This window comes from Spermophilus citellus (genome assembly GCF_964194105.1).
Source record: "Spermophilus citellus genome assembly, chromosome: 18".
NCBI classification, from domain to species: Eukaryota; Metazoa; Chordata; class Mammalia; order Rodentia; family Sciuridae; genus Spermophilus; species Spermophilus citellus.
The window spans coordinates 12,528,778-12,655,212 of NC_138200.1; the positions used below are offsets into that span (position 1 = coordinate 12,528,778).

General features: G+C 53.8%; 2 protein-coding genes across 2 annotated transcripts; both read right to left on the minus strand.

The window, feature by feature from the left end:
* Positions 1 to 18,189: 18,189 nt before the first annotated feature.
* On the minus strand, positions 18,190 to 23,378 carry LOC308637387 (cell adhesion molecule CEACAM21-like; the record flags this gene model as incomplete). The annotated part of the gene is made up of 7 exons (XM_081273691.1): positions 18,190 to 18,255; positions 18,524 to 18,565; positions 19,065 to 19,096; positions 19,536 to 19,588; positions 20,529 to 20,649; positions 21,173 to 21,412; positions 23,315 to 23,378. The coding sequence occupies 7 exons, from the start codon at positions 23,376 to 23,378 to the stop codon at positions 18,190 to 18,192; spliced, it is 618 nt and encodes a 205-aa protein (XP_081129817.1).
* A 12,607-nt stretch (positions 23,379 to 35,985) lies between these two features.
* LOC308637388 (cell adhesion molecule CEACAM4-like) lies at positions 35,986 to 118,836 on the minus strand (the record flags this gene model as incomplete). Its single annotated transcript, XM_081273692.1, has 8 exons — positions 118,758 to 118,836; positions 41,827 to 42,186; positions 38,991 to 39,230; positions 38,206 to 38,326; positions 37,224 to 37,276; positions 36,853 to 36,884; positions 36,309 to 36,350; positions 35,986 to 36,051 (listed from the first exon to the last, which is right to left on the minus strand). The coding sequence occupies exons 1-8, from the start codon at positions 118,819 to 118,821 to the stop codon at positions 35,986 to 35,988; spliced, it is 978 nt and encodes a 325-aa protein (XP_081129818.1). The 5' UTR covers positions 118,822 to 118,836.
* Between the last annotated feature and the right edge of the window lie 7,599 nt (positions 118,837 to 126,435).

Below are 126,435 nucleotides of genomic sequence, written 5' to 3' on the forward strand. Positions count from 1 at the left end.
GGAGCAGACACTGAGGAGGAACTTTTGTACTTCTGGACCCAAGAATCTGGAGTCCCTGCTGACTGATTGGGGCGTTCACCAGTGTCAGAGAAGACAATATAAAACAGAAAAATGAACTGAATCACAATTTTGGCCAAAATGGAGCATGAAGCTGATCTTCCTCTGCCTGTCCTTCCATCTGCAGGAAGGAAGCCAGGAGACAGAGGGAGAATCTGATCTTCCTCTTCTGTCCTGCAGAAGCACTGCCATCCACAGGAACAAAGCTGGGAGATCAGTTGTGTAGGCCCAGGGGACCCTGATGGGGACATGATCAGTTCCCTCCAGCCCTACATTCCTTCCTGGGCCAGGGCTTTGATCTGGCCAAAGCTTCCATCCTGGGCATGGGACGGTTGACTGCAGTGAGCTGGGATGTTGGTAGGAAATGGCAGGGAGAAGGGCAATATGGAATTTCTCTGAAATTTTCTGATTTTTATTGGGCCTTGTCTCAGTCTCTCCGTCTTGTCCATCCTGCAGTCTTGAGGGATGTGGGGCTCCCTGTCTTCTGGCCCTTTATTGAGATCCCCTCCAGGGCACCCTGAGCTTGTGAGTGAAAAGAGCCAACCTGGGGCTGGGGATGTGGCTCAAGCGGTAGCGTGCTCGCCTGGCATGCGTGCGACCCGGGTTCGATCCTCAGCACCACATACAAACAAAGATGTTGTGTCCGCCGAGAACTAAAAAATAAATAACAAAAAGAAAAAAAAAGAAAAATCAACTTTTAAAAAAAAAAAAAAAAAAAAAAAAAGAAAAGAGCCAACCTGCAAAGATGCTCACTGCTTCCACCTAGTGGAAAACGTGGGAAACCTGCTCTGAAGCCTTGGCAATGCCTCCTTGGGTAGGGTTGGCACCTGCCCATCTTCATTCTGACAATGCCCCTGTCTCCAAATAATCTTTTCTGAAGACATTACTGATTGTCCATCAAGTGGTTGGGCCTAAGTCGCTAGAATGGACTTGTCTTGGTCTGATCTAGCCCCTCATCAGGGACAGGTCCCAGTCCCTCCTTGACCAGAAGTTAAGATCAGTGTCAAAAGACCCTTTCTGAGCCAAATTTGAGCAACAAAACAGGCTTAGAAAGAGTAGTTCCTGGGCTAAGCTTTTACTTGGAGTCGTGAAGCACTTGCCTGGGGTCCATCAGGAGCAGCTCCAGGAGAGCTTGCAGTGGAGAAGGGGCCCTGGTCAGCATTTGCCCCCTTGCCCAGCCCCGGATTCCAGGTTTCCTGGCTGCTGTCACTGTTCTGTCCAAGTTACCAGGACCCCCTTTCACCTTATGGGCCTCCACTTCTTTCCAGGGCTCTGGGACTGTCCACCATGAAGGTCCCTGGGCACATCTGGGACGATATGGGGCTCAAAACAGGTGCTCAGATCTACCTTATTCCCCACCCTCCCGATGCTGCATGCATGGAGAACTTTGCTATCTGAGCCCTGAACCTCTCCTCATTTACCCTTGGGGTACATGCACCTAAGTGTGGTCCCAAAATCTAGACCCTTCCTCCAATGGTAGAGCTAAGGGGTCCCTCATCTCCTCTGCCTCATCCTCCCCCCATCAAAAGTGTGGATCCTGCAGTTCTTGCTGGGAGACCATCTGAGATCAGGGGCAGGTTCCTGGATGCCCCAGCTGTGGGGTCAATTAAGCATCACAACCGTGACCAGGTAACCCTAGCTGCTAACTCACACTAAAGATCTTTGGGAAAACGTTCCATCTGCAATTAAATTCTACCTTTATTGTGTTACAAAACAGCACACAACACTGTGGAAACCTTGGGGAAGGTGGAGAAGGTGAGAGCAGGAGGAAGCGGTGGCCTGCATGGAGACGCACAGGAGACCTCAGCCCAGGCGGGCATCTCTGGGGTCTGTGAGCAGGAAGATGGAGGCCTTACACATTCCGCTCCTGAAGCTGACTTGGAAGGAACTTAGCAGATGCCTCCACTCCACCTCTGGCCAGGGCTGGATGAGGCCTTCACCTTCTTTCCACTCGGCAGGGCTGAGCAAGGCCATTGTCACAGCTGGCAGGGGACATCTGTAGTCTGAATTTTCCAAAGAGCCAACACTGCCTTTGCATCTGGAGGATGGCCTATGTTTTTATTTATCTTTCCCTATAACCTATTCTTCCCTGCAGGGGAAGAAAGACGCACTTTTCAGGTTTGTGTTATTCCTCAAACCATGTGTGTCAGATCCTTTTTTCTAGTTAAGGTCCCCATCAATCTGTCCCTTTCATTCATGGACTGGACCCATCATCTCAGCCCTAGTCAGGGGTATATTCTGCAGCCGCATTCCCTGCCAAACACTAAAATTACCCCACCCCTCACTGTCCTTTAGAAACTCAGGAGACTCTCAGAATCTACCAGTAGATCACTCCAGAAGAGATGTGGGAATTCACCCTGCTGTGTGCACAAGTCTTCCATTGAGTGTGGTCACAGGGTCAAAACATCCATAGAGCCTGGTGCAGTGGCCACGCCTTAATGCCAGCTACCAGGAGGCTGAGGCAGGAGGATCACATGTTTGTGGCCTTCCTGGATGACTTTGTGAGATCCTGTGTTGAAATTAAAAAGAAAAAAAAGTCTGGCAGAGTGCGTCTGGTTTCCCTTCCAGGTATCACACATCAACAAATATATATATTTTAAAGATCCACACACTGATGTGCCAAGAGCCAGCATCAGAGTTCAGGATGATCCCAGACCTGCCTGTGGAGGAAGCAAGTACCCAGCACCACCACGCCTGTCCCTGCCTCAGCACGCCTGGTCCTGCTGCCTGTCACAGCTGTCAGCTGAGCTCGGCTCAGGTGTGTCTAGGACAAGGTTGCCCTGGTCTTTATCTTGGCATTTGGTTTTGTCTTGACCTGGCTCAGCTCAACCCTGGACTTGGTCTAGGCTTTGGTTTTCACCTTGACAACTTTGGCTTTGTACTTTACTCTGCTCTGTAGAAACAGGCTTCTATGTGCTCCTAGAATTGACTTAAATCTAGATAAGTCCAAGTCTGAATGACCCCACCAACTCACAGTGCTCCCTCGGGGACAACTGCTTGGTAGACAGCACCTGTCATCTTACTGGAACACCCAGGCAGAACATCCTCACAGGCAACAGGACAGGACCTGGCCCCTCCTCGACCAGCTCCTGACTGTGTCCTCCCCTGGAGGGTGCTGCTAGTACCACACAGAGTATGGGCCCAGGGGCAGATGGGCCTGGGTTCTGGCACATGCCCTGCCCCTTGTTGCTTAGGTACCACTGGCAAAGTCACATAAACCCCTTGAGCATCCTTTGCCATTTGGAAACGGAGGCGATCACTGTTCCCTTACAGACTGGAGGCAGATGGCTCATGACATGAGGTGTGTCGAGCATCCTGTCAGACTCAGGGCAGAAAAGGTGCTGTCAACACAGGAAAGCTCTGTTTTTCCAAAGTCTTAGCAGCAGGGTGGAGCTGGAAGCTCCTCCTGTCTTCACACCCTCAAGTCAGCACCCTCACTGGGAGCCTCCTCCCCTGCAGCCTGCATTTCCTGTCCCCCAGCCCCCATTTGCTCTGCGCTCACATTCTCTCCCTCTTTCCCTCCAACTTCCACTGTCTGGCTCCCCCATAGCCTCCAGAACACCCATAAGGAGGCTGGTTGTTGGGATGGAGCAAGAGCCTCAGCCTCCAGGAGGGACAGGGAGCAGGTGGCAGAACCCCCTGGGATTGCACATGCAGGTTCCAGGCTCTGAAGAGGTTCAGGGTCATTCATTCATGATCCCTCCCCACCTTATCCCAAAACCATTGAGAGTTGGCCACACACCGGGCCTTGTGCTGGTTGCAGGGTCCAGTGGGGAGTGAGAAAGTCCTGTCCCTTATGCTCCAGAGGGAGTGACACCCAACACACCAGGAAACATGTGACCTCAAGTCCAGCAAGGGAGTGTGTGGACCGGCTGTGTGAATGGAGGCCTAGATATTTTGTTGAGGAAGGTGATTTGGTTCCAGAGTAAAAGTGATTATTCTCCATTTGTTCTCACTCCCAGACCACACTGTCCTCTCCAGGCTGCCAGTGCCCAGGACTAAACTAGCTGAGCCAATGACTGGTCTCTGGTCCACAGACGCCTAATAGGCCCTCAGCATGCAGAGCACGGGGCTCTGGCTACAGAGTGACATGCACCACTGACCTGCCACCCGTGGTCTGTGTTCCCTGTGCCTCAGTTTCCCTTTATTGGATATATGGGAAGTGGTGTCTGGTTCACCATGTTGTCTATAAATTAACCTTGAAATACTCACAGTAACCTGACCTTGGTTTAGAGGAGCTTCCCCCAAAGAAAAAGCCCCTACTCTGATCTGCCTCCCAGTCAGAGCGCCCTGGGCTGGTCCCGGGAGGACCAGGAGCATCTCTTTCCACTGTTCCTCCCCTTGGGGACATGGACCTTCCTGTGGAGCCTCTTAGAAGTCCATCAGGGCACCTGATTGGCCTGAGGCACCTGTCCCTCTGTGCTCACCACACCTAGTCCCAGGAGAAGGAGATGCCCAGGTGCCCTTGCCCAGATGTGGCTCCTGGGACTGTGCCCTGGCTGCTGACCACCTCCCGGAGCTACCAGATCAGGTGGCCAGTAAATCATTGCTCCCCAGTAGCCCTCAGCAGGAAGCCAAACTCCAACCCTGGCCACGCGTCCTCAGGGTCACCTGGAGCCAGGATCCTGGGACAGAGGTCTGGGGCAGGAGCTTCCTGGGCCAACCTTCTATGTGAGAACTCCAGGGCCCTCAGGCCAGGCCTGACTCAGTCCTGCAGGGTCTTTCTCAGGGCCATGCTCCTGGGAAGGACACAGGGGCTGGGCTGAGACTGCTCTGCCTGGGCCGAGTCTCCCACCAGACCACCCTGCTCTCTGCCAGTGGATTCAGGCAGAGGACTCGTGTCTTCTGAAGTCTGTCTGCCCTGCGTGTGTCCTTCAGTAAGTGCTCCAACTCCACTGTGGGGACACAATGCACAGGAGGAGGGAGGCAGACCCAGGTCTCAGGGTCCTGTGTGCGCAGTGGAGTTGACCCTCCAACACCCAGAAGACCTGGTGCATCACTCACCATGTACACGGATCTCTCCAGTTGCTAATTCAGTACCAAAATTGTCAGCTGTGGTTTGCAGGGTGTAGAATCCTGTGTCCCCCTTTGTCACATTCACAAATAGCAGGGACCCATTGGGGTATACTGTCTCACGACCACTGAAGGCAGGGCCTTGGGTAGCTGAGTGTGTGAGATTCGAGTAGGACACAATTAAACGGCTGTGTTCTATTACTTGCCCTCTGTACCAGTGGTAGCCTACAGTGTTCCCCGACACATTGTGGACAAGTAGAAGAGCGTCTCTCCCTTCAGCAACGTCGGAAGGCACTGGTTCAATAGTGAGCTGGGCAGTGGGGTGCGGGTTCCAGAAGGTTAACAGTGAGACTAGGAGGGAAGAGAGAGAAATCCATCAATACTGGGACCTCGTACTGGGTGGAAAGTTGGGACCCAGGTCCTCAGCAGGAGTCCTCACTCCTCAGCCTTGGGGTGTGTGGTGTGTGCGTGTGTCCCTGGTCAAGGCCAGCAGCATGACCTTCATTCCTTCAGGACCCTGTACCTGTCATCCTGTCTTGGGAACACCTTTCCCAGGTGTCTGCAAGGCTGGCCCCTCAGAGCCCTCAGATTCCTCCTCACACCCAGGGCACCTGGGCACCTGCCTCCCCTGACCACCTCCTTACAGCCCCCAGGTTTTCCCTGTGGACATTTCCCTGCTCTCTGCCCTCCTAGATCTACACAGCACCTGGCCTCACCTGCAGATCTCCTTCTGGCCTGGCCTCCTGCCCTCTAGAGAGGAAGCTCCAGGAGGCAGAGACTAGTCTGACCCTTGTGGTAGCCCAGGGCCTGGACCAGGCTCAGCCTCCTGTGGATGAGTGAAGCAGGGTCCCGCCTGAGGGTCCAGGTGTCTGTGTGCCAATGTCTGAGGCTGGTGGCTGCAGATAGTGTCTACTGCTCAAGTTGCCTTTCTATTTGGAGAGTGGCCCTGACAGAGCTGTTAATGCTGATTTCCATATACAATGGCCCCTGGTGAGTCACTTGGGGAAGAGCACCCCTGAGCTTTCCATCCCCCTTCATCAGCTCCAAGTCACTGAGAGCTTCCTGTTGGTGAGCTTCTGTCTTCTGTGTTCTGTTCCCATCGGGTTCCCAGTGAAGCCCTGTGTCCCCTGTGAGGGTCGTGTCCTCCCAGGGGGCACCAGAAAGACTGTGCTCCACCTCCCACCCTCTTTCAGGGAACTGTCCCCTCTTACCTGCCAGCAGGACCCCCTGCCAGGGGATGCCCCCTCTGCAGGGATAGGCTGAGGGGGGCTGCATGGTCCCTGCTGCTCTGTACCCTCTGTGGAAGGAGCTTCACTGCAGACCTGCTGGGAAGCCGAGGTCCAGGCCAGTCAGCCCTGCTGCCCTGCTCCTCTCTGAGCTCAGCCTCCTCCCAGGGCAGGAGCACTTTCCTGGGTCACAGGGCTGGGGGCGGGGTCTCTGTGGAGGAACCTCTCTGTCCCCTCCCTCTCAGTCCTGCTCCTGTCCCTTCTGCTTTCCCTGTCGTGTTTCACTACTGCATGCCACACCCTGAGGAGCAAGGCAGGTGGGCACGCTGTCCCCTGAGAGAAGTGGCTCACCCAGCACTGGCCTCAGCTGTGTCCTGGCCTCAGGGCTTTCAGCACCACCCAGGGAGCCCCTGGGGTCCCCTCACCCCTGGGCATACTTCCCTTCAATGTAGAGAATCTGTTTGGCTCTGCATCTTCCCCATGTTCTCAAATGCTCTGGGAAGGTGCATTGCTTCCCACCTCTAGGGTCAGGAAAGGGGCCCATTGAGTGATGGCTTGTGAAGGGGACCCGCTCTCTGTACCTGGTGTCTCCAGCTTGGTCTCTGAGTGGCTATCTCAGGACTTCACACCCTTTGTGTCCTGGGAGGGGAGGACTGTGGTAGTGGAGGTAGGTTACAGTGATCTCCAAGGTCCTCAGGGATATATTTTAGGGAGACCCTCCTCTCCAGTTTTTGGTGGGCCTATGGCTTAGGTCTGCCCATGGTCAAGGTCCTTGGGTGTCCTCTACCTAGTGATTCTCCTGTGGTCACCCTGACTTTTCCAATGGTTGATGCCAGGAGGTAAGGGCTTCCTCAGAGACCTCTGGCAGCTCAGGGTCCTCACAAGCCCAGGAAGGAGTGGGGGAGGGAGCTGAGCAGGTTCATGGGAGGCACCCTGCAGTGTGTTGGGGATGGAAATCAGGCCACATTTCCACTCCTGAGCCAAAGCCTAGTTCAAGTGTCAGAATCCACTTGCCAAGTGTTGACTGTGAGTCCCATTTCGCCCCCTGGTGGTCATGAGGAGACCTGTGGCCAGTGTCAGGGACTGTGGCAGGGATGCTGCCCAGGTTCCAAATGGTGAGAGGTGGCCCTGACCCTGGGCACAAGTGGCCTTGACCTACAGGCTGCATGGTGGGTCTTGTACACTGAGGGTCCTGACTCTGTCCAGTGCAGGGTGAGTCTAGGGAGAGGACGGGAGCTGTCCTGGGGACTCCTGCTCCAGAGTAGGGAGGACTGGGTCCACAGGGGATGGGCAGCCTCAATAGGGGCCATCTGTGCCTGAGGGTTCAAAGGAAGGACATGGGGAGGTGTCTCTTGAGGCTTTAGGGTACAAGCACTGGCTTTGTGAGTTCGTGTGCTGTCGTTGGCTGATCTACTTTTTGTCTTTAAATCCTTGGACCTGAGTCTCAAAGGTCCTGCAGGTCATCATGTGAATATTGTGAAGATTATCTGACCAGATGCATGACACAAGCCTATCATCCCAGCTATTTAAGAGGCCAAGGTAGGAGGATTGCAAGTTTGAGGCCAGCCTGGGCAATTTATTGAGACCTTGTGTCAAAATATAAAATGGAATGTAGTCCAGTGGTAGAGTGCCCTGGGGCCAATACCCAGTCCCTTACACCTGTCTCTCTCCCTCCCTCCCTCCCTTCCTCTCTCTCTATATCTCTCTCCATCGGTTTTGTTCCATGGAAGTCCTTCCCAGTGTCTGTCCTCTGACACACCTCTGGTGGTACCGAGATGTATCTCCCTCATGATGCAGTAGGACAGCTGCTCCCACAGGTGGATGTGGCCCCAAAGACCTCCCAGTGCTTGTGTGGGACCAGGCAGTACCCGACAGACTTGAGCATATAGGTGGCTGCTTTCCAGTGGGGGTTCAGTCTCCAGAAGTGTCCAGTACCTGTGAGCACAGTCAGAGGCAAAGAAGGCAAGACTCCAGGGAGAACTGGAATTGTAAAAAAACAAACAAACAAACAAAACAACAACAACAACAACAGCGTGAGACCCTCCTCATCCATTCTCTCAGCTACCATCAGGGTCCCTGTGGCCACAGAGATATTCAAGGCTCAAGGACAGCCCCAGGGAGTGTCCAGTTGCACCGGTAACACCAGTAACCCTGGAGCGGGATAGGAGCCTCCTTGAGCAATGTATCAAATTCAATGAGGAAGAACATAGACATTTCCACCAGAACACAATGTTGTAGATGGTGCATGAGCAGAAAGGCCTCCTTCCATCACCTTAAAAATGAGCAGAACGCACTTGTAAGGAAAATAGTGCTAGTAACTGTGATGCGTGTTCTGTTCTTCTAGAAGCCTGTGAATGCACATTTTGCAATTGTCTCTTAAGGAGATGGGAGAGCTGTCCACACAATGTGGACTAAGTGGACTGTGCTGTCCATGTAGCTGCCATACATTCGTGTGGCTCACCCTCTCTGCACAGCAATGAGGTGCTCCGTGTCCATGTCCACTGGTCACCCCTGCACACAGCGGGAGGCGGCTCACACTCCCCCAAGAGCTGGAAAGTGTCTTGGTTCCCCTTCATCCCACCACCCAGAATGGTCCAAATTCTGCTGGTCACAGTGTTGGGACCCCAGGTGGAGGTCTGTTCAGGGTCGTGTGAAGGGAACAGTCCCTGAGAATGTGTCCCTGCAGATCACATGAAGGGGTCACTTGGGCCTGCAATGATGTCAAGATGAGTGAGAGGAGCAGAGGTCAGGAACAAGGACATTGAACCCAAGAGTGGACAAGAGAATCGCCCAGAGCCTGAGAGGTGACAGGTGAATGGTGAGGACCCTAAAGTCTCCCTCTCACCTGCCCCCTGAAGAGGAGCAGCGAGTTGACCCAGGGTTGGGGCAGCAGAGTGCTGCAGGCCCAGGGGGTGGTGAGACCCCAGCTCTGTCCAGCCACTTGGTCAGTTTAGGGTTGAGTCAACTTAATGAATGATCCACAGTCTACAACTTGGAATATGAAGAGAAATTCCTGTGCTGTCCTTTTCTTCTTACTAAGACGTTTCTTCCTAACTTAGAACCGACTTTGCCTTCATTGTTCAGAGGCCTCCTGAGGTGGTGATAGTGGCCCAGGGACTGTCCAGGTGCTGGGTGTGGGCTCAGATCACAGGCTTCCTCTTCTCGGTGTGCACTAAGCTCCCCACGTCCATGATGTCATGGACCCAGCAGGTGTCACTGATGTGTGGCTACAGACCCGGGAAGCCCACAGTGCTGTGGAGGTTGAGACAGCTGTGCAGCCTTCACTTAGAAACATGTCTTCTCCAGGGACTTTAAGTGATTGAGAGTGACCAGCACCAGTCAGTCTCTGCCCCGTATATAGTCAGTTCTCCTTCCAGGAGTGGGAGGGTTTTACTGGAGGTTGGTGTAGACCAGTGAGTCTCAGCCAGGGGCCATGTTGTCACCCAGGGGACATCTGGCAGCACCTGGAGACACTTCTGATTGACACAGCTGGGGGAGGGAGTCCTACTGGACTTAGTAAGTGGAATCCCAGATGGTACTCAATACCCCACAGCACACAGCCCCCCAAGGATGGCCAGCCCCAGTGTCAGTGGAGAGAAGAGGGGAGCCCTGCTCTGCGCCCTTCTCTGACCTCCCCACAGCCTTTCCTCACCTGCTCCTTCCCAGCCCTCACCACCACTCCTCCACCTCTACTCACATTCCCTTGCATCTTCAGTGCCATCTTCTGAAGGTGCCCATTGACCAAAGTCATCCCTCACTTGCCCTCTGAGGGCCACTTGGCGCCTCTGGCAGGAGGTGATGGCGCTCTTCCCTGAGCTCAGGTGAGCCTTCCTGTCCTCTGAGAACAGTGCCAGTTCTGTTTGCAGCTGCAGATATGCCCAGGAGGAAGCCCCTGGGACAGGCACCAGAGACCCCAGGGAAGAACCTCTCGCAGGAGGCGTGGGCACACGGACTGGCAATAGGGCACAATTACCAGTGCCCAGGTCAGTGGTGAGGGGGAAGGTCCCAGCTTCAGTGGATGGACACTCAGGGCCCTGATGTCCTTGCCCATATGGCCACTGGGGGAATGGTCTGAGTCTGTCCCTAAAGGCAGTTTCACCTGGGATTTGTGCAAATAGGTGTCAGCAGGGCTGCTGTGGAACCTTCCAGAGTGGACCTACTACAATGGGAGATGGGTTTTCCCTGTTATCCTCACTTGGAAGAATCAGGAGGGATGTGACAGTCACCAGGCACAGATGCCCATCAGGGCCTGAGGGACCAGGAGGTCTCTGGACTTCACTGTCACCCCTGAGTTGGGTCTAGGAAATTGGACCTGTGTGGTCCTGCCCACTCACCTCAGCAGGGGCCATTGCTGGTTTTTTGTAGGGAACTGGGCTTCCCACCACCCCCTTGCAGGGCAGAGGAGGATCTGGAACCTTCCCCTAGAGTCAGACAGTGGAGGGAGGCAGGTGAGCTAGGAGATGGAGGTGGGAGCTCTTGGTTGATGGGCAGCCAGGAGGCGCCCACCTCTGGTTGGAGGAGATCTGTGAGGAACATGTGACAGTGTCAGAGTGGTCCTCTGGGAATCCAGCCATGTCCCTGCAAATGTTCCAGAACTTCCCATCTCTGAGCTCCTCAGTTCTGTTTCTGAGCTCCTCGCCACAGCCACTCTCCCAGCTGAGACCCTGGTCATTTAACATATATTTATTGAAATGCAAGGATCCAAGGAGCAGGACTTGTACTTATAATAGTCAGTGTCCCCTGTTGTGGACTAGGCCACTCTTGTTGCATTTTATTTCCTGTAGGGAACATTGTCCATACATTAGATGACACACCCATGCTCATGGGAGTGATGTGGGAAGACAGCATTATTGATGACGAGGAGGCAAGTTAGGAGATGGGGATTTCCATCCTGAGAAAGCCACCAGGCCAAGGGGTCACAGGCACATAGCCTGTGTTGGGACTTTAGTGAAAAATCTCTTTAGCTCTAGACAGTGGGTATGCGTGCTAGGCAGCTCATAAATTTTGTGATTGTCTGCTTCTCTCTCTCTCCCTCTCTCTCTCCTCCACCTTTTGTTTTCTTTTTTTTTTTTTTTAATGCTGGGGATTGAAGCAGTTATCCTCATGCTAAGTTGCTGAGGCTGGCCTAGAATTTGTGCCCTCCTGCCTCAGCCTCCTGAGTCACTGGGATTCCAGGAACCTGACACTGGGCCCAGTGGGGGTCTGCTTCTCTGATGCATGTGCTACTGTTATCTGAGAGTCACAAATGTTCTGGGGTCTGTAACTCTAGAGAAAAGTTACTGATTAGATACTGTCTTTTCTCAGGAATAGCTGGCCACATTGTTTAAGATAACAGAACTAGAGCTGGGCACAGTGGTGACATCTGTAACCCTGAAACTCTGCTGGCCAAGACAGTAGGAACCTAGGTTTGAGGGCAGCTGCAGCAATGTAGCAAGGCTCCCAAACTTAGTGAGATCCTTACACAAAAAATAAGGGCTGGGGATGTGGTTCAGTGGTTAAGCATGCCTGGGCTGAATCCCGAAAGCCCTCTTCAAAAAAAAAAAAAAAGGCAGAACAATGGGGAAGAGCTTAAAAAAAAAATCCAGCAAAACTGGAAACAGCCTAAAAAAGAACCCCAACTTTCGCTGGAGAAGAGTTTTACCCAGGGGGCCGCTCTGGTCATCATTATCATCTATAGCAAAGCTAGTGGGAGGCCAATAGTATATTGCTCCATGCTGTGACCTCAAAGTCAACTAGAAGGAGGAGAAGCTAGAGTGTGCCTTTGGGGGAGGAGAGTGAGGTCTTCAAGAGGGGGTGTGGGTGCACAGCCTCAGAAAGTTTCGGTGTCACAGCAGTAGGTGCTGAGGGTTTGTAATCCTTGTTGTGTTTTTGGCTGATGACGTGGGTCAGTGGGAAAAGTGTTGATCTATGAGGTACATGTGGCATCCCGGTGTCCTGGAATCCTCTGGGAGATGGCACAGGCCCTGAAGAGGCCAAATGTGCTGGAATTTTGGGAATTAGAATTTGTGCCATTGTGATTTGCACTGAAGGGACAATTTGAAGTGTCTGTCCTGCTGTCTGTTGAGGTCAGTTCCTTGGGCCCCATGTGGCCTCCAATGTGACTCCAACTGTTGGTGCCAAATCCCCTTTAGGGCAGGGTGGGGCAGATTCCCATAGTCAGCTTGGAAGTGTCCTCTGTGTGGGGTCTTGGTGAGTGGAATCTGCCCATTCCCCCAGTTTCTGGAGCTCTGCTGTCCTCCCAGCAGGAAGCTCAATACCTGGCCACATGTGGTTCCCCTCAGCACCCCCAGTTCTCCATATCCCGACAGTAGCCACCATCTGCATTCCCTGAATGATCCAGCAGACGTGACCCTGCCTGTGGCCAGGCCCAGATCTCCCCCAAGTGTCCTCTGAGTCTGTCAGAGAAAGATCTGGAAGGGCTCTGTGAGACAGGAGGAGGGGGAGATGGGGCCTCCTTGCTTCTGGGATGACTGGTTTGTGACATCCATCCAGTGGTTGAGACTAGGAGGAGGAGGAGGGGCCTGCGTCCTGAAGGTCAGGCAGGAAGTGTCCCATCGGGGCCTGGTGTCCCAGGAACTGAGCATCAGCTTCCCCAGACACAGACTCCAGGATGCGCTGACACAGGAGGGCCTGGCCCAGGTCTTGCTCCAGGTGACAAGGCCTGACTCCCTCCAGAAAGACCCATGCAGCACTTAGGGAACCCAGGATTGGCACTTCCTGTCTCACATGGAGGAGCTGGAGCTCTGTCCCTCCTCTCCCGTCCTGGACACCAGAGATGTTTGTGACGTGGCTCTGAGACACATGCCCCAGAGACTCAGCCTCTCCACACACCTCACAGGGGCACAGCCACACCAGGTTTGTCTAGAGGCACCTGGAGAAGGACCCAGGGAGTGTGCGGGGCAGGGCAGGGCAGAGCAGGAGGGCACAGGCACTGTCCACAGAGCCAGGCTGGGCAGAGGCATCCACTCTTGGACAGTGACTTCAGGACATGTCCTTGGAAGGCAAGCAGCAGGGGCCCAGGGCTTCCGTGTGTCCATTTCTCTCTGAGCTCTCTGTCCCAGGGCCTTCTCTGGTGATGTGGTCAGTCCTGGGTGCTGGGGGTGGGGGAACAGAGTGAGAGCTCATTCATTAGTCACCCACCTGGGTGGGAACACTGGGATGCCTCTGTCCTGAGTGTCCCTTGTCCTGTCACTTCTTGCTTTTTTCTTTTCTTTCCTTTTTTTTCCCCCCAGGGCTGAGTGCTGAACCCAGGGCGTTGCTCATGCTCGGCAAGTACTCTGCCACTGAGCTAAATCCCCAACTCCTGTCCTGTGACCTCTTTGGAAAAACTCCCCCTAAGCAGGCTCTGTAGACAGAACCCACCACTAAACTCAGGGAAGGGACCTGAGGGCCATGTCCTCCCTGGGGACAGGTGTGGTTGAGGATATGAAGCCTAGAGTGTGGAAAGGCTCACCCACCAGCAGCTCCACTAGGGACCCTCTATAGCTCCAGGGCATGGGGGACCTTGGGAGATGTCTATGATGGTGCCCACCTGTGCCCTGCTGTCCCTCACAGGGTCAAGAGTACATTGGGGCAGCCTCCTTTAAACTGGGACTCAGAGGTACAGAGAACCCAGAGCTCTTAGGGAGGGGGAGAACCCAGAGAGAGCGAGCCCTGGGCCTTGGGGAGGACAGAGGCCAGGCCTGTTATGGAGAAGCTGTGGTCCTCACTCCAACAACATTACATGTGTCCAGGAATCCTCTGCGACATGGTGGATGAAGGTCACTCCCAGGGTAGGGGCTGGTGTTTGCTGGCCAAAGAGGGTGAGGCCAGCAGGGGCTAGTCAGGCATGGTGGTGGGTGCTCGGGACTTTGGGGCTCAGCCTTAGCAGGATTCAGTCTAGGCTTGAGTCCCCTGGGGCAGGTGTGCCTGGGAGCATCTTTCAGGGTGATGGTGAGACCCCATGGTGTGTTTCTTGTCCTCTCAGCATCATCTCTCACTGGGTCTCAGCTCAGGTGCCCCTGTCCCTACAGAACACCACCTTGCCTTAGAGAGGGTGCCTGTGAGACCTGCAAAGGGTGGGACCTAGTGTTGCCTAGGACCTTAGGTCAAGAATAATGGGCCTGTCAATTTAGGGTCTCAAGCATTTACTGACTCAGTTCAAGTTCTGAGGACTGTCCAACTTCACTTGATTAATGATTCTCCACAGCTGTATAAACATAAGTGCCTGATAACTACCAGTTTACAGCAAAAAATATTTAACTCCGAGTTGAATAACTGATAGGTGGGGCCAAAGGAGGGTCATAATTCACTGCCAACTTAGGGTGTCACTCTTGCTAGAAAGACGGGGTTGGAGACCTCAGACTGATATACCCCAGCATCCTCCTGTGTGCTGGGGTCTATGCTGAGGGTGCTGTGGTCCTGGGACAGCTGCGTCCTCTCTGTGACCTGCAGACTCTGGCAGATTGACATGATGAAGATCCTGTGTCATCTGGGAGGCAGTTTTGTGTTGGTGACTACAATGGAGGGTTTCCTGGTCCTGCTCTGTCCCCCTCTGTGGAAGGAGCTTCACTGCAGACCCGCTGGGAAGCCGAGGTCCAGGCCAGTCAGCCCTGCTGCCCTGCTCCTCTCTGAGCTCAGCCTCCTCCCAGGGCAGGAGCACTTTCCTAGGTCAGGTGGTCTCTGTCCAGGAAACCTCTCTGTTCCCTCCCTCTCAGTCTTGCCTTTAGTTCCTCTTCCACTTTCCCCCTGTTCCCTTTCAGTCCCCTGTGCCACACCTGGAGAGCAAGGCAGGTGGGGACGCTGTCCCCTGAGAGAAGTGGCTCACCCAGCACTGGCCTCAGCTGTGTCCTGGCCTCAGGGCTTTCAGCACCACCCAGGGAACCCCTGGGGTCCCCTCACCCTAGGCGTATTTCCTTTATGATAGAGAACCCCAGATTGGCTCCGCTTCTTCCCCAAGTTCTCAAATGCTCTGGGAAGGTGGATTTCCTCCCAGCAGGAAGGGGACAGACTTGACTCTGGAGGCTGGAACAGGTCCCACTGAGGTATGACTGTTACAGGGACCTGTCCTCTGTCTCTGGTGTCATCAGCCTAGACTCAGAAACCCACTCCAAGTGACTCAAGAAAACTTTAGGGCCTGGGCGTGGAGGGGCAGGCGACCTGGGTCCTGGGAAGGGAGGATGTGGCAGGGGGAGGCAGGAGACCCTGGGCTCTGCTGCCCTTGGGGAAAGATTTCAGGGACAGTTTTGCTCTCCATTTGTTGGTGGAGCTGTGGCTCAGGCCTGCCCATGTCCTCTGTGGGTGTCCTCTGTCCTCTGTGTGGGTGGTTCTCTTGTGGTCATCCTTTGTTTCCCCATGGGTAATGCCAGGAAGGAGGGGACGACACAGGGGCCCATGGCCGAGCAGACTTCTCCTTGGCACATGAAGGGAATCAGGGGAAAGCTGACATGTGGGAGGGTACCCACCAGGCCCTTGGTGCTGAGGTGGTCATCAAACATCTCTACCTCCACATCCAGCCAAAGCCAAGCTCCTGTCTCAAAGAATCATATGCTGGGTGCTGACTGTAAGCCCAATATCGCCCCCTGGTGGTCATGAGGAGACCTGTGGCCAGTGTCAGGGTCTGTAGCAGGCATGCTGCCCAGGGTCCAAATGCAAGAGCTGGCCTATGACCGCTGGGCACAGGTGGCTCTAACCTATAGGCTGCACAGTGTGTTCTGTTCAGAGCGTCTCCAGGATGCCTCAAACCGAGTGCAGGGAGAGTTTGGGAAGGGATAGGAATTGTCTGGAGGACTCCTGCTCAGAGTTGGGAGAGCTTTGCACCCGGGGATGGGCAGCCGCAGGAGGAGCCATCTGTCCCAAAGACTCAAAGGAAGGACATGGGTGGTGTCTCTTGAAGAAGATCATAACCAAGATGGTGCACTATTAGGAATCCATGGACTCTCTTGCCTTCTGACTTTTGGTTAGAGTTGTTTTCATTTTATTTTCTCCTGTGAGATTTTCAGGCATGTGGGAGGCTTTTCTTTCTACCTGGCCCCACAAATGACCAACCTGAGCACAGGTGACCCCTGAAGACCCCATGACTAGCACCCAAGGCTGGCAGTGAGCGGGGACTGGGCTAGAAGGGCTGTCCCCTCTCTGTGCTGGGTCAGGGAAGGTGGATGGAAGAAGAAGGCTGAGGATTTTGTTTGAGGCGGGGGAACACGCAGGTTTGGATTCCCTGGAGGGGTGGCTACCAGGCCACAATGCAAAAGTAGCACCTGCTGTCACAGGGAGAGAAGCAGGGAGGTCGCTATTCTGACAGTAGCTGTCCTGGGGTATAAAGTAGACTGGGAGTGACCTCCAGGACAGATTGTGAGGTCAGGTGTGTTGATTGTGTCTGACTCATTCATAGGGCCAGGGCTGGCTCTATATGAGCAGAGTTGCCTCAGTGGATGGGATGAGATGGGAATGAGGACAATAAGATGGCATGCCTGGCTTGGAGGGGCTCAGCTGGACAGATTCCCAAGTGTGAATCTGTGGCTCCGGGAGCAGGGTGCTATGCTCTGGAGGTGCCAAGGCTGGTGTGGTTCCCAGGACAGGACCCATCGGGTTTTAGGCTGCAACAGTGACCTGAGAGTCAGGGGACTTGTGCTTATGTGCACACACTTCCTGGAGCCTCCAGAAAGCAGCTGCAAGGACACCTTGGTGTCTGCTGTTCCCTGTGTTGGAGCCCTATGTTGGAGCCACTGTGTTGGAGCCACTGTATTGCAGCTGCACCAGGAAACCAAGGCAAGAGGAGTCACCATGCTGATGGGACCTGATGCTGTGTTCATGCAGGATGAGCCTCACTAGAGCTGAGTCACATTGGAAATTCCAATGGTTTCTTCCTACTCCTCATCTGAGGGCCCACCACTCTAGGCATCAGCAGAGTGTCCCCTGAGTTTAGTACATGGACCTCTTATTTCCAGGCGTAGTGGCCTGATCCAAGGGAGCCTACCTGAGAACATCATCCTTCCAGCCCTCAGGGAAGGAGTCAGAGCAGTGGCCAGGTGTGTGGAGGAGGTTGCAGTGGACATCCTGGGTCCAAGTTCAGGGAGGAGACCCTCTGTCCCGTCACCATGGAGCCTGGAGAGCTCCATGTGGGAGCCCTGAGCCTCTGCCCTGGGTGCTGGAGTGTGGAGAGGAGGCTGGTCCCAGAGAGACCAGGCAGGGCAGAGGGGAAGGTGAAGGGAGGGCAGGGTGGAGCCTCCGGCAGGGCCTGAGGCCCTTGTTCAGGGCCTGAGTCTGGGTCTGGCCCTGTCCCCTGATTACTCTGACAGCCTCAGTCTGTGTCCCAGCCGAGTTGAAGATGTCCTGAGTACTGGCCTTTGGGAAGAGAAATAATCAGTGACCAGAGTTAGATACCATGGGTCCCTGGAGCTTGAGGGCCACTGAGTGCTCTGCTGGCTGCAGGGCCTTGGGACCCTCCCCCTTCCCTGTGGGCAGACCCGACCTTTGCCCTGGTCCCACCTCCCAGCTCCTGTCTCCCAGGAAGAGAAACCCTGAGGGAACAACTTAGAGACCACGATTCCCCTGCGTGACACAGGAGAGAGCTGACCTGGAACCTGAGGGGAGTGTCTGCCAAGAGACGTTCCCACAGGAACCAAAAGAGCGAAGGAGGGAAGGGGGTCTTTTATCAGCGCCTTTCCAGGTGACCACAGGGCTCTTCCCTCTCCCTGGAGCCCCTGTTCCTGGGCACAGGCAGTCTGGTTCTGGCCATTCAGAGCCCAGGGCAGCCTTTCTAGGTCTCCAGGAACCCAGGGACCCCCCCTCCCCCCCCCCACACACACATACCATGTGTAAGAGTCTCCCAGGGTTCAGGTTCCACCTCTGCTCCATCTCCAAGAGTCCAGGTGGAACCCTCCCTCAGCCCATATGGAGCATTGTCTGGTGGCAACTATGAAGCCATGTGAGCTTTGTGGTCAATACGACAATAGATGTCCACGTTAGGGTTTCGTAATTCCTGAAAAAAAAAAAACACAAAGAGGACTCTGACTCTGTGGCCTTCTTAGAACAAGGACCAGGGATACCTTGACTCTGGCCCCCTGGGACTGCTCTGTGCCTGTGCCTGCCTGAGCTGAAAGGCTCCTGTTCCCAGGCCCCTCCCTCCCCTGCTCACCACCCGGATCCTGTTTTGGCTGCTGCTTTTGGAAAGCTCAGGAAGGTGTGGGGAGGGGCAGCTCCTGGGCCCCCCTGGACTGTGGGCCAGAATGTTCATCACCCACACTCACCTGGTAGATGGGAACCGCAGACCTGTGGCCAGGGACAGGGGACTGGACAAGAGAAGGAGAGTGGACATCAGGGTCAGCAAGGGAGGGTCAACAAGGCTGAGAATCCAGTGAGCAGGTGCTGGGCGGTGCTCACTGACAGGCCAGTTTTTACTTCCCTGAGTCTGCCTTATTCCTTTCTTCTCAGGAGGTACCAGCTCTGGGTCCTGAGCATCAGCCTCCACTTCAGGACAGACACCCCAGTTTCTGCCCAGATTCCCGACCCCCATCATTAACACAGGACTACTGATAGACGCTCCCTGCACCCTCTGTGCACTTTCTGGCCTCCAGGGCTCACTGAAACAAACAGAGGGAAACAGGATGGACTGAGGACAGAGGGACAGTGATCTTGTCCCTGAGAGTGGCCAAGCCTCTGGCAAGAGCCAGGCTAACCTGGTCCTGGTCCCACATGAAAGGGGGTGTCTGTGCTGTACTGGGGTTGACAGTGCCCCTGCTCTGAGCCTGCTCAGCTGGGTCCCTGTGTGGAGGGAGCTGGGGGACTTACCAGGGAGGTGGAGCTGTCAGAGGGACCTGGGCCTGGGGGCAGAGACAAGAGTTAGCAGGAGGGTGTGAGGAGGGCTGGGCCCCTGCCTTTAGAGCTGAGAGGCTCCTGTTCCCAGGCCCCTCCCTCCCCTGCTCAAAGCAGCAGCCAAAACAGGATCAGTGGGTGGTGAGCAGGGGAGGGAGGGGCCCTCAGTACTCAGCTGACAGAGTGACAGGGCAGTCAACCTGTCCTGAGAGAGAGCCTGTAGCCCTTTTAGAGTCCCAGGGAGCCAAGGAACCTGAGAAGGTGACCAGATGCCACAGGTCTGGGCTGAACTGGCCAGATGGGTCCGCTGTCTTGAGTGTTTGATGACAGGGTTCCTTGAAGCACCAGGGAAAGATCCCTATCCTGGAGAGGTGTTTGACTGCAAGAGTGGACACTGTGGGACAGGCCTAGGGGGCCCAGCCACCCGCCGGCTGAGGGGGTACTCACCATGTGGTGATGCTGGGCTGCGGGGGTCTCTGAGGCCATGCTGGACACCAGCCCTAGGAAAGGTCAGGCTTATTCATGAGGGTGCAGAGAGAGGTCATGGACTGGGGTCAGATAGGGGATGAGGAGGGCACCCCATTTCCCAGGAGGGTGTGAAACCTTCCTCTCTCCATCAGGTTTATGTACCAGGGGGCCCAGGAGAGGGGAACTGAGGAAAGGCCTTAAGAAGCCACTTCTGCCCTGGGCCGGAGGTGAAGGCCCCTCTGAGTTGCAGACCCAGGGGAACATTGCCTAAGGGACCCAGAAAAGAGTCTAAAGAATCAGGACCAATTAAAGCAGGAGGGTTTGAGTGAGTGAAAGGGTCCATGCCCTGGGCAAGAATCAGGGTCACCAAATGGGTAGGACATTGTGGGAGCAGTTTGTATCTTGACCCTCTCTGACCTTGGTGATCCTGCTGTAGCCAGGCCATTTGCTCAGGCCAGGAGGTTTAGAGATATGACAGTGGCCTTGACCTCTCTCCACCCACCTGGCCAGGAAGCAAAGGATATTCTAGGACACACTATCCTGGCTGGGCCCCAGAACTCCCACCTCCATATCAGGGGCCACAGGTAACCAAGAAGATGTAGGGAGCTGACCCCACCAGCTTATGCAGAGTGACCTGGGACAGGACCACCGCTCAGTTATAGAGCTTCGCCCCTCAATTGGTGTGGGTGAAATAAACTGCAGGGTGCTGTTTTTGAACACTAAACTGTCTCAGGATGTGTTCTGTGTGAGGGAAGGAGGACAGTGCTCTGGGGACAGATCCCTAGTGACCAATGTGCACAGGAGGAAGCTGATGTGGCAGCAGCCCAGGTTCAGCAGCTGGTGAGGCAGAATGAGTGGGAAGAGTCCTCGTGAGATTGGGAGGTCAGAGTCAGGGCAGAGTCTGAGGACGGGCCTCCTTCCCTCTGGCCTGGGGTCATCTGGGGTGGGATCAGGTGGGGGAAGCCTGGGTACCTTCCAGTTCTTGTGTGGAGCAGGAAACACCCCAGAGCAGCCACCAGAGCCACCCCGACCAGGACCCCAGTCACGATGCCAGCGACGGCCCCCACAGGGAGGCCTGGAGTCCTCTCTTCTGCTGAAAGAGAAGAGAAAGGGGCTGAAGGTCAGGTCTTCAGGGGAACCAGCTGGGCCCCGCAGGGGGCCACAGAGGGTGGAAGGAAATGGCACCAAGGTCCCAGTGCAGTTTGTCATGTTGTCACCATGTCCTCCTGACTCTCTGCTTCTGGCCATTTCCTCGGGTTTGGGCTGAAACCCTGCATGTGCTCTAGCCTGACCCTCTCCACATACAGCTGGGCCACATCCTGCTCTTGTTCCTTTTAAGTCCTCTTCCTCTCTTCTTCCTTCCCATCTCAGGACAGTGTCAGCGGGCAGCCCTCACAGACTGTCTAGCCCAGGCCTAGCCTCGGGTACAGATCAGAACCAAGGTGACATCAAGGCACCTAATTTCTGGGTAGTCAACCACATTCTCTCCAAGCTCTGGCATCTACCCCATGCTCATGGCTGGTGCCATATGATGGCCCTTGACGGTGAAATATGTGAGGGAAGCACTGGGTGGGACGGGGGCCACTCAGAGATCACAGCCAGTCTGTAGCGGTCACTCCTGGTGGAACTGGCGGGGTTGGAGGCCGCACACTGATACTCCCCAGCATCCTCCTGTCTGACGGGGTCTATGCTGAGGGTCCTGTGGTCCGGGGACAGCTGCATCCTGTCTGTGAGCTGCAGAGTCTGGCTATTGAAGATCCACGTGATGGAGATTCCATGGTCATCTGAGAGGCAGGTCATGGCCACAGAGTGTGGTTCTGTGTTGGTGGCTCTGAGGGAGGGCTGGGCCACAAGCCCTGTGGAAAAGCATCAGGGGGCTGACTGAGAGCGGGCCTGAGGCCTGGGGCCTTGTCTGTCCTCAGAAACATCTGCCTGTTCTCAGGGTCCCTGTCCCTCTGTGCTCACCACACCTAGTCCCAGGAGAAGGATATGCCCAGGTGCCCTTGCCCAGATGTGGCTCCTGGGACTGTGCCCTGGCTGCTGACCACTTCCAGTTGCTATCAGATCAGGTAGCCAGTAAATCATTTCTCCCCAGCGACCCTCAACAGAAAACCAAACTCCAACCCTGGCCACATGTCCTCAGGGTCACCTGGAGCCAGGAGCCTGGGACAGAGGTCTGGGACAGGAGCTTCCTGGGCCAACCTTCTCTGTGAGAACTCCAGGGCCCTCAAGCCAGGTCTGACTCAGTCCTGCAGGGTCTTTCTCAGGGCCATGCTCCCTGGAAGGACACAGGAGCTGGGCTGAGACTGCTCTGCCTGGGCTGAGTCTCCCACCAGATCACCCTGCTCTCTGCCAGTGGATTCCGGCAGAGGACTTGGATCTTCTGAAGTCTGTCTGCCCTGTGTGTGTCCTTCAGTAAGTGCTCCAACTCCACTGTGGGGACATAATGCACAGGAGGACGTAGGTAGAGGTAGGTCTCAGGGTCCTTGTGTGCACTGGAATTAACCCCTCCCAACACCCAGAGGGCTGGGGCATCACTCACTGTGTACATGGAACTCTCCAGTTGCTAATTCAACCCTAGCATTGGCAGTTACAGTTTGCAGGGTGTAGAATCCTGTGTGGTTCTGTGTCACTTTCTGTAACAGCAGGGACCCATTGGGGTATATTTTCTCTCCACCACTGGATGCAGACCCTAGGATAGTTACTTGTATGGATACTATGTATGATACAATTTCATGTCTGCCATCTGCTGTTTTTCCTTTGAACCAGTGGTAGCCTACAGTGTTCCCCGACACATTGTGGACAAGTAGAAGAACGTCTCTCCCTTCAGCAACGTCGGAAGGCACTGGTTCAATAGTGAGCTGGGCAGTGGGGTGTGGGTTCCAGAAGGTTAACAGTGAGACTAGGAGGGAAGAGAGAGATATCCATTAATACTGGGCCCTTCATATGGGGTGGAAAGATGAACCAGGTCCTCAGCAGGAGTCTTCATCCTCAGCCTTGGGGTGTATGTGCATGGGTGTCTGCGGGTCAAGGCCAGCAGATTGATCTACATTCCTTTAGGACCCCTGTACCTGTCATCCTCTCTTGGGAACACATTTCCCCAGGTGTCTGCAAGGCTGGCCCCTCAGTGCCCTCAGATCCCTGCTCACACCCAGGGCACCTGGGCACCCGCCTCCCCTGACCACCTCCTTATAGACCCCAGGTCTTCCCTGTGGACATTTCCCTGCTCTCTGCCCTCCTAGATCTACACAGCACCTGGCCTCACCTGCAGATCTCCCTGCTGGCCTGGCTTCCTGCCCTCTAGAGAGGAAGCTCCAGGAGGCAGAGACTAGTCTGATCCTTGTTGTAGCCCAGGGCCTGGACCAGGCTCAGCCTCCTGTGGATGAGTGAAGCAGGGTCCCCACCCTGAGCGCCCAGGTATCTGTGTGCCAATGTCTGAGGCTGGTGGCTGCAGACAGTGTCCACTGTTCTTTCTGTTTGGAGAGTGGCCCTGACAGAGCTGTTAACACCGATTTTCAAAATATAATGCCCCTGGTGAGTATCTTGGGGAAGAGAACTCCTGAGCTTTCCGTCCCCCTTCATCAGCTCCAGGTCACTGAGAGTTTCCTGTTGGTGAGCTTCAGTCTTCTGTGTTCTGTTCCCATCGGGTTCCCAGTGAAGCCCTGTGTCCCCTGTGAGGGTCCTGTCCTCCCCAGGGGGCACCAGAAAGACTCTATGTTCCCAGTTCCCTCCCTCCGCAGGGAACTGTCCCCTCTTACCTGCCAGCAGGACCCCCTGCCAGGGGATGCCCCCTCTGCAGGGACAGGCTGAGGGGGGCTGCATGGTCCCTGCTGCTCTGTCCCCTCTGTGGAAGGAGCTTCACTGCAGACCCGCTGGGGAGCCGAGGTCCAGGCCAGTGAGCCCTGCTGCCCTGCTCCTCTCTGAGCTCAGCCTCCTCCCAGGGCAGGAGCACTTTCCTGGGTCACGTGGGCTGGGGGCGGGGTCTCTGTGGAGGAACCTCTCTGTCCCCTCCCTCTCAGTCCTGCCTCCTGTCCCTTCTGCTTTCCCTGTTGGGTTTCACTACTGCATGCCACACCCTGAGGAGCAAGGCAGGTGGGGACGCTGTCCCCTGAGAGAAGTGGCTCACCCAGCACTGGCCTCAGCTGTGTCCTGGCCTCAGGGCTCTCAGCACCACCCAGGGAACCCCTGGGGTCCCCTCACCCCTGGGCATATTTCCTTTATGATCAGAGTCCCAGTTAGCCCTGTGTTTTCTCCAAAGCTCTAGGAAGGAGGACTTCCTCCCAGCAGGAAGGGGACAGAGAGCCCTGGGTACTAGAAAGGGGCCCACAGAGATGGCTGGTGAGGGGACCTTCTCTCTGTCCTGGTGTCTCCAGCTTGGCCTCTGAGTGGCTATCTCAGGACTTCATAAGCTTTCGGCTCTGGGAGGGAAGGACTGTGGTAGTGGAGGTTGGTGAGTGTGGGCTCCATGGTCCTCAGGGTGTTTTAGGGAGACCCTCCCTCTCCATTTTTTTTTGACAGAGCTGTGGCTCAGGCCTGCCCATGCCTTCCTTGGGTGGCTTCTGTCCTCTACTTAGTGATTCTCCTGTGGTCACTGTACCTTTTTCCAGAGCTGATGCCAGGAGACAGGGCCGACTCAGAAACCCCTGGAAGCACAGGGTCCTCAGGGCCAGGAAGGAGTCGGGGTGGGAGCCGAGTAGGTTCATGGGAGACACCCACAGTGTGTTGGGGATGGAAATCTGGCCACATTTCCACCTCCTGGAAAGCCTAGTCCAAGTGTCAGGATCAATCTGCCAAGTGTTGACTTGAGTCCCATGCCGCCCCCTGCAGGTCATGAGGAGACCTGCGGCCAGTATCAGGGACTCTAGCAGGGATACTGTCCAGGGTCCAAATGGTGAGAACTGGCCCTGACCCTGGGTCCAGGTGGCCTTGACCTACAGGCTGCCGGGTGGGTTCTGTTCACTGAGGGTCCCCAGGCTGCCTGACTCTGTCCAGGGCAGGGTGAGTCTAATGAGAGGATGAGAGCTGTCCTGGGGACTCCTGCTCCAGAGTTGGGAGAACTGAGCGCCCAGGGGAAGGGCAGCCTCAGGAGAAGCCATTTGTTCCTGAGGCTTCAAAGGAAGGGCCTCCGGAAGTGTCTCTTGATGCTTTAGGGTGTAAGCACTGGCTTTGTGAGCTGGGTCTGCAGTTGGCTGGTTTGCTTCTTGTCTTTAAATCTTTGGATCTTAGTCCAAAGGGCCTGTGGGCTGTCAGATGAGTATTATGGAGATTATCTGGCCAGAGGCATGACACAGCCTCTCATCCCAGCTGTTCAGGAGGCCAAGGCAGGAGGATCACAAGGTGAGTCCAGTCCAGGGCGGCTTAGTGAGACCTTGTCTCAAAATAAAAAATGAAATGTAGTCCAGTGATAGAGTGCCCTGGGGCCAATCCCTAGTCCCTCATCTCTCTCTCTCTCTCTCTCTCTCTCTCTCTCTCTCTCTCTCTTACACACACACACACACACACACACACACAATCTAAGCAGAGTGGGTATATTTTACACATCTTCCCTAAAGACTTTTCATTGTGTAATATTTATAACAAAAATGTGCTCTATTAACATTTTTAACTGTACAAATACATGCCATGATTCCAGTCAAGTATACAACGACCGCTACTATTTCCAGAATCTTCTCATCAGCTGCACTAAAACTCTAACCATTAAACAATGACGTCACAGGACCCCCAAGCCCCAGGTAAACGTAAATCTATTTCCTGTCTCTGTGAATTTGCCTATTCCAGATAGTTCATATAAATGAAATTATACAACCACATACCATTTTGCTTCCTGTTTAATCATGTTTTCAGTTTAATCAGGTTGTAGTATTTTTTGTGGATGATTAATAATCCAACATATATATTTGTAAGTCATGTTTATTTATGTATTCCTCTGTTGATGGACACTTGGGTGTCCACTCTTGGCACGTGCCCAGCCATGGGGGTGCTGGGGAGATGAGCTTCTGCCTGGCTCTGGCAGGAAGTGCCCAAGTGCTCTCCACAGCGCTTCAGAGTCCCTGGGCTAATGTAGGAAGGTGTGGAGTCATTGATTTGTTTCTATAGTGATTCATGACACTGAGCATCTTGTCATGTGTTTATTGGCCACTGAACCATCTCTGGAGATGTGCTATCCAAGCCCTTTGACCACCCCATCCTTTTCAATAAGGGATTGATCTGAGGAGTTCTGCAGCTCTGAGCTACACCCCAGCACTTTATATATTTATTTATTTTCACTTTGAGACAGTTGCCCAAACTGGCTTCAAACTTGCCAATCTCATGTCTTAGATGCCTGGGGTTACAGACACCCAGGACTGTGCCCGGCTCCTTGGCCTCTTTTAAACATAGGATATTCATTGGCTGCACATTTGTACCTGTTTTTTATATATTCTAGCATGACACCCATATCACATATATGATTTGCAAATATTTTCTTCCATTCTGTCACTTCAATTTCTTTTTCTTTTTTTGTAATTCCTTCACTCATTATTTTATTAGTAATTTTGTTAAAAGCCTAGATCAATATTCATTTACAAAAACAAATTCAGTCTTTTATGGTAAATACTTTACGGTTCTAAAAAATAAATTCATTGTCACATTTGAACGTCTTTACAAGTGAGGATCCATTGTCCCTTTGCCTCCTGCTTCCTGGGAGGTGCTGTTGAGGTGGGTCTGTTCGGGATTCTTCTCCCCCTTCTCGGCCTCTCCCTCTCTCTCTTCCAGAAGCAGAGGATTTTGTGTCCTGGGCATTTTTCTTTCTCTCCCAACAGCTCAGAGGACTGGGGCAGCTTATCTTCCTGCAGTTGCTCTTCTCTGTGCAGAGTTTCTGCTAAACCTGCTCTTCTTGGAGTTGCTGCTACTCTGTCCCTCGAGCACATGGACAAGCTGGTCACGGTCATAAAGCAGTTGTGTTGGTAGAGTTTGTGCAAAACTTTTAGAGTTCTGCACTAAGCCTGAGAGGAGCGCCAGCCACTCTCTTTACCTTCAAAGACAGATTCTGACCTCATTTTGCTACAAAATCATGATGCGGATCGCCCTGTCCAAACATGAAAGAGGACATTCTGATCCACTCATGGCATTCTAGGAATGGGGACAATGTCAGAGTTAGTTTTCCTGTGCCATCAGTTTTGCTCTGTAAAGTCGTTCCCAGTGTCTCTCTGCTGGCACACATGTGGGGGTACCAGCCGCATCTCCCCCATGATGCAGTGGGGCAGCTGTTCCCACAGCTGATTGTGGCCCCACAGAGCTCCCAGTGCTTGGGTGGGACCAGGCAGTGCAAACAGACCTGAGCATAGGTTGCTACTTTCATAGGTTCAGCTTCCAGAAGTTTCCAGTTCCTGTGAGCACAGTCAGTGGCAGAGAAGGCAGGACCCCAGGGAGAATTGAAATTAAAAAAAAAAAAAAGAGTGTGAGACTCTCCACATCCAGCCCCTCAGCCACCTGGGGACATGGGAATATCCCAAACTCAAGGACATCCTCAGAGATGACCAACTGCAGCAGGAAGCAGCTGATGGTCCTGGAGGGGGTTAGGAGCCACCTTTAGTAATGTAACAAATTCAAAGAGGAAGAGCCTAGTCATTTCCACCAGAACTCAATGCTATAGATAATGTGTGAGCAGAAAGGCCTACCTCCCATACCTTAAAAATGAGCAGAACGCACTTGTAAGGAAAATAGTTCCAGTAACTGTGATGCGTGTTTTGTTCTTCTAGAAGCCTGTGAATGTCAGAATTAGCACTTTATCTCTTAAGGATGGGAGAGCTGTCCACACAATGTGGACTGTGCTGTCATACATTTGTGTGGCTCACCCTCTCTGCACAGCAATGAGGTGCTCCGTGTCCCTGTCCACTGGTCACCCCTGCACACAGCGGGAGGAGGCTCACACTCCCCCAAGAGCTGAAAAGTGTCTTGGTTCCCCTTCATCCCACCACCCAGAATGGTCCAAATTCTGCTGGTCACAGTGTTGGGACCCCAGGTGGAGGTCTGTTCAGGGTCATGTGAAGGGAACATGAGAATGTGTCCCTTCAGATCACGTGCAGGGGTCACTTGGGCCTGTGATGATGTCAAGATGAGTGAGAGGAGCAGAGGTCAGGAACAAGGACATCGCAAGAGTGGACAAGAGAATCGCCCAGAGCCTGAGAGGTGACAGGTGAATGGTGAGGACTTTAACGATTCCCCTGTCACCTGCCCCCTGAAGAAGAGCAACAAGACCCCTGTGGCTCCGAGTGGGCCCAGGGTTGGGGCAGCAGAGTGCTGCAGGCCCAGGGGGTGGTGAGATCCCAGCTCTGTCCAACCACTTGGTCTGTGTGGGGTCAAGTCAACTTAATGAATGATCCACTGTCTACAACTTCAAACATGAAGTAAATTCCTGTGCTGTCCTTTCCTCTAAGACCTTTCTTCCTAACTTAGAAATGACTTTGCCGTCTTTGCTCAGAGGCCTCCTGAGATGGTGAGAGTGGCCCAGGGACTGTCCAGGTGCTGGGTGTGGGCTCAGATCACGGGATTCCTCTTCCCAGTGCTCCCTATGTCCATGGTGTCATGAAACCCAGCAGGTGTCACTGATGTGGGGCTACTGACCCTTGGGAAGCCCACAGTGCCGTGGAGGTTCAGGCAGGTGTGCGGCCATCACCTGGAAACACGTCTTCTCCAGAGACTTCAAGTGATTGATAGTGACCAGCACCAGTCAGTCTCTGCCCTCTTACACTCAGGTCTCCTAACAAGAGGGGTGGATTTCATCTGTGGAGTTGTTTAGTGCAGGTTGGTGTAGACCAGTGAGTCTCAGCCAGGGGCAATGTTGCCACCCAGGGGACATCTGGGGACATGGGAATATCCCAAACTCAAGGACATCCTCAGAGATGACCAACTGATTGTCACAGCTGGGGGAGGGAGTCCTACTGGACTTAGTAGGTGGAATCCCAGATGGTGCTCAACACCCCACAGCACACAGCCCCCCAAGGATGGCCAGCCCCAGTGTCAGTGGAGAGGAGAGCGGAGCCTTGCTCTGCGCCCTTCTCTGGCCTCCCCAGAGTCTCCCCTACCTGCTCCTTCCCACCCCTCCTCACCTATCCCCAAAATCCACCTCCTCCCTTTGCATCTTCAGTTCCATCCTCCAAAGTTGCCCTTTGCCCCAGGTCAGCCCTCACCTGCACTCTATGGGCCCCTTGGCGTGTCCACCAGAGGGCAAGCAGGCTCTTCCCCAAGTTCAGGGGAGCCTCCCACTCCTCTGAGACCTGTGCAGCTGCTTTTCCTGTCCCATCCCCAAGTCCTGGGCTGAGCTGCAGATTTGCTCAGGAGGAAGCCCCTGGGAAGGCACCAGGGAACCCAGGGAAGAACCTCTCGTAGGAGGCGTGGGCACATGGACTGGTGACCTGAAACCAACTCCAGGGCACTCGACAGTGGGGAGGGAGAAGGTCCCAGACTCAGTGAATGGACACTCAGGGCCCTGATGTTCCTGCCTTATGGCCACTGGGGAAAATGGCTTTGAGCCTGTGTCCCTAAAGGCTGTGTCACCTGGGATTTGTGTCAATAGGTGTCATCAGGGCTGCGGTGGAATATTCCAGAGTGGACCTTCTACAGTGGGAGACGGGTCCTCCCAGGTATCCTCACTTGGAAGAATCAGGAGGGGTGTGACAGTCACCAGGCACAGATGTCCATCAGGGTCCTAGGGAGCAGGGGGTCTCTGGGCTTCACTGTCACCCCTGAGTCGGGACCAGGAGGTTGGGCGTGTGTGTTGGTTGTCTGTAGGGAATGGGGTTTCCCACCACCCCCTTGCAGGGCAGAGGAGGATCTGGAACCTTCCCCTAGAGTCAGACAGCTGACTGCCCAGGGGCATCGTGCTGGTCATTCGCTGTGTGTGCTCCTGAGGTCTCCTGGTGCTGTCCAAATCCTGCAGGTACCCTGAGAAGGGAGAGAGAGAGGGACAGAAAGCACCAGAATAGTCATGCAACCTCAGGCCAAGGGATTTTGAGAGTCATTTAACAAATATTTATTTAAATGCGAGAATCTGGACCTACACTGATAATCAATGGTGTTTCCTGTTGTGGATTGGCCTCTCTTCTTCACAGTTCATTTTCTGTTTGGAACATTGTTCATGTCGATGGCACACCCATGCTCATGGAAGTGATGGGGAGAGCATTTTTGATGACAAACTTGCCATTAGGAGATGGGGAGTTCCATTGCCAGGGGGACACAGGCCCAGGGCCTGGGTGGGGACTTTAGTGAACAATCTCCTTAGACTCAGACAGTCTGGGTGCTAGGGGCTCATAAATCCTGTGTGGTCTGTTTTCTTCCTCTCTCTGTTTCTTCTTCCTTTTTATGTTAAATTAGGGACTGAAGCCCTGGGTGCTTTACCACCAAACTACATCCCCAGCTTTTTTTGTTTTTTCTTTAGAAACAGGGTCTTCCTAAGTTGCTGATGCTGACCTTGAACTTGTGACCTCCTGCCTCAGCCTCCTGAGTCACTGGGATTCCAGGAAACTGACACTGGGCCCAGTGGGGGTCTGCTTCTCTGATGCATGTGCTACTGTTATCTGAGAGTCACCAAATGTTCTGGGGTCTGTAACTCTAGAGAAAAGTTACTGATTACACACTGTCTTTTCTCAGGAATAGCTGACCTCATTGTTTAAGATAACAGAACAAAAGCTACACAGAGTGGTGCACACCTGTAATCCCAGCAACTCTGGAGGCTGAGGCAGGAGGAGCCTAGGTTTGAGGCCAGCCTCAGCAATTTAGCAAGGCTCCAAAAATATAGTGAGATCCTGCCTCAAAATAAAAAGGGCTGAGGATGTGGTTCAGTGGTTATGCACCTCTAGGTTGGATCCTGAAAGCACCCCTCAAAAAAATATCAGAACAAGGGAGAAGAGCAAAAGCCAAAAACAATTTTAAAAAGAACCCCAACTTTTGCTGGAGAACAGTTTTAACCCCAGAGCGCATTGCTCATAATTGTCCTCTAGAGCTGAGCTAGTGGGAGGCTAACAGTGTCTTGCTCCAGGGTGTGACTCCAAAACTAGTGCTGTTTAAAGTCAACTAAAATAAAGTGAAGCTGGAGAGTGCACTTAGGGTCTCCCTCAAATACAAGGGGAGGGTGCCTTTGTGGGAAGGAAAGTGAGGTCTTCAGGAGGAGGTGTGGGCGCTCAGCCTTGGAAAGTTCCGGTGCCAGACACCAGGTGCTGAGGGTTTGCTCTCCCCTGTGTGTTTATGGCTCCTGACGTGGATCAGGGGGGAAAAGGATGGACCTGTGAGGAACATGTGGCATCCCGGTGCCCTGGCATCCCCTGGGAGACAGCAAAGGCCCCGAGGAGGGCAAACGTGCTGGGATTTGGGGAAATAGACCTAGTGATTTACACTGAGGACAATCTGAGGCTGCTGTCCTGCTGGCTGGCAAGGTCAGAACCGTGGGCTGCATGTGGCCCTCAGTGTGACTTCACCTGACTGGGCCAAACCCCCTCTAGGGCAGGTCTGAAAGCAGGATGGGGCAGACTCTCATGGTCAGCTTGGAGGGGTCCTCTAGTGGTGTTGTCTCATTAGTGGAATCTGCCCATCCCCCCAGGTCACCACTGTGTCTGGAGCTCTGCGGTCCTCCCAGCAGGAAGCTCGATGCCTGGCCACATGTGGTTCTCCCCAGCACCCCCAGTTCTCTATATCCCAGCAGTAGCCACCGTCTGCAATCCCTGGATGGTCCAGCAGACATGACCCTGCATGTAGCCAGGCCAAAATCTCCCCCAAGTGTCCTGTGATTCTTTTCAGAGAAGGATCTGGAAGAGCTCTGTGAGACAGGAGGAGGGGGAGATGGGACCTCCTTGCTTCTGAGGTGACTGATGTGTGACATTCATCCAGTGATTGAGACTAGGAGGAGGAGGGGTCTGAGCAGGGTGAAGACACACTTTATTTATGGGCGGAAAGACCCTTTCTGTGCACACAGAACTGAGGCCTGAGGGGCCTGCCTCCTGAAGGTCAGGCAGGAAGTGTCCCATCGGGGCCTGGTGTCCCAGGAACTGAGCATCGGCCTCCCCAGACACAGACTCCAGGATGCGCTGACACAGGAGGGCCTCGCCCAGGTCTTGCTCCAGGTGACCAGGCCTGACTCCCTCCAGAAGGACCCATGCAGCACTTATGGGAACCCAGGATTGGCACTTCCTGTCTCACATGGAGGAGCTGGAGCTCTGTCCCTCCTCTCCCATCCTGGACACCAGAGATGTTTGTGACGTGGCTCTGAGACACATGCCCCAGAGACTCAGCCTCTCCACACACCTCACAGGGGCACAGACACACCAGGTTTGTCTAGAGGCACCTGGAGAAGGACCCAGGGAGTGTGCGGGGCAGAGCAGGAGGGTACAGGCACTGTCCACAGAGCCAGGCTGGGCAGAGGCCCCCCCTCTTGGACAATGACCTAGGGACTTGTCCTTGGAAGGCAAGCAGCAGGGCCCAGGGCTTCCGTGTGTCCACTTCTCTCCGAGCTCTCTGTCTCAGGCCTTCTCTGGTGATGTGGTCAGTCCTGGGTGCTGGGGTGGGGGGAGGCTGAGGGACACAGTGAGAGCTCAGCTGGAGGGCTGCCTGCTCATTCACCAGTCACCCCCTTGGTGGGGACACTGGGATGCCTCTGTCCTAAGGGTCCCTTGTCCTGTCACTACTTGCTTTTATTTATTCCCTTCAGTTTCCACCAGAGCTGAGGACTGAACTCAGGGCATTGTGCATGGTAAACAAGAGCTTTGTCACCGTCCCCTGAGAGAACTGTCTCACCCCACCACTGGCTTCAGCTGTGTCCTGGCCTCAGGGCTTTCAGCTCCACACAGGGAACCCCTGAGGTGCCACAAAACTGGGCATATTTCCTTTATGATGGGGAATCCCAGGTTGGCCCTGCATCTTCCCCCTGTTCTCAAAGCTCTGGGAAGGTGGCTTTCCTCCCAGCAGTAAAGGGACACCTTGGCTCTGGAGGTTAGAATTGGCCCCACTGAGGTATGACTGGTATAGGGACCTGCGCTCTATCTTACGTGTCTCCAGCCTAGCTCAGATCCCATATCCAAGTGTCTCAGAGGGAACTTCAGGCCTGGTTGTGCAAGGGCAGGTGACCTGTGTCCTAGAAAGAGGTTTGGCAATGGCAGACAGTGACCCTGGGCTCTGCTGCTCTTGGGGAAAGAGATCGGGGAGAGCTTTTCTCTCCATTAGTTGGTGCAGCTGTGGCTCAGGCCTGCCATGTCCTCTGTGGGTGGCCTCTGTCCTCTGCCTGGATGGTTCTCTTGTGGTCACCCTGCTTTTCCCCATGAGTGATGGAGGTAGCAGGCGACTACAAGGGACCCATGGCCAAGCAGGGTTCTCCCAGGCACAGAGGCTCAGGGCTCCCCACAGGGGACTCTCCAGGCTCCATGGTGATGGGACAGAGGGTCTCCTCCCTGATCAGGATGTGCTCTAGAGCCTGTCTCCATCAGGGGCAGCAGGCATGGAGGTGGAGCCCACAGGGCCATTGGTGCCCAGCTGAAAATCAGGCGACATCTCCCCCTCCATGTCCAGCCAAAGCCACACTCCTGTCTCAAAGAATCCCAAGGCTGAATTTGACTGTGAGGCCCATTGTTGCCCCTGAAGGCCATGAGGAGACCCATGGCCATTGTGAGGGACTGTAGCAGGGATGCTGCCTAGGGTCCAAATGGTGACAGTGGCCCTGACACTGGGCTCAGGTGGCTCTGACCTACAGGCTATAGGAGAGGTCCTGTTCACCTTGGGTCCCCAGGGTGCCTGACACCCAGTGCAGGGTGAGTCTAGGGAGAGGACGGGGTTGTCCTGAGGACTGCTGCTCAGAGTCGGGAGAACTTTGCAAACAAGGATGGGTAGCCTCAGGGGGAGCCAACTGTCCTAAGGTTTCAAAAGAAGGACAAGGAGGTGTCTCTTGAAGAAGATCACAACCAGGATGGTGCATGTTAGGAACCCACGGGACGCTCTTGCCTCTGACTTTTGGTTGGAGTTGTTCTCTGTTTACTTTCCCTGAGAGTCGAAGGCATGTGGGAGGCTTCTCCTGTCTGCCTGGTCCCTCAAATGTCCAACCTGAGCAGAGGTGACTCCTACAGACCCCTTGATGAGCACCCAAGGCTGACAGTGAGCAGGGAGGGGCTAGGAGGGCTGTCCCCTCTCTGTGCAGGTCAGGGAGGTGGAGGGGAGCAGGAGGCTGAGGAGTGTGGCTGAGACGGGGCACAGGCAGGTTTGGGTTCCCTGGGGGGGGGGGTGGAGAGGACCCCAGCCACAATGCAAAAGCAGCACCTGCTGTCACAGGGAGAGACCAGCAAGTAGATTGCTATTCTGGCTGCAGCTGCCTGGGAATGACCTCTGGGCCATATGGTGAGGCCAGCGGTATTGTATGTGTCTGTCCTTTCACAGGTATGAGGAGGGATGGGGCGAGTGTTTCCTTGACAGTCAAATTTCCTAGTGGCTGCTTCTGCCCCAGCGCCTCTCCCTGTAGAGGGTCAGGAGGGACCTGAAGCTGTGTTTTGGACCCAGGGCTGCTTTCACAGACACCCTGTGGGGCCTGCTGCCCTCAGGGAGGGAGGAGAGGGACTAGGGTGCTCCTGCATGCTGAAGCCTCAGGTGTCCCACCTGGTGAGTCTGCTCAGACACCTGCCTTGGGGGCAGATGTCAGAGCTGGTGGTTGTCACTGACCTGAAGCTGGCATGTGTGGGGGCAGGTGTTCAGCAGCTCAGAGCACATGGCTCCTGTAGAGGGAGGGTCTCAGGGGCTGAGCAGGTTGACCTGGGGAAAATGGGAAGGACTGCTGGAGAGTCAGCCCCTCATCTGCCCCTGTCAGGGTCTGAGGCTGTGTCCAGGGAGAAACACTGGGCACAGGGACAGGGTACAGAGCACCCTGGGGACTGCTCAGATGCAGAAGGTGAAGAGGAATCCACCCCATCCATGTCAGAGAGACTCCCCTGAGTGCACAGGTGACTCTTCCACTGGGCAACCTGGGGGGTGACTGGGACCTGACATGACTCTGCCTGAGCATGACACTTCCTGGAGGGCTTGGTTTGACACAGTTTCCCAGGGGCTTGTGTGTGGCTCAGGGAGCAGGATGCGGTGCTCAGGGGGAGCTCCAGCTGCTGTGGTTCCCAGGGCAGGACCTGGGGGAAAGGGTTCCACGAGCTTTTAGGATGCAGCAGTGGCCTGAGTCTCAGGGGACTTATGTTGCTGTGCACACCCGCTAGAGCCTCCAGAAGAATGCAGCTCAGGAAACCTTGGTATCTGCTGTTTGGAGCCACTGTGTGGGAGCCAGTCTGTGGCAGCTGCACCAGGAAACCAAGAAAAGAGAAGTCATCGTGTGTGACCTGATGCTATGTTCACGCAGGACAAGCCTCATTAGAGCTGAGTCACAGCGGAATCTCTGAGGATGACTTCCTACTTCTCATCTCAGGACAGACAACTCTCAGGCATCAGCAGAGTGTCCCCTAATCTTTATGAAATTTACCTCTAATTTCCAGGAGTGTAGAGGCCTGATCTACATGAACCTACATGAGAATGTCCCCTGCCCAGCCTTCAGGGAAGGAGTCAGAGCAGTGGCCAGGTGTATCGAGAGGCTGTAGAGCACATCCTGGTCAGGAGGAGACCCTCTGTCCCATCACCATGGAGCCTGGAGAGCCCCATGTGGGGAGCCCTGAGCCTCTGCCTTGGGTGCTGAAGTGTGGAGAGGAAGCTGGTCCCAGAGAGACCAGGCAGGGCAGAGTGGAAGGTGATGGGAGGGCAGGGCTGGAGCCTCGGGTAGGGCCTGAGTCCCTTGTTCAGGGCCTGAGTCTGAGCATGGCCCTGTCCCCTGATTACTCTGACAGTTACTGTCTCTGTCCAGCAGAGGTGAAGCTGTCCTGAGTACTGGCCTTTGGACAGAGAAGAAATCTTGGCCACAGCTAGCCACCCTGGGTCCCTGGAGCGTGAGGGCCACTGAGTGCTCTGCTGGCTGCAGGGCCTTGGGACCCTCCCCCTTCCCTGTGAACAGACCTGACCTTTGCCCTGGCTCCACCTCCCAGCTCCTGTCTCCCAGGAAGAGAAACCCTGTGGGAACAACTTAGAGACCATGATTCCCCTGCGTGACACAGGAGAGAGCTGACCTGGAACCTGAGGGGAGTGTCTGCCAAGAGACGTTCCCACAAGAACCAAAAGAGCGAAGGAGGGAAGGGGGTCTTTATTCAGCACCTTTCCAGGTGACCTATAGGGGCCCTTCCCTCTCCCTGGAAGCCCCTGCCCCTGGGCACAGGCAGCCTGGTTCTGGCCATTGACAGCCCAGGGCGGCCTGTGTCTCTAGAATCCCCTGGGAGCCCTCCCCCTCTAGGTTCCAAAGTCCAGTAGGGTCAGGCTCCACCTCTGTCCCATCACCCAGCATCTGGGGTCTAGCAGGACCCTCCCTCAGCCCACATGGAGCATCGTGTGGTGGAAACTAAGAATCCACATCAGCCTTGTGGTCGACCTGGCAGTAGATGTCCAGGTCAGGGTTTAGTAATTCCTGAAAAAGAACAAAGAGGCTCTGACCCTTCTGAACCAGGGGACCATGAACTCCTAGGCCCTGGCCCACCTGGGACTGCTCTGTCCCTGTGTCTGTCTGGGCTCAGAGGCTCCTATTCCCAGGCCCCCCCCCTCCCCTGCTCACCACCCCCTGATCCCATTTTGGCTGCTGTTTCCTGGCAAGATCAGGAAGGTGTGGGGAGGGGCATCTCTTGGGTACGCCCTGGACTATGGGCAAGCGTCATCACCCACACTCACCTGGTAGATGGGGACAGCAGCTCCGTGGCCAGGGAGTGGGGCCTGGCAAGAAGGGAGATTGGAAATCAGGGTCAGCAAAGGGAGGGTCATCAAGGCTGAGACTCCAGGGAGCAGGTGCTGGGTGGTGCCTGGAAGGTTCTGGTCTCTGACAGGCCAGAGCTTACTCCCTGTGTCTGTTTAGCCCTTTCTTCTCAGGAGTTACCAGCTCTGGGTCCTGAGCACCAGCCTCCACTTCAGGACAGACACCCCAGTTTCTGTCCTGACTATGGCCCCCATCATTAACCCAGGGCCACCGATAGAAGCTCCCAGCACCCACTCTGCACCTGCTGGCATCCAGGGCTCCCCCGAGATGGCAGGAAGTATGTTGGGCTGAGGACAGAGCGATGGTGGATCTGTCCCTGAGAGTGGCCAAGTCTCTGGCCAGGGCCAGGCTAACCTTGTCCTGGTCCAGCATGAGTGGGGGTGTCTGTGCTGTGTGGGGGTTGACAGTGCCCCTGAGCCTGCAGAGCTAGTCCCCTGTGTAGAGATAGCTGGGGGGACTCACCAGGGAGGTGGAGCTGTCAGAGGGACCTTGGCCTGGGGACAGAGACAAGAGTTAGCAGACATGAGGAGGGCTGGGCCCCTGCTGCAGGAGGGGTTAGGGGTCCTCAACTTTCAGAGTGTCAGGGAGACAGCATGTCCTGGGAGAGACCCTGTGCCCTTGCAGTGGCCCAAGGAGCCAAGGAACCTGAGGAGACCAGATGCCACAAGTCTGGGCTGGCTTGGCCAGGTGGGTCCCCTGTTGTGTTTGATGACAGGGATCCTTGAATCCCCAGTGTAAACATTCAACCCTGGACGTGTGGTTGTGGGCAAGGGTGGACACTGTGGGGCAGGCCTAGGGGCTTCCAGCCACCCTCAGGCTGAGGGGGCACTTACCGGGTCTTGATGCTGGGGTGCAGTGGTCTCTGAGGCCATGCTGGACACTGGCCCTAGGAAAGGTCAGGCTTATTCATGAGGGTCATGGACTGGGGTCAGATAGAGGATGAGGAGGGCACCCCATTTCCAAGGAGGGTGTGAAAGCTTCCTCTCCCCATCAGGTCTGTGTACCAGGGGGCCCAGGGGAGGGGAGCAGAGGAAAGGCCTTAAGAAGACACCGCTGCCCTGGGCCAAGGGGAAGGACCCTCCCAGGTGCAGACCCAGGAGAACGTTGGCTGAGGGACCCAGAAAAGGGACTGAGGATTGAGGAAGAATTAGAGCAGGAGGGTTTGAGTGAGTAAAAGGGTCCAGAGCCCTGGGGACAAGCAGGGTCACCACGTAGGCAAGACGTCTGGGAACCACGTGCATCTTGAAAGTCCCCGACCCCCAGTGGTGATCCTGCTGTGGAGGACCCTCTGCTCAGGCCAGGAGATGAGATAATGTGACAGTGGCCTTTAGTGCTCTCCACCCACGTGGCCAGGAGGCAAAGAACTTTCCAGGACACACTATCTGGCTGGGCCCTGGGATCCCACCTCACACATCAGGGGCCTTGGGTCACAGAGGAGGTGTGCAGAGTGGACCCTCCTTCCTCTCCAGGCCCCAGCCCTTGCCCTGAGTGACCTGGGACAGGACCCCTCATACACATAGCTTCAGCCCTCTCTTGGTGTGGTGCAAATACTGCAGGAGGTGCCGTGTTGAACACTAGTCTAGGGAGGGACACCAGTGCTGTGGGGACAGGTCCTGGTGACCAATGTGCAGAGGAGGCAGCTGTTGAGCAATCATCCCAGGGCCAGCAGCTGGTGAGGGACGGGGGGCGACTGGGTGAGAGGGGAGGGTCCTCGGGAAGAGGGGAGGTCGGAGTCAGTCCAGAGTCTGAGGATGGGCCTTCCTCCCTCAGGCCTGGGGTCACCTGGGTGGGATCAGGTGGGGGAAGCCTGGGTACCTTCCAGTTCTTGTGTGGAGCAGGAAACACCCCAGAGCAGCCACCAGAGCCACCCCGACCAGGACCCCAGTCACGATGCCAGCGACGGCCCCCACAGGGAGGCCTGGGGTCCTCTCTTCTGCTGAAAGAGAAGAGAAAGGGCTGAAGGTCAGGTCTTCAGGGGAACCAGCTGGGCCCTGCAGGGGGCCACAGAGGGTGGAAGGAAATGGCACCAAGGAGCCAGTGCAGTTTGTCATGTCGTCACCATGTCCTCCTGACACTGCTTCTAGCGATTTCTTCACGTTTGGTTTTGAAACCTGCATGTGCTCTAGCCTGACCCTCTCCACATGGAGCTGGGCCACATCCTGCTCATGCTCCTGTTAACTCTCTTCCTCTTCTCTTTTATTTTAGTATATTTTTTAGATGTTGAAGGACCTTTATTTTATTCATTTGTTTGTTTGATGCTGAGAATTGAACCCAGGTTCTCACACAGGCCAGGCAAGTGCTCTACCACTGAGCCCCACCCCACCCCCTCTTCCTCTTTTCTTCCTTCCCATCTCAGGACAGTGTCAGCGGGCAGCCCTCACAGACTGTCTAGCCCAGGCCTAGCCTCGGGTCAGATCAGAACCAAGGTGACATCAAGGCACCTAATTTCTGGGTAGTCAACCACATTCTCTCCAAGCTCTGGCATCTACCCCATGCTCCTGGCTGGTGCCATATGATGGCCCTTGACGGTGAAATATGTGAGGGAAGCACTGGGTGGGACGGGGGCCACTCAGAGATCACAGCCAGTCTGTAGCGGTCACTCCTGGTGGAACTGGCGGGGTTGGAGGCCGCACACTGATACTCCCCAGCATCCTCCTGTCTGACGGGGTCTATGTTGAGCGTCCTGTGGTCCGGGGACAGCTGCATCCTGTCTGTGAGCTGCAGAGTCTGGCTATTGAGGATCCACGTGATGGAGATTCCGGGGTCACCTGAGAGGCAGGTCATGGCCACAGAGTGTGGTTCTGTGTTGGTGGCTCTGAGGGAGGGCTGGGCCACAAGCCCTGTGGAAGAGCATCAGGGGGCTGACTGACGGCGGGTCTGAGGCCTGGGGCCTTGTCTGTCCTCAGAGACGTCTGCCTGTTCTCAGGGCCATCAGGATGTGGGTGAGGGGTCCAGAGGATGAGCTGGATGATTGAGGCCATGGACAGTGGGTGAGGACCCAGAAATAAGATGCCCTTGTTATGATCTTGGGTCTGAAATGGTTCAAGTCTGTTCTGGGAAACTACAAAATATAGTGCAATACGTTGACCTTGGACTACACAGCAACCTCCTCACGGTCCTCATCTTAAAATAGGAACTTGCTGAACATCCCTCTGACCCTAGATGACCTCAGGGAGACCCCAGACTGGTCCCTTGATATCTCTCTGGGGTCCAGATGGGAAACCTCTTCTCAGGCCCCAGGTCCAGCCACCTCATTATCAAGTGGGTTTTCCCGTGGACTCTGTGTCTTATCTTCCAGAACTTCTGTGCTGGTCCTGCTGCATCTTGTGCTGCTCTAACAGAGCACCTGAGACAGGTGGTGTGTAAAGAAGAGAGATCTCCTGCTCACTGTTCTTGAACTGGGGAAGTTCAAGATCTAGGGCTGCTTGCTGCATCTTAACAGCAGGGGGCGTCCCATGGTGAGAGAGCATGTGAGAGAGGACGTGGGGACAGGTGCATGGAGTACTGCATATATGGCATACATTCAGGGCATCTGAGTGGTAACCCACTCCCCGGTGCAAGGCATGTGAGCAGCAAACCGCTTACCCCGTAGGCACAGCCCTGGGCATGAGGCTGCATGTTTCAGTCCCTGCGCTTGCTTCACAGCCCACTCCTCGATGGGTCACTGCAGGGACAGTTGGCCAGAAATTGCATTGGTGGCTGCCTGTAATCTGCTTAGCTCCTCCCTGAGTATATATACATGGTACTGTGCAATAAAGTCAGACCTGCTTCTAGCTTGGCCTCTGGAGGTCTTGATTAGCGACTCCACAGCCAAGCTCTCCTCTACCCTGTTCTGTGCACCTTCTTTGGACAAGAGAGAGCCCACACGAGAGAAGAAGCAGAAGGGGCATACTCACCATTTATCAGAAAGCCACCTATCAGGACCTGGTCCCCTTCTGTGATAGCAGCCTTTTTCCTTTCACAGGGACCTACCTCCTTCCCTGAGGCCTCAGATCCCCGGAAGTTCAATTATTACTATATGTTTGGGGGGGCACATTCACACCACAGCAGTGACTCTATAAAAGTTTGGTTTGTGATTTCTGGAAACTCTGCCATGTATGTTGGGGAAGGAGGGACTATCAGCCTGTCCACCTTGGACCCAGGTGGGATTTGCCTGGAGTAGAGCAGTTCAGTGACCACTAGGGAGTGGGGACGCCCAGCCCAGTCCTGATGGCTTAGATGGCTGGATTCACATGTAAAGGATTTCTCAGTTAACGCAGGATTGACACTCTGGTCCTGGACAGCTGTGTGAGGGGGAGGCCTGGGCACCCTGTTGAGGGAGGGTGTCTGGTTGTAAAGTAAAAATTGATTATCCTTCATTTTCTCTCACTCCCAGACCAGACTGTCCCCTCCAGGCTGCCAGTGCCCTGACCAATGACTGGTCTCTGGTCCACAGATGCCTAATAGGCCCTCAGCATGCAGAGCACAGGGCTCTGGCTGCACAGTGACATGCACCACTGACCTGCCGCCTATGGTCTGTGAGGCCTAATTCAGGAACTGTGTTCCCCATGCCTCAGTTTCCCTTTATTGGATACATGGGAAGTGGTGTCTGGTTCACCATGTTGTCTCTAAGTTAACCTTGAAATCCTCACAGTAACCTGACCTGGGTTTGGAGGAGCTGCCTAAAGAAACAGCCCCTACTCTGATCTGCCTCCCAGTCAGAGCGCCCTGGGCTGGTCCCGGGAGGACCAGGAGCTCCAGGAGCATCTCTTTCCCCTGTTCCTCCCCTTGGGGACATGGACCTTCCTGTGGAGCCTCATAGAAGTCCATCAGGGCATATGATTGGCCTGAGGCACCTGTCCCTCTGTGCTCGCCACACCTAGTCCTGGGAGAAGGAGATGCCCAGGTGCCCTTGCCCGGATGTGGCTCCTGGGACTGTGCCCTGGCTGGTGACCACCTCCAGGAGCTACCAGATCAGGTGGCCAGTAAATCATTGCTCCCCAGCGGCCCTCAACAGGAAGCCAAACTCCAACCCTGGCCACACGTCCTCAGGGTCACCTGGAGCCAGGAGCCTGGGAAGGAGGTCTGGGGCAAGAACTTCCTGGGCTGACCTTCTCTCTGAGGATCCCTTGGCCGTCAGGCGAGGTCTGACTCAGTCCTGCAGGGTCTTTCTCAGGGCCATGCTCCTGGGAAGGACACAGGGGCTGGGCTGAGACTGCTCTGCCTGGGCCGAGTCTCCCACCAGACCACCCTGCTCTCTGCCAGTGGATTCAGGCAGAGGACTCGGATCTTCTGAAGTCTGTCTGCCCTGCGTGTGTCCTGCACTAAATGCTCCAACTCAACTGTGGGGACATAATGCAAAGGAGGAGGGAGGCAGGAGGTAGGAGGTCTCAGGGTCCTGTGTGTGTAGTGGAGTTAACCCCTCCCAAAACCCAGAAAACGTGGAGCGTCACTCACTGTGTACACGGAACTCTCCAGTTGCTGCTTCAGTATCAAAATTGTCAGCTGTGGTTCGTAGAGTGTAGAATCCTGTGTCCTCCTTTGTCACATTCATGAACAGCAGTGATCCATTGGGGTATATTGTCTCTCGACCACTGAAGGCAGGCCCTGGGATAACTGAGTGTGTGATATTCGAGTAGGATACAATCAGATGGCTGCGGCCTGTTATTTGCCCTCTGTACCAGGTATATCCTACAGCGTTCTTCAACACATCATGGACAAGTAGAAGAACATCTGTCCCTTCAGCAGCATCAAAAGGCACTGGTTCAATAGTGAGCGGGGCAGTCGCGTGCAGGTTCCAGAAGATTAACAGTGAGACTAGGAGGGAAGAGAGAGAAATCCATCAATACTGGGCCCTTTGTATTGGGTGGAAAGATGGGGCCCAGGTCCTCAGCAGGAGTCCTCATTCCTCAGCCTTGGGGTATATGGTGTATGAGTCCCTGGGTCAAGGTCAGCAGATTGATCTACATTCCTTCAGAACCCCCTGTACCTGTCATCCTGTCTTAGGAACACCTTTCCCCAGGTGTCTGCAAGGCTGGCCCCTCAGTGCCCTCAGATCCCTGCCCACACCCAGGGCACCTGGGCACCCGCCTCCCCTGACCACCTCCTTACAGACCCCAGGTCTTCCCTGTGGACATTCCCCTGCTCTCTGCCCTCCTAGATCTACACAGCACAGTCCTCACCTGCAGATCTCCCTCTGGCCTGGCTTCCTGCCCTCTAGAGAGGAAGCTCCAGGAGGCAGAGACTAGTCTGACCCTTGTTGTAGCCCAGGGCCTGGACCAGGCTCAGCCTCCTCTGGATGAGTGAAGCAGGGTCCTGCCTGAGGGTCCAGGTGTCTGTGTGCCAATGTCTGAGGCTGGTGGCTGCAGACAATGTCCACTGCTCTTTCTATTTGGAGAGTGGCTCTGACAGAGCTGTTAACACTGATTTTCAAAATATAATGGCCCCTGGTGAGTAACATGGAAAAGAGAACCCCTGAGCTTTCCGTCCCCATTCATCAGCTCCAAGTCACTGAGAGTTTCCTGTTGGTGAGCTTCTGTCTGTCTTCTGTGTTCTGTTCCCATCAGGTTCCCAGTGAAGCCCTGTGTCCCCTGTGAGGGTCGTGTCGTCTCCAGTGGGACACCAGCAGGACTTTGCTCCCACCTCCCACCCTCATTCAGGGAACTGTCCCCTCTTACCTGCCAGCAGGACCCCCTGCCAGGGGATGCCCCCTCTGCAGGGACAGGCTGAGGGGGGCTGCATGGTCCCTGCTGGGCTCTGTCCCCCTCTGTGGAAGGAGCTTCACTGCTGCCCTGCTCCTCTCTGAGCTCAGCCTCCTCCCAGGGCAGGAGCACTTTCCTGGGTCACAGGGCTGGGAGCGGAGTCTCTGTTGAGGAACCTCTCTGTCCCCTCCCTCTCAGTCCTGCCTCCTGTCCCTTCCGCTTTCCTTGTTGGGTTTCACTACTGCATGCCACACCCTGAGGAGCAAGGCAGGTGGGGACGCTGTCCCCTGAGAGAAGTGGCTCACCCAGCACTGGCCTCAGCTGTGTCCTGGCCTCAGGGCTTTCAGCACCACAGAGAGAACTCCTGGGGTCCCCTCACCCCTGGGCATATTCCCCTTTATGGTATAGAATCCCAGGTTAGCCCTCTTTCTTCCCCATGTTCTCAAATGCTCTAGGAAGGTGGGTTTCCTCCCAACAGGAAGGGGACAGAGAGCCCCAGTTTCTAGAAAGGGGCCCTCTGAGTGATGGCTGGTGAGGGGACCTGCTCTCTGTACCTGGTGTCTCCAGCTTGGCCTCTGAGTGGCTATCTCAGGACTTCACATCCTTTGTGTCCTGAGAGGGGAGGACTGTGGTAGTGGAGGTAGGTGACCATGGGCTCCTTGGTTCTCAGGGAGATTTTAGGGAGACCCTCCCTCTCCATTGTTTGGTGCAGCTGTGGCTCAGGCTTGCCCATGCCTTCCTTGGGTGGCCTCTGTCCTCTACCTAGTGATTCTCCTGTGCTCACCCTGACTTTCCCCATGGGTGATACCTGGGTGCAGGGCCTGCTCAGAGACCCCTGGCAGTGTAGGGTCCTCACAAGCCCAGGAAGGAGTGGGAGAGGGAGCCGAGCAGGTACGTGGGAGGCACCCTGCAGTCTACTGGGGATGGAAATCAGGCCACATTTCCACCTCCTGAGCCAAAGCCTAGTCCAAGTGTCAGAATCAATCTGCCAAGTGTTGACTGTGAGTCCTAATGTCTCCCCCTGGTGGTAACAAGATATCCATGGACAGTTTCAGGGTTTGAATCTGAGATGCTGCCCAGTGTCCAAATGGTGCAAGCTGGTTCTGACCTTGGGCACAGGTGGCTCTGACCTACAGTCTGCAGAGTGAGTCCTGTTCACTGAGTGTCCCCAGGCTGCCTGACTCTGTCCAGTGCAGGGTGAGTCTAAAGAGAGGACGAGAGCTGTCCTGGGAACTTCTGCTCCAGTATTGAGAGAACTGTGCACCCCAGGAGATGGGCAGCCTCAGGAGGGGCCATCTGTTCCTGAGCCTTCAAAGGAAGGGCCTCAGGAAGTGTCTCTTGAGGCTTTAGGGTGAAACTACTTGCTTTGTGAGCTGGATCTTCAGTTGGCTGATTTGTTTCTTGTGTTTAAATTCTTGGGTCTTAGCCCAAAGGGCCTGCGGGTTTGTCGTGTGAGTATTATGGAGGTTATCTGGCCAGATACATGACACAGCCTCTCATCCCAGATGTTCAGGAGGCTGAGGCAGGAGGATTGTAAGTTTGAGGCCAGCCTGAGCAACTTGGTTAGACCTTGTATAAAAATAAAAAATTAAATGTAGTACATTGGTAGAGTGCCGCTGGGGCCAATCCCTAGTCCCTCACCTCTCTCTCTCTCTCTCTCTCTCTCTCTCTCTCTCTCTCTCTCTCTCTCACACACACACACACAAAAAAAAAACATACACACACACACACAAACACACACACAATCAGAGCAGAGTGGGTATATTTTATACATCTTTTCTGAAGACTTTTTATTGTGAAATATAACAAAAATGTGCTCTATTAACCCTTTTAACTGAACAAATACATGCCATGATTCCATTCAAATATATAACAACCACTTCTATTTTCAAAATCTTTTCATCACCTGCACTAAAACCCTAAAAATTAAGCAATCACATTTCAGTACCCCCTAGCCCCAGGTACCTTGAATCTATTGCCTGTCTCCATTAATTTGCCTATTTCATATGAAATTATACAACCGCATACCAGTTTGCTTCTTATTGAATCATGTTTTCTGGGTTACTCAGGTTGTAATGTGCATCAGAACTTTATTTTTCATGGCTGATTAATAATCCAACATATTTGTAAGCCATGTTTATTTATGTATTCCTCTGTTGATGGACACGGGGTTGTTTCCACACCTGCCTGTTGTGAAGAATGGTGTGGCGAGCCTTAGCCTGGGGGAGCTATTGGAGTCCCTGTTTCCCATCCCGTGGGGACTTGCCCAGCCGTGGGAGTGCTGGATAGATGGGCTTCTGCCTGGCTCTGGCAGGAAGTGCCCAAGTGTTCTCCACTGTGACTACAGCTCTTCAGAGTCCCTGGGGAATGTAGGAAGGTGTGGGGTGAGGTGTCATTGTGATTTTGATTTGCTTCCTTAGTGACTGATGACACTGAGCATCTTGTCATGTGCTTATTGGCCACTGGAACATCCCTGGAGACAGGCCTTGCAAGCCCTTTGCCCTCCCCCTTCTCTTTCACTCCTGGGGATTGATCTGAGGGGCGTTGTACCTCTGAGCTACACCCCCAGCCTTTACATGTATTCATTTATTTTTGTTTTGAGACATTTGCCCAGGCTGGCTGCAAACTTGGGACTCTCATGTTTTGGATGCCTGGGGTTACAGACGCCCAGAACTGTGCCGGGGTCCTTGGCCTCTTTTAAACGTCGGTTATTCTTTGGTTGCACGTTTGTACCTGTTTTTTATATATTCTTCCATGAAACCCATATCCCATGTATGATTTGCAAATATTTTCTTCCATTCTGTCACTTCAATAACTTTTTTTAACTCATTCACTCATTACTTTATTAGTTATTTTGTTAAAAGCCTATGGATCAATATTCATTTACAAAAACAAGTTCAGTCTTTTATGGTAAATACTTTTAGGGTTTAAAAAATACATTTATTTTCACATTTGAAATCTTTAAAAGTAAAGATCCCTTATCCTTCTGCCTCCTGCTTCCTGGGAGGTGCTGATGAGGTGGGTCTGTTCGGGATTCTTCTCCCTCTTCTCGGCCTCTCCCTCTCTCTCTTTCCAGAAGCAGAGGATTTTGTGTCCTGGGCATTTTTCTTTCTCTCCCAACAGCTCAGGGGACGGGGGCAGCTTATCTTCCTGCCCTTGTTCTTCTCTGTGCAGAGTTTCTGCTAAACCTGCTCTTCTTGGAGTTGCTCACTACTCTGTCCCTCGAGCCCGTGGACAAGCTGGTCACGGTCATAAAGCAGTTGTGTTGGTAGAGTTTGTGCAAAACCTTTAGAGTTCTGCACTAAGCCTGAGAGGAGCGCCAGCCGCTTTCCTTACTTTCACAGATTCTGATCCCACGTTACCACCAAATCATGATGAGGATTTCCCTGTCCAAACATGAAAGTGGACATCCTGATGTACTCACAACATTCTCGGAATGGGGACAATTTCAGACTTGGTCTTCCTCTACCATTAGTTTTGCTCCATGGAAGTCCTTCCCAGTGTCTCTCCTCTGGCACACATTTGGGAGTACCCAGCTGCATCTCCCCCATGATGCAGTGGGGCAGCTACTCTCACAACTGGCTGTGGCCCCACAGACCCCTTGGTACTTGGGTGGGACCAGGCAGTGCCCAATAGACCTGAGCATAGGTGGCTGCTTTCCAATGGGGGTTCAGCTTCCAGAAGTTTCCAGTACCTGTGAGCAGAGTCAGAGGCAGAGAAGGCAGGACTCCAGGGAGAACTGGAATTGTCAAAAAAAATGAAAGAGTGTGAAACTCTTCATGTCCAGTCCCTCAGCCACCAGTCAGGGCCCCTGTGGACATGGAGATATCCAAGACTCAAGGACATTCTCGGAGAGTGACCATATGCATCAGGTGGCAGTCTTTGGCCCTAGAGGCAGTTGGGAGCCTCCTTTAGTAATGTAATAAATTCAAAGAGGAGGAGCATAGACATGTCCACCAGAACCCAACATAACAGCACACAGTCCCCAAGGATGACCAGCCCAGTGTCAGTATGAGCAGAAAGGCCTCCCTCCATCACCTTAAAAATGAGCAGAACGCACTTGTAAGGAAAATAGGGCCAGTAACTGTGATGCGTGTTCTGTTCTTCTAGAAGCCTGTGAATGTCAGAATTAGCACTTGATCTCTTAAGGAGATGGGAGAGCTGTCCACACAATGTGGACTCAAGTGGACTGTGCTGTCCACCTAGCCGCCATACATTCATGTGGCTCACCCTCTCTCTGCACAGCAATGAGGTGCTCTGTGTCCTTGTCCACTGGTCACCCCTGCACACAGCGGGAGGAGGCTCACACTTCCCCTTAGTCCTAGAAACATCTCGGTTCCCCTTTTTTCCCTCATCCAGAATGGTCCAAATTCTGCTGGTCACAGTGTTGGGACCCCAGGTGGAGGTCTGTTCAGGATGGTGTGAAGGGAACAGTGCCTGAGAATGTGTCCCTGCAGATCCCAGCAGAGGGCACTTGGGCCTGTGATGATGTCAAGATGAGTGAGAGGAGCAGAGGTCAGGGATAAGGACATTGAATCCAAGAATAACAATAGAATCACCCAGACCCCTCTCACCTGCCCCCTGAAGAAAGAGCAGCGAAGGCCCCTGTGGCTCTGAGTGGGCCCAGGGTTGGGGCAGCAGAGTGCTGCAGGCCCAGGGGCTGGTGAGACCCCAGGTCTGTCTAGCCACTTGGTCTGTGTGGGGTGGAGTCAACTTAATGAATGATCCGCAGTCTACAACTTCGAACATGAAGAGAAATTCCTGTGCTGTCCTTTCCTCTTACTAAGACCTTTCTTCCTAACTTAGAGCCAACTTTGCCTTCATTGCTCAGAGGCCTCCTGAGGTGGTAAGAGTAGCCCAGGGACTGTCCAGGGTGCTGGGTGTGGGCTCAGATCATGGGCTTCCTCTTCTCAGTGTGCACTGAGCTCCCCACGTCCATGATGTCATGGACCCAGCAGGTGTCACTGATGTGTGGCTACAGACCCTTGGGAAGCCCACGGTGCTGTGGAGGTTCAGACAGCTGTGCGGACATCACCTAGAAACTTATCTTCTCCAGGGACTTCAAGTGATTGATAGTGACCAGCACCAGTCAGTCTCTGCCCTCTTACACTCAGGTCTCCTGCCAAGAGGGGAGGATTTCATCTTGGAGTTGTTTACTGCAGGTTGGTGTAGACCAGTGAGCCACAGCCAGGGGCCATGTTGCCATCCAAGGGACATCTGGCAGTGTTGGGAAACACTTTTGATTGTCACAGCTGGGGGAGGGAGTCCTACTGGACTTAGTAGGTAGAATCCCAGATGGAGCTCAACACCCCACAGCACACAGCCCCCCAAGGATGGCCAGCCCCAGTGTCAGTGGAGAGGAGAGGGGAGCCCTGCTCTGCGCCCTTCTCTGACCTCCCCAGAGCATCCCCTCACCCAGCTCCTTCCCACCCCCACCACCTCTCCCACACCTCAGCCCCCTCCCCTTGCATCTTCAGGTTCATCCTCCAAAGGTGCCCTTTGCCCAAGGTCAGCCCTCACTGCCCTTGGCATGTCCACCAGAGAGCGAGCAGGCTCTCCCCCCAAGTTCAGGGGAGCCTCCCAGTCCTCTGAGACCAGTGCAGCTGCTTTTCCTGCCCCATCCCCAAGTCCTGGGCTGAGCTGCAGATTGGCCCAGGAGGAAGCCCCTGGGAGGGCACCAGGGACCCCAGGGAAGAACCTCCCGTAGGAGGCGTGGGCACATGGAACCAACTCCAGGGCCCTGGTCAGTGGGGAGGAGGAAGGTCCCAGACTCAGTGGCTGGACACTCAGGGCCCTGATGTCCTTGCTTATGTGGCCACTGGGGAAATGGCTGTATCCCTAAAGGCTGTGTCACCTGGGATATGTGTAAATAGGTGTCAGCAGGGCTGCTGTGGAACATTTCAGACTGGACCTTCTACAATGGGAGATGGGTTCTCCCAGGTATGCTCACTTGGAAGAATCAAGAGGAATGTGACAGTCACCAGGCACAGATGCCATCAGGGTCTGAGGGAGCAGAAGGTCTCTGGGCCTCAGTGTCACCCCTGAGTCGGAACCAGAAAGTTGAGGGTGTGTGGTCCTGCCCACTCACCTCAGCAGGGGCCATTCCTGGTTGTCTGTAGGGGACTGGGCTTCCCACCACCCCCTTGCAGGGCAGAGGAGGATCTGGAACCTTCCCCTAGAGTCAGACAGTGGAGGAAGCAGGTGAGTTAGGAGATGGAGGTGGGAGCACTTGGTAGATGGGCAGCCAGGAGGCGCCCAGGCTCTGAGTGCTGCAGCTGACAGTGGTCAGAGTGGTCCTCTGGGAATCCAGCCTTGTCCCTGCAAATGTTCAGGAACTTCCCACCTCTGTGCTCCTCAGTTCCCTTCCTGAGCTCCTAGCCACAGCCACCCTCACAGCTGAGGCCCTGGGTCCTACACCAGCACTTTGTCCCCATCTTACTGTGCAGCTCTGTGTGGCTGCCCACCTCTCTCCTACCCCCAGGTCTTTATAGTGGCTGCCTTACACCCCTGTCCCCATGAGGGTAAATGGTCAGCTGAAAGCAGAGTCCTTCCTGGTGGGCTGAGGGATCAGCATCGGGGGCCCCTGAGTCCTGATTATCAGGGTCCCCAGGAGGTGGCAGCAGCTGAGCCGAGCTGGGGAGCCAGGGACTGGGGTGGGTAGGACCCAGGAATGACTGATCTTGCTAGTGCAGATGGCAGGTGGCTTGTGCTGTGGGAACAGGGAATTTAATGGGGAATGAGAGGTGTTTTCTCATTTTAGAGCCTTTTTGGGTTTGGAACTGCAAGTTCCCTTGAATGTCACTGTCAACCTCAGAGCTATGAATGTACGGCACAGACTTCAGGTTCCACACTCTGATGCAGGTTGATATTGAGAGCACCATCAGCCTGGCCCAGGGGACCTCTGCATGTGCAGCTACTGCAGACAGCTGTGCTCTCTTTTGGGAACAGTGGTCCTTCCTCCCTGGGCCTCCTGATCCCAGCTCCCTGATGTCCCAGCCTCCCAGCACACCAATCACTCACCCCCCATCTCAGTCCTCACAGAAATCCGTGAGCTGACTGCCCAGGGGCATCGTGTGTGCCATTGGCTGTGCGTGCTCCTGATGTCTGCCTGGTGCTGTCCAAGATCCTGCAGGTATCCTGAGGGGGGAGAGAGAGAGAGAGAGAGAGAGAGAGAGAGAGAGAGAGAGAGAGAGAGAGAGAGCGCACACCTGTATACATGCGCAACCTGAGGCTCAGGGATTTTGAGAGTCATATAACAAATATTTATTTAAATGCAAGAATCCAGGGAGTAGGACCTGTCTGATAGATAGTAAATGGTATTTCCTGTTGAGCGAGCATTGGCCTCTCTGCTTCACAGTTCATTTCCTGTTCAGAACATTGTTCATGTAGATGACACACCCATGTTCACAGGAGTAATGGGGGGAAAGCATTTTTGACAATGACCTGGAAGGTAAGGAGATGAGGATTTCCATCCTGAGAAAGTCACCTTGTGAGGGGGTCAGAGGCACGGGGCCTCCGTGGGGACTTTAGTGAAATGTCTCTTCAATTTCAGCACACACACACACACACACACACACACACACACACACACACTGGGGATTGAAGCCCTGGGTGCTTACCACTGAACTGTATCCCCAGCCCTTTTTCTTTTTAAATAGAGTCTTCATAAGTTGCTGAGGCTGGCCTGGAACTTGTGACCTCCTGCCTCAGCCTCAGAGTCATTGGGATTCCAGGAGCATCCACTGGGCGGAGCAGAATTCTGCTTCTCTGATGCATGTGCTACTGTTATCTGAAAGTCACCAAATGTTCTGGGGTCTGTAACTCTAGAGAAAAGTTACTGATTACACACTTTTTTTTTCAGGGATAGCTGACCTCATTCTTTAAGATAACAGAGGAAGACCTGGGCACAGTGGTGCACACCTGTAATCCCGGCAGCTCTGGAGATTGAGGCAGGAGGAGCCTAGGTTTGAGGCCAGCCTTAGCAATTTAGCAAGGCCCCCAAAACATAGTGAGATTCTGTCTCAAAGTAAAAAGAGCTGAGGATGTGGTTCAGTGGTTTTGCACCCCTGGGTTGGATCCTGAATGCCCCCTCAAAAAAAAAAAAAAAAAAAAAGCAGAATAAGAGAGAAGAACAAAAGCCAAAAACAATTTTCTAAAGAACCTCAACTTTTGCTGGAGAACAGTTTCAATGCCAGAGCAGTTTGGTTATCTTTGTCCTCTCTAGCAGAGCTAGTGGGAAGCTAATAGTGTATTGTTCCAGGGTGTGACCTCTAAAATTAGTGCTGTTTAAAGTCAATTAAAAGGATATGAAGCTAGAGAGTGCATTTAGGGTCTCACTCAATACAAGGGGAGGGTGCCTTTGTGGGGAGGAAAGTGAGGTCTTCAGGAGGAGGTGTGGGCGCACAGCCTTAGAAAGTTCCAGCGACAGAGCAGCAGGTGCTGAGGGTTTGCTCTCCTCAGTCATTCCTGTGTTTATGGCTCCTGACGTGGGTCGGGGGAAAGGATGGATCTGTGAGGAACATTTGGCATCCCGGTGCCCTGGCATCCTCTGGAGATGGCACAAGCCCCAAGGAGGCCAAATGTGCTAGGATTTTTGGAATATGGCCTTGTGATTTTCACTCAGGACAATCTGAGGAATCTGTCCTACGGGCTGGCGAGGTAAGAACCTTGGTTTACATGTGGCCTCAGTGTGACTCCACCTGTTAGTGCCAAATTCCCTTTAGGGCAGGTTCTAAAGCAGGGTGGAGAAGACCCCACTGTCAGCTTGGAGGGGTCCTGTGTTGAGGGGTCTTGCTGAGTGGAATCTGCCCATCCCCCCAAGTCACCCCACTATCTGGATATCTGCCGTCCTCCAGGCAGGAAGCTCGATGCCTGGCCCCGTGTGGTTCCCCTCAGCACCCCCAGTTCTCCATATCCTGACAGTGGCTACTCCTCGATGGCCTGCCTGTGGCCAGGCCCAGATCTCCCCCAAGGGCCCTGTGAGTCTGTCAGAGAAGGATCTGGAAGGCCTGTGAGACAGGAAGAGGGGGAGATGGGCCTCCTTGCTTCTGAGATGACTGATGTGTGACTCCATCCAGTGATTGAGACTAGGAGGAGGAGGAGGGATCAGAGCAGGGAGAAGACACACTTTATTTATGGGCAGAAAGACCCTTTCTGTGCACAAAGAACTGAGGCCTGAGGGGCCTGCGTCCTGAAGGTCAGGCAGGAAGTGTCCCATCGGGGCTGGTGTCCCAGGAACAGAGCATCGGCCTCCCCAGACACAGACTCCAGGATGCACTGACACAGGAGGGCCTGGCCCAGGTCTTGCTCCAGGTGACAAGGCCTGACTCTCTGCAGAAGGACCCATGCAGCATTTACGGGAACCCAGGATTGGCACTTCCTGTCTTACATGGAGGAGCTGGAGCCCCGTCCCTCCTCTCCCGTCCTGGACACCAGAGATGTTCATGACGTGGTTCTGAGACACATGCCCCAGAGACTCAGCCTCTCCACACACCTCACAGGGGCACAGCCACACCAGGTTTGTCTAGAGGCACCTGGAGAAGGACCCAGGGAGGCTGGGCAGGGCAGGAGGACACAGGCACTGTCCACAGAGCCAGGCTGGGCAGAGGCACCTGCTCTTGAACAGTGACTTCAGGACATGCCCTTGGAAGGCAAGCAGCAGGGGCCCAGGTCTTCCGTGTGTCCATTTCTCTCTGAGCTCTCTGTCTCAGGCCTTCTCTGGTGATGTGGTCAGTCCTGGGTGCTGGGGGTGGGAGACCCTGAGGGACACAGTGAGAGCCAGCTGGAGGGCTGCCTGCTCATTCACCAGTCACCCACCTGGGTGGGGAAAAGGAGATGCCTCTGTCTGGAGAGTCCTTGTCCTGTTTCACTAGCCAACCCCCAGGGCCAAGGGCTGAACTCAGGGCACTGCACATGCTAGGTAAGAGCTCTGCCACTGAGCTAAATCCCCAACCCCTGTCCTGCAACCTCTCTGGAAAAACTCCCCTAGCAGGCTCTATGGGACAGGACCCACCACTATGCTCAGGGCAGGGACCTGAGGGGCCATATGCTCCCTGGGGATAGGTGTGGAAGAAGGTCACCACATCAGCTTTGTGATTGATGATCTGACGCCTACAGTGTGGAGAGGGTCACCCACCAGCTGCTCCACCAGGGACCCTCTATAGCTCCAGGGCATGGGGCACCTCTGCAGTTGTCCATGATGGTGCTCAGCTGTCCCTCACAGGGTCAGGGGTGCACTGGGGCATCATTTTTCAAACTGGGACTCAGAGGCACACAGTTCCCAGAACCTTTAAGGTCAGGGAGAGAGCCCTATACCTTGGGGAGGACAGAGGCAGGCCTGTTATGGAGAAGCTGTGGTCCCTACTCCAATGAGATGTGTCCAGAAATCCTCTGTGTCGTGGTGGATGAAGGCCACTCCCTGGGTAGGGGCTGGTGTTTGCTGGTCCACAAGGGTGAGGCTTGCAGGGGCTGGTGCAGGCCTGGGGGTGGGTGCTCAGGGCTTTGGGTTTATCCTTAGAAGGACTCAGCCTGGGCTTGGGTCCCCTGGGGCAGGTGTGCCTGGGAGCATCTTCCAGGGGGATGGTAAAACCACAGGGGGGGAGGGGCCTTGTCCTCTCAGCCCAGGGTCTCAGCCCAGGTGCCCCTGTCCCTGCAGAACGCCAACTCGCTCCACAGTGGAGAGGACGCCTGTGAGACCTGCAAAGGGTGGGACCTGGTGTCGCACAGGACCTTAGGTCAAGAATAATGGGCCTGTCAGTTCACAGAGCATTTACTGACTCAGTTCCAGTTCTGAGGACTGTCCACCTTCACTTGATTAATGATTCTCCACAGCTGTATGAACCTAAGTGCCTGATGACTACCACTTTACAGCAAAAAATATTCAACAGAGTTGAATAGCTGATAGGTGGGGCCAAAGGAGGGTCATAATTCATTGTCAGCTGAGGGTGTCACTCTTGGTAGAAATAAAAGGGTTTAGAGTGACACACCCTGGCATCCTCCTGTCTGACGGAGTCAATGCTGAGGGTGCTGTGGTCCCGGGACAGCTGCCTGCTCTCTGTGACCTGCAGACTCTGGCTACGAAGATCCACCCGGTGAAGATTCCTGTGTCATCTGAGAGGCAGGTCCTGACCAGACTGCAGTTTTGTGTTGGTGGCATGAGTGGAGGGTTCCCTGGCCTCTGAAGGGTTCACTGCTGCTCTGTCCCCTCTGTGGAAGGAGCTTCACTGCAGACCCGCTGGGGAGCCCAGGTCCAGGCCAGTCAGCCCTGCTGCCCTGCTCCTCTCTGAGCTCAGCCTCCTCCCAGGGCAGGAGCACTCTCCTGGGTCACAGGGCTGGGGGCGGGGTCTCTGTTAAGGAACCTCTCTGTCCCCTCCCTCTCAGTCCTGCCTCCTGTCCCTTCTGCTTTCCCTGTTGGGTTTCACTACTGCATGCCACACCCTGAGGATCAAGGCAGGTGGGGACGCTGTCCCCTGAGAGAAGTGGCTCACCCAGCACTGGCCTCAGCTGTGTCCTGGCCTCAGGGCTCTCAGCACCACACAGGGAACCCCTGGGGTCCCCTCACCCTGGGCATATTTCTCTTTCTGATAGAGAAACCCAGTTTGGCCCACGTCTCCCCCTTGTTCTCCCCCCTCTGGAAGGTGGATTGCTCCTGGCAGGAAGGGGTCCTACTTGGCTCTGGAGCTAGAATGGGTCCCACTGAGGAATGACTTGGGGGGGGTGGCTGTCCTCTATCTCTGTGTCACCAGCCTAGCTCAGAGTCCCACATCTAAGTGTCTCAGAGGGAGCTCCAGGGCCTGGGCATGTGGGGAAGGCGACCTGAGTACTTGGAAGAAAGTATGTGGCAGTGGGAGGCAGTGACCCTGGGCTCTGCTGCCCTTGGGGAGAGATTTCAGGGAGAGCTTTTCTCTCCATTAGTTGTTGCAGCTGTGGCTCAGGCCTGCCATGTCCTCTGTGGGTGGCCTCTGTCCTCTGTCTGGATGGTTCTCTTGTGGTCACCCTGGCTTTCCTCATGGATGAAGACAGGAAGGAGGTAACTATACAGGGGCCTGTGGCCAAACACCCAAAGAGGAGTGGTGGGGACAGCAGGCATGAGGGAGGGAGTCCAGGTGGCCATTGGTTCCAAGGTGGAAGTCAGGTACATCTCCACCTCCATCTCTAGCCAAAACCAAAGAATCAACATGCTGAGTGTTGGCTAGGAATTCCATTGTCACCCCTTGAGCTCCTAAGGAGACCTGTTGCCAGCATCAGAGACTATAGCAGGGATGCTTCCCTGGGTCTAAATGCTGAGAGCTAGCCCTGACCCCTGGGCACAGGTGGCCCTGACCTACAGGCTGCAGCTTGTGTCCCAGGTTGCCTGACACCCAGTACAGGGTGAATCTAGTGAGAAGACAAAAGTTGTCCTGAGGACTCCTGCTCAGAGCTGGGAGAGCTTTGCACCCAGGATGGGTGTCACGTTCCATGACTAAAACACTCAGGGTCACTCCAGGTGAACTGGGCTGCACAAAATAGTCACACAGAGACAGAGATACCTTTTTCTTTGGGTCCTGTGATGGCTCCTCTGACCATAGGGGTCCCTGGAAAAGGGAGGGGAGAGAGAAAGAGAATGTGCTGAATGCTTTTATTGAGGAGAAGCCATTCAAATGAGGCAAGGGGTCAGGTTTCAGGGTGTTGAGCCTGGCTTCATGATGTCTGCTGTCAGCAGGTTGATTGACATATATGAAGGCCACACCCAAAGGCAGAGCAAAAGAAGGGGACTCACAAAAGGTGTTTCCATGGAACATTCTATTCCAAACAGGGCAAAGGGGTAGGATTACAAAAGAATAGGTGAGTATAGCTCAACCCCAGGGGTATGCCTACTCAGAAGACTGGCCTTGTTATCCAAGAGGGGTGGAGACAGAGTCAGCAATCATGGCACTACTGTGTCAGACTACAGTGATCTTTCAGATCCCTGTGCTGCATCAGAACTGGAAGGCATGGTAACTCAATGTGGCGCCCCACAGATGGGCCTCAGGAGGAGCCATTTGTCCCAAGGATTCAAAGGAAAAACATGGGGAAGTATCTCTTGGAGCTCTGGGGAGAGGAAACCAGCTTGGGGGACAGTCCCAGAACGCCAGGTTTCTCCATCATGGCACATAGGAACTTGGCTCCAAAGTCATCTCTGACCCTGTCTGACTTCTGCTTAGACTTGCTCACAGGGTCCAGGAACTGGAGATGCTCCCACCTACATCTCCACCAGGATCCCTTGGGTTCACACGTTGGGAAGAGGAAGAGAAAGAGAGAAGAGAAAGAGGAAGAGAAAGCCCCGTGAACCCCCAGCCCCTCTGAGATGGAAACAAGGTCAGGTCCTGTGTGCTGAGCCCCCCTCATGCCCCAGACTCCTTGGGCTGTTGAGATGTATGCAGGGACCATAGGCACAGGAATCCTCAGGCCTGGTGCCCTTGAGGCTGAGAGTCACCTTCCTCTGTGGTCACATGGGGCTCTGGCTTTCCCTGGTAGAAATTCCATCTGGGATGGGGAATCTGGAGTTAGTTCCAGATCGGGCATCAGTGAGTGGAGGAAGGACAGGCAGCTGCCCAGACCTCCCGGGAAAAGTGATGCCACTCACTGGGTAGAGATGGGGAGAGGTTGTCAGGGCTGTGGAAAGAATTATGAATGACCCTTCAGTGTTAGGAGGCCTCTGTCTTCCCCCAACACTACCAGCATGAAGGCCTCATCTCTGGGCAGCTTCAGGCAGTTGCTGGCCCTCTCGAGAGCTGAGGCCAGTGTTCTTTTGTCCACCTGGAACATACTCTGACTTTGGCGGCCACATGGAGGTCATGTGCTTTGATTGATTGGTTCTCCATACATTTCATGAGCATTCATTGAGCATCTGTTACTTGTCAGGCACTGGGCTGGGAGTCCCATGGGGTGCAGGACAAACGTGGTCCCTGCATTCATGGAGTCTCTCTTGTTCAGGGCAGACAGACACTCAGGGAGCACCTGGAATCGAGGAGCTAGCTGAAACAGAGAGAAGGGCCAGTGGTGACAGAGTTGAGGCAGCCAGGGCCTGTGCAAGTGTGGGAGCTCAGAAGGCTCCCCTGGGAAAGGGCCTTTCTGACCAGGACTTGAAGCCAGAGGACCTGCCCCTGGGAATACCTGAAAGAATAGGGGCAGGAGCTGGCTGCAGAGGATGGCCTTCAGCATGGAGCTGGCAGAGGCCACCTGGGGCAGCTTAGAGAAGCAGGAGGACTGTGGGCTGAGGCAGAGCTGGGGAGCCCTGGGGAGCATCCAGGCTGATCTGCTGCTCTCTGGTGGACAGTGAGGAGAGTGTAAACAGGAGACTTGGAAATATTTTCTTTTTTACATTGTTTTTAAGCATGTATGTAATATACATTTAATTTTAAATATGTACTACTTTTATCTTTGTATTCTAAAAAACGCTCTATCTCTCTCTCTCTCATATCAACTTTATGGTCTGATGCCCAACCCAGTTCTGTCTGCAGGACTGGGGATCCAGCACCGTGTCATCCAACCTCAGACTGGAGCATGTGTGAGGACAAGGGAGGTTCAATATCCGTGATCCTCACATGAGCCAGAGGGTTCAGGTGGACAGGGCTCTGTCCCCTTCCCCACCCTAGATGACCTCAGAACCTGCTCAAATCATAACCTGGGGTGGTGAGGGTGTCCAGGACTCCTCTTCCCTCCTCGGGGACAGAGTGTCTTTGCCTAGATACTCTGTCCTCAGGGTGTCTAGGCAAAGACACCTGTGTCAGGAAACCTGGAGGATCCTTCCAGAACCCACCAGGGGATTCTGTTAGCAGAGAATCAGGCTTCAGTGTCAGAGACCCTGTCATACCTCATGGTTCCCAACCCTCTTCAGAAGGTCAGACCACTCAGGCTCTGCTTGGAATCCTCAGGCTCTTTATCTTCCATCAGAGCCACAGAATTTGGGGAAGATCATATAGAGATTTCTTCCAGATGTTCACAATAAAGTTCTGGATGGGATTGGAGAGACCCAGGGAGTGTCTCAGGTGGCATGGCACTATGTCAGATGGGGAAGGAAGGGGTCCCAAGCACCTGTCAGTTCTCCCTGACAAGGTGCTACCAGCTGTCCTGGGTGGTGATAACAGGGTGGCTAAGGCCACCCAGTTCATCCACCTGAGCCTGTGTGTGTCAGATCTGCTGGCTCAGTGTTCCGCTCACTGCTGTGTTTTAATGAGCTTCCTCACCTGCACAGGGAGGAGAGGATAGAAGTTCCTGAAAAATCTATGTTCCCTTTCCCTATGCAGCACTGTGCTGGGCAGCTCATGGCCAATATGGTGCACTATTAGGAATTCACAGAACTCTTTTTTGCCTTCTGACTTTTGGTTAGAGTTGTTTTCTGGGTTTTTTACCCCTTCTAAAGGATGTGGGAGGATTTTTATTTCTTTCTGGTCCCACAGATTACCTGACCTGAGCACAAGTGATTCCTGAAGAACCCACATGACCACCCAAGGCTGGCAGTGAGCAGGGAGAGGACTCAGAGGGCTGTCCCTCTCTGTGCAGGGTCAAAGAAGATGTAAGGGAGTAGGTGGCTGAGGAGTTTCACTGTGAGAAGGGGCATAGGCAGGTTTGGTTTCCTGGGACTGATGGTCAGAGGCAGCCTTTGGGGAGGGAGGAGAGGGACGAGGGTGCTGCTGCATGCTGAAGGGGTGTCACTTGGTGAGTCTGCTCAGACACCTGCCTTGGGTGGGGATGTCAGAGCTGAGTGGTTGTCATTGACTGGAAGCTGGCATGATGTGGGGGCAGGTGTTCAGGAGCCCAGAGCATAAGTCATCTGTAGAGAGGAAGGTCTCAGGGGCTGAGCAGGTTCACCTGGTAAGAATGGGAAGAACTCCTGGGGAATCAGCACCTCAGCTCTGCCTGTTGAGATCTGAGGTTGTGTCCAGGGAAAAACAGTGGGCACAGGGACAGGGTACAGAGGGCTCTGGGGACTGCTCAGATGCAGAATGTGAGGAGGAATCCACCCCATGCATGTCAAGGAGGCTCCTCTGAGCTCAGCAGTGACCCATGCATTGGGCAATCTGGGGTCGTGTAACTGTGACCTTCAGGGACATTGCATGGGCTGAACCTGAGTCCCTGGAGGGCCAGGGCTGGTGCTATAGGAGCAGAGTTGACTCCGTGTATGGGATAAGATAGAAATTTGGAAAATAGGGTGACATGCCTATAGGGCTTGGCTTGACACACTTTCCCAGGGGGTCATGTGTGACTCAGGGAGCAGGTTGCTGTGCTCAGGGGGTATTCCAGGCTGGTGTGGTTCCCAGGAGAGACCCTGGGGCCAGGAGTCCATGATAGTCCCCACCAGGTTTTAAGATACAACCATGACCTAAGTCTCAAAGGGACTTGTGTTTCCATGTGCACACACCCGGGAGCCTCCAGAAGAATGCAGCTGCAAGGACACCTTGATTCTGTTGTTCCCTGCCACTGCATTTGAGCCAGTCTGTGGCAGCAGCCCCAGGAAACCCAGGCAAGAGAAGTCATGTGTCAAATCTGATGCTATGTTCATGCAGGACGAGCCTCACTAGAGCTGAGTCATGGTGGAATCTTCAAGGTTTCTTCCTACTTCTCATCTCAGAACAGACAACTCTCAGGCGTCCCCTGAGCTTTTTTTAGTTCATGGACCTCTTATTTCCAGGAATGTAGTGGACTGATTCACGTGAACCTGTATGAGAACTTCACAGTTTCAGCTTTCAGGGAAATGTTGGAGCAGTAGCTCAGGTGTGTGGAGACTGCAGAGGTCATCCTGGAACCCAGATCAGGGTCCTGTCACCATGGAGCCTGGAGAGTCCCATGTGGGGAGCCCTGAGCCTCTGCCCTGGGTGCTGGAGTGTGGAGAGGAGGCTGGTTCCAATGAGAACAGGCAGGGCCAAGTGGAAGGTGATGGGAGGGTGTTGCCCCCAGCCTGCGCAGGCAGCTGAATTTAAGGTCACTTGTGTGAGTTTCCAAGAATTCCAAATAAAACGCAGACACACACTTTACCTTAAAACAAGTTTCTGGACAGCTTCTCTGCTCTCAGCCTCAGGCTTCCCAAAAGGGAGAGCAAGAGAAAGTCACAAGAGGCTGGCGACAGAGAGCGAGCAGGTTCGGAAGTGGGCTTTTATCTTGTTCTTTAGAAAGTTCTACCCAAAAAGGGCCAGAAGGGCCAGAAGGGCCAGTGTTACAAGGGACAGGTGAATGTAACTCAACCTCAGGGGTGACACCTACATCTGAAGACATGCCTTCTACTTCCTGGGCTGGGACATCACTCAAGTCACCACAAAATGTAGTGATTGGACAGAGCCTCTTGCTTCAGGACTGGAAGGCATGGTGGGTCATTCAGAGTGGCTCCCCACATATTCCCCCCTTCTTTCTTTGAAAAAGCAGGTGATGGGTCATTATTTCAAATCCTACAATTACAATACAAGGGAGAATTAGTAGCAAAGAGAACAATACAAGAATACACCATGCAGAATGTTTAAGAATGTTTCCAGGGTTGAAGCCATTCAATTCCTTAAATCATTTGATCAGCTAAAGAAGTAGGATCCAAAAAATCAATCTTACTTTTTTGTATATCTTGAATATGATGATACCACACCAAAAGATCCAAGCTGTTATTATTATTTTGCCAAATACCTAACAAATGGTTTTTAACCTTCTCCCAACCCATTGGGAAGCATTGTATTTGGCAGCAGTAACACACACATACTTATAGCTCATGTGACATTTAAGTCTTTCCTTGAATTTCAAAGCTGAAAGTTCATTACCAATATTTATGACAGTAGCCTCTAAGGCATTTAGCTTAGTCTCGATCCTTTCATCAATATTTATTGGATTATGAAGAACCTTGGAAGTATTCTGAGCCCAATTATTAAGAAAATTTGCATGTTGAATATTTTTTATATATGGCCACCAAAGCTGTGACAGTTGAAGCAATAAAGGAAACTAAAGAAACAGCTCCCACTATTACAAGTCCCAGAGCACATTTAAGTCTCACTAGCTGGGCATGTATTTGTTGTAAGACTTGAAAACCAGCATCAGCGTACCTCGGCTCTGAAATATTAGCTGGCAATAAGACAAAAGAGGGCTGATGATGTATCAACACTCCTTTCCCTCTATTATATCTGGAGATACAGTTAGTTAAGTTACATTTATTACATGTTACAAGATATCTATCATCTTTCCTTTCAACTTTTACATTTCCAGTTATTCAAACATAAGGAGATTGAACACAGGCCCATAAGCCATAACAAAAACCCTCCTTACAGTTTTTGCCTACAAATCCTGTAAAGGTTTGTCGATAAAATGTAAGAATTCTGATACAGCAATTAAGCGCCAAACATCTTTCTGAATGCCACCTTCAATGAAGGTCAACACGTTACTAACAAATCCTCCACGAGTCATGGCAATACCCTTGTGCAATTAATTTTTGTCAACTCCAGGAGACCAGTCCAAAATATACCAAATATTTCCAAACACCTTATGTTGTACTGGAAAAGTATTTATACAATCCATTCACTTAGGAAAGATGTCAATTTCTTTTGCAGAATGGTTAGGATAATGAGGTATTTGTGGACGTTCTGCCGAGATGACTGGTTTATTATGAGAAAGTCCCATTTTTAACAACTGATCTGATATAAGGTTTTGAGTCTCCAGAAACAGTACGATTAGTTGATCTAAGTCTCTCAGCTGCTGTCTTTTCCTCAAATGACACATTTAGATAGCCAGCATGTTTACTGTGAGACCAATACAAAAGTAATTGAGCACTAGAGCCAGAAAAAATTAAATCCAGTCACATGGTTGGGAGTAATATGGGTGTCTGTAAATCCTCCCATCATATATGAGTCATTAGCAAATAGGGAATGGATTCTCTAGTCCACACTGCTGGGTGTACTAAAGGTCAATCTGGAAAATATGTCCAATAAGTTTCTCCCTGGTTCCCATTCACATTTCAGCTCAATAGAGCTAATATTTCAGCAAGCATCATTGTTGGAGATTTAACTTTTCCTTGTTGTCGAATCATTCGTTCAGCTTGCAGCGTCAAATTCGTAGTTTCATCATTGGGTCTCTCTGGGCCATCTTTTTTCTTCCCTTCCTTCAAGAGTTCCTCTTGTTGGGGGAAGTCAGGGTCAATCTTCAGTTGTTTGATTCTTGGTTCTAGACATGTTCAGGTACCCAAGTAGGATGAAAAGCACCTTCTGGGAAAATACAAGCATAACCTCTACCCACATAATCACTGGATCTGATCCTTTACATTGACCTGTCTGCAAATCCTTCCACCAAACTCGGCCTAAAGGGCCTGTTGCTGTGGAAGACACCTGTCACTCAGCTGCAGTGCGACCTTCTGAGTCACAATTTAGAAAATTTTAAATGAACAGAGCATGATTGAGGTTATTTTGGGGAGTCCTAGTTCTATCTCCCCCTTTTAGTTTTTGTAATTGTAGCTTAATAGATAAATGAGCTCATTCTACAATGTGAAAAGGAGTTAATGACTTTTGAGGAGAGTGGGATAAATGAATCCAATCAATAACTCCCAATGTTTGCCATATCACCCCTGTAGGAGCATAAGCAGTTGAAAATATCAATAAATATATAGGTTTGTGGAGTAATTCTAGTAAGTTGAGTTTTAATAGCAATTTCAACTTTCCTCAAAGCCATTCTCACTTCTGCTGTGAGCTGTCTAGAAGTTGGAAAAGAATCTCCCTGTAATATCTGGAATAAAGGACTCAAATCTGAAGTAGTTAGCTTTAAATACGGCCTCAGCCAATTAATATCTCCTAATAGTTTTCAAAAATCATTAAGGGTGTGCAGCTGTTTGACTCTGATTTGTAAGTTTTGAGGACGGATTGTATGTCCTTCAATCACATGACCTAGATATTGAAAAGGAGATGTCTTTTGCTCCTTTTGAGGTACAATACAAAAACCCATTGCCGTGAGTGAAGTCTCTAATTGGGCAAAAAAATTTAAGAGTACATCTGGGTTAGCATGAGCTAAAAGTATATCTTCCATAAAATGAATAACATATGTTTCAGGGAATTTTTCCTTCACAGGCCTGATGGCCTTGCCACAAAATTTTGACATAGAATAGAACTGTTACACATTCCCTGAGGCAACACTTTCCAGCACTATCTTCTAACTGGTTTTTTAAAATTAATTGCTGGAACACAAAGGCAAACCTTTTAACAGTTGTCTGGTTGCAAAGGTATAGAGATGAAACAGTCTTTTAAATCTATTATTATCAAATGATAATCTAAAGGAATCGCTGTAGGAGAATGAAGCCCAGATTGTAATGCTCCCATGGGCTCTATAACACGATTAATAGCTCTAAGGTCTTGTAATAATCTCCAATTACCAGATTTTTTTTCTTAATTACAAAGATGTGTGTGTTCCAAGGACTGAGTGTAGGTTCTAAAGGACCAGCCTGAAGTGAGTTATTTTAAGTTTTTCCCCTGTTAGAGGCCACTGATTAATCCAGATTGGCTCTTCTGTGAGCCAATTAATTTTTCTGCTGTTTTCTGGGTCAGGGGATAAGGTCAGTGTAAGGTCAGGCAATGGCGGCTACCAAAAGGAGGCAGATTTTAAAAGGCCACGGAATGAGCCTTTACTGAGATTCCACTCCCAGGCAGAACTCTATCAGACTGACAGAGTGGATAGGAGGAGGGTCTGAGGAGAAACTGTGTGGGGGCTCGACCGGACTGGAATTTTATGGGGCTTAGGGCAGAGAGGGAGGGCTTGGGATAGGAAATGGGGGTTTTAGAGTCCCTTGTCCAACTGGAGTTGGTTGGGGAGCTGGCTAAGATCCAGGATTGGCCAGGAGACCCTGCTGATTACAGGTGGTTCTGTGGGTGCCTGCTTGATGTTTTTTTCGCACGCATGTGCTTGGCGCTCTGTTCATAAGTCACTGCCATCGACCTAACATCCTGGCCTTTTTGATGATATAGGGTGGCAAATTTTATCTGGCTTCTTCCTGCTGGCTAGGGGCACTGGGGGGAAGGGGTGGCTCGGGTGTCAGTTCGGTGGGGAGGCGACTGTAGGGGTGTAGGAGCATCTGATTGTAGGTCACTCTGGCAATTTCACCCATGTGCTTTTGAGCTAACCTGAGGAGGCAGGGAACAATCATTAATAAAAGTCCTATTACTAATATAGGAGTGAGAATGGGAGTCAGCCACGTAATGAGGGCAGAGTTTAGCCAGCCTGGCCAGGGGTCGTTTGATTGTTGCTGTTTAAGCCTTTCACCCAACTGACAGAGGGTGTCGACATTCTTTACGACCAATCCAGTTTCATTGAAGTAATAGCAGCATTCTTCTTTCAGGAATAGACAGGTTCCTTCTTTGTCTGCTGACAGGAGATGGAGGGCTCCACGGTGCTGTAATGAAACTTGGGCAATGGATGTTATCTGCCTTTGTAGGGAAGTGAGAGAGGCAGCTGATGCCTCTACCACTTCCCGGAGTTGCTGTTCAAGCTTCTGAGTAGCGGTTACTGCAGAACCAAGTCCTCCTGCCCCTGGTTTGAAGGCAGCAAGGGAGGAGGCCAGGGAGAGTCCAACCACTATTGGTAGAGAGACGGCCTGTCTATCCCTGGAAAGGGAGGTGGTGACAAGCCATGTTAATTCAGCCTCACTGTACAGAGTTAATTGAGGGACCAAGGTGGAAGGAACACAAAAAGCAAAGGGCATGCTGAGGCTTAGATTTTTTTGTTAGGGTACCACTGCACCAGGAAAAGAACCTCAGTGGAGCAAAGGTCGAACCATCTGGCCACATGGTGCTGAACCAGAGGCAGGGTGGCAGCAGGGGAAATTCCCTGATGAGTTATGAAAAAGAGGTACTTTCTCAAGCTGGAGTGGGGGGCCCTTGGGTTATGGTTGAGGTATTAAGAGAAAAATCAATGGGAATTGCAGTTAAAGGAGTATGATCCAAACTTGTGCAGAGGAAATAGACTGAAATGTTATAACTTTGGGTAAATTGAGAAGCTGAAGGCCCTGATGTATTAGGGCCATCCAGAGAAAGGGTCAGCTTTAGGGTGGGCATCTGCATCCAGCTGGGGTTGGAGTTCCTTCTCTTGCTCCTGGTTGGTTATGTGAATTTGAAGGAACAGGTGTATACAAGTTCTCCATATTCTGATAGAGGATGAGTGGTGATCAAGAATAAAATTTACCATTAACACCAGAAGCCATTTCGTTACCCATGGGTCCCAAACATGGTGTATGCTTGATTCTCATAGCAAGGCTTATCTAGGAAGCATTTCTTGCATGAATTATAAGGGCACCCACCATAGGTGTCGGGCCAGCCCTTACAAGATTCCTAAGTTTGGTCTGATATGAAGCACAACATTGCTGAACATAGGTGGGACAAGGTGGTCTGGTTGAATCCAATCATGTTAAGGGTGACCACCCAGTTGCAGCCAGTGGAAGGGCTTGAGCCATAAACTGAGAGCGGGTGGTGCCATCCTGCTGCCATGTCACTTGGATGTAGAAGCGCCATCTGTGGGTTGGGAAGAAGCTTCAGAGAGATTAATGATTAGTAAAAGAAGGAGAAGGTTGGCAAGAAATCTTGAGTTTGGTGGGCCCCAGTGTGGTGGAATTCCAGGACTGGACATTTGGAACAGGTGCTTTCTTAAGGCAGGAGACATGGTACCAGGGGGAGTGGCCCACGAGCTTGGCTGCCATTAGGATAGGAAGTATGACTGTATGGGGTCCCGTCCAGTGAGGTTCCAACAATTGAGGATGCAGCTGTTGAAGTAAGACTGTGTCACCCAGTTGAAGAGGGTCTGATTCAGATCCTGGTGTGGTGCTGGGACAGAGGTAACAGATGGCACAGGAAGACACTGGTCTGCATGTTCTCTTAGGAGTTTGTGTAGAAGTGTGAGATGGGGCAGGTAGGACACAGGGGAGGAGGAGTGACTGGAAAGCTTTGGTTGATTAAGAACAGTTTCCCTGGAGGTAGGGAAGGCTTCTATCCAACTGTAAGAAAGTGCTGTCCCCAAGTCACAAGCAGTTAGGTTCCATGCCAAGGCCTGCCCAAAGGCGGGAGAACTGTCCCTGAAGCCTTGGGGTAGGACTGTCCATGTCAGCTGTTGAGACCTGAAGGATGTAGGGTCTTCCCATGTGAAGGCAAAGAGGTAATAAGGGTCAGGATGGAGGGGCACTGTAAAGAAGGCAGCTTTAAGATCCAGGATAGTAAAGTGAGTGGTCGAAGGGGGATATGAGAAAGAAGAGTGTGAGGTTGGGAACCAGCAGGTGGATGGGAATAACTGCCTCATTAATTAGGCGGAGGTCCTGGACTAAGTGATAGGCTCCTGAGGGTTTGTGCACCGGCAATAAGGGGGTGTTGCAGGGGGAGTAATAGGGATGAGGAGTCCCTGGGCAAGTAACCAGTCTATGAGGGGTTAAGTCCCTCCCTGTGGGTTTTTGAGATGTGAAATTGGGGACGAGAAGGAAATTTAGTTAGGTGTTTCAGCTGGATATGGACTGGCTTGTGGTGGGAGGCTATGACCAGCTTGGAGATGTCCCAGTCCTGGGGATCTACTAGGTCAGGGGTCAATGGACAGTAGGTACTGTCAGGTTTTTAGAGAGGGTAAGGATTAGAGGCAGAAGGAGATGGGTGGTAGTATTCTTGGGGTGTAGTTGGAGGGTGGCTCCTAGTAATTGGAGAACAACATCTCTGCCTAGGAGAGGAACCGGACAGGATGGAATGACCAGAAAAGAGTGTGTGAAAGGGTGTCCCTCCAGGGAACAGGCCAGCTTAGCAGTTCGGTTTGGGGAGGAGGTTTGCCATCAATCCCCATAACCGAGACCTGGGAAGGAAACAGAGGCCCAGAGTGGGAGGCAAGACAGATTAGGCAGCCCCTGTGTCCACAAGGAAGGTTATGGATACCCGCTACCTGGAGCGTTAGCCTGGGCTTGGCAATGGTGGTGGGGGTCCTTGAGTCCGGGCTTCTTCAGTCTTCTGTGAACCCCAATAGTTCAAGAGAAGGGACTATCTGGCTGGTCATACGCCCACGTGGAGGTGCCAAGGAAGGGCCAGCCATGGGGCAGTCACTCTTCCAATGTCCTGTCTGCTAACAGGTGGGGCATGGCCTGGAAGGAGGCTGGGGGTTTGGGCATTGGCGAGCCCAGTGACCTTCACATCCACATTTAAAGCAATCCCTGGTGGAGAGGAATGCTGGTTTCCCCGCCAAGCTTTCTCTGGAACTGTAGGCCTCAGGGCCACTGCCAAGGCCTGAGTTTCTGCAATGGAGCCTGCTCTAAAGGCCATTTTCACCAGATCTCAGATAGGGATCTGAGGGCCCTCCTCAACTTGCTTGAGATTTTTCTAATATCATGGGCCGATTGAGTAAATATCAAAGTTAACCACCTCTATGAAACCACCTGCATGCCCGCTATGAGGTATTGAACCATGTGAGCACAACGACAGCGACCTTGTTGGCCATCTTGATAGTCCCGGTTGAGTTCGGTTAAGGGAACAGTTGCTTCACCTGTGGGGAGAGGCATATCTGTCAGATGAATTTGATCAGCATGATCTTGCGTGGGCTGCTGGATGTGGGCTCACTCATCGGGGGTAGGGGTGGAGGACAGAAGGACATAGACGTCATGCCAGGTAAGATCGTAAGTCCTAGAGAGGTATCAGAAATCCTTCATATAAGTAGAAGAGTCGGCAGAGAAGGACCCAAGGAGCTTTTCAATCTGGGAAAGATCTTGACGTGAGAATGGAATATGTACTGGTATGATCCCTTCAGCACCAGCCACTTCCCTGCGAGGACAAAGAGCTTTGTGTTATCTGGTGAGAGGCCTGGTGGGACGGGCTGTGGGAACTGACAGGAGAAGAAGGAGTGAAAGGGGGAGGGAAAGGGTTTATCAGTAGAAGAGGTGGGCAGAGGAGTCATGGCTGCAGGAAGGGGGGGAGACAGGGAGGGTCCTAAAGTGGGGGAGGACAAGCTGTGTTAGCAGAAGGAGGGGTGGAGGGGTGAGGGGGCAGCAGGGCGGATTGGTATGGGTTGGGAGGAGGAAGATGAGGAAGGTAGGGCAGAGAGCAGTTTTGGTGGTTCTGAGATTGTGGAAAGAGAAGTTGAAGAACGATGGGAGAGAGTTTGGGGGTTTTCCCTAGCAAGGAGGACTTGAGCAAGAGAACCGAACAGAGAGGAGGACAGGAGCGGGAAGCAGATCTCAAAAAGCCTGAACTTTCTGTCCACTTCTCTGTCCAGTGACAGAAACTGTCCAATTCAGTGAGGGTTTAAGATCAAAAGTTCCTTCTGGGGGCCATTGTGACCCATTGCCTGAGTCACACTGGGGCCAGGCCACAGTGGAGTAAGAGACCAGGTGGTTCTTGAGTTAGTCCTAATTTGGCAAAATTTGAATATAGACACCCAAAGGACTTTTGGGGTCTAAGGAGAACTCCGGGTTTCCCATGACCTTCCGACACCCTCAGGGGTGGGTGGGAGCAGAAAAAGCCGTCCCAAATCCTGATCTGCACTCACCCAAGGAACGGATAAGGGCCAGGTGGGGGTTGAAGATCCCTGCAACCAGCCAGAGACTCAAATGGATCAGAATGGCTCACACAAGAACTGGGATGTCTCCACAGTTCCCCGGGGCCTTGAACGGAGTAGGTGGGAGTCTATGGCACGAGACTGACTTCCAGGTAGACCCCCTTGGACAGAGAGGGGCTGGAAGGTCAGGGGAAATAAGGGAACTTACCCGACTCCTGTTGGCCTGGATGAAGGAAGAGGGAAAGGAGCAGCTTAGGAATTTTCGGGGTTGTTTGAAGGGGGGAGGGGTGGACTTCATCCCTTATGGGAGTAGCCCAAAAATCCCTCCCGGGTTTCGGCACCAGATGTAAGGTCAGGCAACAGGGACAACCAAAAGGAGGCAGATTTTAAAAGGCCATGGAACGAGGCTTTATTGAGACTCACTCCCGGGCAGAACTCCATCAGACCCACAGAGCGGACAGGAGGAGGGGCTGAGGAGAAACTGCGTGGGGGCTCAACAGGACTGGAATTTTATGGGGCTTAGGGCAGTAAGGGAGGGCTTGGGACAGGAAAAGGGGTTTTGAGAGTCCCTTGTCCCACTGGAGTTGGTTGGGGGAGCTGGCTGAGATCCAGGGTTGGCCAGGAGACCCTGCTGATTGACAGTCAGTTCCATGGGTGCCTGATGGAAGTTTTTTTCACATACACACATGAGAGCTGCTTGTGCTTTGTTCCTAAGTTACTGCCATCAACCTAACAGTCAGGGCCCCTACCAAAAATTTTGGCTGGGTGCATTAATTAGTCTCTGTTGGGGAGATTGGGTTATAGATAGGTACTCTTCCTGTAAATTTCCCTAGGAATAAGTCCTTGATTAAGTCCCTCAAATGACATGTTAGAACTTGGAGTTACTAATAATAAGCCTAAGCTTCTTAATATATCACAACCCCATAAATTTCCTGGTAAGGTGTCTAAAACATAAGGCTTGAAAATTCCAGAATTACCATCTTTATCTTCCCAACGAAGATACTGAGCACTTTGTGCAGATTGACATATCTGACCTATGCCATCTAAGTTGGCAGGCGCAATGTATAAAGGCCAGATTTGGGGCCAAAATCTATGAGATAGAACAGATTTATCAGCCCCACTATCTACGATACCTCCAAATGTTTTTATGACTGATTTTAAGTTCCAGTAAAGGGTGTTCCTGCTGAATTCATTGGGCCCCGTACACTTGGTCTGGGGACCCAGAAGTTGAGGTCTCAAACAGGCTGTCCGCAGAATGGCAAGGCAGGAGGATTAACTGCAGAAGTGAGGTCAGAAATGGAGGTGGGCCGCTGATATATCTGTCCAAATCTTCCCACGCCATGTGGTACCAAGAGAGGTCTCTGCCCTTATTGTGCAGAGACTTGCACTCCAGAGACAAATGCCCAGGCCTCCCACAATTGAAACACGGCCCTCGAGATTGAGGCTGATTTTCGTCAGTATCTTCCTGTCCATTTTCTTCCCTCCATTTTGAATCTGCCTCACAAAAACTCGAATGAGGCTAGTTTCCTCTCTGGAACACGCCCCTTGGCACTCCTCCAAATCACTGGGTCTGTCTGGTTCAGCTGTGACTGAACTTTTGGTCTTAGGTCTTGCCCCAAGGTTTGTGAGGTACTGACTGAGCGAAAATTGACTCCATCCTTGGTCCCGATGTAGATAGAGAAGACCACTTAGAAGCAGCCTCAGGCCACTTCTCTTGCTCCAAACTCCTAATGGCTCTCTGAAGCCCTCTAACAGGTCCTCTGGGGACCATTGGTCCTCCTCTCGATCTTCAAAAGGACACATTTCTAACATGGCCAGACCTTCTGAACACTCTCTATTATACTGGTAGACAGCTTGGCAGAGAGGCAGCCTTGATACAATTTTCTACCTAGCCTCTCCCAAGTAAGCAAATCTGGCGAATCTTGCTCACAAAACCACAGGCATAGGTCATTGACTGTTTTCAGGAATTGAGCCAGGTGGGCCCTCCTGACTTGTTTTCCTCTCCAGCTGATTAGAGTTTCCAGGATTATTAAGTATATTTCTGTATCTGAAGAATGGAACTGCCCATGATAATTCTTTAATGTCCCTGGCTCTGAAACTGCCTGCTTCCTCCGTCACCACCCCCACCCAAACCACAGTTCACTAAATTTCTACAGCAGGCTCTCTCAGTCAACCTGGAAATTCACTCTGAGTGGTCCCTGGTTCTGGGTACCACCTGCTGCTCCTGGTCTCTGCAGGCAGCTGAACTTAAGGTCACTCGTGTATTTCCAGGGACACCAAATAAAACACAGACACACACTTCCCCTTAAAACAAGCTTCCGGACAGCTTCTCCACTCTCAGCCTCAGGCTCCCCAAAAGGGAGAGCAAGAGAAAGTCACGAGAGGCTGGCGACAGAGCTAGAGCACGTTCAGACGTGGGCTTTTATGGGGGAGGGGACAACTCTGGTTCTTTAGAAAGTTCTATCCACAAAAGGCAAGAAGGGGCAGGGTTACAAGGGACAGGTGAATGTAACTCAAATTCAAGGGTGACACCTACATCTGAAGATACACCTTCTACTTCCTGAGCTGGGACAATGCCCAAGTCACCACGAAATGTAGTGATTGGTCAGAGCCTCTTGCTTCAGGACTGGAAAGCGTGGGTCATTCAGAGTGGCCCCCCAAGGACTGAAGCCAAGGGAGGCCCTTGTTCAGGGTCTGATCTGGGTCTGGCCCTGTCCCCTGATTACTCTGATAGCCTCAGTCTGTGTCCCAACCAAGTTGAAGATGTGCTGAGTACTGGCCTTTAGGAAGAGAAATAATCAGTGGCCACAGCTAGCCACCATGGGTCCCTGGAGCATGAGGGCCACTGAGTGCTCTGCTGGCTGCAGGGCCTTGGGACCCTCACCCTTCCCTGTGGACAGGCCCGACCTTTGCCCTGGCTCCTGCCACAGTCTGGCTGGGCACAAATCCCAGCCACTCAAGCAGGAACAAACTTTATTTCTGAACTCCCGCAAACACCACGCACGCGGCCTTCCCTGGGACACACCACACACCAACCGGAAATCCCTCCTCCGGAAATCCCTCCTTCGGCACTTCCCCAACCAACTCGAACTCCCCAGGAATCCCTGTAGTAGGCAGAACAGCAGGGATCTAAAATACAATTGAATACACAGCTTAACATAACCATCATCATCTCAATGGCTTGCTGGCGTCACCTCTCAACCACTCTGTTCTGGCAAAAATGCCATGCATCATCCCCACTCGGCTGTGGCCCTCAACAGCTCCCACCTCCCAGCTCCTGTCTCCCAGGAAGAGAAACCCTGTGGGAACAACTTAGAGGCCACGATTCCCCTGGGTGAACAGGAGAGAGCTGACCCGGAACTTGAGGGGAGTGTCTGCCAAGAGACATTCTCACATGAACCAAAAGAGCAAAGGAGGGAAGGGGGTCTTTATTCAGTGCCTTTCCAGGTGACCCACAGGGGCTCTTCCCTCTCTCTGGGCACAGGCAGCCTGGTTCCGGCCATTCAGAGCCCAGGGCAGCCTGTCTGGGTCTCCAGAAACCCAGGGAACCCCACCTCCTCCAGGTGCCAGGGTCTCCAGGGGCTCAGGCTCTATCTCTGCCCCCTTACTCATGGTCTGGGGTCCTAGTAGGAGCCTCCCTCAGCCCATCTGGAGCCTTGTCTGGTGGGAACTAAGAATCCACATTAGCTTTGTGGTTGACCCGGCAGTAGGTGTCCACGTCAGGGTTTAGTAATTCCTGAAAAAGAACAAAGAGGCTCTGACCCTGTGTACTTATGAGAACAGGGACTAGGGACTCCTAGGCCCTGGCCCCCCTGGGACTGCTCTGTGCCTGCTCCTGGCTGGGCTCAGAGGCTCCTGTTCCAAGGCCTCTCCTTCCCCTGCTCACCACCCATGATCCTGTTTTGGCTGCTGTTTTTGGAAAGCTCAGGAAGATGTGGGGAGGGTCAGCTCCTGGGTTCCCCCTGGACAGTGGGCCAAAATATTTCTCACCTACACTCACCTGGTAGATGGGAAAAGGAGCTCTGTGGCCAGGGAGAGGAGCCTGGGCAGAGGAGGGAGAGTGGACATCAGGCTCAGCGAGGGAGGGTCGTCAAGGTTGAGACTCCAGGGAGCAGGTGCTGGGTGGTGCCTGGAAGGTTCTGGTCTCTGACAGGCCAGAGCTTACTCCCTGTGTCTGCTTTAGCCCTTTCTTCTCAGGAGTTACCAGCTCTGGGTCCTGGGCACCAGCCTCCACTTCTGGATAGTCACCTCAGTGGCTGTCCTGACTGTATTTTACGTCATTAACCCTGGACCACTGATTAGAAACTTCCAGGACCCACTCTGTACCTGCTGGCCTCCAGGATTCCCCAAAGACAGATGGAGGGAAGCAGGGTGGGCTGAGGACAAAGTGATGGTTATCCTGTCCCTAAGAGTGGCCAAGTGTCTGGCAAGGGCCAGGCTAACCTTGTGCTAGTCCAACATGAGAGGGGGTGACTGTGGTGTGTTGGGGTTGACAGCGACCCTGCTCTGAGCCTGCTCAGCTGGGTCCCTGTGTGGAGGGAGGTGGGGGGACTTATCAGGGAGGTGGAGCTGTCAGAGGGACCTTGGCCTGGGGACAGAGACAAGAGTTAGCAGGAGGGTGTGAAGAGGGCTGGGCCCCTGCTACAGGAGGGGCTGGGAGTACTCAGCTTATAGAGAGTCAGGGCAGTCAACATGTCCTGGGAGAGACCTTGTAGCCTTTTGAGTGGCCCAGGGAGCCAAGGAGTCTGAGAGGTGAATAGATGCCACAGATGTGGGCTGACCTGGCCAGTTGGGTCCCCTCTCCTGAGTATTTGATGACAGGGCTCCTTGAAGCCCCAGGGAAAGGTCTCGATCCTGGAAAGATTATTGACTGCAAGAATGGACACTGTGGGGCAGGCCCAGGGGCTCCCAAACACCTGAAGGCTGAAGGGGCACTCACCAGGTCTTGATGCTGGGGTTCGGGGTCTCTGAGGCCTTGCTGGACACCAAGCCTAGGAAAGGTCAGGCTTATTCATGAGGGTGCAGGGAGAGGTCATGGACTGGGGTCAGATAGGGGATGAGGAGGGTACCCCATTTCCAAGGAGGGTGTGAAAGCTTCCTCTCTCCATCAGGTTTATGTACCAGGGGGCCCAGGAGAGGGGAGCTGAGGAAAGAACTTGAGAAGCCACCTCTGCCCAGGGTAAGAGGTGAATGTCCCTCTGAGATACAGACCCAGGAGAACATGGACTAAGGGACCCAGAGAAGGGACTAAGGAATCAGGACCAATTAAAACAGGAGGGTTTGACTGCATGGAAGGGTCTATGCCCTGGGCAGGAAGCTGGGTCATCACACAGGCAGGACACTGTGGGAGCCACTTCCATCTTGAGAGCCCCTGGCCTTGGTGACCCTGCTGTAGCCAGGCCTTGTGCTCAGGCCAGGAGGTGCTCAAATGTGACAGTGGCCTTGTCCAGGAAACAAAGGATATTCTAGGACACACAATCCTGGCTGGGCCCCAGAACTCCACCTCCATATCAGGGGCCACGAGTAACCAAGAAGATGTAGGGAGCTGACCCCACCAGCCTGTCCAGGACCCTCCATTTGCACTGGGTGACCTGGGACAGGACCACCCCTCAGATACAGAGCTTTGCCCCTCAATTGGTGCAGGAGGCACCATTTTGAACACTAATCTGTCACAGGATGTGTTCTGTGTGAGGGAAGGAGGACAGTGCTGTGGGGACAGGTCCCTAGTGACCAGCGCACAGAGGAGGGAGCTGTTGAGGCAGCAGCCCAGGGCCAGCAGAGGGTGAGGGGGAGCCAGGGGAAATGAGAGGGGAGGGTCCTCCGGAAGTGGGGAGGTTGGAGTCAGGCCCAGAGTCTGAGGATGGGTCTCCTTCCCTCAGGCCTAGGACCAGCCTGGGGGTGGGATCAGGTGGGAGAAGCCTTGGTACCTTCCAGTTCTTCTGTGAACCAGGAAACACCTCAGAGCAGCCACCAAGGCCACCCCAACCAGGACCCCTGTCAGGAAGCTAGCAATGGCCCACACTAGGAGGCCTGGGGTCCGCTCTTCTGCTGAAAGAAGAAGAGAAAGGGGATGAAGGTCCAGGTCTTTAGGGGAACCACCCTGGGCCTTACAGAGGGCCCACCTAGAATGGAAGGGAATGGCCCCAAGGTCCAAGTTCAGTTTGTCATGTCATCGTCACCATGTCCCCCCAACCGCAACTCTCTGCTTCTGGAGATTTCTTCATGTTTACTTTTGGAACCCTGCATGTGCTCTAGCCTGACCCTCTGCACATACAGCTGGGCCACATCCTGCTCTTGTTCCTTTTAAGTCCTCTTCCTCTTTTCTTCCTTCCCATCACAGGACAGTGTCAGTGGGCAGCCCTCACAGACTGTCTAGCCCAGGCCTAGCCTCGGGTACAGATCAGAACCAAGGTGACATCAAGGCACCTAATTTCTGGGTAGTCAACCACATTCTCTCCAAGCTCTGGCATCTACCCCATGCTCATGGCTGGTGCCATATGATGGCCCTTGACGGTGAAATATGTGAGGGAAGCACTGGGTGGGACGGGGGCCACTCACAGATCACAGCCAGTCTGTAGCGGTCACTCCTGGTGGAACTTGCGGGGTTGGAGGCCTCACACTGATACTCCCCGGCATCCTCCTGTCTGACGGGGTCTATGCTGAGGGTCCTGTGGTCCGGGGACAGCTGCATCCTGTCTGTGAGCTGCAGAGTCTGGCTATTGAGGATCCACGTGATGGAGATTCCATGGTCATCTGAGAGGCAGGTCATGGCCACAGAGTGTGGTTCTGTGTTGGTGGCTCTGAGGGAGGGCTGGGCCACAAGCCCTGTGGAAAAACAGCAAGGGGCTGAATGAGAGCGGGCCTGAGGCCTGTCCTCAGAGACGTCTGTCAGTTCTCGGGTGGTCCAGAGGATGAGGTAGATTGTTGAGGCCATGGACAGTGGTTGAGAACTCAGCAAGAAGATGACTGTGTAGGGAGGACCCAGAAATAAGATGACCTTCTTATGATCTTGGTTCTGATATGGTTCAAGTCTATTCTAGGGGAAACTTCAAAATGTAGCAAATACGTTGACCTTGGACTACACAGCCGACCTCCTGAACCACAGCTTCTTCATCTTACAATTAAAATAAGAAATTGCTGAACCTCCCTCTGACTCTAGATGATATCAGCGGACCTCTGGCTTGTCCCCTTGATATCTCTCTGGAATCCAGATGGGAAACCTCCTCTCAGGCCCCAGGTCCAGCCACCTCATTATCAAGTGGGTTTTCCCGTGGACTCTTGTGTCTTATCTTACAGAACTTCTGTGCTGGTCCTGGTGCATCTTGTGCTGCTCTAACAGAGCACCTGAGACGGGTGGTGTGTGAAGAAGAGAGATCTCCTGCTCACTGTTCTGGAGCCGGGGAAGTTCAAGATCTAGGGCTCCATGTATTGAAGGCTCCTTGCTTCATTTTAACTCAAGAAGGCCATTCCATGGTGAGAGGGCACGTGGGAGAGGAAGAGGGGGAGGGGGCCAGATTCACCCCTTATCAGGAAGTCACATCTGCTGGACCTGGTCCCATTCTGTGACAGCAACATCATTCCTTTCACAGGACCCACCTCCTTCATTGAGACTACACCTCAGATCCCCTTACATGGGAGTTCAGTTCCCAGCACCTGCTTTTCCCGGTGAACAGTTACACCACATTGGGATGCCTTAAAAGTGTGTGTGTGTGTGTGTGTGTGTGTGTGTGCATGTGTATGTGTGTGTGTGTGTGAGAGAGAGAGAGAGAGAGAGAGAGAGCGACAGAGAGAGACAGAGAGAGAGAGAGAGAGAGAGAGAGAGAGAGAGAGAGAGATTTCTGGAAACTGCTGCCATGAGTAGGGATGGCAGAAGGAGGGATTACCAGGCCTGTCCACATAGGCCTCCAGCATACAGAGGACGGGCTCTGGCTGCACAGTGACATGCACCACTGACCTGCCACCCATGGTCTGTGAGGCCTGATTCAGGAACTGTGTTCCCTGTGCCTCAGTTTCCCTTTATTGGATACCTGGGAAGTGGTGTCTGGTTCACCATGTTGTCTATGAATTAACCTTGAAATACTCTCAGTAACCTGACCTTGGTTTGGAGGAGCTGCCCCCAAATGAACAAGCCCCTACTCTGATCTGCCTCCCAGTCAGAGCGCCCTGGGCTGGTCCCGGGAGAACAGGAGCTCCAGGAACATCTCTTTCCTCTGTTCCTCCCCTTGGGGACATGGACCTTCCTGTGGAGCCTCATAGAGGTCCATCAGGGCACCTGATTGGCCTGAGGCACCTGTCCCTCTGTGCTCACCACACCTAGTCCCAGGAGAAGGAGATGCCCAGGTGCCCTTGCCCGGATGTGGCTCCTGGGACTGTGCCGTGGCTGGTGACCACCTCCCGGAGCTACCAGATCAGGTGGCCAGTAAATCCTTGCTCCCCAGCAGCCCTCAACAGGAAGCCAAACTCCATCCCTGGCCACATGTCCTCAGGGTCACCTGGAGCCAGGAGCCTGGGACAGAGGTCTGGAGTAGGAGCTTCCTGGGCTGACCTTCTCTGTGAGGACTCCAGGGCCCTCAGGCCAGGCCTGACTCAGTCCTGCAGGGTCTTTATCAGGGCCATGCTCCTGGGAAGGACACAGGGGCTGGGCTGAGACTGCTCTGCCTGGGCCGAGTCTCCCACCAGACCACCCTGCTCTCTGCCAGTGGATTCAGGCAGAGGACTTGGATCTTCTGAAGTCTATCTGCCCTGCGTGTGTCCTGCACTAAATGCTCCAACTCCACTGTGGGGACATAATGCAAAGGAGGAGGGAGGCAGACCCGGGTCTCAGGGTCCTGTGTGTGCAGTGGATTTAACCCCTCCCAACACCCGGAGGACCTGGAACATCACTCACTGTGTACTCGGAACTCTCCAGTTGCTGCTGCAGTATCAAAATTAGCAGCTGTGGTTTGTAGGGTATAGAATCCTGTGTCCTCCTGTGTCACGTTCACGAACAGCAGGAACCCACTGAAGTATATTGTCTCTCGACCACTGAATGCAGGGCCGTGGATAGTTGTGTGTGAGAGATTCGAGTAGGATACAATTAGATGGCTGCGGTCTACTATTTCCCCTCTATACCAGGCGTAACCTACAGTATGCTCTGGAGCATCGTGGACCAGTAGAAAAACGTCTGTCCCTTCAGCAACATCGGAAGGCACTGACAGGATAGTGAGCAGGGCAGCAGGGTGTGGGTTCCAGAAGGTTAGCAACGAGACTGGAGGGAAGAGACAGAAATCCATCAATACTGGGGCCTCGTACTGGGTGGAAAGTTGGGACCCAGGTCCCCAGCAGGAGTCCTCACTCCTCAGCCTTGGGGTGTGTGGCATGCATGTCTGTCCCTGGGTCAAGGCCAGCAGCATGACCTCCATTCCTTCAGGACCCCTGTATCTGTCATCCTCTCTTGGGAACACCTTTCCCCAGGTGTCAGCAAGGCTGGCCCCTCAGTGCCCTCAGATCCCTGCTCACACCCAGGGCACCTGGGCACCCGCCTCCCCTGACCACCTCCTTACAGACCCCAGGTCTTCCCTGTGGACATTCCCCTGCTCTCTGCCCTCCTAGATCTACACAGCACAGTCCTCACCTGCAGATCTCCCTGCTGGCCTGGCCTCCTGCCCTCTAGAGAGGAAGCTCCAGGAGGCAGAGACTAGTCTGACCCTTGTTGTAGCCCAGGGCCTGGACCAGGCTCAGCCTCCTGTGGATGAGTGAAGCAGGGTCCCCGCCCTGAGGGTCCAGGTGTCTGTGAGCCAGTGTCTGAGGCTGGTGGCTGGAACAAATGTCCACTGCTCCAGTTGCCTTTCTATTTGGAGAGTGGCCCTGACAGAGCTGTTAACACTGATTTTCAAAATACAATGGCCCCTGGTTATTAACTTGGGGGAAGAGCACCCCTGAGCTTTCCATCCCCCTTCATCAGCTCCAGGTCACTGAGAGTTTCCTGTTGGTGAGCTTCTGTCTGTCTTCTGTGTTCTGTTCCCATCAGGTTCCCTGTGAAGCCCTGTGTCCCCTGTGAGGGTCCTGTCCTCCCAGGGGGCACCAGAAAGACTCTGTGCTCCACCTCCCACCATCTTCCAGGGAACTGTCCCCTCTTACCTGCCAGCAGGACCCCCTGCCAGGGGATTCCCCCTCTGCAGGGACAGGCTGAGGGCGACTGCATGGTCCCTGCTGCTCTGTCCCCTCTGTGGAAGGAGCTTCACTGCAGACCTGCTGGGAAGCCGAGGTCCAGGCCAGTGAGCCCTGCTGCCCTGCTCCTCTCTGAGCTCAGCCTCCTCCCAGGGCAGGAGCACTCTCCTGGGTCATATGGGCTGGGGGCGGGGTCTCTGTGGAGGAAACTCTCTGTCCCCTCCCTCTCAGTCCTGCCTCCTGTCCCTTCTGCTTTCCCTGTTGGGTTTCACTACTGCATGCCACACCCTGAGGAGCAAGGCAGGTGGGGACGCTGTCCCCTAAGGGAAGTGGCTCACCCAGCACTGGCCTCAGCTGTGTCCTGGCCTCAGGGCTCTCAGTACCACCCAGGGAACCCCTGGTGTCTCCAGCATGGCCTCTGAGTGGCTATCTCAGGACTTCACACCCTTTGTGTCCTGGGAGGGAAAACTGTGGTAGTGGAGGTAGGTGACCATGGGCTCCTTGGTCCTCAGGGAGAGATTTTAGGGAGACCCTCCCTCTCCATTGTTTGGTGCAGCTGTGGCTCAGGCTTGCCCATGCCTTCCTTGGGTGGCTTGTGTCCTCTACCTAGTAATTCTCCTGTGCTCACCCTGACTTTCCCCATGGGTGATGCCAGGAGGCAAGGGCTTCCTCAGAGACCCCTAGCAGTGCAGGGTCCTCAGAGGCCCAAGAAGGAGTGGGAGTGGGAGCCGAGCAGGTACGTGGGAGGCAACCCACAGTCTATTGCGGATGGAAATCAGGCCACATTTCCACCTCCTGAGACAAAGCCTAGTCCAAGTGTCAGATTCAATCTGCCAAAAGTTGACTGTGAGTCCTAATGTCGCCCCCTGGAGGTCACAAGATATCCATGGACAGTTTCAGGGTTTGAATCTGAGATGCTGCCCAGTGTCCAAATGGTGCAAGCTGGTTCTGACCTTGGGCACAGGTGGCTCTGACCTACAGTCTGCAGAGTGAGTCCTGTTCACTGAGTGTCCCCAGGCTGCCTGACTCTGTCCAGTGCAGTGTGAGTCTAGAGGGAGGACGGGAGCTGTCCTGGGTACTCCAGCTCCAGAGTTGGGAGAACTGTGCACCAAGGGATGGGCAGCCTCCGGAGGGGCCATCTGTTCCTGAGCCTTCAAAGGAAGGGCCTCAGGAAGTGTCTCTTGAGGCTTTAAGGTGAAACTACTTGCTTTGTGAGCTGGATCTCCAGTTGGGTGGTTTGTTCTTGTGTTTAAATTCTTGGGTCTTAGCCCAAAGGGCCTGCGGGTTTGTCGTGTGAGTATTATGGAGGTTATCTGGCCAGATGCATGACACAGCCTCTCATCCCAGATGTTCAGGAGGCTGAGGCAGGAGGATTGCAAGTTTGAGGCCAGCCTGAGCAACTTGGTTAGACCTTGTATAAAAATAAATAATTAAATGTAGTACATTGGTAGAGTGCCCCTGGGGCCAATCCCTAGTCCCTCATCTCTCTCTCTCTCTCTCTCTCTCTCTCTCTCTCTCTCTCTCTCTCTCTCTCTTCACACACACACACACACACACACACACACACATATATATACACACAGTCACACACACACACACACACACAAACATACTCACAGACACACACACACATTATCTGAGCAGAGTTGGTGTGTTTTATGCGTCTTTTCTGAAGACTTTTTATTGTGAAATATTTATTACAAAAATGTGCTCTATTAACCCTTTTAACTGAACAAATACATGCCATGATTCCATTCAAATATTTAACAACCACTTCTATTTTCAAAATCTTTTCATCACCTGCACTAAAACCCTAAAAATTAAACAATCACATTTCAGGACCCCCTAGCCCCAGGTACCTTGAATCTATTGCCTGTCTCCATTAATTTGCCTATTTCATATGAAATTATACAACCGCATACCAGTTTGCTTCTTATTGAATCATGTTTTCTGGGTTACTCAGGTTGTAATGTGCATCAGAACTTTATTTTTCATGGCTGATTAATAATCCAACATATTTGTAAACCATGTTTATTTATGAATTCCTCTGTTGATGGACACGGGGTTGTTTCTACACCTGCCTGTTGTGAAGAATGGTGTGGTGAGCCTTAGCCTGGGGGAGCTATTGGAGTCCCTGTTTCCCATCCCGTGGGCACGTGCCCAGCCGTGGGAGTGCTGGATAGTTGGGCTTCTGCCTGGCTCTGGCAGGAAGTGCCCAAGTGCTCTCCACTGTGACTGCAGCTCTTCAGAGTCCCTGGGGAATGCAGGAAGGTGTGGAGTGAGGTGTCATTGTGATTTTGATTTGCTTCCTTAGTGACTGATGACACTGAGCATCTTGTCATGTGCTTATTGGCCACTGGAACATCTCTGGAGACAGGCCTTGCAAGCCCTTTGCCCTCCCCCTTCTCTTTCACTCCTGGGGATTGATCTGAGGGGCGCTGTACCTCTGAGCTACACCCCCAGCCTTTACATGTATTCATTTATTTTTGTTTTGAGACATTTGCCCAGGCTGGCTCAAACTTGGGACTCTCATGTTTTGGATGCCTGGGGTTACAGACGCCCAGGACTGTGCCGGGGTCCTTGGCCTCTTTTAAACATCGGTTATTCTTTGGTTGCACGTTTGTACCTGTTTTTTATATATTCTTCCATGAAACCCGTATCCCATGTATGATTTGCAAATATTTTCTTCCATTCTGTCACTTCAATAATTTTTTTAACTCATTCAATCATTACTTTATTAGTTATTTTGTTAAAAGCCTATGGATCAATGTTCATTTACAAAAACAAGTTCAGTCTTTTATGGTAAATACTTTATGGTTTTAAATATTAATTTCATTGTCACATTTGAACGTCTTTACAAGTGAGGATCCATTGCCCTCTGCCTCCTGCTTCCTGGGAGGTGCTGTTGAGGTGGGTCTGTTCGGGATTCTTCTCCCTCTTCTCGGCCTCTCCCTCTCTCTCTTTCCAGAAGCAGAGGATTTTGTGTCCTGGGCATTTTTCTTTCTCTCCCAACAGCTCAGAGGACGGGGGCAGCTTATCTTCCTGCCGTTGTTCTTCTCTGTGCAGAGTTTCTGCTAAACCTGCTCTTCTTGGAGTTGCTGCTACTCTGTCCCTCGAGCACGTGGACAAGCTGGTCACGGTCATAAAGCAGTTGTGTTGGTAGAGTTTGTGCAAAACCTTTAGAGTTCTGCACTAAGCCTGAGAGGAGCGCCAGCCGCTTTCCTTACTTTCACAGATTCTGATCCCACGTTACCACCAAATCATGATGAGGATTTCCCTGTCCAAACACGAAAGTGGACATCCTGATGTACTCACAACATTCTCGGAATCGGGACAATTTCAGACTTGGTCTTCTTGTACCATTAGTTTTGCTCCATGGAAGTCCTTCCCAGTGTCTCTCCTCTGGCACACATTTGGGAGTACCAGCTACATCTCCCCCATGATGCAGTGAGGCAGCTGCTCTCACAGCTGGCTGTGGCCCCACAGAGCCCTTGGTACTTGAGTGGGACCAGGCAGTGCCCAATAGACCTGAGCATAGGTGGCTGATTTCTAATGGGGGTTCAGCTTCCAGAAGTTTCCAGTACCTGTGAGCAGAGTCAGAGGCAGAGAAGGCAGGACTCCAGGGAGAACTGGAATTGTCAAAAAAAAATGAAAGAGTGTGAAACTCTTCATGTCCAGTCCCTCAGCTACCAGTCAGGGCCCCTGTGGACATGGAGATATCCCAGGCTCATGGACATTCCTGGAGAGTGACCAGCTGTAGCAGGAACAGTCTTTGGCCCTGGAGATGGGTAGGAGCTGCCTTTAGTAACATAACAAATTCAAAGCGGAAGAGCGTAGTCATTTCCACCAGAACACAATGCTGTAGATGGTGCATGAACAGAAAGGCCTCCCTCCATCACCTTAAAAATGAGCAGAACGCACTTGTAAGGAAAATAGTTCCAGTAACTGTGATGCGTGTTCTGTTCTTCCAGAAGCCTGTGAATGTCAGAATTAGCACTTGATCTCTTAAGGAGATGGGAGAGCTGTCCACTCAATGTGGACTCAAGTGGACTGTGCTGTCCACCTAGCCGCCATACATTCATGTGGCTCACCCTCTCTGCACAGCAATGAGGTGCTCTGTGTCAGTGTCCACTGGTCACCCCTGCACACAGTGGGAGGCGGCTCACACTCCCCCAAGAGCTGAAAAGTGTCTTGGTTCCCCTTCATCCCACCACCCAGAATGGTCCAAATTCTGCTGGTCACAGTGTTGGGACCCCAGGTGGAGGTCTGTTCAGGGTCGTGTGAAGGGAACAGTCCCTGAGAATGTGTCCCTTCAGATCACGTGCAGGGGTCACTTGGGCCTGCAATGATGTCAAGATGAGTGAGAAGAGCAGAGGTCAGGAACAAGGACAACAAATCCAAGAGTGGACAACAGAATCGCCCAGAGCCTGAGAGGTGACAGGTGAATGGTGAGGACTTTAACGGTTTCCCTGTCACCTGCCCCCAGAATAAGAGCAGTGAAGGTCCCTGTGTCTCAGAGTGGGCCCAGGGTTGGGCCAGCAGGCCCAGGGGTGGTGAGACCCCAGCTCTGTCCAGCTACTTGGTCTGTGTGGGGTTGAGTCAACTTAATGAATGATCCGCAGTCTACAACTTTGAACATGAAGAGAAATTCCTGTGCTGTCCTTTCCTCTAAGACCTTTCTTCCTAACTTAGAAATGACTTTGCCGTCTTTGCTCAGAGGCCTCCTGAAGCGGTGAGAGTGGCCCAGGGACTGTCCAGGTGCTGGGTGTGGGCTCAGATCATGGGCTTCCTCTTCCCAGTGCTCCCTATGTCCATGGTGTCATGAAACCCAGCAGGTGTCACTGATGTGGGGCTACTGACCCTTGGGAAGCCCACAGTGCCGTGGAGGTTCAGGCAGGTGTGCGGCCATCACCTGGAAACATGTCTTCTCCAGGGACAAGTGGTTGACAGTGACCAGCACCAGTCAGTCTCTGCCCTCTTACACTCAGGTCTCCTGCCAAGAGGGGAGGATTTCATCTGTTGAGTAGTCACTGGAGGTTGGTGTAGACCAGTGAGTCTCAGCCAGGGGCCATGTTGCCACCCAGGGGACATCTGGCAGCTTCTGGAGGATTGTCACAGCTGGGGGAGGGGTCCTACTGGACTTAGTAGGTGGAATCCCAGATGGTGCTCAACACCCCACAGCACACAGCCCCCCACGGATGACCAGCCCCAGTGTCAGTGGAGAGGGGAGGGGAGCCCTGCTCTGCACCCTTCTCTGGCCTCCCCAGAGCGTCCCCTCACCAGCTCCTTCCCAGCCCTCACCACCTCTCCCACACCTCAGCCCCCTCCCCTTGCATCTTCAGGTTCATCCTCCAAAGGTGCCCTTTGCCCAACATCAGCCTCACTGCCCTTGGCATGTCCACCAGAGAGCAAGCAGGCTCTTCCCCATGTTCAGGGGAGCCTTGCTGTCCTCTGGCTGCTTTTCCTGCCCCATCCCCAAGTCCTGAGCTGAGCTGCAGATTTGCCCAGGAGGAAGCCCCTGGGAAGGCACCAGGGACCCCAGGGAAGAACCTCCCGTAGGAGGCGTGGGCACATGGAACCAACTCCAGGGCCCTGGTCAGTGGGGAGGAGGAAGGTCCCAGACTCAGTGGCTGGACACTCAGGGCCCTGATGTCTCTGCCCATATGGCCACTGGGGAAATGGCTGTACCCCTAAAGGCTGTGTCACCTGGGATATGTGTAAAAAGGTGTCAGAAGGGCTGCTGTGGAACATTCCAGAGTGGACCTTCTAGGGTATGCTCACTTGGAAGAATCAGGAGGAATGTGACAGTCACCAGGCACAGATGTCCATCAGGGTCCTAGGGAGCAGGGGGTCTCTGGGCTTCACTGTCACCCCTGAGTGGGGACCAGGAGGTTGGGCGTGGTGGTCCAGCCCACTCACCTCAGCAGGGGCCATTGCTGGTTGTCTGTAGGGAACTGGGCTTCCCACCACCCCCTTGCAGGGCAGAGGAGGATCTGGAACCTTCCCCTAGAGTCAGACAGTGGAGGAAGCAGGTGAGTTAGGAGATGGAGGTGGGAGCTCTTGGTTGATGGGCAGCCAGGAGGCGCCCAGGCTCTGAGTGCTGCAGCTGACAGTGGTCAGAGTGGTCCTCTGGGAATCCAGCCTTGTCCCTGCAAATGTTCAGGAACTCCCCACCTCTGTGCTCCTCAGTTCCCTTCCTGAGCTCCTCACCACAGCCACCCTCACAGCTGAGGCCCTGGGTCCTACACCAGCACTTTGTCCCCATCTCACTGTGCAGCTCTGTGTGGCTGCCCACCTCTCTCCTACCCTAGGTCTTCTGAGTGGCTGCCTTACACCATTGTCCCCATGAGGGTAAATGCCCAGCTGAAGGCAGAGTCCTTCCTAATGGGCTGAGGAACCAGCAACGGGGGCCCCTGAGTCTTGATTATCAGTGAGTCCCCTGGAGGTGGTAGAAGCTGAGCAGAGCTGGGGACCCAGGGACTGGGGTGGACAGGACCCAGGAACTACTAAAATTGCTAGTGTAGATGGCAGGTGGCTTGTGCTGTGGGAATGGGGAATTTAATGGGAAATGTGAGGTGTTTTCTAATTTTAGAGCATTTTTGGGTTTGGAGCTGCAGGTTCCCGTGAATGTCCCTGTCAACCTCAGTGTTATGCATGCATGGCACAGACTTCAGGTTCCACACTCTGATGCAGGTTGGTACTGGGAGCACCATCAGCCTGGCCCAGGGACCCTCTGCATGTGCAGCTGCTGCAGACAGCTGTGCTCTCTGCTAGGAATAGTGCTCCTTCCTCCCTGGAGGTCAGAACCCAGGTTCTTGTTGCCCCACCCTCCCAGTGACCCCACAGCTCTCCCCGATCTCAGTCCTCACAGAGGTCCATGAGCTGACTGCCCAGGGGCATCATGCCTGTTATTGGCTGTGTGCTCTTGATGTTTTACTGGTGCTGTCCATGGTTCTGCAGGTACCCTCAGGGTAGGGGGGAAGAGAGAGAGAGAGAGAGAGAGAGAGAGAGAGAGAGAGAGAGAGAGAGAGAGAGAACCTTGTGCAAACGTGCAACCTGAGGCTAAGGGATTTTAAGAGTCTTTAATAGATATTTCTTTAAATGCAAGAATCAAACAAGCAGGACTTGTAATAAATGGTGTTTCCTGTTGTGGGTTGGGCCACTCTTGTTCATGTTCATTTCCTGTTGGGAACACTGTCCATCCACACTCTTGGCCACTGACCTTGGAGTTCCTCCCACCAGACAGGAGCAGCGGGTGGACTGCAGGGGAGTGACCTGAGTCAGCTCTGCCTCACCAGAGAGGGCTCACATGTTGTCCTGCTGTGTCCAAATCTGCCACAAGAAGAGTGTCCTCTGGAGGCCCCTCTGTCTACAGTGTATGCAGGGAACCTGCTGAGTGCCACATTCCTGAGGTCACCTCAGAGTCACCCCCAGAAAAGGCCTGGGCACTGGCTTCCCATGTGTGGGCTGTGGTCAGGGAGGTGAGCCTGGCTCTCTGGGTCCCTGGAGCTGCCCTCTCCGAGGCCCAGGTCTCCTCAGGAAGCTCTGCCCCCAACCATGGTGCCCCTCACCAGCCCTCCTGTGACTCTGCCTTGTCCTCTGCTGTCCTTCTCTGACGGGTGGCTCTGCCCTGTCCTTGACTGAGGCCCAGTCTTAATGGTGATCAGTGAGTCTGGTGCTGGCTATAAGGTTTGTCCAGAGACACAATTACAACAAATTTGGTTAGAGATAGTAACTGGCTTCTGAACCTGTTTCTGGAATCAGGCCGTGCTCAGAACCAGCAGCTTCAAAGAACCCCAGGGCTGCCACATGGCCCAGTATGGTTTATGGTGGAAAAAGGAAGTGAGGTATGGAGACCGCAGAGAGGTTCAGAGCCTTGCTGGTTTGCTGTGTTTGAATCAGTTGGCTGCCCAGGACAGACTGATTGACACTGTGACCCACTGAAGTTCCGTGGCTGTAACCAAGAGTCACTCGGCCAATGTTACATGAGTAGAATGCTCTGTTGATCAGTTTCAGTCAGTACAAATGACTCCATTTGTATTTGTTCTTTTGGGCTTGGTATGGGAGCTGAGTTGTATTCAATGACTTCCCAAATGTTTGAGAGGTTTGTTTGTTTTGTTTTGTTTTGTTGGTACCAGAGATTGAATTCATGGGTGCTTAACCACTGAGCCACATCTCCAGTCCTTATTATTTTTTTTTATTTACAGACAGGGCCTCTGTAGGTTGCTTACAGCCTCACTAAGTTGCTGAGGCTGGCCTCGAACTTGTGATCCTCCTGCCTCAGCCTCATAATCCACTGGGATTACAAGCATGCACCATGACATTCAGTTATTGAAGGGTTTGTAGATGCCTTCTCAGGTGAAGGAGTCCCCTTCTTTCCATAGTTTGTCATTGATTTCTGGGTTACCTAAATCACACGGGGATGAGAATCAAAGGCCATTTCAGATCTCTCCTGCTCCAAGGTGTGGAATATTCTGTCCTTCTGGGAGTTCTTGTTCTTTCAATGAAGAGAAGAAGAGAAAAGAAATCATATCACAGACCAGAATCTAGACTCCTGGAACATTTGTAGCTGTTGCCCATGAAGGGAGGAATCAGGGAAGATGATCATGTGGGCGGTCAACTAGAACAAACATTTGTTTACATGATCCAAGTTCAGAAGAATTTTCAAAAAATAACCTTCAAGGGATGGGGTCGCAGCTCCCTGGCAGAGCGCTTGCCTATCATGCACCAAGGTTCTGTCCTCAGAACCTCAAAAACAAGCAAATCACCTTCAGTGAGTCAACCCTCAGTCTGTAGTGACCTGAGTGTTAATTTTCCTCCTCTGTGACCTGCCTCCTCCTGCTGATCCCCACCCACGTGCTTCATGGCCCTGCTTCTGTGTGGACCCCCGTCTCTCATTCATCTCCACTCTGCAGGGATCCTACCCCACAGTGAGGTGGACCCTGAAAGGTGCAGTTCAGCTGCCACCTGTTGAGGACAGCAACTTGGGAGACACAGTAAGGGGAAGAGAGCATTATTGACGAGAGTGGGCAACTTAGCAGATGGGATTTCCATCCTGAGAAAGCCACCTTGCCAGGGGGTCACAGGCACAGGGCCTGGGTGGGGACTTTAGTGAAATACCTCTTTAGTCTCAGACAGCATGAGTTCTAGGGGCTTATCAATCCTGTGGTGCTCTGCTTTTCTTTTTTATTTTCTCTCTCTCTCTTTCTTTCTTTTTCCTTTTATACTGGGGACTGAAGCCCTGGGTGCTTTACCACTGAACTACATCCCCAGCCCCTTTTCTTTTGAAACAGGGTCTTCCTAAATTGCTGAGGCTGGCCTTGAACTTGTGACCTCCTGCCTCAGCCTCCCGAACCACTGGGATTCCAGGAACCTGCTACTGGGCCCAGCAGTGGTCTGCTTCTCTGAAGCATGTGCTACTGTTGTCTGAGAGTCACCAAGTGTTCTGGGGTCTGTAACTCTAGAGAAAACTTACTGATTAGACTCTGTCTTTTTTTCATAAATAGCTGACCTAATGTTTAAGATAACAGAACTAGAGCTGGGCACAGAGGTGCACACCTGTAATCCCCACAACTGTGCAGGCTGAGGCAGGAGGAGCCTAGGTTTGAGCCCAACCTCAGCAACTTAGCAAGGCCCCCAAAATATAGTGAGATCCTGCCTCAAAATAAAAAGGGCTAAGGATGTGGTTCAGTGGTTAAGCATGCCAAGGTTGGATCCCAAAAGCCCCCCTAAATATATATATAATAACAAGACAGAAGAGAAAAAAACAATTTTAAAAGAACCTCAACTTTTGCTGGAGGACACTTTTAACCCCAGGGTAGTTAGGTCATCCTTGTCCTCTCTAGCTAAGCTACTGGGAGGCTAATAGTGTCTTGCTCCAGGGTGTGACTCCAAAATTAGTGCTGTTTAAAGTCAACTGAAAGGAAGTGAAGCTGGAGAGTGCACTTAGGGTCTCCCTCAATACAAGGGGAGGGCGTGTGTTTGTTGGGAGGAGAGTGAGGTCTTCAGGAGGAGGTGTGGGTGCACAGCCTTGGAAAGTTCCAGTGACAGAGCAGCAGGGGCTGAGGGTTTGCTCTCCCCAGTGTGTTTATGGCTCCTGACGTGGGTCAGGGGGAAAAGGATGGATCTGTGAGGAACATGTGACTTCCCTGTGCCCTGGCATCCTCTGGAGACTGCGTAGACCCCGAGGAGGCCAAAAGTGCTGGGATTTGGAGAATCAAACCCAGTGATTTGCACTGAAGGGACAATCAGACTTCTGTCCTGCTGGATGGCAAGGCCAGAACTTGGGGCTGTTTGTGGCTTTTAGTGTGACTCCACCTGTTGAGGTCAAATCCCCTTTAGGGCAGGTCCTAAAGCAGGGTGGGGCACACCCTGATTGTCAGCTTGGAGAGATCCTCTGTGGGGGGTCTCCCTGAGTGGAATCTGTCCATCCCCCCAGGTCACCACTGTGTCTGGAGCTCTGCGGTCCTCCCAGCAGGAAGCTCAGTGCCTGGCCACATGTGGTTCCCCTCAGCATCTTCATATCGGTACAGTAGCCACCATCTGCATTCCCTGGATGGTCCAGCAGACATGACCCTGCCTGTGGCCAGGCCCACATCTCCCCCAAGGGCTCTGTGAGTCTGTCAGAGAAGGATCTGGAAGGGCTCTGTGAGACAGGAAGAGGGGGAGATGGGGCCTCCTTGCTTCTGAGATGACTGATGTGTGACATCGATCCAGTGATTGAGACTAGGAGGAGGAGGGGTCAGAGCAGGACGAAGACATACTTTATTTATGGGAGACAGACCCTTTCTGTGCATGCAGAACTGAGGCCTGAGGGGCCTGTGTCCTGAAGGTCAGGCAGGAAGTGTCCCATCGGGGCCTGGTATCCCAGGAACAGAGCATCGGCCTCCCCAGACACAGACTCCAGGATGCGCTGACACAGGAGGGCCTGGCCCAGGTCTTGCTGCAGGGTGACCAGGCCTGACTCTCTGCAGAAGGACCCATGCAGCACTATGGGAACCCAGGATTGGCACTTCCTGTCTCACATGGAGGAGCTGGAGCCCCGTCCCTCCTCTCCCGTCCTGGACACCAGAGATGTTCATGACGTGGCTCTGAGACACATGCCCCAGAGACTCAGCCTCTCCACACACCTCACAGGGGCACAGCCACACCAGGTTTGTCTAGAGGCACCTGGAGAAGGACCCAGGGAGTGTGCGGGGCAGGGTAGGGCAGGGCAGGAGGGCGTAGACACTGTCCACAGAGCCAGGCTGGGCAGACGGACCCCCTCTTGGACAGCAGCTTCAGGACGTGCCCTTGGGAAGGCACGCAGCAGGGGTCCAGGGCTTCCATGTGTCCATTTGTCTCTGAGCTTCTGTCTCGTGGTCTTCTCTGGGGATGTGTTCAGGCTGAGGGACACAGTGAGCGCTCAGCTGGAAGGACCTGCCTGCTCATTCACCGGTCCCCCTCCTGGGTGGGAACTCTGGGATGCCTTTGTCCTAAGGGTCCCTTGTCCTTGCTTTCATTTATTTATTCCCCCTCTCTCCCCTGGAGCTGAGGACTGAACTCAGGGTGTTGAGCATGGTAGGCAAGACTTCTGTCACTGAGCTAAAGCCCCACCCCTGTTGTGTGACTTCTCTGGAAAAACACCTCTTAGCAGGTTCTATGGGGCAGGACCCACCACTATGCTCAGGACAAGGACCTGAGCTGCCATATGCTCCCTGGGGATAGGTGTGGATGGATGTCACCACATCAGCTCTGTGGTTGAAAATCTGAAGCCTAGAGTACAGAGACGGTCAACCCACCAGCAGGGAATCTATAGCTACAGGGCCTGGGGGGCCTTGGAGATATCTATGATGGTGCCCACCTGAAACCAGCTGTCCCTCATAGGGTCAGGGGTGCATTGGGGTGGCTCCTTTCTGGGGCTCAGAAGTACACAGTTATGGGAACACTTAAGGTCAGGGAGAGAGCCCTGGGCCTTGGGGAGGACAGAGGAGGCCTGTTATGGAGAAACTGTGGTCCCTACTCCAGTGACATTATGTATGTCCAGGAACCCCTGCCTCCTGGATGGCATGGCCTCCCTCATCCACTTCACCCATCTGGTCTAGGCCATAGGTGACTCCAGGCCTTGGAAACAGCAGGAAAGGCAAAGAGCTCTCAGAGCAGATGGGGGGGGCAGAAGGGTGGCCCTCCTCTCTGGAATATCCCTCCAACTGTGCCCCCAGTGACTGTGCCCCCGTGACCTGCCCCAAAGCCCAGGAGCAGCTTGGGGTGGCCTGGAAGGTGGGGCTCTGCCCTCAGGAGGACTTGCTGTGGGAGTCTGGCAGAGGAGGAGAAGGGAAGAAATGTGGGGAGTCCGAGAGGGGACTGAAGAGACCCTGGAAGCTCAGACACTGCAGGTCCAGGCTGCTCATGGCCACTGGATGTGCAGGTCACATGGACAGCACCTCAGTGAGGGGCCCAAGGTCAGTAGCCTAGGGACACTTGGGAGTCCCAGCAGGGTCACAGGCACAGGAGAAGAACTTTTGTCTTTCTGGGTCCCTGCTGATTGACTGGGGTATTGGCCAACATCAGAACTAAGACAACGTAAAAAGGAAAAATGAATTTAATCACAATTTGGTCAAAACAGTGGAAGAAGCTGACCTGCATCTGCCTGTCCCACAGAAACACTGTCACCTACAGGAAGGAAGCCTGGGGGCACAGATGGGTAGGCCCTGGGGACCCTGCTAAGGAGCATGGTCAGTCCCCTCCAGCCCTAGTTTTCTTCCTGAGCCAGGGCTTTGGCCTGGCAAATGCTTCCATCCTGGTCAAGGAACTCTAGCCTGCAGGGAGCTGGGACATGGCAGGAAATGGCAGGGACTGAGAAAAAAGTAACTAGGAGCTTTTCTTTGAAATTTTCTGATTTTAATTGGGCGGTGTCACTGTCCTCCGCCTTGTCCATCCCACAGTCCTGAGGGATGTGGGGCTCCATGTCATCTGGCCCTTTATTGAGGGGTTGATGCTGAGATCCCCTCAAGGGCACCCAAACCTTGTGAGTGAAAAAGCCAACCTGCAAAGACGTCCACTGGCTCCACCTAGTGGAGGACATGGGAACCCTGCTCCAAAGCCTTGACAACACCTGGTTTGGGCCATCTTCATTTTGACAATTCCCGCATCTCTGAATAACTTTTTCTGAAGACATTACTGATTGTCCATCAAGTGGTCTGAGCCCATGTCACCAGGATGGACTTGTCCCGTCATTTAGACTGATCTAAATGATCTTTTTAAAGGGGAAGTAACAGACTGTTAAGAGTCAGTGTCAAAAGATCAAATTGTTGCCAAATTTGAGCAACAAAACAGGCTTAGAAAGAGCGGTTCCCAGGATAAGCATTTACCTGAGTCCTGAAGCACCTGCCTGGGGTCTGCCAGGTGCAGCACCGGGAGGGCTTGCAGTGTGGAGCGAGCCTGGTCAGCATGTGCCCTCCTGCCCAGCCCCAGGCTCTCTAGCTGCAGTCACTCACCTGTGCAAGTTTCCAGGCCCCTACTTTTCTCCAGGGCTCTGTGGGTGTCCACCACGAAGGTCACTGAGGAAGTCCGTGAGGACATGGGGCTCATAGCAGGTGCTCAGACCCACCTCCCATCTCATTCCCCATCCTCCCAACCCTGGCTACATGGAGAACTTTGCCATCTGAGCCCTCACTCTCTCCTCATTCACCCTTTGGCTCCCTACACCTGATTTTGATGCCCAAACCCAGACACTTTCTCTAACGGTAGAGCTCAGAGCGCTCTTGTACCTCCTGTGTCTCATCCTCCCCCTTAAAAGTGGGGATCCAGCGGCTCTAGCTGGGAGTCCATCTGTGATCAGGAACAGGCTCCCGGACGCCCCAGATGTGGGGTCGATGAGGCATCAGCAGAGTGACCCAGTGACCATGGCTACAAACTCACACTCAGGGTCTTTGGGAAAACATTTTATCTGCAATTAAATTCTATCTTTATTGTGTTACAAAACAGCACACGTCATTGGGGAAGGTGGAGAAGGTGAGAGCAGGAGGAAGTGGTGGCCTGCATGGAGACGCACAGGAGACCTCAGCCCCGGAGCCAGGTGGGCATCTCTGCGGTCTGTGAGCAGGGAGATGGAGGCCAGCAGAGCAGCCAAACCTTGAGCACTCTGCTGTTGAAGCTGATCAGGAGGCACTTGGTAGATGCCTCCACTCCACCTCTGACCAGGGCTGCATTGGCCTGTGCCTCCTTTCCACATGGCAGGGCTGAGCAAGGCCATTGTCTTAGAGGGCAGGGGACATCTGCAGTCGGATTTTCCAAAAGGGCCAAGGCTGCCTTTCCATGTGAAGATGGCTTGTGTTACCTGTCACTACAGCCACTTTTCCCCTGGAAGGGCAGAAATAAGAACCTCTCAGATCAGTGTCATCCCTCAAGCCATGTGGATCAGATCTTTTCTCTAGTTATAGTCCCCCCATCAGTCTGTCCCTTTCATCTATGGACTAGACCCTTCATCTCAGGCCTGGTCAGGAGCACAATCTGCATCCACACACTGATGTGCCAAGAGCCAGCATGAGGATCCAGGATGATCCCAGACCTGCCTGTGGAGGAAGCGAGTACCCAGCACACCACGCCTGTCCCTGCCTCCACATGCCTGGTCCTGCTGCCTGTCCCCTGTCAGCTGAGCTTGGCTCAGGTGTGTCTAGGATGGGGTTGCCCTGGTCTTTATCTTGGCATTTGTTTTGTCTTGACCTGGCTCAGCTCAGCCTGGACTTGGTCTGGGCTTTTAGTCTTGTGTGGACCCTTGGCCTTGTGACTTATCCTACTCTGTTTACATAGGCTTCTGTGTGCTCCTAGATTTAACTTCAGTCTAGGTATGTCCAAGTCTCTGAATGAGCCCCCCAACCCATGGGGCTCCCCCAACCCTTGGGGACAGCTGCTTGGTAAAGCACCTGTCATCTCACTGGAACAGTCAGGCAGAACAGCCTCATAGGCCACAGGACAGGACTCAGCCTCTCCTTAACCGGCCCCTGTCTGCATCCTTCCCTGGAAGGTGCTACTAGTACCACACAGAGCATGGGCCCGGGGGGCAGATGGGCCTGGATTCTGGTACCTGCTCTGCCCCTCGTTGCTTGGGTTCCACTGACAAAGTCACATCAATCCCCTGAGCACCTTTGCCATTTGGAAACTGAGGGGATCCCTGCTCCCTTACAGACTTGAGGCAGGTGGTCCATGACATCAGGTGTGTCGAGCATCCTGCTGACTCAGGGTAGGCAAAAACCTCTCAACTGAGGAAAGCTCTTTACTCCCCAGTTTTACCCCAGGATGGAGCCAGAAGCTCTTCCTACCCTTGTGCCTTTTCAAGTCGGACCAGACCTATGAAGTCCCTTCCCAGTGCCCCTCAGTTCCTGCTCCCACACAGCCGACTTGCTCTGTGCTCACATCCTCTCCCTGTTTCCCTCCAATTCTACTGCCTCTCTCCTCCTACAAAAAGAGGCTCAGTCCCACGCCTTGAGCTTGGTGCTGGGGCAGAGGCCAGTCCTACAGCTCAAGAGAGGGCCCTGCTTATTCTGGAGGGTGATGGTGTCAGCTCTGTGGCTGTGCCCTTCTTGAGGATGGCCTGCAGGTCTGGCTGAGGGATGAAGCTTGCACAAGAATGCTCCAGGGGGTTGGTCTGGGGATGTGGCTCAAGCGGTTTGTGCGCTCGCCTGGCATGTGCGGGGCACTGGGTTCGATCCTCAGCACCACATAAAAATAAAAAAAAGATGTTGTGTCCACCAAAAACTAAAAAATATTAAAAATTCTCTTTCTCTCTCTCTCTCTCTCTCTCTCTCTCAAAAAAAAAAAAAAAAAAAAAAAAGAATGCTCCAGGGCTACTGGGAGAGAGCTTCAGAGAGTGGCAGGCAGCGGCAGCAGTGCAGGGCTCTGGAGGCACAGGGCAAGCAGCCAGGGCAGAGGCCTGTGTGGGAAAGGCTGCTATATACCATCTAGTAGACAAATAGACCTTCCCCAAGACCAGCTAACGAATGCACGCATCATATTCCACAGACACGTACCTGTGGACCAAGGCACACAACTCCAAGGGCAAAACTTCAGAACCAGAACTGTGCAGAGAGGGGGTGCCTTGTCCTGAGACCATCTGACAGCTGGGTCTGTTCCTGCTCCCTGTGGCCTTCTGTGCAGCTGCACCATGTTCTGCCCACTCTGTCCAGCTTTCAGCTCCTTCACCTTCACTCTTCATCACATGGAGTTTCCTCCCTTGGTCTGAAACAGAATTTTCTTATCACACTGCACTGTCCATTTCATGGGCACATCCTGCCTTACTGGATAAACACTTCCTCCTGCCCCTTTCAAGTGCTTTACAATTTCTAGAAGTGGACAAGTGAGCCAGAGTTCCTTCTGATTGTTCCATCTGCATTATTGAGCCCAAGGCATGTGTGCTGAGGCTGGGTTGTGTGCTGGTCCAGTTATGAACTTACTTTCCATATACTTCCTACTAGCTTCTTGGCCTGTAGTTTATTTGGAAATATCCATTTCAACTCATCCTCAGTGACACTTGACATTTTCATTTTAAGAAATATCTTTGCTCATCAGAAGGGTGGCTTTGCTTTTATTTATGTTTCTGAGTGCCAGATCCTAAAGCTCTATTAAGGTGGATGCGTTTGCCCAATCTCTCAGTTTTCAGCGGTTTCTTTTTCTCCTGAAAGTCCCTGTTGGTTGCTCTGAATGAAGGTATATATGGTTTTCTTAAACTCTAACTTCAGATTCAGAGGAGCCCTGCAGAGCCCAAGCCAAGCTGTGATCTTTGGTTTGGGTTCTTCTAGAGGGAAGCAGTGGTGGAGGCTCCAGGAGGAGTCATTTGGAGGGACCAGAGGGCCAGGAGAAGCCTGGGGAGGGAGAGCAGCCCTGGAAGCTGGATGGAAGCAGGGGAGACAGCAAAAGGGTATTAGCCTTCACAGCTGGGCTCTAGGACAGAGCTGGCCTTGTGGCCCCAAACCCCGCCAGCTCTGCTGCATCCTCCCTCAATGCCATGTGCATGTTTCCTTGTGCATGGGAACATGTGTGTAGAAGCCATGCTCAGCCATGGCAGGGCTCATGCTTGGACATTTCAGCCCACCCTATGCTCTAGGACCAGACTCTGGGCCTCCTGTTCCCTGCTATTCTTATGGCTTACGACCTGGGGATCTCTCCACCGAGTCTTGCTATCACTTGAATCTTTTTCAGTTGCAAACATGGCGTGCTCTACTCCAGGTCCCTTCCTAGCCATGCAGAGTACGGGTCGCATGAGGCATCTACAAAAGGAAAATCGGCAATCACCACCTGTTGCAGGCTGGTTTGCTGTTTTGATAATTGTCTCCATTTAATGATGAGATGGAGAAAAGGTTAATAATGAAGGAATGTTTATGTCTGTAGCTATTCCATTGTGAATAGCTACAAAAGTGTGTGGAACTACACTTCCAGTACTCAACACTAGCATCCATTCAACCAAAAACACCCCTTTGCCCTACACAAAGTAATGCAATGCACATGAATGTTCTGCTTGCTTTGTTTTTGTCTTATGTATAAATGAAATTATCAACCAACATTCTTGTCAGAACTACACTCAATATCAGCCACTGAACACCACAAGCAAATTCTGTCTTGAATCAGATAGCAGTGAAGCATTTGCTATGAGATTGATCTCGTCTATGGTGGTTCTGTGGCAACTATCAGCTGGCTACAGATACAAAAGTCCAGCCAGAACTGAAGCATTTGGTGAAAAGCCCTTGATCTATGGAATTCACAATCAAGAGAGGTTTATTTTAAGATGATTTGTAAAGTGTGTGTCACATCCTCTGTACCAGCGAAGTTAATAATGAGTCCACAAGTGCTCTTCAGAAAGCCTGCTGATCCACATCCAATGGAACCACAGGTAGGGTGCAGGAAGGGGCCCACTGGGGGCCTCTGAAATCCCAGGAGGGCTAAGGGGCATGGCACACCACTGGGTGAGGCCCAGGACAACGCAGGGCCCAGGCCCACCCCACTCAGATCCTTTCCCCACTCACCTGCTAGGCCTGGAGCTTTGTTCCTCCCCTCAGTGCTGCTCCTCCCACTGGGTACAGAGCAGAACATGGTGAGTATGACCCCAAAATGCTGGACTCAAGATGGGAAAGGAGAAACCACTCTAAATCCCCAACACTTCCTCCAGGAAGGAACAGCCAGGATAGACAAATGTCTCCAGCAAACATCACAAGCTGGGGACATGAAGGTCAGCTACACATTTAGAGCAGTAAAATGCACCGCATCATAGGCCGCCAAGAAATTCAAACTCCCAGTATCTCAAGGGACCAAAAGAAACCACAGAACAAGCTCTACAAAAAACAAGCAAAAAAGAAATAATCAAAAGAGTCCAGGTGGCTGAGTAGGCAAACCACGAAGCCAACAGTGGCTGTCATCCGAGTGTCCAGGTGACTGAGAAGGCAGACGAGAGTGAATGAGAGCCCAGTAAAGAAGAGGACCTGGGATGAAGACAGAGGAGGACACTGGCAGGCAAGGGGCGCTCACCCACAGGGCCAAGGGCATCACCCACAGACCTCAGAGAAGACCCAATGGGCACTGCAGAGAGGGGCACTCACTCCTCAGGACTCAGAGGGGACTGAGCCAGGGGCGCAGAGTCCTGGGCCCCTTTGGCGGAGATGCCCTCAGCCCCAAGTACCCCTTACCTGGGCCAGGGTGGGACAGTGGTGCCCTTCTCACGGGTCTCATCAGATCCTCCACGATGGTGGGGAGATGTCCTCTGCCAAGTCTCCCCCGCTCCTGCCCAGGTGGGCGTTGCTCTGGATCCAAGGGCCCCACAGGGTTCTTCCCTGGGGCCCAGAGAGCACCCTGTGGCGCGTCCCAGGAGAACCCCACAGGCCTTGGAAATTGGCCCCGCATCCACTGGTGCCAGGGACCTCCGCAATCCCGGGCAGGTTGGGGTCATGCACAGGAGCGCAGCCCCCTGGGCCCAAAGGCCAGAAAATGGTGTGGCCAGCAGGATGGATCCGGGTCCTGGGTGCCGTTGGAGTTGACATCCCACAGGGCCCAGGGGAGACTGAGCACTGGCGAGGGAGGGGCACCACCCACGGGCCCCAGAGGAGACCCACTGGGCACTGCTGGGCGAGGGGCGCTCACCCCTCAGGACCCAGAGTGGCCTGAGCCAGGGGCGCTCAGCCTGGGGACACAGAGGACACTGGAGACCAGCAGGTGAGGGGCGCTCACCCGTGGGCCCCAGAGGTCACTGGTCCCTGGCTCGCCTGGGGGGCTAAGCCCAGAGGTCCGGGCACACAGAGGACCCGCGGGCGAGGGGCGCTCACCCGCAGGCCCCTGAGGACAAGGAAGCCTGCTGGGCCCCCCACAAGGCAGGCGGCTCACCCACAGGACCCTGAGGACACTGGGCACTGGCGGGCGAGGGGCGCTCACCCGCAGGACGCAGTGCAGAATGAATGCCAGGGACCCAGGGGCCCTCCCAAGCAGGACCCTGGGGAAAGGGAACAGGGCTGGGAACCCTGGGAGTTGGGGCGGGGGCCGCCATGCATGCACCAGCAGACCCCAGAGCACACTGAGCAAGGCAGGGCGTGGGGCGCTCACCAGCAGGGCCCAGAGCGCCCTGGGGACTGCAGGCCTCCTGGGGCGCTCACCCACAGCCAGCAGGCCAGGCCCAGCACTGCCGAAGGGAGGGGTGCTCACCCCCAAAAACTAAGGAAGCCTGAGCCTCCCCCCCCTCCCGCTAACCCAGGGCCAGGCGGCTCCCCTCCACACTCAGGTCTGCCAGGAGCACTGCTGGGCCAGGGGCGCTAACCCCCAAAACCCTGAGCAGCCTGAGGCTGGGGGGCTGAGGGAGCTCACCCACAGCAACCCTGGAGAATGAGTGCCCGTGGGCGAGGGGCGCTCACCCACAGGCCTCAGAGTCCTGGGCCCCTTTTGCGGAGATGCCCTCAGCCCCAAGTCCCCCTTACCTGGGCCAGGGTGGGACAGTGGTGCCCTTCTCATGGGTCTCATCATGTCCTCCACGATGGTGGGGAGATGTCCTCTGCCAAGTCTCCCCTGCTCCTGCCCAGGTGGGCTTTGCTCCGGATCCAAGGGTCCCACAGGGTTCTTCCCTGGGGCCCAGAGAGCGCCCGGTGGCGCGTCCCAGGAGATCCCCACAGGCCTTGGAAATTGGCCCCGCATCCACTGGTGCCAGGGACCTCCGCAATCCCGGGCAGGTTGGGGTCATGCACAGGAGCGCAGCCCGCTGGGCCCAAAGGCCAGAAAATGGTGTGTCCCGCGGGATGGATCCGGGTCCTGGGTGCCCTTGGAGTTGAGATCCCCTCACAGTGCTCTTGGGGTCGCAGGTTTTGAGCACAAGCCTGCCTGCAGGGCCGCACCAAAGGCCAAAAGCCAGGTGTTTGCCAGGAGGAGCTCTCCACCTTGCTCCAAGTCTTCAGGGTGGCTCCCTCCACAGGGACTCTTCAACCCTCAGGCCAAAGAGGGTGTCCCAGCTTGGGAGAGAAAGACCCCAGCCACACAGTTCACTCCCCAGGCGCCAGCTGGCCTTAGGGCTCAGAGGAGATGGGCCCTGGCAGGAGAGCATGTGTCCTGCGGGATGGATCCAGATCCTGGGTACCCTTGGAGTTGACATCCCCTAACAGTGTTCTTGGGGTCGCAGGTTTGGAGCACAAGCCTGCCTGCAGGGCCGCACCAAAGGCCAAAAGCCAGGTGTTTGCAGGAGGAGCTCTCCACCTTGCTCCAAGTCTTCAGGGTGGCTCCCTCCACAGGGACTCTTCAACCCTCAGGCCAAAGAGGGTGTCCCAGCTTGGGAGAGAAAGACCCCAGCCACACAGTTCACTCCCCAGGCGCCAGGTGGCCTTAGGGCTCAGAGGAGACTGGGCCCTGGGGGGAGAGGGGAACTCCCCCACAGGCCCAGAGGACACTGAGCCCTGGCAGGCTAGGGGCGCTCAACCACAGGGCCCAGGGCAGACTGAGCACTGGCGAGGGAGGGGCACCACCCACGGGCCCCAGAGGAGACCCACTGGGCACTGCTGGGCAAGGGGCGCTCACCCCTCAGGACCCAGAGTGGCCTGAGCCAGGGGCGCTCAGCCTGGGGACACAGAGGACACTGGAGACCAGCAGGTGAGGGGCGCTCACCCGCGGGCCCCAGAGGTCACTGGTCCCTGGCTCGCCTGGGGGGCTAAGCCCAGAGGTCCGGGCACACAGAGGACCCGCGGGCGAGGGGCGCTCACCCGCAGACCCCTGAGGACAAGGAAGCCTGCTGGGCCCCCCCACAAGGCAGGCGGCTCACCCACAGGACCCTGAGGACACTGGGCACTGGCGGGCGAGGGGCGCTCACCCGCAGGACGCAGTGCAGAATGAATGCCAGGGACCCAGGGGCCCTCCCAAGCAGGACCCTGGGGAAAGGGAACAGGGCTGGGACCCCTGGGAGTTGGGGCGGGGCCCGCCATGCATGCACCAGCAGACCCCAGAGCACACTGAGCAAGGCAGGGCGAGGGGCGCTCACCAGCAGGGCCCAGAGCGCCCTGGGGACTGCAGGCCTCCTGGGGCGCTCACCCACAGCCAGCAGGCCAGGCCCAGCACTGCCGAAGGGAGGGGTGCTCACCCCCAAAAACTAAGGAAGCCTGAGCCTCCCCCCCCCCAGCCAACCCAGGGCCAGGCGGCTCCCCTCCACACTCAGGTCTGCCAGGAGCACTGCTGGGCCAGGGGCGCTAACCCCCAAAACCCTGAGCAGCCTGAGGCTGGGGGGCTGAGGGAGCTCACCCACAGCAACCCTGGAGAATGAGTGCCCGTGGGCGAGGGGCGCTCACCCACAGGCCTCAGAGTCCTGGGCCCCTTTTGCGGAGATGCCCTCAGCCCCAAGTCCCCCTTACCTGGGCCAGGGTGGGACAGTGGTGCCCTTCTCATGGGTCTCATCAGGTCCTCCACGATGGTGGGGAGATGTCCTCTGCCAAGTCTCCCCAGCTCCTGCCCAGGTGGGCGTTGCTCCGGATCCAAGGGTCCCACAGGGTTCTATCCTGGGGCCCAGAGAGCGCCCGGTGGCGCGTCCCAGGAGATCCCCACAGGCCTTGGAAATTGGCCCCGCATCCACTGGTGCCAGGGACCTCCGCAATCCCGGGCAGGTTGGGGTCATGCACAGGAGCACAGCCCGCTGGGCCCAAAGGCCAGAAAATGGTGTGTCCGGCGGGATGGATCCGGGTCCTGGGTGCCCTTGGAGTTGAGATCCCCTCACAGTGCTCTTGGGGTCGCAGGTTTGGAGCACAAGCCTGCCTGCAGGGCCGCACCAAAGGCCAAAAGCCAGGTGTTTGCCAGGAGGAGCTCTCCACCTTGCTCCAAGTCTTCAGGGTGGCTCCCTCCACAGGGACTCTTCAACCCTCAGGCCAAAGAGGGTGTCCCAGCTTGGGAGAGAAAGACCCCAGCCACACAGTTCTCTCCCCAGGCGCCAGCTGGCCTTAGGGCTCAGAGGAGATGGGCCCTGGCAGGAGAGCATGTGTCCTGCAGGATGGATTCAGATCCTGGGTACCCTTGGAGTTGACATCCCCTAACAGTGTTCTTGGGGTCGCAGGTTTGGAGCACAAGTCTGCCTGCAGGGCCGCACCAAAGGCCAAAAGCCAGGTGTTTGCCAGGAGGAGCTCTCCACCTTGCTCCAAGTCTTCAGGGTGGCTCCCTCCACAGGGACTCTTCAACCCTCAGGCCAAAGAGGGTGTCCCAGCTTGGGAGAGAAAGACCCCAGCCACACAGTTCACTCCCCAGGCGCCAGGTGGCCTTAGGGCTCAGAGGAGACTGGGCCCTGGGGGGAGAGGGGAACTCCCCCACAGGCCCAGAGGACACTGAGCCCTGGCAGGCGAGGGGCGCTCACCCACAGGGCCCAGGGCAGACTGAGCACTGGCGAGGGAGGGGCACCACCCACGGGCCCCAGAGGAGACCCACTGGGCACTGCTGGGCGAGGGGCGCTCACCCCTCAGGACCCAGAGTGGCCTGAGCCAGGGGCGCTCAGCCTGGGGACACAGAGGACACTGGAGACCAGCAGGTGAGGGACGCTCACCCGCGGGCCCCAGAGGTCACTGGTCCCTGGCTCGCCTGGGGGGCTAAGCCCAGAGGTCCGGGCACACAGAGGACCCGCGGGCGAGGGGCGCTCACCCGCAGACCCCTGAGGACAAGGAAGCCTGCTGGGCCCCCCCACAAGGCAGGCGGCTCACCCACAGGACCCTGAGGACACTGGGCACTGGCGGGCGAGGGGCGCTCACCCGCAGGACGCAGTGCACAATGAATGCCAGGGACCCAGGGGCCCTCCCAAGCAGGACCCTGGGGAAAGGGAACGGGGCTGGGACCCCTGGGAGTTGGGGCGGGGCCCGCCATGCATGCACCAGCAGACCCCAGAGCACACTGAGCAAGGCAGGGCGAGGGGCGCTCACCAGCAGGGCCCAGAGCGCCCTGGGGACTGCAGGCCTCCTGGGGCGCTCACCCACAGCCAGCAGGCCAGGCCCAGCACTGCCGAAGGGAGGGGTGCTCACCCCCAAAAACTAAGGAAGCCTGAGCCTCCCCCCCCCCAGCCAACCCAGGGCCAGGCGGCTCCCCTCCACACTCAGGTCTGCCAGGAGCACTGCTGGGCCAGGGGCGCTAACCCCCAAAACCCTGAGCAGCCTGAGGCTGGGGGGCTGAGGGAGCTCACCCACAGCAACCCTGGAGAATGAGTGCCCGTGGGCGAGGGGCGCTCACCCACAGGCCTCAGAGTCCTGGGCCCCTTTTGCGGAGATGCCCTCAGCCCCAAGTCCCCCTTACCTGGGCCAGGGTGGGACAGTGGTGCCCTTCTCATGGGTCTCATCAGGTCCTCCACGATGGTGGGGAGATGTCCTCTGCCAAGTCTCCCCAGCTCCTGCCCAGGTGGGCGTTGCTCCGGATCCAAGGGTCCCACAGGGTTCTTCCCTGGGGCCCAGAGAGCGCCCGGTGGCGCGTCCCAGGAGATCCCCACAGGCCTTGGAAATTGGCCCCGCATCCACTGGTGCCAGGGACCTCCGCAATCCCGGGCAGGTTGGGGTCATGCACAGGAGCGCAGCCCGCTGGGCCCAAAGGCCAGAAAATGGTGTGTCCGGCGGGATGGATCCGGGTCCTGGGTGCCCTTGGAGTTGAGATCCCCTAACAGTGTTCCTGGGGTCGCAGGTTTGGAGCACAAGCCTGCCTGCAGGGCCGCACCAAAGGCCAAAAGCCAGGTGTTTGCCAGGAGGAGCTCTCCACCTTGCTCCAAGTCTCCAGGGTGGCGCCCTCCACATTCCCGTGCCTCACTGTGTCCTCTCCCCTGGTGGTCTGAGAAGTGTCTCCAGGTAGTCTGTTGGAGCTCTGCCCACCCTCTCTCCTTTGTATCCAGGATGTTATTGATGTCATAATGGTTGGGGGAGGGGCAGGCACAACTCATTGGAGAGGGTGTCAGTGCCCTCTAGACTGACTGTCCTCTTGTCTGTTTCATTGGAACTAATGACCTCTGCCCCCATTGGTTCAAGTCTGATACCTGAAGAGCCCTGGCCAAATTCAGTTTCTGATTCTTCTCCTTCGAATTGTCCATTGGGGGTGCTGTCCTGGGCATCAGGGGTTTGGTGTCACAGTGTAACTGTGGAATTTGAGAGCCCCAGTTTCCCATGTAGTTCCTGCTGGTGCCAGGGGCATCTCTGCCTGCTGCTTTCTAAATAGGGACCCCACGCCTGGTCTCTAAACCTCGTTTCCTCTGTGCTCAGTTCCGGGAAGCCTGGGTCTCCCCTTTCTCTTCTCCCCTTCTCCAGCCCTCCCCAGGCACATGCACACTGCCATGCTGCACTGGGTCTTCTGACCCTGACAGGAGTCCCATAGGCTCCTGTGTGGTCTCATTGAAGGGTGGGAAGAAAGTCCCACCACAGGTCCGGGATCTCTCAGAGTCCTCAAGCTCCTCAGCCAGGGGCACTTGTGACCAGGCAGAGCCTGTCTCTCCCCCACAGGCCAGCCCCAGTGTCCCCAGGGCTCCAGAGCTGGGGCATGTCCTTATTACCAACTTTCACCCCCGCCACAGACTTCCCCAGGGGGCTATGGTTTTAAAGGAGCCCTGAGGTGTCTGGGCCCCATGGGGATGGGCAGGGACAGTGGTTTGGCTGCAGGGACCACAGCTCAGCCACCAGATCAGCCTCTGCCAGAAACCGCAGCACTGAATCAGAACCCACCTGAGCAGACTGCCCAGAAGTCCCAGAGCGACTTCACTAGGATGTCCACGGCTGCCTCGCTTTTGCCTTTTGGACTTATGGGTTTGGAGGATTTTAGTGATAAATTCATCCTTTGGTTTTGCACACTTAAATTATACATCTGTTTTGTTTCAAAGGAAGCTTTTGGCTCTAGGGCCCTCTCTGCTCCTTTCCTGGTAAGCTCCACTTTTTCAAAGTTACTTAGGGGACTGCCCACCAATCCTCAAATTAACTAGCCTGCACCCTTGAATATGAATCTGCTTTCCTAAATAAATCATCACTCTGAAAAGGAAGGAAGGAAGGAAGGAAGGAAGGAAGGAAGGAAGGAAGGAAGGAAGGAAGGAAATAAATTAAATCTCAGACTGTTTGAGCATGGAAGACTTTGATAGAGACTTGCACATAGCATCCTAAAATTAAATCATACGACCACGTGACCTCAGGTTGTTTCAACAGATCACAGCACGACTCAGATCTAACTGCCTGTGTATAGACTTGGTACTTACATACATGGTGCTTTGACTCATGGCTAAAATGTTAACCTAGCAAGATCTCTGACAAATGGGTTAATTTAGATTTGTCAGAGACAATAAAGTCGACTTCAAAACTGAAACACGTTTGTTTTGTTTTGTTTTTGTTTGGGGCCAGGGGTTTCCTGCCATTCAGTATTACTACAGCAATTTTTAGGGTTTTAGGTTAAAGTATTAACAATGATTCTCTGGGATCTCAAAATTTCATGAGAAGGTAATCAAGAAATAACTTAAAAATAAATCTGGTGGCCAGTCGCTATGGCACATGCCTATAATCCCAGCAGTTCAGGAGGCTGAGGGAGGACTGTGAGTTCGAAGTCAGCTTCAGAAACTTAGCAAGGTGCTAAGGAACACAGTGAGACTCTGACTCTAAATAAAATACAAAATAGGGCTTGGGATGTGGCTCAATGGTTGAGTGTCCCTGAATTCAAACCCCAAACGAAATAATAATAATAATAATAACAATAATAATAATAATAATAAAAAATTTGGTGAGGATAAATGGGATAAGTGTTTATAAATATATGTAATAGGAGTAAAACATCCAAATAATTTATAAGTGAGTTAAAATACTAAGCCATCCTCTGCAAGTATGAATCAAGTACTCAGATTCATGAAGTCTGTTAAAAGGCACTGCATTTTGGGTCCGTTCCATGTGGTTCACAGATTCTTGGTATAGAAAAACACTGATGTCATCAAGGATTATCTGATCTTTTGAGAATTACTATTCTAGAGGAACAATGTAAGTATCTAGAAACAAACTTCAATTAGAAAGCAATCTCATATGGAGACATACTTCAGTGGACTTTGAGCAATGAAGTTTTCAGATATTTAAGGATCATTTTTGTCATCCATTTTAAAATATCTGGAAGTCAATAATTTGTATAAGGACGACTCATTCAATACTTAAGCTTTAAAATAGCCGCCTTCTATTTTAGGTAGCAGTCAGTTTGAAGGAAACATAGTTTGCTTTGTGGTAGGTGGGCTGGCGAAGGCTATTCTAATAGAGGCAGCAGCTCTGGCCCTTCCTGCCTGTTGAGAACCCTTTACTAAGTGGCCCAATGCCAGCAGGGACGGCAGGGACTTCTCTGCAAAATGTCAGCTGCTGCTCTAGTTCGATCACTCCTTTGCTTACATTAGATTCTTTAAAATGTACTTCTTAAAATCCATTTGGTGTTTCAGGAAAGTCTTGCAGGATTCAAAAACAAAAATCTTAAGCTAGGCCAGGTGGCACACGCCTGTGATCCCAGCAACTCGGGAGGCTGAGGCAGGAGGATTGTGAATTTAAGGACAACCTTAGCAACTTAGTGAGACCCTGTATCAAAATAAAAACGAAAAGAGTTGGGGATGCAGCTCAATCTCCAGGACCAACAAAAAACAAAAATCTTGAGCTTTTCACACCCAAATCTGTTGTGTGCTGTTGTTGGTGATGGTGAGTGACCAGCATTTGCACCTGCACATGGCACTGGTCCATCTGGAGTGTGCACATGGTAGACATTAGAGTCTTTGCAACTGAACTGTCCCCTCAAAGTCCTGTGTTGAAGTCTTGGTCCTCAGGGCAGCAGTGTTCAAAGTGGGGCTTGGGGGAAATGATTAGATCAAGACAACTCTGACCTCGCTGACGGATCAGTCCTTTACTGGGTCATCTTGGAGGAGAATACTGGAAGGTGGGGAGGAAGGATGAGCGGCTTAGGGAGAAGAAGGGTGATCTCATCCCCAGTCCCTCCCTCTCCCTCTCCTTCCCAGCCCCCAAGAAGCCAGCAGCTTTCCTCTGCCAGGAGCTTCCCGTCATGATGTTCTACCCGGGGCCCAGAGTCAATAGAGTCAGTGACCATGGACTGAAACTCTGGAACCATGAGCCAAAATAACCCTTCCTCTTGTAAGTTGATTTCTCTGGTGTTTTTCCACAGGGACAAAACTCTGAGTAATAGAGTCTGCTTGCCTTACAGGACCATGGACAGCTCCTGTAATGTAACTTGATGATGGGTTCCAGGTAGGTTCAGCCTAAGAACCACTCCTTCTAACTCTGTCACCCAAGTTAGACCCAAAGGGCCTTTCCACACTGACTTCCCCTCTGATATGGGACCAGATCAGACCAAGGATGAGGCAAATCCACCTCGGCACTGAGGGACCAAACCACCTGGTGGAAGATCAGCAAAGTCTTCCGAGAAAGCCCCTCAAGAGGAGGAAATTGTCAGAGTCAAAATGGAGTCACTGGTGTCAGCCCAGAGTCCTGAGGCATCCTGCACCAGGCACAGTCACTGGGCTTCCTGGGCACCTCTGCGCCTGGGCTCCTTCTTGCCTCCTGCTCTGCAATTTGTGACAGTGCTCTGTGTTCAGGAAGAAACATCTGCTCTGCCCCAGGTGCCTTGATAGGGTTCCCACTGCAGCCCAGCAGCAAATGGCCAGTCAGATGATGGCACTCCAGAGCCCTCAAACTGAGGAACAGATGGGAATGGGGAGTGGGGTGGACTGTAATGGTGCCCATTTAAAGTTAGAAAATTTCTAAGACTTTTTTTTTTTCCTCAGTCCCCATCCATTTCCTGAAAACCTACTCATCTTAAATTGGTGTTTGGGGCTACTGGAAGAGAACAAATGAATTCTACATGTTCGAGAAGGATGTGTATTTTTGGAGGAACTACATGGCCTTAATGCTTCCTGACCTCCTCCCCCAATTTAATCTTGAAATTTGTGGAGCACTGGAGAGAGGATTCGGTCAGGGGGGCAGAGGCTCTATGGGTGGCGTTATTGCTCTCCTGAAAGAGGCCCAAGGAGCACAGCTTCTGCCATGTGAGAGCACAGCCAGAAGTGATATCTGCCAACCAGAAAGTGGCCCTCTCCAGACACCAAGTCTGCCAGTGCCATGACCTTGGACTATGAGCCTGCGGAACTGAGCATGAATGTCAGCTGCGTGTTAGTCAGACTTGGATCACTGCACGAAATGCCCAGTGCAGCTAACTTTATGAAAAGAGGAGGCCAATTAGCTCAGTTTTGAAGGTGGAAAACCATGGCACCTGCCTCAGCTCAGTTCTTGTGAAGGCCCCATGATGATGGCGATGGGGACCTCAACAGCAGGGGTGTGTTGGAGCAAGCATCACATCTCAAGTGGGGGGCAGGCAGGCTCTGGCCACTGACCCAGGGACTGCCCTAGCGTTACGCCTGGGAACCTTGTTCAGAGCAACTTATTCGTTTATGTCTCCAGATTCCTAAGGCTGTCCACATGTCATCCCTCTCCAGGGCTCTAACTCTAGTCCTGTGGGCCAGCTCTGCTATTCTGTGCCTGTCACATCTGGCTCCCTGGAGATTGCTTCCTGACAAGCAGCCATGAAAGAGCCTTCTGTCACCCCAGGGATTCCTCACCCCCAATCCCATTCTCACCTTTTTCCTCCTGGCACCCCAGGAGCACCCCTAGCACAAGACCACACTTTGGTGTAACTGGTCTGGCACTTCTGCCAGCAGGCAGGGACTGGACACAGCCCCCGACTGTGCATCCCAGGGGCTGCTGCTTTCAGCCCAGAACCCCGAAACACAGGTCCAGGCAGCCTCTGGCCTCCAGCCCTGGGTAACCCCTTTGCATTTCCAGGTTCTGGGGAGGTTTCTGAAGCTGGGTCTGCCCAGAGGCCTGGGCTTCCTACCTCAAGTGTCCTGAGCCCACAGGGGTCCTGCAGCCACTTGTGGGGCTCAACATTCTCTTTGTTCTGGTAGCACTGCCACCAACTCAGCTCCAAAGATTTTCCCCTTTATTTATTTTCATTTAATTTATTTAATCAATTCATTTAGTAGTACTGAGGATTGAACCCAGGGGCACTGACTGCTGGGTTACAGACCTATTTTTATTTTATTTTGAGACAGGGTCTTGAAGTTGCCCAGGCTACTCTAAAACTTGTGATCTTCCTCCTCAGCCATTCAAGGTGCAGGGATTACAGGCCAGAGCCACTCAACGACTGATGGCTTTTTAAAGAATCCTCAGCATCTTGTCCTGACCAGTAGTGTAAGGGTTTGTCAAAAATGACAGAAGGGCAGGGGTCTGGGGGTAGGAAGGACAGTAGAATGAATCGACATTATTACCCTATGTACATATATGACTATAATACCTGTGGGATTCTACATCATGTGCAAACAGAAGAATGTGAAATCAGACTCCATTTATGTATGCTATATCAAAGTACATTCTACTGCCATGCATAACTAATTAGAAAAAAATAAAAATTATATTTTTAAAATAAAAAAACAGGACGTTCTCTTAAAATTCTCTTATTTTCCATTTCAACTTAATAATAAATAAATAAATAGTAGTAAAGATAAACCCACAACTTGCCTTGGAGTCGCCCACCTGGCCCGGGAGGTTTCCTTCCTGAACCCTCTGTCCTCTGGCCTGCGAGGTTTCCTTCTCGACGGTTGGGGGCGCGCGCGAGGTTTCCTTCGGAACCTTTAGGGGGAGCTAGGCAGCGGGCACGCGGCGACCCACCTCCCTGCTCCCCTCTGGACGCCGGCCGCCGAGGGCTGCTGTCTACTATGGCGCCCGCTCAGGCTTCACAATGAGACTGGGGTGCAAAAGGTCCGGCGTCACGCACAAGGGATGAAGACAGGGCGGCTTGCAGCTCCCTCCCCCAGGCTTCGGACCCGAACCGGCAGGGAGCTAGCTTGAGGGAATGCCTCTGCTCTTGAGCCTCTTCCTCCTGGCCATGCTTCTGATCCCAGCCACCAGGGAGGCTGAGGCAGAAAGATCTCAAGTTCTGGCCAGCCTGTGCAAACAATCGAGACCCTCTCTCAAAAAAGGCTGGGGATGCGACTCAATGGTTGGACACCCCTGTAAGGTGGACGCTCTCCACGCCTGTGGCACACCCGGCCAGCCCATTTCCATCCAGGAACCGGCCTCATCCAGGGCCAATGTGGGTGGTAAATGGGGTTTGAGTTTGCCAGCCCCCATGCCTGGCCAGGGAGACTGCACCAGCCAGAGGAACAGGGACTGTGCGGCCAGAAGGCGTTGGTGGTTGCTGTGGTAACATTGGCAGTGACCCCAGTAACTGTCCCAAAGGGGGTCACCTTTGCTCAAGCAGAAGTTCAGAAACTTGGAAAGTGGGGGGCAATGTCTGTGAGGACAACCACCCAGCCAGTGGGCCAGTCTCGCTAAGTCGCACTACCCTTCAAAGGGACAGTGAGACTGTGCAGGGGTTGTTGACAGGCAGGGAGGATGAGTGTGAAGGTGGGAGAAACACAAAGTCCTGTGGTCCATTTTCAGAATGAGTATTTAGCTAGCCTGGTGTAAGAGCCAGTTGCTGCCATTTTAACTACAGCGCTTCCCTTTTCCACAGTTTTAAAGTGAGCCAATCACATAGGTGGTAGGTCCTGAGGGCTTCTTATCAGAGCAAGGGGCAGTGCTGCCTTAGGGATAAAAAGAGGAAGCCTGCCCACCCCAGGTGCTTTCTCACTGAACTGTTCCAGAGCACATCCTTCTGCAGAAGTAATGTCTGCCTTGCTGAGTAACTTGAGCAGTGCCTGATTTCTTGCAGCACAGGGTATTTCCAACAAGGGGCTCACCAGCCTGAAGGCCCAATGCAGCTGCAAGGCAGGCACTGCAGGGAGACTGGACATGGGGTGGAGACACTGTGACTGAGGGAACCTGGAACCTTTCCAGCTCAGACTCTTGCCCCGCTGGCTGCAGGTGCATTTGAATGTCAGCTGCCCGACCCTCACCATGCACTCAGCACCCTGGCCTGAGTAGGGAGCTGGGTTTTTTATTATTGTTTATTCGTTGTCTGGGTCTAATCTTGAGACTCCAGTGTGGTCTTTGAGCAGCAGTTATGTTCAGTCCCTAACCACTTTCCTCCTCCTGTTAACACGAAGCTCTGCCCTATAGCCCCAGGGCCCAGTACAGGACAACTAGGGGCAGTCCTATGCCCCTTTGTCCACCCAAATTGTTCAAATTAACCAATCAACAGAGAGCAGGAAAAACCTAGCTACCCCTACCCTGTGAGCCATTGTCAGCCCCCATAGCTCCAGAGGGCTGTCACCCAGCCCCAGGGACACCCCCTGTGACCCTACCTGGCAGCTTCCTCTTGGTTAGAGCTCTACCTTCCATCTCTCCAGGGTCACTCTGGGAGTCCACATTGAAAGACCCTTTAAGTCTTCTGTAACAGGGCTCTGGGCAGCCTCTGGCCCCAGCCCCAGGAGGATGAGGCAGGGTGATCCACAGGAAGATGCCCTGAGTGTGAGAAATAGAAAGTCTAGTGGCTCTTTTTCACAGTTTGGTATTCAGCCCTTATTGGATCCAATCGCAGCCCTTTCCTTTTGCCCACCCTAATTCTAAAATTAGCCAATCAAGTAGATTGCATCCCCGACTCCTCTGAAGGGAGTGAAAGGTGGGTACAAGTAAGAACAATGGAAAGAACCCATATGGATAAGTCTTCTTTTCCTTTAAAGAGTTCTAAGCAAGCACATGAACAGTGGTAACACTGTGTAAGAATATGGCTATTAGTCTTCTTCAGTCACAGTAAGCACACCTGGAGGCTAAGGGTAGACATTAATGAACACCATCAAGGCCTAATTCAAATGTAAAAGACCTGAGGCTCCCCTGTGGGCTGGACTGTCCTATGGAACAGTCCAGCCAACTCCTTTATCCCAGAGGTGGAAAACCAGATGGTGGGGGTGAACCCAGATGGGAGTTATAGGAGGACCTGTGGGGGTGAACCTGAATGGAAAGGAAGACAGTGGCTTTGATTCTGAGTGTTTAACATAGCTTTTGCTCCATGCTCTACCCAGAACCATGTATAAACTCCTAAGTTGGCACACCAAAATGGGTTTTTCTGCTATCAGGCCTCCTCCCACATGGTGAATCTGTCACTTCTCCCTTAAGTAAATCCTGATCCTTTTACTCTTCCCTTTTATGATTGTCTGTGGATCTTATTCTTCAATATTCAGGAGACAAGAACCAAGAGGAAATTGGTAAAGTCCTCCAAGAGGCCACTGGAAGCCACACTCTTGCTGGGCACTGGCCCCACCAACCGACTGCCATGGAATTCTGTGATGGACACTTGGGCTTTGGCTTATATGTCAGTCTCAGGGGCATTTCTTGTCTGCCACATGATGTCCTGTGGACACAGGATCATTGCCATCACCATAACTGCCATTCGCCAGCAGGATGGGTGGCACCAGCTCTGCTCAGCTTGATCTGAGGGTCTGACTGTGCAAAGGCATAGTGTCCCTGGAATTCATGGACAAAACACAGAGGCACACATCTGGCAAACACACACCTCCTTACACATCACACAACCCAATACACATGTCACACACACCCACTCCACACACAGTACTACAACTCACATGCCACAAAACACATCATCCTGTCCAAACTGTGCTACACAAACAACACAGGACATGCACAGCACCCAACTATCCACACACAAACCCAGCAGACACGCGACATGCAAACAGCACACACACACTGCACACACACCACATAATATAAACATTATACTACACACCTATACCATTCTTTGAACATTATTAAAGCTTTTTTGTGGCTCATTATATGATCAGTGTTTGGAAAGGTCTGTGCACGTGTGTCTCTGTGTCCTGCGGCTGCACATCAGGTTTCAGGGCCATGTGGTGTGGCCATGGGGGGCCTTGGGTCCTATAGGAGGGGCTCCTGTGCCCCTGGGGCTCACCCTCCTGGGCCCTGCTGAGCCCCCCCCCCCAATCCCAGCTGCCTCTGGTGATACACTGAGGGATCAGGACCCAGCGTCAGCCAAGGACACACCTGGGCACCCACAGGACCGAAGCCACACCACACAACTCAGTATCCCCATGCTCTAGAGCTGTGGGCTCCCTCCACCCATCACCCAAGTGGCCTTTCCTTCTGCTGGTCCAGATGCCAGGGACTTCTCACCCAAGGACGTTGCCTGGTGTCCTTCACATTTCTCCAATGCTCATGCCTCCCCCAGGAATGCAGAACTGGAGAGGGGAATATTAACCATGGGGTGGGCCTCCAGGGTGAGCTCAAAGGCCCTCCTCTCTGGACTGTGCCTCAGCGACCTGCCCCAAAGCCCAGGAGCTGCTTGGGGTGGTCTGGGCAAATGGGGGATCCATGTCCTTAGGGGGACATGCTTTGGGGGCCTGTTATAGGGGGAGAAGGGATGAAATGTAGGGAGTTCAGGGGGGGACTAAGGAGACCCTGGAAGCTGGGACATCGCAGGCCCAGGCTGCACATAGCCACACCTGCTGTGCAGGAGACATGGACAGCACCTCAGTGAGGGGCCCAGGGTCTGTAGACTGGGGACCCTTGGGAGCCCTAGAAGGGGAGCAGACACTGGGGAGGAACTTTTGTACTTCTGGACCCAAGAATCTGGAGTCCCTGCTGACTGATTGGGGCGTTCACCAGTGTCAGAGAAGACAATATAAAACAGAAAAATGAACTGAATCACAATTTTGGCCAAGATGGAGCATGAAGCTGATCTTCCTCTGCCTGTCCTTCCATCTGCAGGAAGGAAGCCAGGAGACAGAGGGAGAATCTGATCTTCCTCTTCTGTCCTGCAGAAGCACTGCCATCCACAGGAACAAAGCTGGGAGATCAGTTGTGTAGGCCCAGGGGACCCTGCTGGGGACATGATCAGTTCCCTCCAGCCCTACATTCCTTCCTGGGCCAGGGCTTTGATCTGGCCAAAGCTTCCATCCTGGGCATGGGACGGTTGACTGCAGTGAGCTGGGATGTTGGTAGGAAATGGCAGGGAGAAGGGCAATATGGAATTTCTCTGAAATTTTCTGATTTTTATTGGGCCTGGTCTCAGTCTCTCCGTCTTGTCCATCCTGCAGTCTTGAGGGATGTGGGGCTCCCTGTCTTCTGGCCCTTTATTGAGATCCCCTCCAGGGCACCCTGAGCTTGTGAGTGAAAAGAGCCAACCTGCAAAGATGCTCACTGCTTCCACCTAGTGGAAAACGTGGGAAACCTGCTCTGAAGCCTTGGCAATGCCTCCTTGGGTAGGGTTGGCACCGGCCCATCTTCATTCTGACAATGCCCCTGTCTCCAAATAATCTTTTCTGAAGACATTACTGATTGTCCATCAAGTGGTTGGGCCTAAGTCGCTAGAATGGACTTGTCTTGGTCTGATCTAGCCCCTCATCAGGGACAGGTCCCAGTCCCTCCTTGACCAGAAGTTAAGAGTCAGTGTCAAAAGACCCTTTCTGAGCCAAATTTGAGCAACAAAACAGGCTTAGAAAGAGTAGTTCCTGGGCTAAGCTTTTACTTGGAGTCGTGAAGCACTTGCCTGTGGTCCATCAGGAGCAGCACCAGGAGGGCTTGCAGTGGAGAAGGGGCCCTGGTCAGCATTTGCCCCCTTGCCCAGCCCCGGATTCCAGGTTTCCTGGCTGCTGTCACTGTTCTGTCCAAGTTACCAGGACCCCCTTTCACCTTATGGGCCTCCACTTCTTTCCAGGGCTCTGGGACTGTCCACCATGAAGGTCCCTGGGCACATCTGGGACGATATGGGGCTCAAAACAGGTGCTCAGATCTACCTTATTCCCCACCCTCCCGATGCTGCATGCATGGAGAACTTTGCTATCTGAGCCCTGAACCTCTCCTCATTTACCCTTGGGGTACATGCACCTAAGTGTGGTCCCAAAATCTAGACCCTTCCTCCAATGGTAGAGCTAAGGGGTCCCTCATCTCCTCTGCCTCATCCTCCCCCCATCAAAAGTGTGGATCCTGCAGTTCTTGCTGGGAGGCCATCTGAGATCAGGGGCAGGTTCCTGGATGCCCCAGCTGTGGGGTCAATTAAGCATCACAACAGTGACCAGGTAACCCTAGCTGCTAACTCACACTAAAGATCTTTGGGAAAACGTTCCATCTGCAATTAAATTCTACCTTTATTGTGTTACAAAACATCACACAACACTGTGGAAACCTTGGGGAAGGTGGAGAAGGTGAGAGCAGGAGGAAGCGGTGGCCTGCATGGAGACGCACAGGAGACCTCAGCCCAGGCGGGCATCTCTGGGGTCTGTGAGCAGGAAGATGGAGGCCTTACACATTCCGCTCCTGAAGCTGACTTGGAAGGAACTTAGCAGATGCCTCCACTCCACCTCTGGCCAGGGCTGGATGAGGCCTTCACCTTCTTTCCACTCGGCAGGGCTGAGCAAGGCCATTGTCACAGCTGGCAGGGGACATCTGTAGTCTGAATTTTCCAAAGAGCCAACACTGCCTTTGCATCTGGAGGATGGCCTATGTTTTTATTTATCTTTCCCTATAACCTATTCTTCCCTGCAGGGGAAGAAAGACGCACTTTTCAGGTTTGTGTTATTCCTCAAACCATGTGTGTCAGATCCTTTTTTCTAGTTAAGGTCCCCATCAATCTGTCCCTTTCATTCATGGACTGGACCCATCATCTCAGCCCTAGTCAGGGGTATATTCTGCAGCCGCATTCCCTGCCAAACACTAAAATTACCCCACCCCTCACTGTCCTTTAGAAACTCAGGAGACTCTCAGAATCTACCAGTAGATCACTCCAGAAGAGATGTGGGAATTCACCCTGCTGTGTGCACAAGTCTTCCATTGAGTGTGGTCACAGGGTCAAAACATCCATAGAGCCTGGTGCAGTGGCCACGCCTTAATGCCAGCTACCAGGAGGCTGAGGCAGGAGGATCACATGTTTGTGGCCTTCCTGGATGACTTTGTGAGATCCTGTGTTGAAATTAAAAAGAAAAAAAGTCTGGCAGAGTGCCTCTGGTTTCCCTTCCAGGTATCACACATCAACAAATATATATATTTTAAAGATCCACACACTGATGTGCCAAGAGCCAGCATCAGAGTTCAGGATGATCCCAGACCTGCCTGTGGAGGAAGCAAGTACCCAGCACCACCACGCCTGTCCCTGCCTCAGCACGCCTGGTCCTGCTGCCTGTCACAGCTGTCAGCTGAGCTCGGCTCAGGTGTGTCTAGGACAAGGTTGCCCTGGTCTTTATCTTGGCATTTGGTTTTGTCTTGACCTGGCTCAGCTCAACCCTGGACTTGGTCTAGGCTTTGGTTTTCACCTTGACAACTTTGGCTTTGTACTTTACTCTGCTCTGTAGAAACAGGCTTCTATGTGCTCCTAGAATTGACTTAAATCTAGATAAGTCCAAGTCTGAATGACCCCACCAACTCACAGTGCTCCCTCGGGGACAACTGCTTGGTAGACAGCACCTGTCATCTTACTGGAACACCCAGGCAGAACATCCTCACAGGCAACAGGACAGGAGCTGGCCCCTCCTTGACCAGCTCCTGACTGTGTCCTCCCCTGGAGGGTGCTGCTAGTACCACACAGAGTATGGGCCCAGGGGCAGATGGGCCTGGGTTCTGGTACATGCCCTGCCCCTTGTTGCTTAGGTACCACTGGCAAAGTCACATAAACCCCTTGAGCATCCTTTGCCATTTGGAAACGGAGGCGATCACTGTTCCCTTACAGACTGGAGGCAGATGGTTCATGACATGAGGTGTGTCGAGCATCCTGTCAGACTCAGGACAGAAAAGGTGCTGTCAACACAGGAAAGCTCTGTTTTTCCAAAGTCTTAGCAGCAGGGTGGAGCTGGAAGCTCCTCCTGTCTTCACACCCTCAAGTCAGCACCCTCACTGGGAGCCTCCTCCCCTGCAGCCTGCATTTCCTGTCCCCCAGCCCCCATTTGCTCTGCGCTCACATTCTCTCCCTCTCCCCGTCCAACTTCCACTGTCTGGCTCCACCATAGCCTCCAGAACACCCATAAGGAGGCTGGTTGTTGGGATGGAGCAAGAGCCTCAGCCTCCAGGAGGGACAGGGAGCAGGTGGCAGAACCCCCTGGGATTGCACATGCAGGTTCCAGGCTCTGAAGAGGTTCAGGGTCATTCATTCATGATCCCTCCCTCCTTCCCCATAAAACCACTGAGACTTGTCTACACCTTGGGCCTTGTGCTGCTTGGAGGGTCTTGTGGGGAGTGAGAAAGTCCTGTCCCTTATGCTCCAGAGGGAGTGACACCCAACACACCAGGAAACATGTGACCTCAAGTCCAGCAAGGGAGTGTGTGGACCGGCTGTGTGAATGGAGGCCTAGATATTTTGTTGAGGAAGGTGATTTGGTTCCAGAGTAAAAGTGATTATTCTCCATTTGCTCTCACTCCCAGACCACACTGTCCTCTCCAGGCTGCCAGTGCCCAGGACTAAACTAGCTGAGCCAATGACTGGTCTCTGGTCCACAGACGCCTAATAGGCCCTCAGCATGCAAAGCACGGGGCTCTGGCTACAGAGTGACATGCACCACTGACCTGCCACCCGTGGTCTGTGTTCCCTGTGCCTCAGTTTCCCTTTATTGGATACATGGGAAGTGGTGTCTGGTTCACCATGTTGTCTATAAATTAACCTTGAAATACTCTCAGTAACCTGACCTGGGCTTAGAGGAGCTGTCCCTAAAGAAAAAGCCCCTACTCTGATCTGCCTCCCAGTCAGAGCCCTGGGCTGGTCCCGGGATGACCAGGAGCATCTCTTTCCACGGTTCCTCCCCTTGGGGACATGGACCTTCCTGTGGAGCCTCATAGAGGTCCATCAGGGCACCTGATTGGCCTGAGGCACCTGTCCCTCTGTGATCACCACACCTAGTCCCAGGAGAAGGAGATGCCCAGGTGCCCTTGCCCAGATGTGGCTCCTGGGACTGTGCCCTGGCTGCTGACCACCTCCCGGAGCTACCAGATCAGGTAGCCAGTAAATCCTTGCTCCCCAGTGGCCCTCAGCAGGAAGCCAAACTCCAACCCTGGCCACGCGTCCTCAGGGTCACCTGGAGCCAGGAGCCTGGGACAGAGGTCTGGAGCAGGTACACCCTAGGACTAACCTTCTCTGTGAGGACTCCAGGGCCCTCAGGCCAGGCCTGACTCAGTCCTACAGGGTCTTTCTCAGGGCCATGCTCCTGGGAAGGACACAGGGGCTGGGCTGAGACTGCTCTGCCTGGGCCGAGTCTCCCACCAGACCACCCTGCTCTCTGCCAGTGGATTCAGGCAGAGGACTCAGGTCTTCTGAAGTCTGTCTGCCCTGCGTGTGTCCTTCAGTAAGTGCTCCAACTCCACTGTGGGGACACAATGCATAGGAGGAGGGAGGCAGACCCAGGTCTCAGGGTCCTGTGTGCGCAGTGGAGTTGACCCTCCAACACCCAGAAGACCTGGTGCATCACTCACCATGTACACGGATCTCTCCAGTTGCTGCTTCAGTACCAAAATTGTCAGCTGTGGTTTGCAGGGTGTAGAATCCTGTGTCCCCCTTTGTCACATTCACAAATAGCAGGGACCCATTGGGGTATATTGTCTCACGACCACTGAAGGCAGGGCCTTGGGTAGCTGAGTGTGTGAGATTCGAGTAGGACACAATTAAACGGCTGTGGTCTATTACTTGCCCTCTGTACCAGTGGTAGCCTACAGTGTTCCCCGACACATTGTGGACAAGTAGAAGAGCGTCTCTCCCTTCAGCAATGTCGGAAGGCACTGGTTCAATAGTGAGCTGGGCAGTGGGGTGCGGGTTCCAGAAGGTTAACAGTGAGACTAGGAGGGAAGAGAGAGAAATCCATCAATATGGGTCCTTAATATAGGTGGAAAGATGGGGCCCAGGACCTCAGCAGGAGGCTTCATTTCAGCCTCGGGGGTGTGTTGGGTGTATACATGGTTGTCCCTGTGTCAAGGCCAGCAGCATGACCTTATTTTCTTCAGTACCCCTGTATCTGTCATCCTCTCTTGGGAACACCTTTCCCCAGGTGTCTTCAAGGCTGGCCCCTCAGTGCCCTCAGATCCCTGCTCACACCCAGGGCACCTGGGCACCCGCCTCCCCTGACCACCTCCTTACACACCCCAGGTCTTCCCTGTGGACATTCCCCTGCTCTCTGCCCTCCTAGATCTACACAGCACCTGGCCTCACCTGCAGATCTCCCTCTGGCCTGGCTTCCTGCCCTCTAGAGAGGAAGCTCCAGGAGGCAGAGACTAGTCTGACCCTTGTTGTGGCCCAGGGCCTGAACCAGGCTCAGCCTCCTGTGGATGAGTGAAGCAGGGTCCCCACACTGAGCATCCAGGTGTCTGTGCCAATGTCTGAAGCTGGTGGCTACAGACAGTGTCCAATGCTCAAGTTGCCTTTCTATTTGGATAGTGGCCCTGACAGAACTGTTAATGTCAATTTTCAAAATATAAAGGCCTCTGGTGAGTTACTTGGAGAAGAGCACCCCTGAGCTTTCCATCCCCCTTCATCTGTTCCTGTTGGTGAGCTTTTGTCTTCTGTGTTCTGTTCCCAATGGACAGAGTGAAGCCCTGTGTCCCCTGTGAGGGTTGGGTCCTCCCTGGGGACACCAGCAGGACTTTGCTCCCACCTCCCACCCTCTTTGAGGGAACTGTCCCCTTTTACCTGCCAGCAGGACCCCCTGCCAGGGGATGCCCCCTCTGCAGGGACAGGCTGAGGGGGGCTGCATGGTCCCTGCTGCTCTGTCCCCTCTGTTGAAGGAGCTTCACTGCAGACCCGCTGGGAAGCCGAGGTCCAGGCCAGTGAGCCCTGCTGCCCTGCTCCTCTCTGAGCTCAGCCTCCTCCCAGGACAGGAGCACTTTCCTGGGTCACAGGACTGGGGGCGGGGTCTCTGTGGAGGAACTCAAGGACATCCTCAGAGATGACCAACTGCAGCAGGAAGCAGCTGATGGTCCTGGAGGGGGTTAGGAGCCACCTTTAGTAATGTAACAAATTCAAAGAGGAAGAGCCTAGTCATTTCCACCAGAACTCAATGCTGTAGATAATGTGTGAGCAGAAAGGCCTCCCTCCCATACCTTAAAAATGAGCAGAACGCACTTGTAAGGAAAATAGTTCCAGTAACTGTGATGCGTGTTTTGTTCTTCTAGAAGCCTGTGAATGTCAGAATTAGCACTTTATCTCTTAAGGATGGGAGAGCTGTCCACACAATGTGGACTGTGCTGTCATACATTTGTGTGGCTCACCCTCTCTGCACAGCAATGAGGTGCTCCGTGTCCCTGTCCACTGGTCACCCCTGCACACAGCGGGAGGAGGCTCACACTCCCCCAAGAGCTGAAAAGTGTCTTGGTTCCCCTTCATCCCACCACCCAGAATGGTCCAAATTCTGCTGGTCACAGTGTTGGGACCCCAGGTGGAGGTCTGTTCAGGGTCATGTGAAGGGAACATGAGAATGTGTCCCTTCAGATCACGTGCAGGGGTCACTTGGGCCTGTGATGATGTCAAGATGAGTGAGAGGAGCAGAGGTCAGGAACAAGGACATCGCAAAAGTGGACAAGAGAATCACCCAGAGCCTGAGAGGTGACAGGTGAATGGTGAGGACTTTAACGATTCCCCTGTCACCTGCCCCCTGAAGAAGAGCAACAAGACCCCTGTGGCTCCGAGTGGGCCCAGGGTTGGGGCAGCAGAGTGCTGCAGGCCCAGGGGGTGGTGAGACCCCAGCTCTGTCCAACAACTTAGTCTGTTTGGGGTCAAGTCAACTTAATGAATGATCCACTGTCTACAACTTCAAACATGAAGAGAAATTCCTGGGCAGTCCATTCCTCTTACTAAGACCTTTCTTCCTAACTTAGAACCGACTTTGGCTTCTTTGCTCAGAGGCCTCCTGAGGTTGTGAGAGTGGCCCAGGGACTGTCCAGGTGTTGGGTGTGGGCTCAGATCACGGGCTTCCTCTTCCCAGTGCTCCCTATGTCCATGGTGTCATGAAACCCAGCAGGTGTCACTGATGTGGGGCTACTGACCCTTGGGAAGCCCACTGTGCCGTGGAGGTTCAGGCAGGTGTGCGGCCATCACCTGGAAACACGTCTTCTCCAGAGACTTCAAGTGATTGATAGTGACCAGCACCAGTCAGTCTCTGCCCTCTTACACTCAGGTCTCCTAACAAGAGGGGTGGATTTCATCTGTGGAGTTGTTTAGTGCATGTTGGTGTAGACCAGTGAGTCTCAGCCAGGGGCCATGTTGCCACCCAGGGGCCATCTGGCAGCGTCTGGAGACACTTTTGATGGACACAGCTGGGGGAGGGGTCCTACTGGACTTAGTAGGTACAATTCCAGATGGTGATCAACACTCCACAGCACACAGCCCCCCAAGGATGGTCAGCCCCAGTGTCAGTGGAGAGGAGAGGGGAGCCCTGCTCTGCACCCTTCTCTGGCCTCCCCAGAGTCTCCCCTCACCTGCTCCTTCCCACCCCTCCTCACCTATCCCCAAAATCCACCTCCTCCCTTTGCATCTTCAGTTCCATCCTCCAAAGTTGCCCTTTGCCCCAGGTCAGCCCTCACCTGCCCTCTATGGGCCCCTTGGCGTGTCCACCAGAGGGCAAGCAGGCTCTTCCCCGAGTTCAGGGGAGCCTCGCAGTCCTCTGAGACCAGTGCAGCTGCTTTTCCTGTCCCATCCCCAAGTCCTGGGCTGAGCTGCAGATTTGCTCAGGAGGAAGCCCCTGGGAGGGCACCAGGGACCCCACGGAAGAACCTCTTGTAGGAGGCGTGGGTACATGGACTGGTGACCTGAAACCAACTCCAGGGCACTCGACAGTGGGGAGGGAGAAGGTCCCAGACTCAGTGAATGGACATTCAGGGCCCTGATGTCCCTGCCTTATGGCCACTGGGGAAAATGGCTTTGAGCCTGTGTCCCTAAAGTCTGTGTCACCTGGGATTTGTGTCAATAGGTGTCATCAGGGCACCTCTAGGTTGGATCCTGAAAGCACCCCTCAAAAAAATATCAGAACAAGGGAGAAGCGCAAAAGCCAAAAACAATTTTAAAAAGAACCCCAACTTTTGCTGGAGAACAGTTTTAACCCCAGAGCGCATTGCTCATAATTGTCCTCTAGAGCTGAGCTAGTGGGAGGCTAACAGTGTCTTGCTCCAGGGTGTGACTCCAAAACTAGTGCTGTTTAAAGTCAACTAAAATAAAGTGAAGCTGGAGAGTGCACTTAGGGTCTCCCTCAAATACAAGGGGAGGGTGCCTTTGTGGGAAGGAAAGTGAGGTCTTCAGGAGGAGGTGTGGGCGCTCAGCCTTGGAAAGTTCCGGTGCCAGACACCAGGTGCTGAGGGTTTGCTCTCCCCTGTGTGTTTATGGCTCCTGACGTGGATCAGGGGGGAAAAGGATGGACCTGTGAGGAACATGTGGCATCCCGGTGCCCTGGCATCCCCTGGGAGACAGCAAAGGCCCCGAGGAGGGCAAACGTGCTGGGATTTGGGGAAATAGACCTAGTGATTTACACTGAGGACAATCTGAGGCTGCTGTCCTGCTGGCTGGCAAGGTCAGAACCGTGGGCTGCATGTGGCCCTCAGTGTGACTTCACCTGACTGGGCCAAACCCCCTCTAGGGCAGGTCTGAAAGCAGGATGGGGCAGACTCTCATGGTCAGCTTGGAGGGGTCCTCTAGTGGTGTTGTCTCATTAGTGGAATCTGCCCATCCCCCCAGGTCACCACTGTGTCTGGAGCTCTGCGGTCCTCCCAGCAGGAAGCTCGATGCCTGGCCACATGTGGTTCCCCCCAGCACCCCCAGTTCTCTATATCCCAGCAGTAGCCACCGTCTGCAATCCCTGGATGGTCCAGCAGACATGACCCTGCATGTAGCCAGGCCAAAATCTCCCCCAAGTGTCCTGTGATTCTTTTCAGAGAAGGATCTGGAAGAGCTCTGTGAGACAGGAGGAGGGGGAGATGGGACCTCCTTGCTTCTGAGGTGACTGATGTGTGACATTCATCCAGTGATTGAGACTAGGAGGAGGAGGGGTCTGAGCAGGGTGAAGACACACTTTATTTATGGGCGGAAAGACCCTTTCTGTGCACACAGAACTGAGGCCTGAGGGGCCTGCCTCCTGAAGGTCAGGCAGGAAGTGTCCCATCGGGGCCTGGTGTCCCAGGAACAGAGCATCGGCCTCCCCAGACACAGACTCCAGGATGCGCTGACACAGGAGGGCCTGGCCCAGGTCCTGCTCCAGGGTGACCAGGCCTGACTCCCTCCAGAAGGACCCATGTAGCACTTATGGGAACCCAGGATTGGCACCTCCTGTCTCACATAAAGCAGCTGGAGCTCTGTCCCTCCTCTCCCGTCCTGGACACCAGAGATGTTCATGACGTGGCTCTGAGACACATGCCCCAGAGACTCAGCCTCTCCACACACCTCACAGGGGCACAGCCACACCAGGTTTGTCTAGAGGCACCTGGAGAAGGACCCAGGGAGTGTGCGGGGCAGGGCAGGAGGACACAGGCACTGTCCAGAGAGCCAGGCTGGGCAGAGGCCCCCCCTCTTGGACAATGACCTAGGGACTTGTCCTTGGAAGGCAAGCAGCAGGGCCCAGGGCTTCCGTGTGTCCACTTCTCTCCGAGCTCTCTGTCTCAGGCCTCTCTGGTGATGTGGTCAGTCCTGGGTGCTGGGGTGGGGGGAGGCTGAGGGACACAGTGAGAGCTCAGCTGGAGGGCTGCCTGCTCATTCACCAGTCACCCCCTTGGTGGGGACACTGGGATGCCTCTGTCCTGAGTGTCCCTTGTCCTGTCACTACTTGCTTTTATTTATTCCCTTCAGTTTCCACCAGAGCTGAGGACTGAACTCAGGGCATTGTGCATGGTAAACAGAGCTTTGTCACCGTCCCCTGAGAGAACGGTCTCACCCCACCACTGGCCTCAGCTGTGTCCTGGCCTCAGGGCTTTCAGCTCCACACAGGGAACCCCTGAGGTGCCACAAAACTGGGCATATTTCCTTTATGATGGAGAATCCCAGGTTGGCCCTGCATCTTCCCCCTGTTCTCAAAGCTCTGGGAAGGTGGCTTTCCTCCCAGCAGTAAAGGGACACCTTGGCTCTGGAGGCTAGAATTGGCCCCACTGAGGTATGACTGGTATAGGGACCCGCGCTCTATCTTACGTGTCTCCAGCCTAGCTCAGATCCCATATCCAAGTGTCTCAGAGGGAACTTCAGGCCTGGTTGTGCAAGGGCAGGTGACCTGTGTCCTAGAAAGAGGTTTGGCAATGGCAGACAGTGACCCTGGGCTCTGCTGCTCTTGGGGAAAGAGATCGGGGAGAGCTTTTCTCTCCATTAGTTGGTGCAGCTGTGGCTCAGGCCTGCACATGTCCTCTGTGGGTGGCCTCTGTCCTCTGCCTGGATGGTTCTCTTGTGGTCACCCTGCTTTTCCCCATGAGTGATGGAGGTAGCAGGCGACTACAAGGGACCCATGGCCAAGCAGGGTTCTCCCAGGCACAGAGGCTCAGGGCTCCCCACAGGGGACTCTCCAGGCTCCATGGTGATGGGACAGAGGGTCTCCTCCCTGATCAGGATGTGCTCTAGAGCCTGTCTCCATCAGGGGCAGCAGGCATGGAGGTGGAGCCCACAGGGCCATTGGTGCCCAGCTGAAAATCAGGCGACATCTCCCCCTCCATCTCCAGCCAAAGCCACACTCCTGTCTCAAAGAATCCCAAGGCTGAATTTGACTGTGAGGCCCATTGTTGCCCCTGAAGGCCATGAGGAGACCCATGGCCATTGTGAGGGACTGTAGCAGGGATGCTGCCTAGGGTCCAAATGGTGACAGTGGCCCTGACACTGGGCTCAGGTGGCTCTGACCTACAGGCTATAGGAGAGGTCCTGTTCACCTTGGGTCCCCAGGGTGCCTGACACCCAGTGCAGGGTGAGTCTAGGGAGAGGACGGGGTTGTCCTGAGGACTCCTGCTCAGAGTCGGGAGAACTTTGCAAACAAGGATGGGTAGCCTCAGGGGAGCCAACTGTCCTAAGGTTTCAAAAGAAGGACAAGGGGAGGTGTCTCTTGAAGAAGATCACAACCAGGATGGTGCACTGTTAGGAACCCATGGGACGCTCTTGCCTCTGACTTTTGGTTGGAGTTGTTCTCTGTTTATTTTCCCTGATAGTCGAAGGCATGTGGGAGGCTTTTCCTGTCTGCCTGGTCTCACAAATGTCCAACCTGAGCAGAGGTGACTCCTACAGACCCCTTGATGAGCACCCAAGGCTGACAGTGAGCAGGGAGGGGCTAGGAGGGCTGTCCCCTCTCTGTGCAGGTCAGGGAGGTGGAGGGGAACAGGAGGCTCAGGAGTGTGGCTGAGGTGGGGCACAGGCAGGTTTGGGTTCCCTGGGGGGGTGGAGGGCATCCCAGGCCACAATGCAAAAGCGGCACCTGCTGTCACAGGGAGAGACCAGCAAGTAGATTGCTATTCTGGCTGCAGCTGCCTGGGAATGACCTCTGGGCCATATGGTGAGGCCAGCTGTATTGTATGTGTCTGTCCTTTCACAGGTATGAGGAGGGATGGGGCCGAGTGTTTCCTTGACAGTCAAATTTCCTAGTGGCTGCTTCTGCCCCAGCGCCTCTCCCTGTAGAGGGTCAGGAGGGACCTGAAGCTGTGTTTTGGACCCAGGGCTGCTTTCACAGACACCCTGTGGGGCCTGCTGCCCTCAGGGAGGGAGGAGAGGGACTAGGGTGCTCCTGCATGCTGAAGCCTCAGGTGTCCCACCTGGGGATTCTGCTCAGACACCTGCCTTGGGGGCATGTCAGAGCTGGTGGTTGTCACTGACCTGAAGCTGGCATGTGTGGGGGCAGGTGTTCAGCAGCTCAGAGCACATGGCTCCTGTAGAGGGAGGGTCTCGGGGGCTGAGCAGGTTGACCTGGGGAAAATGGGAAGGACTGCTGGAGAGTCAGCCCCTCATCTGCCCCTGTCAGGGTCTGAGGCTGTGTCCAGGGAGAAACACTGGGCACAGGGACAGGGTACAGAGCACCCTGGGGACTGCTCAGATGCAGAAGGTGAAGAGGAATCCACCCCATGCAGGTCAGGGAGACTCCCCTGAGTGCACAGGTGACTCTTCCACTGGGCCACCTGGGGGGTGAGTGGGACCTGACATGACACTGCCTGAGCATGACACTTCCTGGAGGGCTTGGCTTGACACAGTTTCCCAGGGGCTTGTGTGTGGCTCAGGGAGCAGGATGCGGTGCTCAGGGGGAGCTCCAGCTGCTGTGGTTCCCAGGGCAGGACCTGGGGGAAAGGGTTCCACGAGCTTTTAGGATGCAGCAGTGGCCTGAGTCTCAGGGGACTTATGTTGCTGTGCACACCCGCTAGAGCCTCCAGAAGAATGCAGCTCAGGACACCTTGGTATCTGCTGTTCGGAGCCACTGTGTGGGAGCCAGTCTGTGGCAGCTGCACCAGGAAACCAAGAAAAGAGAAGTCATCGTGTGTGAGCGGATGCTATGTTCACGCAGGACGAGCCTCACTAGAGCTGAGTCACAGCGGAATCTCTGAGGATGACTTCCTACTTCTCCTGCAGGACAGACAACTCTCAGGCATCAGCAGAGTGTCCCCTAATCTTTACGAAATTCACCTCTAATTTCCAGGAGTGTAGAGGCCTGATCTACATGAACCTACATGAGAATGTCCCCTGCCCAGCCTTCAGGGAAGGAGTCACAGCAGTGGCCAGGTGTATCGAGGAGGCTGTAGAGCACATCCTGGTCAGGAGGAGACCCTCTGTCCCATCACCATGGAGCCTGGAGAGCCCCATGTGGGGAGCCCTGAGCCTCTGCCCTGGGTGCTGGAGTGTGGAGAGGAGGCTGGTCCCAGAGAGACCAGGCAGGGCAGAGTGGAAGGTGATGGGAGGGCAGAGCTGGAGCCTCGGGCAGGGCCTGAGGCCCTTGTTCAGGGCCTGAGTCTGGGTCTGGCCCTGTCCCCTGATTACTCTGACAGTCAGTGTCCATGCCCCAGCAGAGGTGAAGATGTCCTGAGTACTGGCCTTTGGGCAGAGAAGAAACCTTGGCCACAGCTAGCCACCCTGTGTCCCTGGAGTGTGAGGGCCACTGAGTGCTCTGCTGGCTGCAGGGCCTTGGGACCCCCACCCTTCCCTGTGGACAGACCCGACCTTTGCCCTGGCTCCACCTCCCAGTTCTTGTCTCCCAGGAAGAGAAACCCTGTGGGAACAACTTAGAGACCACGATTCCCCTGCGTGACACAGGAGAGAGCTGACCTGGAACCTGAGGGGAGTGTCTGCCAAGAGACATTCCCACAGGAACCAAGAGTGAAGGAGGAAAGGGGGTCTTTATTCAGCGCCTTTCCAGGTGACTCACAAGGGTCCTTCCGTCTCC